This window comes from Oncorhynchus gorbuscha, linkage group LG18, assembly GCF_021184085.1.
Source record: "Oncorhynchus gorbuscha isolate QuinsamMale2020 ecotype Even-year linkage group LG18, OgorEven_v1.0, whole genome shotgun sequence".
In the NCBI taxonomy this organism is placed as follows: domain Eukaryota; kingdom Metazoa; phylum Chordata; class Actinopteri; order Salmoniformes; family Salmonidae; genus Oncorhynchus; species Oncorhynchus gorbuscha.
The window spans coordinates 58,387,478-58,531,656 of record NC_060190.1 but is presented as its reverse complement, the minus strand read 5'-3'; the positions used below and the strand labels follow the sequence as shown (position 1 = coordinate 58,531,656).

General features: G+C 44.8%; 4 protein-coding genes across 7 annotated transcripts; all 4 read right to left on the bottom strand.

Annotated features, from left to right (window-relative positions):
- Positions 1 to 33,599: 33,599 nt before the first annotated feature.
- LOC124004034 (inter-alpha-trypsin inhibitor heavy chain H3-like) lies at positions 33,600 to 43,916 on the bottom strand. Its single transcript, XM_046312773.1, has 22 exons — positions 43,731 to 43,916; positions 43,421 to 43,450; positions 43,098 to 43,121; positions 42,535 to 42,689; positions 42,346 to 42,450; positions 42,043 to 42,205; positions 41,830 to 41,940; positions 41,565 to 41,693; positions 41,351 to 41,467; positions 41,047 to 41,215; positions 40,592 to 40,717; positions 38,943 to 39,124; positions 38,552 to 38,737; positions 38,210 to 38,346; positions 37,764 to 37,924; positions 37,592 to 37,618; positions 37,299 to 37,361; positions 36,802 to 36,915; positions 36,361 to 36,562; positions 35,624 to 35,796; positions 34,091 to 34,202; positions 33,600 to 34,013 (listed from the first exon to the last, which is right to left on the bottom strand). The coding sequence occupies exons 1-22, from the start codon at positions 43,830 to 43,832 to the stop codon at positions 33,875 to 33,877; spliced, it is 2,727 nt and encodes a 908-aa protein (XP_046168729.1). The 5' UTR covers positions 43,833 to 43,916; the 3' UTR covers positions 33,600 to 33,874.
- Positions 43,917 to 54,431: 10,515 nt separating this feature from the next.
- LOC124003538 (store-operated calcium entry regulator STIMATE-like) lies at positions 54,432 to 65,768 on the bottom strand. 2 transcript variants are annotated; one of them, XM_046311868.1, is made up of 9 exons: positions 65,702 to 65,768; positions 64,561 to 64,816; positions 62,557 to 62,605; positions 62,267 to 62,362; positions 61,373 to 61,494; positions 60,598 to 60,710; positions 60,337 to 60,414; positions 58,753 to 58,902; positions 54,432 to 56,462 (listed from the first exon to the last, which is right to left on the bottom strand). In XM_046311868.1, exons 1-9 carry the CDS (start codon positions 65,759 to 65,761, stop codon positions 56,346 to 56,348), a joined length of 1,041 nt encoding a protein of 346 aa, XP_046167824.1. In that variant the 5' UTR covers positions 65,762 to 65,768; the 3' UTR covers positions 54,432 to 56,345. The 2 variants fall into 2 exon arrangements, with proteins under 2 accessions (XP_046167824.1, XP_046167825.1); XM_046311869.1 differs by having other exon boundaries at positions 58,798 to 58,902.
- Positions 65,769 to 66,412: 644 nt separating this feature from the next.
- On the bottom strand, positions 66,413 to 82,827 carry LOC124004246 (scm-like with four MBT domains protein 1). Of its 2 annotated transcripts, none has more exons than XM_046313029.1 (21): positions 82,736 to 82,827; positions 80,005 to 80,062; positions 79,793 to 79,887; positions 79,444 to 79,687; positions 79,166 to 79,254; positions 78,739 to 78,991; positions 78,502 to 78,599; positions 78,295 to 78,396; positions 77,652 to 77,811; positions 77,461 to 77,543; positions 77,215 to 77,341; positions 76,851 to 76,964; positions 76,633 to 76,675; positions 76,438 to 76,505; positions 76,200 to 76,339; positions 72,409 to 72,518; positions 72,058 to 72,233; positions 70,009 to 70,187; positions 69,585 to 69,806; positions 68,947 to 69,075; positions 66,413 to 67,534 (listed from the first exon to the last, which is right to left on the bottom strand). In XM_046313029.1, exons 2-21 carry the CDS (start codon positions 80,027 to 80,029, stop codon positions 67,394 to 67,396), a joined length of 2,598 nt encoding a protein of 865 aa, XP_046168985.1. In that variant the 5' UTR covers positions 80,030 to 80,062; positions 82,736 to 82,827; the 3' UTR covers positions 66,413 to 67,393. The 2 variants fall into 2 exon arrangements, with proteins under 2 accessions (XP_046168985.1, XP_046168986.1); XM_046313030.1 differs by having other exon boundaries at positions 70,009 to 70,139.
- A 1,651-nt stretch (positions 82,828 to 84,478) lies between these two features.
- On the bottom strand, positions 84,479 to 122,256 carry LOC124002983 (protein kinase C delta type-like). 2 transcript variants are annotated; one of them, XM_046310861.1, is made up of 18 exons: positions 122,090 to 122,256; positions 103,088 to 103,290; positions 101,058 to 101,190; positions 100,024 to 100,293; positions 97,893 to 98,061; positions 97,201 to 97,232; positions 96,926 to 97,011; positions 95,752 to 95,881; positions 95,311 to 95,411; positions 95,105 to 95,198; positions 94,811 to 94,935; positions 92,969 to 93,142; positions 92,559 to 92,650; positions 89,088 to 89,150; positions 88,834 to 88,972; positions 88,092 to 88,280; positions 87,536 to 87,664; positions 84,479 to 87,368 (listed from the first exon to the last, which is right to left on the bottom strand). In XM_046310861.1, exons 3-18 carry the CDS (start codon positions 101,164 to 101,166, stop codon positions 87,210 to 87,212), a joined length of 2,061 nt encoding a protein of 686 aa, XP_046166817.1. In that variant the 5' UTR covers positions 101,167 to 101,190; positions 103,088 to 103,290; positions 122,090 to 122,256; the 3' UTR covers positions 84,479 to 87,209. The 2 variants fall into 2 exon arrangements, with proteins under 2 accessions (XP_046166817.1, XP_046166816.1); XM_046310860.1 differs by lacking the exon at positions 103,088 to 103,290 and having other exon boundaries at positions 122,090 to 122,255.
- Positions 122,257 to 144,179: the final 21,923 nt, after the last annotated feature.

Here is a 144,179-nt window from a genome sequence, read left to right as displayed (position 1 = left end):
GGAGAGAACTGAGGGTCTGATGGGATGGGATGGCAGGTGTATAGATGGGATGGCAGGTGTAGGGAGAGACTAGGGTCTGATGGGATGGCAGGTGTATGGCAGGTGTAGAGATAGGGTCTGATGGGATGGCAGGTGTAGGGGCAGGTGTAGGGAGACTACTGAGGGTCTGATGGGATGGCAGGTGTAGGGAGAGACTAGGGTCTGATGGGATGGCAGGTGTAGGGAGAGACTAGGGTCTGATGGGATGGCAGGTGTAGGGAGAGACTAGGGTCTGATGGGATGGCAGGTGTATAGATGGGCAGGTGTAGGGAGAGACTAGGGTCTGATGGGATGGCAGGTGTATAGATGGGCAGGTGTAGGGAGAGACTAGGGTCTGATGGGATGGGAGGTGTATAGATGGGAAGGTGTAGGGAGAGACTAGGGTCTGATGGGATGGCAGGTGTAGGGAGAGACTAGGGTCTGATGGGATGGCAGGTGTATAGATGGGAAGGTGTAGGGAGAGACTAGGGTCTGATGGGGTGGTAGTAGGGAGAGACTAGGGTCTGATGGGATGGCGGATGGAGGGAGAGACTAGGGTCTGATGGGATTGCAGGTGTAGGGAGATACTAGGGTCTGATGGGATGGGAGGTGTAGTGGGAGACTAGGGTCTGATGGGATTGCAGGTGTAGTGAGAGACTAGGGTCTGATGGGATGGGAGTTGTAGTGAGAGACTAGGGTCTGATGGGATGGGTGTAGGGAGAGACTAGGGTCTGATGGGATTGCAGGTGTAGGGAGAGACTAGGGTCTGATGGGATTGCAGGTGTAGGGAGAGACTAGGGTCTGATGGGATTGCAGGTGCAGGGAGAGACTAGGGTCTGATGGGATTGCAGGTGTAGGGAGAGACTAGGGTCTGATGGGATTGCAGGTGTAGGGAGAGACTAGGGTCTGATGGGATTGGAGGTGTAGGGAGAGACTAGGGTCTGATGGGATTGCAGGTGTAGGGAGAGACTAGGGTCTGATGGGATTGCAGGTGTAGGGAGAGACTAGGGTCTGATGGGATTGCAGGTGATAGGGAGAGACTAGGGTCTGATGGGATTGCAGGTGTAGGGAGAGACTAGGGTCTGATGGGATGGCAGGTGTAGGGAGAGACTAGGGTCTGATGGGATGGCAGGTGTAGGGAGAGACTAGGGTCTGATGGGATGGCAGGTGTAGGGTCTGAGGGATGGGAGGGAGATACTAGGGTCTGATGGGATGGGAGGTGTATAGATGGGCAGGTTTAGGGAGAGACTAGGGTCTGATGGGATGGGAGGTGTAGTGAGAGACTAGGGTCTGATGGGATGGGAGGTATATAGATGATGGGAGGTGTAGGGAGATACTAGGGTCTGATGGGATGGGAGGTGTAGTGAGAGACTAGGTCTGATGGGATGGCAGGTGTATAGATGGGCAGGTGTAGGGAGAGACTAGGGTCTGATGGGATGGCAGGTGTAGGGAGAGACTAGGGTCTGATGGGATGGCAGGTGTAGGGAGAGACTAGGGTCTGATGGGATGGCAGGTGTATAGATGGGCAGGTGTAGGGAGAGACTAGGGTCTGATGGGATGGCAGGTGTATAGATGGGCAGGTGTAGGGAGAGACTAGGGTCTGATGGGATGGTGGGTGTATAGATGGGAAGGTGTAGGGAGAGACTAGGGTCTGATGGGATGGCAGGTGTAGGGAGAGACTAGGGTCTGATGGGATGGATGGCAGGTGTAGGGAGAGACTAGGGTCTGATGGGATGGCAGGTGTATAGATGGGTCTGAGGTGTAGGGAGAGACTAGGGTCTGATGGGATGGCAGGTGTAGGGAGAGACTAGGGTCTGATGGGATGGCAGGTGTAGGGAGAGACTAGGGTCTGATGGGATGGCAGGTGTATAGATGGGCAGGTCTGTAGGGAGAGACTAGGGTCTGATGGGATGGCAGGTGTATAGATGGGAAGGTGTAGGGAGAGACTAGGGTCTGATGGGATGGCAGGTGTAGGGAGAGACTAGGGTCTGATGGGATGGCAGGTGTATATGGGATGGGAAGGTGTAGGGAGAGACTAGGGTCTGATGGGGTGGACTAGGGTCTGATGGGAGGTGTAGACTAGGGTCTGATGGGATTGCAGGTGTAGGGAGAGACTAGGGTCTGATGGGATGGGAGGTGTAGTGAGAGACTAGGGTCTGATGGGATGGGAGGTGAGACTAGGGAGAGACTGGCAGGTCTGATGGGATGGCAGGTGATGGGATGGCAGGGAGAGACTAGGGTCTGATGGGATGGCAGGTGTAGGGAGAGACTAGGGTCTGATGGGATGGGAGGTGTAGGAAGAGACTCTGATGGGTCTGATGGGATGGCAGGGTGTAGGGAGAGACTCTGATGGGATCTGATGGGATGGCAGGTGATGGGATTGCAGGTGGGAGGGAGAGACTAGGGTCTGATGGGATGGCAGGTGTAGGGAGAGACTCTGATGGGTCTGATGGGATGGGATGGCAGGTGTAGGGAGAGACTCTGAGGGTCTGATGGGATGGCAGGTGTATAGATGGGATGGCAGGTGTAGGGAGAGACTAGGGTCTGATGGGATGGCAGGTGTATAGATGGGCAGGTGTAGGGAGAGACTAGGGTCTGATGGGATGGGAGGTGTATAGATGGGATGGCAGGTGTAGGGAGAGACTAGGGTCTGATGGGATGGCGGATGGAGGGAGAGACTAGGGTCTGATGGGATTGCAGGTGTAGGGAGAGACTAGGGTCTGATGGGATGGCAGGTGTAGGGAGAGGGACTAGGGTCTGATGGGATGGGAGGTGACTGATGGGATGGCAGGGAGAGACTAGGGTCTGATGGGATTGTAGATGTATGTGAGAGACTAGGGTCTGATGGGATGGGAGGTGTAGTGAGAGACTAGGGTCTGATGGGATGGGAGGTGTAGGGAGAGACTAGGGTCTGATGGGATTGCAGGTCTGATGGGATGGGAGAGACTAGGGTCTGATGGGATTGCAGGTGTAGGGAGAGACTAGGGTCTGATGGGATGGGAGGTGTAGTGAGAGACTAGGGTCTGATGGGATTGCAGGTGTAGTGAGAGACTAGGGTCTGATGGGATGGGAGTTGTAGTGAGAGACTAGGGTCTGATGGGATTGCAGGTGTAGGGAGAGACTAGGGTCTGATGGGATTGCAGGTGCAGGGAGAGACTAGGGTCTGATGGGATGGCAGGTGTAGGGAGATACTAGGGTCTGATGGGATGGGAGGTGTATAGATGGGCAGGTGTAGGGAGAGACTAGGGTCTGATGGGATGGGAGGTGTAGTGAGAGACTAGGGTCTGATGGGATGGGATGGGAGATATAGATGGGCAGGTGTAGGGAGATACTAGGGTCTGATGGGATGGGGTGTAGGTGTAGTGAGAGACTAGAGTCTGATGGGATGGCAGGTGTATAGATGGGCAGGTGTAGGGAGGGTCTGATGACTAGGGTCTGATGGGATGGCAGGTGTAGGGAGAGACTCTGAGGGTCTGCTGGGATGGCAGGTGTAGGGAGAGACTAGGGTCTGATGGGATGGCAGGTGTATAGATGGGCAGGTGTAGGGAGAGACTAGGGTCTGATGGGATGGCAGGTGTAGGGAGAGACTAGGGTCTGATGGGATGGCAGGTGTATAGATGGGCAGGTGTAGGGAGAGACTAGGGTCTGATGGGATGGCAGGTGTAGGGAGAGACTAGGGTCTGATGGGATGGCAGGTGTAGGGAGAGACTAGGGTCTGATGGGATGGCAGGTGTATAGATGGGAAGGTGTAGGGAGAGACTAGGGTCTGATGGGATGGGAGGTGTAGGGAGAGACTAGGGTCTGATGGGATTGCAGGTGTAGGGAGAGACTAGGGTCTGATGGGATTGCAGGTGTAGGGAGAGACTAGGGTCTGATGGGATGGGAGGTGTAGTGAGAGACTAGGGTCTGATGGGATTGCAGGTGTAGGGAGAGACTAGGGTCTGATGGGATTGCAGGTGCAGGGAGAGACTAGGGTCTGATGGGATGGCAGGTGTAGGGAGATACTAGGGTCTGATGGGATGGGAGGTGTATAGATGGGCAGGTGTAGGGAGAGACTAGGGTCTGATGGGATGGGAGGTGTAGTGAGAGACTAGGGTCTGATGGGATGGGAGGTATATAGATGGGCAGGTGTAGGGAGATACTAGGGTCTTATGGGATGGGAGGTGTAGTGAGAGACTAGAGTCTGATGGGATGGCTGGTGTAGGGAGAGACTAGGGTCTGATGGGATGGCAGGTGTAGGGAGAGACTAGGGTCTGATGGGATGGGTCTGAGGTGTATAGATGGGAAGGTGTATGGGATGGGAGAGACTAGGGTCTGATGGGATGGGATGGGAGGTGTAGGGAGAGACTCTGTGTAGGGAGAGACTAGGGTCTGATGGGATTGCAGGTGTAGGGAGAGACTAGGGTCTGATGGGATTGCAGGTGTAGGGAGAGACTAGGGTCTGATGGGATGGGAGGTGTAGTGAGACACTAGGGTCTGATGGGATTGCAGGTGTAGTGAGAGACTAGGGTCTGATGGGATGGGAGGTGTAGGGAGAGACTAGGGTCTGATGGGATTGCAGGTGTAGGGAGAGACTAGGGTCTGATGGGATTGCAGGTGTAGGGAGAGACTAGGGTCTGATGGGATTGCAGGTGCAGGGAGAGACTAGGGTCTGATGGGATGGCAGGTGTAGGGAGATACTAGGGTCTGATGGGATGGGAGGTGTATAGATGGGCAGGTGTAGGGAGAGACTAGGGTCTGATGGGATGGGAGGTGTAGTGAGAGACTAGGGTCTGATGGGATGGGAGGTATATAGATGGGCAGGTGTAGGGAGATACTAGGGTCTGATGGGATGGGAGGTGTAGTGAGAGACTAGAGTCTGATGGGATGGCAGGTGTATAGATGGGCAGGTGTAGGGAGAGACTAGGGTCTGATGGGATGGCAGGTGTAGGGAGAGACTAGGGTCTGATGGGATGGCAGGTGTATAGATGGGCAGGTGTAGGGAGAGACTAGAGTCTGATGGGATGGCAGGTGTATAGATGGGCAGGTGTAGGGAGAGACTAGGGTTTGATGGGATGGCAGGTGTAGGGAGAGACTAGGGTCTGATGGGATGGCAGGTGTAGGGAGAGACTAGGGTCTGATGGGATGGCAGGTGTATAGATGGGCAGGTGTAGGGAGAGACTAGGGTCTGATGGGATGGCAGGTGTCTCTCTACCTCTCTGTCTCTACCACTCTCTCTCTCTCCTCACTCCCTCTGTCTCTCTACCTCTCTGTCACTCCACCTCTCTGTCTCTCCACCTCTGTCTGTCTCTGTCTCTCTACCTCTCTGTCTCTCTACCTCTCTGTCCTCTCTGTCTCTCTACCTCTCTGTCTCTCTCTCCACCTCTCTCTGTCTCTCTACCTCTCTGTCTCTCCACCTCTCTGTCTCTCCACCTCTCTGTCCACCTCTCTGTCTCTCTACCTCTCTGTCTCTCTACCTCTCTGTCTCCCCACCTCTCTGTCTCTCTACCTCTCTGTCTCTCCACCTCTCTGTCTCTCCACCTCTCTGTCTCTTTACCACTCCACCTCTCTCTCTCCACTCTGTCTCTCTACCACTCTCTCTCTGTTACTCCACCTCTCTCTCTCTCCTCTCCTCTCTGTCTCTCTCTGTCTCTCTACCTCTCTGTCACTCCACCTCTCTCTCTCCACCTCTCTCTCTCCACCTCTCTGTCTCTCTACCACACTACCTCTCTACCTCTCTGTCACTCCACCTCTCTGTCTCTCTACCTCTCTACCACCTCTCTGTCTCTCCTCTCTGTCTCTCTCTCTCTACCTCTGTCTGTCACTCCACCTCTCTGTCTCTCTACCTCTCTGTCTCTCCACCTCTCTGTCTCTCTCTCTCTGTCTCCACCTCTCTGTCCACTCCACCTCTCTGTCTCTCCACCTCTCCGTCTCTCCACCTCTCTACCTCTCTGTCTCTCCACCTCTGTCTCTGTCTCTCCTCTCCGTCTCTCCACTCCTACCTCTCTGTCTCTCCACCTCTCTCCACCTCTCTGTCTCTCTACCTCTCTCTCTCCACCTCTCTGTCTCTCCACCTCTCTGTCTCTCCACCTCTCTGTCTCTCCACCTCTCCGTCTCTCCACCTCTCTGTCTCTCCACCTCTCTGTCTCTCCACCTCTCTGTCTCTCCACCTCTCTGTCTCTCCACCTCTCCGTCTCTCCACCTCTCCGTCTCTCCACCTCTCTGTCTCTCCACCTCTCTGTCTCTCCACCTCTCTGTCTCTCCACCTCTGTCTCCTCTCTGTCTCTCCACCTCTCTGTCTCTCCACCTCTCTGTCTCTCCACCTCTCTGTCTCTCCACCTCTCTGTCTCTCCACCTCTCTGTCTCTCCACCTCTCTGTCTCTCCACCTCTCTGTCTCTCCACCTCTCTGTCTCTCTACCTCTCTGTCTCTCTGTCTCTCCACCTCTCTGTCTCTCCACCTCTCTGTCTCTCCACCTCTGTCTCTCTACCTCTCTGTCTCTCTACCTCTCTGTCTCTCTACCTCTCTGTCTCTCCACCTCTCTGTCTCTCCACCTACCTCTCTGTCTCTCCTACCTCTCTGTCTCTCTACCTCTCTGTCTCTCCACCTCTCTGTCTCTCCACCTCTCTGTCTCTCCACCTCCTGTCTCTCTCTGTCTCTCCACCTCTCTGTCTCTCCACCTCTCTGTCTCTCCACCTCTCTGTCTCTCCACCTCTCTCTCTCCACCTCTCTGTCTCTCCACCTCTCTGTCTCTCCACCTCTCTGTCTCTACCTCTGTCTCTCCACCTCTGTCTCTCCACCTCTCTGTCTGTCTCTCCACCTCTCTGTCTCTCCACCTGTCTCTCTGTCTCTCTACCTCTCTGTCTCTCTGTCTCTCTACCTCTCTGTCTCTCCACCTCTCTGTCCTCTCTGTCTCTGTCTCTCCACCTCTCTGTCTCTCCTCCTCCTCTGTCTCTCTACCTCTCTGTCTCTCCACCTCTGTCTGTCTCTCTACCTCTCTGTCCTCTCTCCTCTCTGTCTCTCCTACCTCTGTCTCTCTACCTCTCTGTCTCTCTACCTCTCTGTCTCTCTACCTCTGTCTCTCTCCACCTCTCCGTCTCTACCTCTCTGTCTCTGTCTCTCTACCTCTGTCTCTCTACCTCTCTGTCTCTCTACCTCTCTGTCTCTCTACCTCTATGTCACTCCACCTCTCTGTCTCTCCACCTCTCTGTCTCTCTACCACACTACCTCTCTACCTCTGTCACTCCACCTCTCTGTCTCTCTACCACTCTGTCTCTCTACCTCTCTGTCTCTCTACCTCTGTCTCTCTACCACACTGTCTCTCTACCTCACTACCTCTCTGTCTCTCCACTCTGTCCACTCTACCTCTCTGTCACCTCTCTGTCTCTCTACCACTCTGTCCTTCCTCTACCTCTTTACTCTCTCTGTCACTCCACCTCTACCTCTCTGTCTCTCTACCACACTACCTCTCTACCTCTGTCACTCCACCTCTCTGTCTCTCTACCACTCTGTCTCTCTACCTCTGTCTCTCTACCACACTACCTCTCTACCACTCCACCTCTCTGTCTCTCTACCACTCTGTCTCTCTTCCTCTACCTCTTTAACTCTCTGTCTCTGCCTCTCTACCTCCTCATTTACTGCTCATTCATTTTGTATTTTCCTCCTCAATAAATTCCTCCTTCTAATAAATTCTATTTGATGGGTGAAAGGTAGTTCTTGAGTGGTTTGAACAACACAATCATCAGCACTTAGCTGTTCTAATAATATGCAGGTGTGTAGGCCTTTTTGTGCATTTAAATGACCAATTAGACCAACTTTTGTGAATGGAATTAGAATCTTAAGGATATTTCAATCCATAGAGAGAGAGAGAGAGAGAGAGAGATTTATGAGCATAAACCAACCATATCCCCATGAGTTGTACACTTCTAATTAACGAGTCGTTGGTTTATCAGTCTCTGGCTGGTGATTGCTCTTTTGAACCATTTCTCAGCTTCATTTTTTTGCGCTCTTATCATCTAACCGCCCTCCTCCCATCCCTCCCTCTTTTCCAACCACTCTTTGTTTGAACTTTGCTTGATTTCATCATGTTCTGGATGTAGTGTGACGTTCTCAAGCTGTCACAGTCCTGGTATTCAGTCTGTAAGGCCACTAGCATGTCTGATCTTTCTCCGTGGTCTGGGTCAGTGAAGGGCGTTCATGTAATCTAGGGTCTTGTATCCAGTCTGACGAACCTTATAATATACATAATGATATTTGAACTGTTTATGCTGTATGTACAGTAACAATTATGTTAGCAACAGAAGTACCTATTGTATGGGTCAGTAGAATGATGTGGGCCTAGCAGTACACTGTAACTGGGATCATTAACTGGGTTTATCCTTATACGCTACACTGTACCACAAACCAAATAAAGTCAGTTCTCTCATTGATGCAGGTCAGCATAAGTTGCACACATTCAGGCCTTTTCTCCTGACTCATCCAGAATTAGACCTAATGTCCTCTATCTAGCACCAGAATCCCTTCCCTTTGTTCGCGTGATTGATTTGGATCCCTGAAATGTGCCTGTCACATTGATCGATCTGCCTACCTGACGGGAGGTTTATCCCTGCGCCTGCTGCCATCGTGATGAATGGCGGTTGACGTGCTGACAGAGCTGCAGTTATGGCTTCTTTCAGTTACCCTCCTCACCGCGCTGGCAGAGACTCATAACAAGGTGACATGTTGCTGTAATGGTCATGCTCAGTCACCCCATGTTGGAGGGCTGGGGGTGAGGGAGGGGGGAGAGAGATGGAGTGGGGGGCACTGATTCAATGTTTCCTGTCCTCCATGTGGTCAAGGTGTTATTGCGAGGCTGGGTGTTATCTCTGTCTCTCTGGGCCTAGTGGGGAGCGTTAGCCCCCAGTCTCATGGAGCGGAGAGGCTGGGTGTTATCTCTGTCTCTCTGGGCCTAGTGGGGAGCGTTAGCCCCCAGTCTCATGGAGCGGAGAGGCTGGGTGTTATCTCTGTCTCTCTGGGCCTAGTGGGGAGCGTTAGCCCCCAGTCTCATGGAGCGGAGAGGCTGGGTGTTATCTCTGTCTCTCTGGGCCTAGTGGGGAGCGTTAGCCCCCAGTCTCATGGAGCGGAGAGGCTGGGTGTTATCTCTGTCTCTCTGGGCCTAGTGGGGAGCGTTAGCCCCCAGTCTCATGGGGCGGAGAGGCTGGGTGTTATCTCTGTCTCTCTGGGCCTAGTGGGGAGCGTTAGCCCCCAGTCTCATGGAGCGGAGAGGCTGGCTGTTATCTCTGTCTCTCTGGGCCTAGTGGGGAGCGTTAGCCCCCAGTCTCATGGAGCGGAGAGGCTGGCTGTTATCTCTGTCTCTCTGGGCCTAGTGGGGAGCGTTAGCCCCCAGTCTCATGGAGCGGAGAGGCTGGCTGTTATCTCTGTCTCTCTGGGCCTAGTGGGGGAGCGTTAGCCCCCAGTCTCATGGAGCGGAGAGGCTGGCTGTTATCTCTGTCTCTCTGGGCCTAGTGGGGAGCGTTAGCCCCCAGTCTCATGGAGCGGAGAGGCTGGGTGTTATCTCTGTCTCTCTGGGCCTAGTGGGGAGCGTTAGCCCCCAGTCTCATGGAGCGGAGAGGCTGGCTGTTATCTCTGTCTCTCTGGGCCTAGTGGGGAGCGTTAGCCCCCAGTCTCATGGAGCGGAGAGGCTGGGTGTTATCTCAGATTTCAATCACTTCAAACCATACTTTCTTCATATTCAAATACTGTAAAAGATTGTGAGTCACGGGCCAAAAACGTTTGGGAACCCCTGTTCTAAGGTGTAATTGTCTAGAGTTATTTGATCACATGAAGGATATCGTTACAGTTGCATCAGTCTCCATACCACCCGTCCTTACGCTCCTCAGGCTGATCCCTGCATGCCGCCTCTCCCCTCAGGCTGATCCCTGCATGCCGCCTCTCCCCTCAGGCTGATCCCTGCATGCCGCCTCTCCCCTCAGGCTGATCCCTGCATGCCGCCTCTCCCCTCAGGCTGATCCCTGCATGCCGCCTCTCCCCTCAGGCTGATCCCTGCATGACTCCTCTCCCCTCAGGCTGATCCCTGCATGCCGCCTCTCCCCTCAGGCTGATCCCTGCATGCCGCCTCTCCCCTCAGGCTGATCCCTGCATGCCGCCTCTCCCCTCAGGCTGATCCCTGCATGCCGCCTCTCAGGCTGATCCCTGCATGCCGCCTCTCCCCTCAGGCTGATCCCTGCATGCCGCCTCTCCCCTCAGGCTGATCCCTGCATGCCGCCTCTCCCCTCAGGCTGATCCCTGCATGCCGCCTCTCCCCTCAGGCTGATCCCTGCATGCCGCCTCTCCCCTCAGGCTGATCCCTGCATGCCTCCTCTCCCCTCAGGCTGATCCCTGCATGCCGCCTCTCCCCTCAGGCTGATCCCTGCATGCCGCCTCTCCCCTCAGGCTGATCCCTGCATGCCGCCTCTCCCCCTCAGGCTGATCCCTGCATGCCGCCTCTCCCCTCAGGCTGATCCCTGCATGCCGCCTCTCCCTCAGGCTGATCCCTGCATGCCGCCTCTCCCCTCAGGCTGATCCCTGCATGCCGCCTCCCCCTCAGGCTGATCCCTGCATGCCGCCTCTCCCCTCAGGCTGATCCCTGCATGCCGCCTCTCCCCTCAGGCTGATCCCTGCATGCCGCCTCTCCCCTCAGGCTGATCCCTGCATGCCGCCTCTCCCCCAGGCTGATCCCTGCATGCCGCCTCTCCCCCAGGCTGATCCCTGCATGCCGCCTCTCCCCTCAGGCTGATCCCTGCATGCCGCCTCCTCCCCTCAGGCTGATCCCTGCATGCCGCCTCTCCCCTCAGGCTGATCCCTGCATGCCTCCCTCCCCTCAGGCTGATCCCTGCATGCCGCCTCTCCCCTCAGGCTGATCCCTGCATGCCGCCTCTCAGGCTGATCCCTGCATGCCGCCTCCCCTCAGGCTGATCCCTGCATGCCGCCTCTCCCCTCAGGCTGATCCCTGCATGCCGCCTCTCCCTCAGGCTGATCCCTGCATGCCGCCTCTCCCCTCAGGCTGATCCCTGCATGCCGCCTCCCCCTCAGGCTGATCCCTGCATGTCGCCTCCCCCTCAGGCTGATCCCTGCATGCCGCCTCTCCCCTCAGGCTGATCCCTGCATGCCGCCTCTCCCCTCAGGCTGATCCCTGCATGCCGCCTCTCCCCTCAGGCTGATCCCTGCATGCCGCCTCTCCCCTCAGGCTGATCCCTGCATGCCGCCTCTCCCCTCAGGCTGATCCCTGCATGCCGCCTCTCCCCTCAGGCTGATCCCTGCATGCCGCCTCCCCCTCAGGCTGATCCCTGCATGCCGCCTCTCCCCTCAGGCTGATCCCTGCATGCCGCCTCCCCTCAGGCTGATCCCTGCATGCCGCCTCTCCCCTCAGGCTGATCCCTGCATGCCTCCTCTCCCCTCAGGCTGATCCCTGCATGCCGCCTCTCCCCTCAGGCTGATCCCTGCATGCCGCCTCTCCCCTCAGGCTGATCCCTGCATGCCTCCTCTCCCCTCAGGCTGATCCCTGCATGCCGCCTCTCCCCTCAGGCTGATCCCTGCATGCCGCCTCTCTCTGTCATCTCAGCCTATCAATCAAAAATGTATTCATGCTGGAGTCGAGGCTGATCAAAGACAGAATTCCTAGGAGGAGAACAGATAAGGCCTATCTCATTAATAAGTGCTTTACCATCGGAGAGGCCCAAACAGCTCACCACACCCTGCCAGCCTCCCTTTGATATCTAGCTATCCATCCGTTTCATTCTGTCAAAGAGAGAGAGAGAGAGTAGAGGTCTACAGCGGATTGTCAGACCATACACAAAAACACACATGGAGACTGGCACATACAAACAAATGCAAATTAAAATGGAGGTTATGGTAAAAGGCAGCTTACACCCCTCCTTAAAAGATCTGTCACGCTGTAGACTGTGGGAAAAATGATATTGGAACAGTTTGGATGTTGTGTGTAAACTGCATAGATTTGGAGTCTGCATACATGCAATCTCTCCTACCCGGCTGTAGAATCAACAGGCTTACAGGCTGGGCTGAAGAACAGATGTCACTAAGGCAATTTGTGTTGATATACTGTAGATATATATACTCCACCTCTACGCAGACGACACCATTCTGTATACTTCTGACCCTTCTTTGGACACTGTGTTAACAACCCTCCAGACGAGCTTCAATGCCATACAACTCTCCTTCCGTGGCCTCCAACTGCTCTTAAATACAAGTAAAACCAAATGCATGCTCTCGTTGGCTGGCCCTCGCTTCATACTCATCGCCAAACTCACTGGCTCCAGGTCATCTACAAGACACTGCTAGGTAAAGTCCCCCCTTATCTCAGCTCGCTGGTCACCATAGCAGCACCCACCTGTAGCACACGCTCCAGCAGGTATATCTCTCTAGTCACCCCCAAAACCAATTCTTCCTTTGGCCGCCTCTCCTTCTAGTTCTCTGCTGCCAATGACTGGAACGAACTACAAAAATCTCTGAAACTGGAAACACTTATCGCCCTCACTAGCTTTAAGCACCAGCTGTCAGAGCAGCTCACAGATCATTGCACCTGTACATAGCCCATCTATAATTTAGCCCAAACAACTACCTCTTTCCCTACTGTATTTATTTATTTATTTTGCTCCGTTGCACCCCATTATTTTTATTGCTACTTTGCACATTCTTCCACTGAAAATCTACCACTCCAGTGTTTTACTTGCTATATTGTACTTACTTTGCCACCATGGCCTTTTTTTGCCTTTACCTCCCTTATCTCACCTCATTTGCTCACATCGTATATAGACTTGTTTCTACTGTATTATTGACTGTATGTTTGTTTTACTCCATGTGTAACTCTGTGTTGTTGTATGTGTGGAACCCCTTTGCTTTATCTTGGCCAGGTCGCAATTGTAAATGAGAACTCGTTCTCAACTGGCCTACCTGGTTAAATAAAGGTGAAATAACATAAAAAGATACTACTGTACTGTAGTGCACTCTTGGGAAAAAGGGGTTCTAAGGGTTCTAAAAAGGGTATTTTTGTTTCCACATAGAACCCTTTTGGGATCCATGTAGAACCCTCTGTGGAAAGGGTCTGTAGTGTAAAGTACTTAAGTAAAAATCCTTTAAAGTACTACTTAAGTCATTTTTTAGGGTATCTGTACTTTACTTACTATTTATATTTTTGAGAACTTGTACTTCTCTACATTCCTAAAGAAAATGTACTTTTTACTCCATACATTTTCCCTAACAACCCAAAGTACTTGTTACATTTTGAATGCTTGGCAGGACAGGAAAATTGTAAAATTCACACACTTATCAAGAGAACAAGTGGTCATCTCTACTGCTATGGTCGGGCGGACTCAGTAAACACAAATGCATCTTTTGTGAGAGTTGGAGTGTGCCCCTGGCTATCTGTAAATGAGTGTGTGAGAGTTGGAATGTGCCCCTGGCTATCTGTAAATGAGTGTGTGAGAGTTGGAATGTGCCCCTGGCTATCTGTAAATGAGTGTGTGAGAGTTGGAGTGTGCCCCTGGCTATCTGTAAATGAGTGTGTGAGAGTTGGAGTGTGCCCCTGGCTATCTGTAAATGAGTGTGTGAGAGTTGGAGTGTGCCCCTGGCTATCTGTAAATGAGTGTGTGAGAGTTGGAATGTGCCCCTGGCTATCTGTAAATGAGTGTGTGAGAGTTGGAGTGTGCCCCTGGCTATCTGTAAATGAGTGTGTGAGAGTTGGAGTGTGCCCCTGGCTATCTGTAAATGAGTGTGTGAGAGTTGGAGTGTGCCCCTGGCTATCTGTAAATGAGTGTGTGAGAGTTGGAGTATGCCCCTGGCTATCTGTAAATGAGTGTGTGCGAGTTGGAGTATGCCCCTGGCTATCTGTAAATGAGTGTGTGAGAGTTGGAGTGTGCCCCTGGCTATCTGTAAATGAGTGTGTGAGAGTTGGAGTGTGCCCCTGGCTATCTGTAAATGAGTGTGTGAGAGTTGGAGTGTGCCCCTGGCTATCTGTAAATGAGTGTGTGAGAGTTGGAGTATGCCCCTGGCTATCTGTAAATGAGTGTGTGAGAGTTGGAGTGTGCCCCTGGCTATCTGTAAATGAGTGTGTGAGAGTTGGAGTATGCCCCTGGCTATCTGTAAATGAGTGTGTGCGAGTTGGAGTATGCCCCTGGCTATCTGTAAATGAGTGTGTGAGAGTTGAAGTGTGCCCCTGGCTATCTGTAAATGAGTGTGTGAGAGTGTGTGAGAGTTGGAGTATGCCCCTGGCTATCTGTAAATGAGTGTGTGAGAGTTGGAGTGTGCCCCTGGCTATCTGTAAATGAGTGTGTGAGAGTGTGTGAGAGTTGTACACTATCCGTACATTTTTAAAACAAGAAAATGGTGTTGTCTGAAATGATTTATACTTTCACTTCTACTTTTGATACTTAAGTACATTCTAGCAATTACATTTACGTTTGATACTTAAGTGTATTTAAATCCAAATACTTTTAGACTTTTACTCAAGTAGTATTTTACTGGGTGACTCACTTTTACTTGAGTAACTTGAGTACCTGGAACCAAAAGATTTCTGCCCCTGAGCAAGGCAGTTAACCCGCTGTTCCCCGGGGCGGCAGGGTAGACTAGTGGTTAGAGCGTTGGACTAGTAACCGGAAGGTTGCAGGTTCAAACCCCCGAGCTGACAAGGTACAAATCTGTCGTTCTGCCCCTGAACAGGCATTTAACCCACTGTTCCCAGGCCATCATTGAAAATAAAAATTTGTTCTTAACTGACTTGCCTGGTTAAATAAAGAAAATAAAAATGTCATGGATGTTGTTTAAGGCAGACCCCCTCTCTCTCTCATTCAGAGGGGTTGGGTTATTTCATTTATTTATTGAATTATTATTTAACTAGGCAAGTCAGTTAAGAAAAAAATCTTATTTACAATGACGGCCTACCCCGGACCACGCTGGGCCAATTGTGCGCCGCCCTATGAGACTCCCAATCACGGTCGGTTGTGATACAGCCTGGAATCAAACCAGGGTCTGTAGTGACACGTCTTGCAATGAGATGCAGTGCCTTAGACCGCTGCACTACTCGGGAGCCCCAAAATGTGGAAGACACATTTCAGTTGAATGCATTCTGTTGTACAACTGACCAGGTTTACCCCATTCTGTTGTACAACTGACCAGGTTTACCCCTTTCTGTTGTACAACTGACCAGGTTTCCCCATTTCTGTTGTACAACTGACCAGGTTTACCCCATTCTGTTGTACAACTGACAAGGTTTCCCCCTTTCTGTTGTACAACTGACCAGGTTTCCCCCTTTCTGTTGTACAACTGACCAGGTTTCCCCCATTCTATTGTACAACTGACCAGGTTTCCCCCTTTCTGTTGTACAACTGACCAGGTTTCCCCATTTCTGTTGTACAACTGACCAGGTTTCCCCCTTTCTGTTGTATAACTGACCAGGTTTCCCCCTTTCTGTTGTACAACTGACCAGGTTTCCCCCTTTCTGTTGTATAACTGACCAGGTTTCCCCCTTTCTGTTGTATAACTGACCAGGTTTCCCCCTTTCTGTTGTACAACTGACCAGGTTTCCCCCTTTCTGTTGTATAACTGACCAGGTTTCCCCCATTCTGTTGTACAACTGACCAGGTTTCCCCCTTTCTGTTGTATAACTGACCAGGTTTCCCCCTTTCCCCTTCTATCTGGAACCAAAATGGTAATTCAAAGGGTTCTCCTACGGGGACAGCCAATTAATCCTTATATATATATATATAGCACTTTTTTTCTAAGAGTATACAAGATATTAGAACATGAAGGTGAGATATTGAGAGAAGGATCAATAAGATGAGAGTAAGGGTTAAGAGGGTTTAGCGGGTAGCTAGAACATAGTGATGGACAAAAGACGAGAGAAGAAATGAATTAGGCTGATCGACAGGGAGACAGGAGAAATGAGAAAAAGGGAAATGGGAAGGAGAGAAAGAATGAGGCATTATTTTTTGTACTCTGCTTGGTTTTCTGTAAGAGTAGCTCAGAGAGATAAGGCTAAAAGGTCCTTCAGTCTGTTTCTGAACAATCCCTTCTGTGTTCTCTGTGTTCTCTCTCTCTCTCTCTTGCTCTGTCTCTATCCCTCTCCCCCTCTTTTTCCATGGCCGTGTATAGCCTCTCTCTCTCTCTCTCTCTCTCTCTCTCTCTCTCTCTCTCTCTCTCTCTCTCTCTCTCTCTCTCTCTCTCTCTCTCTCTCTCTCTCTCTCTCTCTCTCTCTCTCTCTCTCTCTCTCTCTCTCTCTCTCTCTCTCTCTCTCTCTCTCTCCCTTCTCTCCCCCCCTCTCCCCTCCCTTCCCTTCCTCCCTCCCTGCCCCCCTCCCTCTCTCTCCCCCTCCCTGCCCCCCTCCCTCTCTCTCCCTCTCTCTCTCTCCCTCCCTGTCCCCCCTTTCCCTGTCCCTGCCCCCCTCTCTCTCTCTCACACACACCAACCTACAGCAAACACACCAATACCCATTGAAATAACATGTAATTTATTGATATTCAGAGGATATATTCTACCCTTCTCTACAGGGCTAAAATAACATATTCACATGGCGGTTCGACCACTTTCCCTAATCGTTAAAAGCAGAGCATTAAGACAAACACAAACTAAGCAGGATTTAGAAGAACAAAACCTAAAAAACACAAGCGAGAGACCTTCATCTCTCTGGCTCCTGTCATGAAAAGACTTCCTTTAAAAGGAGGAAAGGGGGAGCGTCAAAGGCTCAGGTCACAATGTTTACAAAGACCACTTTTAATCCAATCACAGCTTCTCCCTACTTTTATTTCTCTTTTCATGGTCTTAAAATGAAATGTAATAAAAAAACAAGTTAATTCATACTTAAATATTTTGCTCAGTTTTAAAGAAAGGGGATTGGTTGAAAGAAATTAGTAACTTTAGAAAAGAGAATTACTTTCCGTGGGCTTTAAAAATGATTTATTTAATTTAATTAGAATTTTCTTATGCAAATCCATCAAACAACTAAAAATGTATAAAAAACATAAAACATCCAAGCACAATATTGCAATGTGGTTCCAAAAGCAATGACAAAAAGTCGACCTACCCCAAGAAGATGCACTACTGAGCTACACAGCAGGCTACCAGCATAAACAACACCTGCTCTTTCCATGTCATAGACTGACCAGGTGAATCCAGGTGAAAGCTATGATCCCTTATTAATGTAACATGTTAAATCCACTTCAATCAGTGTAGATAAAAAGGAGGAGACAGGTTAAATCATTATTTTTAAGGCTTGAGATAGTTGAGACATGGATTGTGTATTTGTACAACTCAGAGGGTGAATAGGCAAGACAAAATGTTTCAGTTCCTTTAAACAGGGTATGGTAGTAGGTTCCAGGTGCACTGGTTTGTGTCAAGAACTGCAAAGCTGCTGGGTTTTTCACGCTCAACAGTTTCCTGTGTGTATCAAGAATTATCCACAGCCCAAAGGACATCCAGCCAACTTGACACAACTGTGGGAAACATTGGAGTCAACATGGGCCAGCATCCCTGTGGAACGCTTTCAACATATTGTAAAGTACATGCCTTGACGAATTGAGGTGGTGGGAAGTGGTGTAACTCAATATTAGTAAGATGTTCCTAATGTTTGGTATACTCAGTGTATACCTACAGTAATGAGTGACTGGATTTAACACAACTATAACTAAAGCATCTGCTGACACATCGTCATGCACTCAAAACTGAGAAAATGAACACAGATACAGTTCAACTCTCCCGCTCTCTCTCTCCCTCCTCTATCTCTGACCTGTGGTTGTGAGTTGTGCGCCTGAGGGTTTGAATAACTGTCTGGTGCCAGGCTGCTCAGCCCTGTGGGCTTGTGGGAGATGAAGCAGAGGTCAGTGAATGAGGTAGAGGCAGGGGAAGGAGGGAGAGAGGAGACATGGGGTGGTCATGCTGTCTGTGTGGATGGAGGGATTGAATGATGGAGGGATGGCAACTAGACCTCCACCTGACCTTGATCATGAGATCAGCATTTTCTTCACAAAAGAGCAAAAGACCCCAAAACAAAATGAATAGGCTAGATAGCATAGATAGCAAACTAATTGCAAAGAAATACATATAATTGCCTTGATAGCTTCAAATTAAACATAATTTTTTCTCATGTTATTGAGCCTCTGTGCTTTAAAAAAAAATCTAATAAAAGTTATCACAAAAATAAACTGAACTCTCATGTCACAATGTCAGTATGCCCTAGGCCATGTTCACTGTCTAGCTGTGAGACCTTGCCCACCACACACCCGGTGTAACTGTTGAGACCCACAGGCAGATGAAAGGGAAGTCACCCCATTGGGATCAACTCCTTGTGGGTTTGAGAGGGCTGGCGGCTGCCTCCCTGGGTGGCTCACCCTGAACCAACGGTCTGGTTGTGATTTTCTGTTGTGGACTGTAAGCCATGGCAGTCTCCTTTTTTCCCCAGGATGCCTTGGGTAATGTGGCCAGGGTGAGGATGGGGTCAGAGGGGCTCCAGTCGGCAGTGTCCTGAGGGGGAATCTGTTGTGGGATGGAGATGGGGTGGGGGTGGAGGGGATCCCCCAGGACCAGTACCCCTCCCAAATCAAAACAAACAAACTCAGCAACCCTCTGATCTAATCTAGCCAGGCTAAACTCGATTCACAACACTCATCACAAGGCACACTGAAGCATCCCAACCAAACTCAGCAACCCTCTGATCTAATCTAGCCAGGCTAAACTCGATTCACAACACTCATCACAAGGCACACTGAAGCATCCCAACCAAACTCAGCAACCCTCTGATCTAATCTAGCCAGGCTAAACTCGATTCACAACACTCATCACAAGGCACACTGAAGCATCCCAACCAAACTCAGCAACCCTCTGATCTAATCTAGCCAGGCTAAACTCGATTCACAACACTCATCACAAGGCACACTGAAGCATCCCAACCAAACTCAGCAACCCTCTGATCTAATCTAGCCAGGCTAAACTCGATTCACAACACTCATCACAAGGCACACTGAAGCATCCCAACCAAACTCAGCAACCCTCTGATCTAATCTAGCCAGGCTAAACTCGATTCACAACACTCATCACAAGGCACACTGAAGCATCCCAACCAAACTCAGCAAAGGGACTGTCTTTTTGTTGTGAGTTCAAAAAGGGCCCTGACCACTGGGGTATTATTGTCTTCTAAACCTGTAGGTTAATATCTCCCTGCTACATCTCTGCCACCTGGACAGGTAGGGCCATACCATACTCATCATCTAAGACAAGTGGACATCCCTTTGTTAGAGTGGGACAGATGAACTGGGGAGATCACATGTTACTGACAGAATGTTAAACAGTGCACACACCCATATACATGCACAGTACATCTACATAGATGTGCACATTAATACTCAGGTTTACACAAAAAGGGAAGGGGGGTGTCAAACTTACAGTAAGTTTGGTGGGATAATGCTTTAGTTTTGACCCAGCTTTTTAGATAAAAAGCTGGGTCATGTTGTTTTTGCAAAATAGAATCCAGATTATTCTGTGGTGTGATATGAGTCAGGATTAGACAGTAAACACCTATTCTTTCCTTTCACATATATAGGATTGACTGAGTGAAACATCTACATTCACATAGACATGAATTTGAACACTCAAGCTTACCCAAAAAGGGTGTCAAATTTACAGTAAATGTGACACCCCCCTTCCTTTTTTGTGTAAGCTTGAGTGTTCACGTGCACGTCTATGCAGATGTAGATGTACTGTGCATGTATATGGGTGAGTGCACTGTTCAGTATTCTTTACAACTTTGAACCACAACCCCAGGGTGAGTTGTATGAGGATTTTCTTTGAATTTCTGTCTTCAACATACTTTCAAGGTTTTATTTTGACATGGTTCAAACTTTAGACTAAGCCTTTAACAGGGTAACTGTTAACCCAACACAATGCTAAACATCTTCACTTCCTGTAGCTGAGTATTGTCCAATCACAGTGCAGTATGTCAGCTGACCTCAGAGTAGATGAGGTCAAGCTAAGGTTATTCAACCATTCCAATACAAAAACAGATGGAGAGCGCTAAACTACTCAACATCTACTGTCTGTTTTATATCTTTAGGGCCATGTTGTCCATCTCATATGGGGTGGTGAGATAATGTTAACTTTAGTTTTAGATAAAAAGCTGGGTCATGTTGTTTTTGCAAAATAGAATGCAGATTATTCTGTGGTGTGATATGAGTCAGGATTAGACATTAAACTATTCTTTCCTTTCACATATATAGGATTGACTGAGTGAAACAAATAAATATACAATGAGACACACACACACACTAGCCCAGAGTCAGAGGTAGTGACCTATTCTGTACTGATAGGTCCCGTGGGTACAAATAAGCAGCTCATTGGTTCTCTAACACCACACACTCGTCCATCTGTCTGCCTGCCCCCAACATCATGTATGTACCCATGTCGTCCATCTGTCTGCCTGCCCCCAACATCATGTATGTACCCATGTCGTCCATCTGTCTGCCTGCCCCCAACATCATGTATGTACCCATGTCGTCCATCTGTCTGCCTGCCCCCAACATCATGTATGTACCCATGTCGTCCATCTGTCTGCCTGCCTGCCCCCAACATCATGTATGTACCCATGTCGTCCATCTGTCTGCCTGCCCCCAACATCATGTATGTACCCATGTCGTCCATCTGTCTGCCTGCCCCCAACATCATGTATGTACCCATGCCGTCTGTCTGTCTGCCTGCCCCCAACATCATGTATGTACCCATGTCGTCTGTCTGTCTGCCTGCCCCCAACATCATGTATGTACCCATGTCGTCCGTCTGTCTGCCTGCCCCCAACATCATGTATGTACCCATGTCGTCCGTCTGTCTGCCTGCCCCAACATCATGTATGTACCCATGTCGTCTGTCTGTCTGCCTGCCCCCAACATCATGTATGTACCCATGTCGTCTGTCTGTCTGCCTGCCTGCCCCCAACATCATGTATGTACCCATGTCGTCCGTCTGTCTGCCTGCCCCCAACATCATGTATGTACCCATGTCGTCCGTCTGTCTGCCTGCCTGCCCCCAACATCATGTATGTACCCATGTCGTCCGTCTGTCTGCCTGCCCCCAACATCATGTATGTACCCATGTCGTCCGTCTGTCTGCTTGCCCCCAACATCATGTATGTACCCATGTCGTCTGTCTGTCTGCCTGCCTGCCCCCAACATCATGTATGTACCCATGTCGTCCGTCTGTCTGCCTGCCCCCAACATCATGTATGTACCCATGTCGTCCGTCTGTCTGCCTGCCCCCAACATCATGTATGTACCCATGTCGTCCGTCTGTCTGCCTGCCCCCAACATCATGTATGTACCCATGTCGTCCGTCTGTCTGCCTGCCCCCAACATCATGTATGTACCCATGTCGTCCGTCTGTCTGCCTGCCCCCAACATCATGTATGTACCCATGTCGTCCGTCTGTCTGCCTGCCCCCAACATCATGTATGTACCCATGTCGTCCGTCTGTCTGCTTGCCCCCAACATCATGTATGTACCCATGTCGTCCGTCTGTCTGCCCTCACTTTTACACTTACGTTCTATCTATATTTGCTTTGTTGTTTGCTTATTTTCTTCCTTATCACTCCATCTAGAATTCACCTCCATGATTCAGATAAACATGGAGGCCCCACTAAATCTCTCTCTCTTTTTCTCTCCGTCTTCATTATCTCCTATTGTACCCAGATGAGATTTAATTGTGATTTAACAGAGGTGTGACAGTGAGGACACAAGACCTTCGTCATGAGGAAAAAAACAAATAAGATAAGCGATAGATGGAAATATGTACAGCACGTTATCAGCAATGTTAATTGTTTCCGCATGAGGATAATGGAGAGAGGGAGGAACCTGAGAATATCCTCCCTGTTCCCCTGGCTGTTCATGACTCCAGAAGTCAACAGCAGGTTACACTTTTCACCTCCTCAGTCTGAATGGAGACATTTAATACCCCTACACCTCCATGAAACCATTACTGTATCCCCTTAAACCAAACAACACAGATCTACTCTGAACCACAACACTTCACGACACCAAACAACACAGATCTACTCTGAACCACAACACTTCACGACACCAAACAACACAGATCTACTCTAAACCACAACACTTCACGACACCAAACAACACAGATCTACTCTGAACCACAACACTTCACGACACCAACAACACAGATCTACTCTGAACCACAACACTTCACGACACCAACAACACAGATCTACTCTGAACCACAACACTTCACGACACCAACAACACAGATCTACTCTGAACCACAACACTTCACGACACCAACAACACAGATCTACTCTGAACCACAACACTTCACGACACCAACAACACAGATCTACTCTGAACCACAACACTTCACGACACCAACAACACAGATCTACTCTGAACCACAACACTTCACGACACCAAACAACACAGATCTATTCTGAACCACAACACTTCACGACACCAAACAACACAACACAATAGTACAAGGCAATGTCACAAGGCTTCACCCCCACTGTGCCAAGGTATGTGAGGAGACTAGTGAGGAGGCTGTAGTGTAGTCTACTGCAGGGTGATAAGCAGTGGGTACTAGGCCCGCGTGGGGGCGATGTCAGCGCCGGTCAGGTGTGTCCAAACAGCGCAGACAGGCGGGCGGGCGGGCTGGCGTCAGTGGCCACATGCGTGTCTCGGCACACAACACGCCAAGGGCCCGCATACTGCAGTTCCCACACACGTGTACACAAAGAGTGCTTAGTCCCAGCATCACGCACCAGCGGCAACAGCAATGTGAAAAATTCGAACAGGGACAAAGGTACACCACAGGAGAAGGGGTGTGGGTGGTGGGTGAGTCCTGAGAGGTGAGGAAGGGTGAGGAAGTGGGTCAGGCAGGGCCTGGGGTTGAGCGAGGTAGAGGCCAGGGACAAGGGGAATGAGACACGAGTGACATGAACTAGCTATTCTATGAAAGTTAACACAATTTGGATTTCACTGTAATGTGGTTTCATTTACTGTAATATTGAATTCCTACTAGGTAAAACTAAGTAAAAGTCCAAATGTTGATGTTTAAAATTCAAACCACCAGAACAGCAGCCACGGCAAGTTGTCACAACCTCTAGGATATTACCATAAACATGATCCATATACCCAGAAATTTCCTTATGATATATTAATGAGTGCGTTTAAACAAACAGTCGTTTCTATGGAATAAGATCCTTGAATTCCCCTACTATTTTAAAGTAAAGTTTAACCATGGAAACTACATGGTAATTTTTCTCAATCTCATAAATCCACTACTCATCAAACGGACTGCATGAGTATTGTTTTGTCTTGGAGGGTCAAAAATTTGTTTTAATAGGTTTCATGTGTCCAGCGTTGGAGTTTAGTAGTCCAAGGCCCAAGTTGCTGATATCGTTTACACTGAAAGAGATTATAGTAATGGGATAATGACTGAAGACCTGACAGCCACAACTCACAGACACAACAACAGTATTGTCACAGGTCTCTGCTGCCCTCCTGTGGCTAATAATGGCACATACACTCTGCCTCAGGGCTGAGCTATCATGGCTACAAGCCTTTGAAAAGTCTTTAGGGACTTAATTTTCAAGACTATAGGATGGAGTTGCTCCATTGATCTTTGATCAACCTACGACGATCAAAGAGAGAGACACGTTTAGATTTCTTAACTTTTTACCCCTTTTTCTCCCCAATTGGTAGTTATAGTCTTGTCCCATCGCTGTAACTCCCCTACAGACTCGGGAGAGGCGAAGGTCGAGTGCCATGCATCCTCCGAAACATGACCCTGCCAAGCTGCACTGCTTCTTGACACACCGGTCGCTTAATCTGGAAACCAGCCACACCAATGTGTTGGAGGAAACCATCCAGCAGGTGCCCGAAGTCAGCCCGCAGGCGCCCGAAGTCAGCCCGCAGGCGCCCGAAGTCAGCCCGCAGGCGCCCGAAGTCAGCCCGCAGGCGCCCGAAGTCAGCCCGCAGGCGCCCGAAGTCAGCCCGCAGGCGCCCGAAGTCAGCCCGCAGGCGCCCGAAGCCAAGCCGCAGGTGCCCGAAGTCAGCCCGCAGGCGCCCGACGTCAGCCCGCAGGCGCCCGACGTCAGCCCGCAGGCGCCCGAAGTCAGCCCGCAGGCGCCCGAAGTCAGCTCGCAGGTGCCCGAAGTCAGCCCGCAGGTGCCCGAAGTCAGCTCGCAGGTGCCCAAAGTCAGCTCGCAGGCGCCCGAAGCGCCCGAAGTCAGCCCGCAGGCGCCCGGAGTCAGCCCGCAGGTGCCAGAAGTCAGCCCGCAGGTGCCAGAAGTCAGCTCGCAGGCACCCGGAGTCAGCCCTCAGGCACCCGGAGTCAGCTTGCAGGTGCCCGAAATCAGCTCGCAGGTGCCTGGTCCACCACAAGGAGTCAAAAGAGCACAACGGGAGGAAATCCTGGCCGGCCAAACCCTCTCCTTACCCGGACGCCGCTGGACCAATTGTGCGCCGCCTCATGGATCTCCCAGTTACGGTCGGCTGTGACATAGCCTAGGATCAAACCCGGGTCTGTAGTGACGCCTTAGGCCGTTGCGCCACTCAGGAGGCCAGAGAGAGAGAGAGACATTCAGACGAACCACGCTTCGACATGCGTGGAAGTTGAAGTTGCACACACATATACATTCTGGACTCAGCTCTTTGACTACAGTGGGCTGGAGCGGCCTCCCAAACAATCCCCAACACCCCCCACATCTGGTGTAAATTAATGCCTCCCCCCTCCAAGACACACACATAACCCCAAAGACCCACTTAAGACAATCCCTCTCAACTCCTGAACTTCCGACATGACTTGGGTCAGCACTCCTGCCCTGAATTCATTAGGAAACACACCACAGCCATGTTATCAGAGTCGGGGAGACAAAGCACACAGTTACAGTGGAGTGCACACAGGCACACACGCATACACACTTACACACACGCATACACACACATACACACACGCATACACACTTACACACACGCATACACACACATACACACTTACACACACGCATACACACACATACACACACGCATACACACACATACACACACGCATACACACTTACACACATGCATACACACACATACACACACACATACACACTTACACACACGCATACACACTTACACACACGCATACACACTTACACACACGCATACACACACATACACACACGCATACACACTTACACACACACACAAACACACACGCATACACACTTACACACACGCATACACACACATACACACACGCATACACACTTACACACACGCATACACACACGCATACACACTTACACACACGCATACACACTTACACACACATACACACACGCATACACACTTACACACACGCATACACACACATACACACACGCATACACACTTACACACACACACACACACGCATACACACTTACACACACGCATACACACTTACACACACATACACACACGCATACACACTTACACACACGCATACACACACATACACACACGCATACACACTCATACACACGCATACACACACGCATACACACTTACACACACGCATACACACACATACACACACGCATACACACTTACACACACGCATACACACACATACACACACGCATACACACACATACACACACGCATACACACACATACACACACGCATACACACACATACACACACGCATACACACTTACACACACGCATACACACACATACACACACGCATACACACTTACACACACGCATACACACTTACACACACGCATACACACTTACACACACACATACACACTTACACACACGCATACACACACATACACACACGCATACACACTTACACACACACACACACACGCATACACACTTACACACACGCATACACACACATACACACACGCATACACACTTACACACACGCATACACACACATACACACACGCATACACACTTACACACACGCATACACACACGCATACACACACGCATACACACTTACACACACGCATACACACTTACACACACGCATACACACTTACACACACGCATACACACACGCATACACACTTACACACACGCATACACACTTACACACACGCATACACACTTACACACACGCATACACACTTACACACACGCATACACACTTACACACACGCATACACACACATACACACACGCATACACACTTACACACTTACACACACGCATACACACACATGCACACACACAGGCAGACATACGTTATGTTCAGTAACCACAAAGGTGTGGTTACTGAATGATTGTAGAGAACCTGCTGTATTTAAACAAAAACACTCTGTCCGGCTCATTAGCTCAGTCACTCTTCAAATTGCCTTTTAATAAAGACGCCTTATGTGATGCTGTTGGGAAGTGACCTCATATCTGGATGAAGTAACTGGCATGAGCTGCACCTTGTTAAACTGGGCAGAGCAAGGCTGAGGTCACACTAAATTCTTCCGCTGCTCTGTCATTCACTACATACTTTAGTCTGATGAGACTGCCATCATTTAAGTAGTCTAGCAATGACCCCTCGTCATTGCTAGAAGGAATTCAGTTTTTGTCAGAATTGACTTCTCGAAACAGGCTTAGGAGAATGTAGCAAATCAAATCAAATTGGATTTGTCACATGTGCCGAATACAACAGGTGTAGACCAGTGAAATGCACCAGTGAAATGCAGTGAAATGCTTACATACAAGCCTTTAACTAACAATGCAGTTTTAAGAAAAATAAGGGTTAAGTAAAAAATGTAAAATAAAAGTAACACATAATCAAAGAGCAGCAATAAAATAACAATAGTGAGGCTTTATACCGGGGTACAGAGTCAATGTCCGGGGGCACTGGTTAGTCAAGGTAATTGAGGTCATTTGTACATGTAGGTAGAGTTAAAGTGATTTACACAGCAGGTTTAAACTTATGCAGCAGGTCAGGAGAATAAACGTGGCAAATTAGGATAATTAGGTTAGGAAAAGGGTTAGGGTTAGCTAAAATGCACAAAAGCAAAACAAATAAATCTACTTTTGACATAAATTTGACATAAGCTAGATCACATCTAGACATGACCGTGACCACCGTGTCGAGGGGCTGTTGTATAAAAGTACAAAGTTATCAGTGATTGGATCTTCTCTAACCAATCAGAGGTTTTGATTAATTTTCAAACTGTCAACACAATACTAATGTTTTAACTTAGAGGTCAGGAATCAATATTTGGTAGAGCATGCGTCTTGGCATGCTCTCCACCAGTCTTTCACATTGATGTTGGGTGACTTTCAAGCAGCTCGGCTTTGTTTGATGGCTTGTGACCATCCATCTTCCTCTTGATCAGAGGTTTTCACTGGGGTTCAGGTCTGGAGATTGGGCTGGCCATGACAGGGTCTTGATCTGTTGTGTTCCCGCATGTGCTGCAGCTACCCCCCCCCTCCCTTTAGCACCCTTCTCTAAATCCAGCTACACTTGGAGAGGACAGTTACACCTAACTACTTACAAAAATAATGCTTCTGATGAAGAGCTACAAAAGTAAGTAAATAGCTGCATTAGACTGAAATAATTAAATACATTTCCATTTCTCCATGTCCATCAGTTGCTTTTTCAACCTTATCTGCTATTTCACCCAATCCCGTTTAAAAAAGGCTCCCTTCTTAAGTGTTTTACATTCCCTGAGACCATATTTGGCCATGTTTCCTTCATAGAACAGTCACACATGTGATCTCTCATTTCTGCTTCACCAAAATTTTGAGTGAGGCAAAAGAGTAGGCTAGGTGCTTCAATTGCTCATTCAGTGCAGCTGACTGCAGGGGGTGTAGTGCTGCCAGAGCACACCTCAGTGTCGCTCCGCCACTTCTCACAATGGTGCTCATTCAGTGCAGCTGACTGCAGGGGATGTAGTGCTGCCAGAGCACACCTCAGTGTCGCTCCGCCACTTCTCACAATGGTGCTCATTCAGTGCAGCTGACTGCAGGGGGTGTAGTGCTGCCAGAGCACACCTCAGTGTCGCTCCGCCACTTCTCACAATGGTGCTCATTCAGTGCAGCTGACTGCAGGGGGTGTAGTGCTGCCAGAGCACACCTCAGTGTCGCTCCGCCACTTCTCACAATGGTGCTCATTCAGTGCAGCTGACTGCAGGGGGTGTAGTGCTGCCAGAGCACACCTCAGTGTCGCTCCGCCACTTCTCACAATGGTGCTCATTCAGTGCAGCTGACTGCAGGGGGTGTAGTGCTGCCAGAGCACACCTCAGTGTCGCTCCGCCACTTCTCTCAATGGTGCTCATTCAGTGCAGCTGACTGCAGGGGGTGTAGTGCTGCCAGAGCACACCTCAGTGTCGCTCCGCCACTTCTCACAATGGTGCTCATTCAGTGCAGCTGACTGCAGGGGGTGTAGTGCTGCCAGAACACAACTCAGTGTCGCTCCGCCACTTCTCACAATGGTGCTCATTTAGTGACAGATCAAAATTGACTCAACATTAAAAATATTTTCACATGACCCTCCCCTTGTACTGTAAAAGAAATTGAACACCCTCCCCCTTCATAGAATTAACTCAAAATAATTTTACACCCACAAATAACTGTAGTGACTGTGTTTATGAATGAGGATATCAACTTTGCCACTTCAGCATGCTTTTGTGGCACAGTTGATGCCATGCAGGGCTATGGGCCAGAAGGTTGAGGGTTCACCAACTACCTTGAGCTCACTCTCCCTGGCTGTTTCATTCTTCATGAGCTGAGCTAGTTGCAGACAATGATCAGCGAGGGGGAATCAGATTTTTCCATATGCACAAAAAGCTTATAACAATAAAATGTTGTGCTTAAATTTGCCAAGATAATCCATCCACCTGACAGGTGTGGCATATCAAGAAGCTCATGATCATTACATAGGTGCACCTTGTGACTGGGACAATAAAAGCTGTGTCGTGCAGTTTTGTCACACAACACAATGCCACAGAGGTCTCAAGTTGAGGCATGCTGACTGCAGGAATGTCCACCAGAGCTGTTGTCAGATAATTTAATGTTATTTTCTCTACCATAAGCCACCTACAATATACTTTTTCAGAATTCTGCAGTACGTCCAACTGGCCTCACAACCGCATGGCGTTGTGTCGGCGAATGGTTTGCTGATGTCAACGTTGTGAGCGGAGTGACCCATGGTGGAGGTTGTGAGCGGAGTGACCCATGGTGGAGGTTGTGAGCGGAGTGACCCATGGTGGAGGTTGTGAGCGGAGTGACCCATGGTGGAGGTTGTGATTGGAGTGACCCATGGTGGAGGTTGTGAGCGGAGTGACCCATGGTGGAGGTTGTGAGCGGAGTGACCCATGGTGGAGGTCGAACGCACTGAGATACCGTGACGAGATCCTGAGGCCCATGTTTCAGCCTCATAATGCACAGCCCCATGTCGCAAGGATCTGTACACAATTCCTGGAAGCTAAAAATGTACCCGTTCTTCCATGGCCTGCACATTCACCAGACATGTCACCCATTGAGCATGTTTGGGATGCTCTGGATCGGTGTGTACAACAGCGTGTTCCAGTTACCGCCAATATCCAGCAACATCGCACAGCCATTGAAGAGGAGTGGGACAACATTCCACAACCCACAACAAACAGCCTGATTAACTCTATGTGAAGGAGATGTGTCCTGCTGCATGAGGTAAATGGTGGTCACCCCAGATACTGCCTGGTTTTCTGATCCACTACCTACTTTCAAAAAGGTATCTGTGTCCAACAGATCCATAGATTAGGGCCTAATTTATTTATTTCAATTGACTGATTTCCTTATATGAACTGTAATTCTGTAAAATCGTTGAAATGGTTGCATTTATATTTTTGCTCAGTATACATAACATATACTGTATTTTACAACTGTCCTGTTATCTGGTTTTAATCTCCCTTCTAGCCAATCAGAAACGAGTATTCAACAATGCTGTGGTATGAAGTCTGTTAACACCATCTGTTCTAATCTGCTCACAGATCTAAATGTATACTCCCAAGAAACTGATTGAGATCAAATGATTGGCATGTAAACACATTTCACTAGTCAAACGTGAAGAATTATCATTCAGGATTGACAGTGATGATGCCATAGCCTATTTTGAAATGAGGTGTGCCTAACTTGGTGTTTGAGGGTGTAAAAATGTATGTGTGGGCATAGGCAGACGTTTCAATTGGAAGATGCATTTGATGTATATTCATTTAAGTCATTTAGCAGACGCTCTTATCCAGAGCGAATTACAAATTGGTGCATTCACCTTATGACATCCAGTGGGACAGTCACTTAACAATAGTGCATCTAAAACTTAGGGGGGGGTGAGAGGGATTACTTATCCTATCCTAGGTATTCCTTAAAGAGGTGGGGTTTCAGGTGTCTCCGGAAGGTGGTGATTGACTCCGCTGTCCTGGCGTCGTGAGGGAGTTTGTTCCACCATTGGGGGGCCAGAGCAGCGAACAGTTTTGACTGGGCTGAGCGGGAGCTGTACTTCCTCAGTGGTAGGGAGGCGAGCAGGCCAGAGGTGGATGAACGCAGTGCCCTTGTTTGGGTGTAGGGCCTGATCAGAGCCTGGAGGTACTGAGGTGCCGTTCCCCTCACAGCTCCGTAGGCAAGCACCATGGTCTTGTAGCGGATGCGAGCTTCAACTGGAAGCCAGTGGAGAGAACGGAGGAGCGGGGTGACGTGAGAGAACTTGGGAAGGTTGAACACCAGACGGGCTGCGGCGTTCTGGATGAGTTGAAGGGGTTTAATGGCACAGGCAGGGAGCCCAGCCAACAGCGAGTTGCAGTAATCCAGACGGGAGATGACAAGTGCCTGGATTAGGACCTGCGCCGCTTCCTGTGTGAGGCAGGGTCGTACTCTGCGGATGTTGTAGAGCATGAACCTACAGGAACGGGCCACCGCCTTGATGTTGGTTGAGAACGACAGGGTGTTGTCCAGGATCACGCCAAGGTTCTTGGCGCTCTGGGAGGAGGACACAATGGAGTTGTCAACCGTGATGGCGAGATCATGGAACGGGCAGTCCTTCCCCGGGAGGAAGAGCAGCTCCGTCTTGCCGAGGTTCAGCTTGAGGTGGTGACCCGTCATCCACACTGATATGTCTGCCAGACATGCAGAGATGCGATTCGCCACCTGCTCATCAGAAGGGGGAAAGGAGAAGATTAATTGTGTGTCGTCTGCATAGCAATGATAAGAGAGACCATGTGAGGTTATGACAGAGCCAAGTGACTTGGTGTATAGCGAGAATAGGAGAGGGCCAAGAACAGAGCCCTGGGGACACCAGTGGTGAGAGCGCGTGGTGAGGAGACAGATTCTCGCCACGCCACCTGGTAGGAGCGACCTGTCAGGTAGGACGCAATCCAAGCGTGGGCCGCGCCGGAGATGCCCAACTCGGAGAGGGTGGAGAGGAGGATCTGATGGTTCACAGTATCGAAGGCAGCCGATAGATCTAGAAGGATGAGAGCAGAGGAGAGAGAGTTAGCTTTAGCAGTGCGGAGCGCCTCCGTGATACAGAGGAGAGCAGTCTCAGTTGAATGACTAGTCTTGAAACCTGACTGATTTGGATCAAGAAGGTCATTCAGAGAGAGATAGCGGGAGAGCTGGCCAAGGACGGCACGTTCAAGAGTTTTGGAGAGAAAAGAAAGAAGGGATACTGGTCTGTAATTGTTGACATCGGAGGGATCGAGTGTAGGTTTTTTCAGAAGGGGTGCAACTCTCGCTCTCTTGAAGACGGAAGGGATGTAGCCAGCGGTCAGGGATGAGTTGATGAGCGAGGTGAGGTAAGGGAGAAGGTCTCCGGAAATGGTCTGGAGAAGAGAGGAGGGGATAGGGTCAAGCGGGCAGGTTGTTGGGCGGCCGGCCGTCACAAGACGCGAGATTTCATCTGGAGAGAGAGGGGAGAAAGAGGTCAGAGCACAGGGTAGGGCAGTGTGAGCAGAACCAGCGGTGTCGTTTGACTTAGCAAACGAGGATCGGATGTCGTCGACCTTCTTTTCAAAATGGTTGACGAAGTCATCTGCAGAGAGGGAGGAGGGGGGGGGGCGGAGGATTCAGGAGGGAGGAGAAGGTGGCAAAGAGCTTCCTAGGGTTAGAGGCAGATGCTTGGAATTTAGCGTGGTAGAAAGTGGCTTTAGCAGCAGAGACAGAGGAGGAAAATGTAGAGAGGAGGGAGTGAAAGGATGCCAGGTCCGCAGGGAGGCGAGTTTTCCTCCATTTCCGCTCGGCTGCCCGGAGCCCTGTTCTGTGAGCTCGCAATGAGTCATCGAGCCACGGAGCGGGAGGGGAGGACCGAGCCGGCCTGGAGGATAGGGGACATAGAGAGTCAAGGGATGCAGAGAGGGAGGAGAGGAGGGTTGAGGAGGCAGAATCAGGAGATAGGTGGGAGAAGGTTTGAGCGGAGGGAAGAGATGATAGGATGGAAGAGGAGAGAGTAGCGGGGGAGAGAGAGCGAAGGTTGGGGCGGCGCGATACCATCCGAGTAGGGGCAGTGTGGGAGGTGTTGGATGAGAGCGAGAGGGAAAAGGATACAAGGCAGTGGTCGGAGACTTGGAGGGGAGTTGCAATGAGGTTAGTGGAAGAACAGCATCTTGTAAAGATGAGGTCGAGCGTATTGCCTGCCTTGTGAGTAGGGGGGGAAGGTGAGAGGGTGAGGTCAAAAGAGGAGAGGAGTGGAAAGAAGGAGGCAGAGAGGAATGAGTCAAAGGTAGACGTGGGGAGGTTAAAGTCGCCCAGAACTGTGAGAGGTGAGCCGTCCTCAGGAAAGGAGCTTATCAAGGCATCAAGCTCATTGATGAACTCTCCGAGGGAACCTGGAGGGCGATAAATGATAAGGATGTTAAGCTTGAAAGGGCTAGTAACTGTGACAGCATGGAATTCAAAGGAGGCGATAGACAGATGGGTAAGGGGAGAAAGAGAGAATGACCACTTGGGAGAGATGAGGATCCCGGTGCCACCACCCCGCTGACCAGACGCTCTCGGGGTGTGCGAGAACACGTGGGCGGACGAAGAGAGAGCAGTAGGAGTAGCAGTGTTGTCTGTGGTGATCCATGTTTCCGTCAGTGCCAAGAAGTCGAGGGACTGGAGGGAGGCATAGGCTGAGATGAACTCTGCCTTGTTGACCGCAGATTGGCAGTTCCAGAGGCTACCGGAGACCTATTCTACCGGAGACCTATTCTATAATGACATTCAGTAGGATACATCTGTCGGTACAAACTGAGTGGGTAGAGGGTGTGGATTTTTTTTTGATGTAGGCTACACTTTCCTGTAACATCCTCCTGTTTCCCCGCATTTGGGTATTTTAAATGTGGTCACCCTAAACCCATTGGTTTCTGGACCAATCAGACAGCCCTGAATGTGTTCACATTTGGTGAAGGTTTGGGAGGTACTCAGACCCAGACTCTTGTGGAGAAGAAACTAACGTCTGTGGGCGTGGAGTAGCGTTTGGCCGGAGCAAGGAGGCTGGATAGCCAGGCAATATGTCAAGCACCACAGTGTTGATTTTTTATCTCTCTGTATAGGTTTCTCCCTCCCTTCATGGCTCCCTTTCAGGGGCCATTCAACATGGGATTAAAAGCACACATGTTAGGTGGAAGTGGGACCATTTATTTCAACAGGTTTTTTTTGTCAGCACTATCCCATATCAATATGAAAACATTGAATGTATTTGACAGCAGTTTTCTATCTTGCCACTTAACTTTTAATCAAATGTACTTCGGTCTTATCTTACATTATCTATGAATTATTCTCATGTCATGATGGTATGTCTATAACACATACAGTGTGTTGAATCCATGTGAAACGTGAGACTGATACATTGTATGTGCTGTTTGAGGAGGTTGACTGCTAGTGTACCAGACTCAGACAGTCTTGAAGAGTCCAGACATGATGTAATCTGTGTGGTTTCCATCGATGAGGCCGTTGCCGTTGCTATGGATGAACCAACAGGGGATGTTCTCTCCATTCTTCACATCCCAGCTGAAGTCCCTCTGCCAGCCCCTGCAGAAAAAAAGCAGGGAGGAGAGACAATGATGAGATAAGTGTAAGTGTAAGTGTGTGTGAAGACATCACAGTACCTTGTCACTGTAAGCTCCTGCCCCTTCACTAGCATGGTGGCATCTGGTTTCTCTGGCTCCTCCCCTGGGCGCATGTCTCTCACCTCAAACTGCACCCCATGGTAAAACTGACCTGTATGGGCATAATAGAATACATTCTTATTGATCAGATATACAGACATTTTTCCAAATATACTGCAGTAAAACTTCAGCCAGCAACACAGATTTCATCTGGCCCTGCCAATGACAGGTTATCCTTTGGAGCCCCCTGGTGATACCTAGCAGGCCATGGACGCTGGGGGAGAAGAGGTGGCTTCCCTACCTAGCAGGCCATGGACACTGGGGGAGAGGAGGTGGCTTCCCTACCTAGCAGGCCATGGACGCTGGGGGAGAAGAGGTGGCTTCCCTACCTAGCAGGCCATGGACACTGGGGGAGAGGAGGTGGCTTCCCTACCTAGCAGGCCATGGACGCTGGGGGAGAAGAGGTGGCTGTCCTACCTAGCAGGCCATGGACGCTGGGGGAGAAGAGGTGGCTGTCCTACCTAGCAGGCCATGGACGCTGGGGGAGAAGAGGTGGCTTCCCTACCTAGCAGGCCATGGACGCTGGGGGAGAAGAGGTGGCTTCCCTACCTAGCAGGCCATGGACACTGGGGGAGAGGAGGTGGCTTCCCTACCTAGCAGGCCATGGACGCTGGGGGAGAGGAGGTGGCTTCCCTACCTAGCAGGCCATGGACACTGGGGGAGAAGAGGTGGCTTCCCTACCTAGCAGGCCATGGACACTGGGGGAGAAGAGGTGGCTTCCCTACCTAGCAGGCCATGGACGCTGGGGGAGAAGAGGTGGCTGTCCTACCTAGCAGGCCATGGATGCTGGGGGAGAAGAGGTGGCTGTCCTACCTAGCAAGCCATGGACGCTGGGGGAGAAGAGGTGGCTGTCCTACCTAGCAGGCCATGGATGCTGGGGGAGAAGAGGTGGCTGTCCTACCTAGCAGGCCATGGACGCTGGGGGAGAAGAGGTGGCTGTCCTACCTAGCAGGCCATGGACGCTGGGGGAGAGGAGGTGGCTTTCCTACCTAGCAGGCCATGGACACTGGGGGAGAGGAGGTGGCTTCCCTACCTAGCAGGCCATGGACGCTGGGGGAGAAGAGGTGGCTTCCCTACCTAGCAGGCCATGGACGCTGGGGGAGAGGAGGTGGATTCCCTACCTAGCAGGCCATGGATGCTGGGGGAGAAGAGGTGGCTGTCCTACCTAGCAGGCCATGGACGCTGGGGGAGAAGAGGTGGCTGTCCTACCTAGCAGGCCATGGACGCTGGGGGAGAGGAGGTGGCTTTCCTACCTAGCAGGCCATGGACACTGGGGGAGAGGAGGTGGCTTCCCTACCTAGCAGGCCATGGACGCTGGGGGAGAAGAGGTGGCTTCCCTACCTAGCAGGCCATGGACGCTGGGGGAGAGGAGGTGGCTTCCCTACCTAGCAGGCCATGGACGCTGGGGGAGAGGAGGTGGCTTCCCTACCTAGCAGGCCATGGACGCTGGGGGAGAGGAGGTGTCTTTCCTACCTAGCAGGCCATGGACGCTGGGGGAGAGGAGGTGGCTGTCCAGGGTATAGAAGCCCAGATAGTCCTGGTGGTAGGGGTGCTGTTTCCACACCTTGTGTAGGATGACCACAAACCGGACCGAGTCCCTGAGGGTGACAGTCAAGCTGCGGTCTTTGGTCACCTGCAGGTCTAAACTGTAGGAGGGGAGAGAGATAGAGGTAGTTTAATCAGGAGGACAGGGAGATAGGATGAAACATCAGATTTCCTTACAACATTCTGTGGTAGTAGGAGTAGCAAGGGAGGTTGCATTAAATCCAGAAACTCTGGTCTCTCTATATACAGTGTATCAATAGGAGTTATCTGGAAGCCAGAACAGTAAAATAGGTGGGTCATTCCAAAACTTCAGTGCCAAAGAAAACTTCAGATGTCACCTAATTTTTACATCCTGCCATAAAGAGCACATGTTCAACTTCATAAAACAACACTTTTTCCCATGTCAAGAGGGAATCAAAAATTACTATACTACCAAATAAAGTAACAGGGTTGACAAATTCTTAAATCAGCCATAAATCAACTTGTGATGGGGGAATGGAAGCTTGTTGCGTGCAACAGGGAGTTGCAAGCTTCACAATTTATTTTATTGTTATAACATTTGTAGCCTGTCTATCTATGGGTAGAAGGGTTTACGTGTAATACTCGACCCGCTAGGTTTTCCACCACAAAACACCAGAAAATGGCCCAGGTAAGGATGGACTTACTTGGCTCCCTTGAGAGAGGCGGTGTCAGACCAGAAGAGTTTGGCCTGCTTGCCATTCTGGGACACAGTAATGTCATGAGTAGTCACCTCCAGTCTCACCCCCAGCCCCTGGTGAACGATGCCAAAGCGACCAAAGTAGGTGTTCACTTTGCCATCAGGGGCCACCTTCTTGTCCCCAATGGTCTGGCCGTTGACCAAAACACCTGCAAGACAGATTGAGGCAAGCTGTTGGTGTTATGTTTGAATGGTTCATAGTGTAGTTTTAATATTTGTTATCTATTTTATGAAACAAGTGTCATGGTTTGGTTTCATGCCTTGTAACATTCAAAGACACATTTCTGTCAAAGGTCAGTCAATTTCAAATAATGAATCATTTCTACAGCTATAACTATGTACTTGAATAAAGTGTCATTTCTGTAGTCATTAAGTGGTGAATATTTACCTGCCAGCTGATCGCTCACTAGGTTGAAGATGGTACCAGGCCTGTCGTCTATGTTAAAGCACAGTGCATCCTCCTGCTCTGGCAACTCAATCATGAAATGAGGGTCCCCATCCACTGCAGAGTCAACAACAGATTGTTCCAGTTGTAAAATTAGATTTGGTTGAGGCTCAGCCCATTCAAACTTTTGGATCGCTCTCTGTAGTCTTAATGTGGCATGACAGCATGGTGGACATTGCAAATACCAAATATGGTTAATTAAGACACTGTAGTTTTTTTACTTTAATTTGGCAGTTACAATTTTAAACAAGTGGATAAATAGTTATGTTTACTGTTTTGCTTTTTGTTTGGTTAAAAGAAGCACAGAAAAAAATACTAAATGTAAATATGCAAGTACTTCAGCCTGTGAAAGCAACCGATTTTTGAGACAGTCGCACCAGATAGAAGATGCTGAAGTAACCCATGTCTGACAGAACGGCCCTGAATGAAGGGGGACTCACCAAAGTATGTGGGCCTGCTCTGCACCCTGTAGGTGTTGCTCACCGTCTGGGGTACAAAATGACCTGAAAATCACACCAAAGATGTCAGATGGCAAGTAAAAATCACGTACAACGTGGTCAAATATATTTAATAGATTTCGTCTGAACATAACAACGTATTTTACCATCCAATACTGTTAGTTTCTAACCACAAATAATTTGGTGTCAGCTTTTCATGTCATAAATTCAGGTGATCCAGTATAAATCCATTCAGATGAAGAATCCAGTCCTGTCCAGTCATGGCATATTCTTACCCAATCTCTGGGCTTTCTGCCTTTCATCTGTCAAACAACAGGAGGAAAAACTGTCAGACACTCACCTTTGACAATCCATTTATGGATTTCTATAACCACTGAGATAAACATGTCAGATAAGACACGCCAGATTTACTGGTGGTCTCCTCTCCCATCCCACTTGGTGTCATACCCTCGGTCAGCTTGTCCGCGATGAGGGGCTCCTCTTGCTCCTCTTCAGTCTTAGGCTTGGTGACCACCATGGAGGTAAGAGGGGTGACAAAGCCGTACTGCAGGGACATCTCCAGAGCCTGGGCAGTGGCATTCCCCTTCTCCTCTGCAGTTCCAGTCTCTCTGACAGAAAACCATAGGATGAATGGTGTTATTGCATTAGGTTTGGGTTAGAGGATAGGTTTGGTTTGACTTGGGTTAGGTTTGGTTTCACTTACACTGTTGGGCAGAAAATAATGGAATATTTACAAATGTAGTTACTTTAATATAACCATCTCTATTCATTAGATCCAAACTCGAAGATCTCAACCACCAGTGTGTCTTAGGCATTTGGATTATTCGAAGCCACCATTTTGTTGTGGAGTGTTCACCAGACATCAGTAATAGCAGTTAACTGATCACACTGACTTCTTGCTCAACAGTTGTTGGATGGTGAGGTAGGCCCAAAGACGCTCAGTGAAGTCCCCAAATATATACTCCTGCTCAGGGTACAGTATGTCCCACTCTTGGGCACTAGCCTGGCCTTTGACAATAAAGTCCTCAAACTAAAAATAGTGTGAGGGAGTGAGAAAGAGAAAGATGGCATTAGATACATAGAGAAGGAGTGAGAGACAAGCATTAGTTGGGTTAAGCATTGTACTGTACATCATAATGAGTGCAAAGACTGGTGCAAAGACTGATGAAGATCTGTCTTTCTGAGCTCAGTATCAGGGTGGCATGTTGTGTTGTGCCTGTCTGTCTGTTCCTCACCCCCTTTGCAAACACCTCCACGAGGAAGTTATCCAAGCTATTATCATTGAGCCGGCCAGCTACCACGATCTCTGAGCCGTTGAACAGCTGCTTGTAGTGGCTGGTGGTCAGAGAGTTCACCAGGTTGTCAGGGTAATGCAGGTCCACCTCAGAGAGGAGGGGGCTGGCTACTTCCTCATAGAAACCCTAGGACACAAAGACACACATTACCTAATCATTTATCTTAAATAATTTTCTACAGTGCATTATCACTAATGCCAATATGCAGTATCTATGTATGACCTAGATAGTTTTGTCCATCCTGTGACCCTCCCTATCAGTGATATGGTAAAACCAGAAAAACACTGAAAAGTGACTATTGTGAGATTTGGGACACAGCCCTGGTCCAAACCTGAAGCTGGACAGTGGCATCAGAACCCTCGTAGATCCTCCGGGCCAGTCCCTGGTTCTGTCTAGACATCACATCCAGAAAGGAGTAATCCACATCATTCCCAAAGCCCAGACAGAACAGAGACATGTTCCCACCCATCGCATCACGGACATTCTCCTGAATCTGTGGTGTAGATGACACTCCTGTACACAAACACACATGGCTGGACCAGTAAACAAATGGACCATGACCTTACTGGTTTGATCTAATATAAAACAATACATATTACTCCAGTGCTAGCCTCTCTACACTGGCTTCCTGTCAAAGCAAGGGCTGATTTCAAGGTTTTACTGCTAACCTATAAAGCATTACATGGGCTTGCTCCTACCTATCTCTCTGATTTGGTCCTGCCGTACATATCTACACGTGCGCTACGGTCACAAGACGCTAATTGTCCCTAGAATTTCTAAGCAAACAGCTGGAGGCAGGGCTTTCTCCTATAGAGCTCCATTTTTATGGAACGGTCTGCCTACCCATGTCAGAGACGCAAACTCGGTCTCAACCTTTAAGTCTTTACTGAAGACTCATCTCTTCAGCGGGTCATATGATTAAGTGTAGTCTGGCCCAGGAGTGGGAAGGTGAACGGAAAGGCTCTGGAGCAACGAACCGCTCTTGCTGTCTCTGCCTGGCTGGTTCCCCTCTTTCCACTGGGATTCTCTGCCTCTAACCCTATTACAGGGGCTGAGTCACTGGCTTACTGGGGCTCTTTCATGCCGTCCCTGGAAGGGGTGCGTCACCTGAGTGGGTTGATTCACTGTTGTGGTCAAATCTGTCTGGGTTGGCACCCCCCCCCCCCTTGGGTTGTGCCGTGGCGGAGATCTTTGTGGGCTATACTCAGCCTTATCTCAGGATGGTAAGTTGGTGGTTGAAGATATCCCTCTAGTGGTGTGGGGGCTGTGCTTTGGCAAAGTGGGTGGGGTTATATCCTTCCTGTTTGGCCCTGTCCGGGGGTGTCCTCGGATGGGGCCACAGTGTCTCCTGACCCCTCCTGTCGCAGCCTCCAGTATTTATGCTGCAGTAGTTTATGTGTCTGGGGGCTGGGGTCAGTTTGTTATATCTGGAGTACTTCTCCTGTCCTACTCGGTGTCCTATGTGAATCTAAGTGTGCGTTCTCTAATTCTCTCCTTCTCTCTTTCTTTCTCTCTCTCGGAGGACCTGAGCCCTAGGACCATGCCCCAGGACTACCTGACATAATGACTCCTTGCTGTCCCCAGTCCACCTGGCCATGCTGCTGCTCCAGTTTCAACTGTTCTGCCTTATTATTATTCAACCATGCTGGTCATTTATGAACATTTGAACATCTTGGCCATGTTCTGTTATAATCTCCACCAGGCACAGCCAGAAGAGGACTGGCCACCCCACATAGCCAGGTTTCTTCCTAGGTTTTGGCCTTTCTAGGGAGTTTTTCCTAGCCACCGTGCTTCTACACCTGCATTGCTTGCTGTTTGGGGTTTTATGCTGGGTTTCTGTACAGCACTTTGAGATATCAGCTGATGTACGAAGGGCTATATAAATACATTTGATTTGATTTGATCAGAAGGCTTCTTCAATGTTAAAATGGCAGCCCAACCAAATAAAAGAGATCAGAAAGGAAGGAAACCTGTATGGACCTGAGTTTGGCATCCCATCTGTCAGTAAGATAATCATAGACACACTCCTCTCGGTGAACTTCTTGGCTTGTTTGTCTTTCATCATTATGTCCACAGCTTTCATCAGAGCACCATTTATATCAGTGTCTAAAAGGAGAACAGGACAGAAAGTCCATCCAGGTGTTTATAAAATAAACATTAGATATAACAATTTTGTAAGTTCCTTCATAAATGCACCTCACTTAGTTTTAGCATACAGCTTGCCCAAGTGTTGTACTGCCATAGTTTCACTACTATATTCCGGGCGCCAATGACATGGATTTCAGAGGGGTTGGGTTAAATGCGGAAGACACAATTCAGTTGAATGCATTCAGTTGTACAACTGACTGGCTGACAAAATGAATGACGAGACAAACCTCGTGAATCATTTATCCCTGTATGTGTCACCACATTCCCATTAAATACATATGACTCACATCCACTGTGCCGTATTCTTTTGACAAATCCTTTGGCTTCAGACACATTTCCCGTGGTGGCCTTGGTCAAAGATCCCTTCCATGTTGAGATATGGTTGTCGAATGTGACAATTCCAAAGTAGTCGTCCTCATGCAGGTCATTCAGGATAGTCAGCATAGCTTCCCTTGTCTATGAGAGATCACAGGCTCTCAGGTCAATCTGAACATCAACTACTATTATAGCTCTCTCTCTTAACCTCTCGCTCTCATATTTTCTCTCTCCCCAGCTCTTTCTTTCAGACACACTATTTCCCTCCTCTCTTACCTGATGCATTTTGTTTCCAGACATTGACCCACTCCTGTCAATGACGAACACTACATTCTTTGGAACTCTGGGTAAGTCCGGAGGAGCAAAGAAGTGCACAAAGTACCCATTCACTATCTGAAAAAGACATGCTGAACATCATTAAGACATGAACACCATGCATTGATGGAATTGACCCCAATACTGATCCTGTATCATATTCAACACAGCTAACCTGGATGTCACCAAGGGTCTCAGCTCGGTTCACGTCATATTTGATAACGAAATCCCCGTCAATCAGGGTGCCGTCACAACCTGGGCACTTTCTCTGCTGGTCCAATGTTGGGCAGAAAGAGATGTGTGCCTGAGTGAGGGAGGGAAACACAATTTAATACAATTAAACACAAAACAACACATTTCAACACAGCAAAATTGTATTTATCTTTTTGGGACGATATGCTCCGCATGCATTTGTTTCATAGAACAGAACAGCATTATACCTTTTTGTCAGTGACTGTTTTCTCCACCAGAGGGAGAAGCTCGTTGGAGATGAAGGTTCCATAGGCATCCAGGAAGGCAATGCCCTGGGGTTCATAGATATCTGCCACAATCTGTCAGAGACATGGACCGGATTGATGAGACACAGGACTGAGGAGTCAAGATGATGAAAAAAAGTGCTGTTTTGGGGTATAAGGGTGTAAACATCTACAGACCTCAAAGTGCTGGACCAGCTGCTTGGGTTTGACCTGGGTCATGATCTCATACTGGCCCAGTTTACGCTGAAGCAACTCCTCGTATGTCAGAATGAAGGTGACGTTACTATTGGCCGCGATGTTCACAGACACCGAAAACTTCTCCATCTTCCTCCCTGATGCCCTAGAGTCCACAGACAAACACAGGTACAGTAGGAGGCCAATCACATTTGAAACAAAACACAGGCTGTGATAAAAGAGTATGGAAGTGCTTGGTGTAATGGAAACATCACATTTGTTCCCTCATTGCCCTGGTCCACTCACTTGACCAGTCCTGCAGTCTGCCCTGTGGAAACAGCTTGCTGATACTGCTTCTTGGCTTTCTCCTTCTCCTTCACCTCGCCCGTGTACGTCTGACCCTCTATCTCCCTGAGATACACAAACACAGTCATTCAAACAAACACACATATGTATTCACACACACTTCTACATATGCCATGACTGCTGACTGACATGCTGAAGTTGGTGATGAAGGCAGTCTTGGGCAGATCCACCTCAAAGAATACTTCCTGAGAGGAGTTGGCCTTGTTCAGAGCACTGGAGGTTATGACCGTGTGAGCGAAACGAGACGCCACCTTACAGGCCACCTTTACACTGTACACCTCCACCTGAGAGAGGGAGAGATGGAGGAAAAGAGAGGAAGAGAGTGGCAGAGAGAAAGGAAGAGAAAGAGGGATAGAGATACACGGACATGTACGTACATAGGAGAAAACAGAGAGAAACAGCAACAGAAGTGTTTTGAAATGTGTGTTTGTGTAAGTAATGACTATCCAATATGCCTGTAAAAATCTCACATTTTCTCAAAACATATTTTCCGGATACAGCTGAATAGTGTGGAGTAGGCTGCATTGACTACAGGATTACTTCAAGACAAATGATTACAGCTGTACTCTTGTGAAAGAGTACAGCTGGTTCAGTGTAAAAAGTCCATGAAGGAATGGATTCCTAGTGATGGAGATGGTGATAGCTTATCATTATCCTCACAAAGATTATGTAAATATAGTGTATTTCCTTACCTCCATATTATCTGTACTTCTTTTCTGTAAAAATAATGTATAGATTCAGACAGTATTATTCATTTTCTTTTTTACAGAGTACACTATTTAGTACTCGGACATTTTTTACTTTTCAAGTGGCTGAAATCAGTACTGTTATCTATACTCAAAAGGTTAGAGTGTTTTTTTCTGGGGGAAATGTAAATAATGAAATATTCATCAGATATCAGATTCACCACAGGGAGGGTGTTCAAGAGAAAAAGTCGGACAGGTTCTGTGACAGATTCCTGTTTTGATTTGTGTCTGACAACACAGTTTGAGTCAATGCTGAACTACCACAGTACCTTTAGTAGCCTTGTAGCACCATCAGAGCGCTGCGATACAAATCACAGGAGAAGTTTAATATTAGCATCAGAATGTCATAGAAACTAATTTAAAATTCACAGTCAAATTCATTGTAATGCATATACATAGATATTAGCATGACTATAAAATCAAAGCACACACACACACGGAGCGAAAGCAGAGCAGAGACAATTCAAATTAGATACGGTACAGATATATATAGAAAAACGAGAGTAACACTAGATTATAGCAGGAGCGGCCAGATGTGGTCACAGGAGAGTAGATACTATAGAAACCGTGGAGAGTCACCTGTGGTGTGGAGTCTTCTCGTGAGATGACCAGAGCTCCATGCGACAGAGCCGGGACAAAGACAACGCCCCAGAGCAGCAGCACAGTCCACACTCCAGACATGATAAAGATGCAGCTAAACACTGACTTCACTGCTTAGAAAACGACAACCCTTTCCTACCCTACTGCTCCACTAACAGAAGTGACAGACGATGTGTCTGCTTTATACTGGATTAACAACCAGCAGACCCAACCCATTTTTTATTTTTCAAGTGGCACAAATCGATACTGTTGTCTATACTCAAATACAGAGTTGGGTAACAGTGGCTGAACAAATTTCACAAACATTTACTCAATCATGTCCTCAAAGATTAGATAGCAATTCTGGGAAAAAATGTGAATAGTGAAATATTCATCAGATATCAGATTCACCACAGGGAGGGTGTTCAAGAGAAAAAGTCTGACAGATTCTGTGACTGATTCCTGTTTTGATGTGTGTCTGACAACACAGTTTGAGTCAATGCTGAATTACCACAGTACCTTTAGTAGCACCATCAGAGCACTGCGATACAAATGACAGGAGATACATTTAATTTTAGAATCAGAATGTCATCTAAACTAATTTAAAATTCCCAGTCAAATTCATTGTAATGCATATACTGTTGAAGTCAGAAGTTTACATACACCTTAGCCAAATACATTTAAACTCAGTTTTTCACCATTCCTGACATTTAATCTGAGTAAAAATTCCCTGTTTTAGGTCAATTATGATCACCACTTTATTTTAAGAATGTGAAATATCAGAATAATTGTAGAGAGAATGATTTATTTCAGCTTTTATTTCTTTCATCACATTCCCAGTGGTCAGAAGTTTACATACACTCAATTAGTATTTCGTAGCATTGCCTTTACATTGTTTAACTTGGGTCAAACGTTTCAGGTAGCCTTCAACAAGCTTCCCACAACAAGTTAGGTGAATTTTGGCCCATTCCTCCTGACAGAGCCGGTGTAATGGAGTCAGGTTGTAGGCCTACTTGCTCACACGCTTTTTCAATTCTACCCACAAATATTCTATAGGATTGAAGTCAGGGCTTTATGATGGCCACTCCAATACCTGGACTTTGTTTTCCTTAAGCCATTTTGCCACAACTTTGGAAGTATGCTTGGGGTCATTTTCCACTGGGAAGACTCATTTGCAACCAAGCTTTAACTTTAACTGATGTCTTGAGATGTTGCTTCAATATATCCACAATTTTCCTTCCTCATGATGCCATCTATTTTGCGAAGTGCACCCGTCCCTTCTGCAGCAAAGCATCCCCACAAAATTATGCTGCCACCCCCGTGCTTCACAGTTGGGATTGTGTTCTTCGGCTTGCAAGCCTCCCCCTTTTTCCTCCAAACGTAACGATGGTCATTACGGCCAAACAGTTCTATTTTTGTTTCATCAGACCAGAGGATATTTCTCAAAAAAGTACGATCTTTGTCCCCATGTGCAGTTGCAAACTGTAGTCTGGCTTTTTTATGGCTGTTTTGGAGAAGTGGCCTCTTCCTTGCTGAGTGGCTTTTCAGGTTATGTCGATATAGAACTAATTTTACTGTGAATATAGGTACTTGTGTATCTGTTTCCTCCAGCATCTTCACAAGGTCCATGTAGTCCATGCAGTCAATGTAGTGTAAACGTCTGACTCACAGGAATTGTGATACAGTGAATGAGTGAAATAATCTGTCTGTAAACAATTGTTGGAAAAAATGATGTGTCATGCACAAAGTAGATGTCCTAACCGACTTGCCAAAACTATAGTTTGTTAACAAAACATTTGTGGAGTGGTTGAAAAACTAGTTTTAATGACTCCAACCTAAGTGTATGTAAACTTCCAACTTCAACTGTGAGTAAGTATTAGAGTTAGATATATTACCTCAAATAACTGGTGCCCCCGCACCAGTACCCCCCCTGTATATAATCTTGCCATTGTTACTTTACTGCTGCTCTTAAATTACTTGTTACTTTTATTTCTTATTCTTATTTCTTTAAAACTGCATTGCTGGTTAGGGGCTCATAAGTAGCATTAAACTGTAACGTCTACACCTGTTGTATTCAGAGCATGTGACTAATAACATGTGAAAGAGTAGGTGTGTCCAAACTTCTGACTGGTACTAACACACACACACACACACACACATGTATACTAATATACACACATTTATATATATGGATATTAGTACCAGTCAGAAGCGACCTGTACGCTCTCATTGGCTGGCCCTCGCTTCATACTCGTCGCCAAACCCACTGGCTCCATGTCATCTACAAGACCCTGCTAGGTAAAGTCCCCCCTTAGCTCACAGGTCACCATAGCAGCACCCACCTGTAGCACGCGCTCCAGCAGGTATATCTCTCTGGTCACCCCCAAAAACCAATTCTTCCTTTGTTATACCTCTCCTTCCAGTTCTCTGCTGCCAATGACTGTAACGAACTACAAAAATCTCTGAAACATCTATCTCCCTCACTAGCTTTAAACACCAGCTGTCAGAGCAGCTCACAGATTACTGCACCTGTACATAGCCCATCTATAATTTAGCCAAAACAACTACCTCTCCCCCTATTGGATTTATTTTGCTCCTTTTCACCCCATTATTTATATCTCTACTTTGCACATTCTTCCACTGCAAATCTACCATTCCAGTATTTTACTTGTATTTTACTTACTTGCTATTGTATTTACTTCTCCACCATGGCCTTTTTCAAATATTTTTTTTAGCCTTTACCTCCCTTATCTCACCTCATTTGCTCACATTGTATATAGACGTATTTTTCTACTGTATTATTGACTGTATGTTTGTTTTACTCCATGTGTAACTCTGTGTTGTTGTATGTGTGGAACTGCTTTGCTTTATCTTGGCCAGGTCGCAATTGTAAATGAGAACTTGTTCTCAACTTGCCTACCTGGTTAAATTAAGGTGAAATAAAATAAATAAACACAAATTCGTAGGCCGTCAATGAAAATAAGAATGTGTTCTTAGTAAAATAAAATAAAAATGTCAGGGTTTGCCGGTCCTAGACCGTGCAAACGAAACACCGGCTCCTCGAGCATCATCACTTAAATATAGCCCAGTAATAGAATAAGGGGCTTGTGAGAATCTCTAGTAATTTAACCTATTTCTTAAATTATTTCTGCGCATTTGATATTACCTATAGTCGGACAAATAGCGAGCAGGTACATATGAAAAGCTGCTGGTGCATGCACGGGAGCAAGAAATCGGTCCGACGTACAATGCTCAGAATCCTAATGAATCCTAATGTCTCAAATGCAATAATTTTTTAACAGGTACAGTTTCGTTGCAAACAACACACACTGATTTGGCATTGGAGAAATATGGCAAGATGAACACATATCTATCTCTACATTCTTCGCCTGTAATTTCGGTATTTTTATTTTAAAAATATTCCGCTAATACGTAAAATTACGTAGAATTGCATGACATTTTTAAGAAAGGCTACATTTTTGTTGGACCTGCAAATACGATGATAGACTCATGCAATGCTTTTAGTATAAATATGCTCTTTCCACCACAACCTTCTGTCCCGCAGCCATGTGCGCTATCAAAATTCACAAATTCCTTGCCAAATAGTGCTCATAAGACGAAGAACAGTTTCTGCACTGAACAAAAACTATAAACGCATGAAAAATGGTCATGTTTCATGAGCTGAAATGAAAGATCCCAGAAATGTTCCATATGCACCAAAATAAAATCACAAATTTTGTACACAAATGTTTAAATCCCTGTTAGTGAGCATTTGTCCTTTGCAAAGATAATCCATCCACCTGACTGATTAAATAGAAAGATCATTAGACAGGTGCACCTTGCGCTGGGGACAATAAAAGGCCGCTCTAAAATGTGAGGTGTTGTCGTCATACAACAAACACAATGCCATATGTCTCAAGTTGAGGGAGTGTGCAATTGGCATGCTGATTGCAGGAATGTCCACCAAAGCTGTTGCCAGATAATTTAATGTTAATTTCTCTACCATTAGCCACCTCAAATGTCATTGGAGCTGATGCCAACGTTGTGAACAGAGTGCCCCATTGTGGCGGTGGGCTATGGGCAGGCATAAGCAATGGACAGCTAACACAATTGTATCGATAGCAATTTAAATGCACAGATACACTGAAGAGATCCTGAGGCCCATTGTTGTGTCATTCATCCATGCCATCACCTCATGTTTCAGCATGATAATGCACATCCCCATGTCGTAAGGATCTGTACACAATTCCTGGAAGCTGAAAATGTCCCAGTTCTTCATTGGCCTGCATACTCACCAGACATGTCACCCATTGTGCAAAGTATCATATTGCCCCATGTTGTCATCTAGTGTCGAATGTGGGTAATGTAGCTTTTAATTAACTTTCTGTTCAGAGATAAAAAATGTATTATATGCTGCTGCATAAATGATGTAATATGCCAGGGAGATATGTACACTGTAAGAAAGTAACACTAAGTGTATGTTGTGTAGTAAGCTGTTAGTAGCCCATGTGCCTCACTAATACTTTGGTACCTTTTCCCTTCATAACTTAGCATACTGTTCTGACTTGGTGGTGCACATGTAGCCTATAGGCTGTTTTAGAGCAATGTTATCAACAAATATTGTAAGAGCTTTCATTGTCTGCTTATATGCCCCCTCTATCCTACAGTTCTGACTTGGTGTACAGGGAGAATACTGTAAGTGGCCCATGTTTGGAATTCTGTCACGGTGCATTTCAAAAGTACTGAACAAATGGTTATATTGACTACGTCCTAGCTCACTCATTAATATCTTAATCGAAATTACGGATTGCCTCTTATCCGCTCATCATCCCCTTATGCCATAGTTTGTACATCTCAATTGTCAGTGGAAACCACATTTGTTTAAGCAAGTCAGCCGTATCTGCTTTGTTTTTTAAAATTAGTAGTCTGAATGAACTGAATGAACTGTTTCGCTGCCAGACAAGGCTCCGCTGATAGCCAGGTGTAGCGGTGGTAAGGTGTGGGGACTGCTGTTGGAACTTTGCTGTTAGGGCAGATTTATGTAGGCCCTAACAGTTTGTGGACATCATGTGTCACTGTTATAGTGCAATTAATGTGTTAAGTGTTGTGGCTTGTCCCACCAAGAATAACATGCTAAAATTGCCACCGAGTACAGAGGCAGGGTAAATTCAAAACCAAATAGCTTTTATTGCCTATAAGGTTCCAACCTAAATGTTCAGCAAATAAAACTTGAAACCAGACCTAAAGGCCCTCTCAGTCCTCCCCTCCCGTGAGGGGAAACCAGACCTAAAGGCCCTCTCAGTCCTCCCCTCCCGTGAGGGGAAACCAGACCTAAAGGCCCTCTCAGTCCTCCCCTCCCGTGAGGGGAAACCAGACCTAAAGGCCCTCTCAGTCCTCCCCTCCCGTGAGGGGAAACCAGACCTAAAGGCCCTCTCAGTCCTCCCCTCCCGTGAGGGGAAAACAGACCTAAAGGCCCTCTCAGTCCTCCCCTCCCGTGAGGGGAAACCAGACCTAAAGGCCCTCTCAGTCCTCCCCTCCCGTGAGGGGAAACCAGACCTAAAGGCCCTCTCAGTCCTCCCCTCCCGTGAGGGGAAACCAGACCTAAAGGCCCTCTCAGTCCTCCCCTCCCGTGAGGGGAAACCAGACCTAAAGGCCCTCTCAGTCCTCCCCTCCCGTGAGGGGAAACCAGCAGCTGATAAGTGTGGTGCCTGAGTGAGTATCCAGCAAACACCCTTAACAAGCCTATTTAAGTCAGCCGTGCCTGTTCATCTTCAAGCAGTGGGGGCTTTCCCAGCTGACTACATGACTGGTGAGGGTGTGGACATTAAGTGGCCGCCCCTCACGGCGCCACACTCCATTCTCACGAGGGAAGCCGTCAGGTGACCAACGTTGGCCCACCCATCGCAAGGCTTCAAGCTGATGGATGCGTTCCATGCTGACCCCCACGCTTGTAGTGTTGGTCGTGGTAGGAGGACTGACCTGACAGCCCAACACAGGCATAACATTTCATTAGCATTATGCGAACTCACCAGGGTCCGGTTTTAAATCAAAATAAAATAAAATCTTATTTGTCACATGCACCGAATACAACAGGTGAAGACATTAGTGAAATGTTTACATGCCTTTAACCAACAATGAAGTTAAGAAACATTTTTTTTTAAAGTATGAAATAAAAGTAACAAATAATTAAAGAGCAGCAGTAAAATAGCAGTAGTAGTGAGGCTATATACAGGGGGTACTGGTACAGAGTCAATGTGTGGGGGCACCAGTTAGTCAAAGTAATTGAGGTAATATTTATTTAATATTTATGTAGGTAGAGTTATTAAAGTGACTATGCATAGATAAGAGAGTAGCAGCAGCGTAAAGGATGCTCTCGATGGTGCAGCTGTAGAACCTTTTGAGGATCTGAGGACCCATGCCACATCTTTTCAGTCTCCTGAGGGGGATAGGTTTTGTTATGCCCTCTTCATGACTGTCTTGGTGTGTTTGGACCATGTTAGTTTGTTGGTGATGTGGTCACCAAGGAACTTGAAACGCTCAACCTGCTCCACTGCAGCCCTGTTGATGAGAATGGGGGTGTGCTCGGTCCTCCAGTTCCTGTAGTCCACAATCATCTCCTTTGTCTTGATCACATTGAGGGGTTGTTGTCCTGGCACCACACGGTCAGGTGTCGGTGATTAGGCCTACCACTGTTGTGTCGTCTGCAAACTTAATGATGGTGTTGGAGTCGTGCCTGGCCATGCAGTCATGAGTGAACAGGGAGTACAGGAGGGGACTGTGCCCGCACCACAGAGGGGACCAGTGTTGAGGATCAGCGTGACAGATGTGTTGTTACCTACACCACAGAGGGGACCAGTGTGGAGGATCAGCGTGACAGATGTGTTGTTACCTACACCACAGAGGGGACCGGTGTTGAGGATCAGCGTGACAGATGTGTTGTTACCTGCACCACAGAGGGGACCAGTGTTGAGGATCAGCGTGACAGATGTGTTGTTACCTGCACCACAGAGGGGACCAGTGTTGAGGATCAGCGTGACAGATGTGTTGTTACCTACACCACAGACGGGACCAGTGTTGAGGATCAGCGTGACAGATGTGTTGTTACCTGCACCACAGAGGGGACCAGTGTTGAGGATCAGCGTGACAGATGTGTTGTTACCTGCACCACAGAGGGGACCAGTGTTGAGGATCAGCGTGACAGATGTGTTGTTACCTGCACCACAGAGGGGACCAGTGTTGAGGATCAGCGTGACAGATGTGTTGTTACCCACACCACAGAGGGGACCGGTGTTGAGGATCAGCGTGACAGATGTGTTGTTACCTACACCACAGAGGGGACCAGTGTTGAGGATCAGCGTGACAGATGTGTTGTTACCTACACCACAGAGGGGACCAGTGTTGAGGATCAGCGTGACAGATGTGTTGTTACCTACACCAGAGGGGACCAGTGTTGAGGATCACCTACACCACAGAGGGGACCAGTGTTGAGGATCAGCGTGACAGATGTGTTGTTACCTGCACCAGAGGGGACCAGTGTTGAGGATCACCTACACCACAGAGGGGACCAGTGTTGAGGATCAGCGTGACAGATGTGTTGTTACCTACACCAGAGGGGACCAGTGTTGAGGATCACCTACACCACAGAGGGGACCAGTGTTGAGGATCAGCGTGACAGATGTGTTGTTACCCACACCACAGAGGGGACCAGTGTTGAGGATCAGCGTGACAGATGTGTTGTTACCCACACCACAGAGGGGACCAGTGTTGAGGATCAGCGTGACAGATGTGTTGTTACCCACACCACAGAGGGGACCAGTGTTGAGGATCAGCGTGACAGATGTGTTGTTACCTACACCACAGAGGGGACCAGTGTTGAGGATCAGCGTGACAGATGTGTTGTTACCCGCACCACAGAGGGGACCAGTGTTGAGGATCAGCGTGACAGATGTGTTGTTACCCGCACCACAGAGGGGACCAGTGTTGAGGATCAGCGTGACAGATGTGTTGTTACCTTCCCTCACCATATGAACCTATGGCTCTGACGATGAACTTAGCCTTAAGATGCTTTTGAGAAACCGGGCCACAGCAAAAGATGTTCAGACTCTAGTGGTCGCCAACAACCTCCCAACCCATAGAATTAGTGTAAATAAATTAGGGGCTGTCTTGTTTTCTGAAAAGATGTTAGGGAATGTCTAAAATAGCTTGGGCTACATATGCATTATACTTCAGTCCCAATTTCAAAATGTCCTGTTTCCATGCTAAAATAAAAACTAAGAAAATGCCATGTTTTGTATAAGGGTAAATTGAGGCACACACACACATTCACACAACAGATATCAGACCATTCGATAACAGTAAGGTTTGGCTTCTATGGTGCCGTTTGTCCAAGCATCCATCTGTCTTGTCATGGCTCCAGTGCAGTGATGATAGCCACTCCTCCTCCCTGGCTGGCTCTACTTGCCAAAGATGCTGGCTTTTCTTGCCAAAGATGCTGGCTCCTGGGGCTTTAGGCTTCTCCAGTACAGTCTCTCCTAAGACTTCACCCCACTGAACACAGAGGGAGCCACCTTCCCCATACACTCTCAGGATGGACAGAGACAAGGCCATGAGCAAAGAGTGGGGCGTGCCAAGCACTACTACACACAAAGATGATGAGCAATATTCACACTGTAGACAAACTGATGTGTCTATAATCTTTAGAAGAAGTGCTGCAGTTGTGTTGTCTTTTTCCTTCTTCCTAGTTCTCTAATCGAACATTCTTCCTCTACCCTGGGGACAGGGACAGTAACACTAGGCCAGTTTCTGACAACTTAGCCTCCTGCTCTAGACTAACTATACACCCTCTGTCTTAAACACTGACTGCACAAGATTCAGTTTCTGTAGGAGTGGAAACTATTTGTAACTCACTCAGTATGCGCTCTCCCGAGCTGGGCTTGGGCTGAATACACACCTGAGTTCAGCGATAACGTTGTAGAAAGTGAACCGAGCTCACAGTCACTTGACTGTGTGACTTTACCCTACCTGCACTAATGCCAACAACTGACCAATATCAAAAGGGGTATATGCAGTCAACATTTAATATGACAGTGATAATTACTTGCATTTGATACACTCCCACAAGTGGGTAAAAAATGTTAGGCAAGTGATATTAGGCTACTATAGATTCTGAGTCTGAACCCTGCTACTCACCACTCTACCATGACCTCATAGGTCTTTTTCCTTCTCTTGCGCTCGCCCTTCAGCCCCAGTTTACTGCGGGATCCTTTCAGGTCCTCCTCCATCACAGGACACTTCTTCTTTACCTCACCGGCCTATGGAGGGCTGGAGAAAGGATGGAGGTTAAAGAGAGGGAAAAATCTCACATCTTTCTGAATTTCCCTCATCATAACTCTCCCTCTGATTTGTTTCTCAATCTTCCTATTTTAAAGTAAATATAGCAGAATCCTTTACATAGAAAATAATAGATGTAGATTTTGCTGTCACATCAAGAACTGGACAACAAATAGTTGATAAAACAGGTCAGGACAGTCAGATACAAGGAATGTTTGCTTAACGGAGACATTGTGTTTGAGTTCTGGTCAGTGGAGCTGTGTCTGGATTGCTCCTCTCTGTCCAGTCCACTATATTTATACCCTCAGATCCTCAGGGAGATAATCTCTGTTATTGACCCTGGGATTGAGTCAGTGGACCACCACCCTCCTCTCTCTCTGTCCATTGTCAGCGTGTATTATTAGACTGACATGAGGGATTGTGCAGCTGGAACAGGTCTTCCCTCATTTAGGATGTAGTTGCAACGAACTGCTGAGTGAGAGACAATATCCCACAAGCAGTGATTTCAAAGTTTTCTGGAAGCTACACAACTCCCTGGCAGTCTAGTGGTTAGGATTCAGCTCCTTCACCGCAGCAGCCCAGATTTGATTCCTGGTCAGGGAATGTCCTTTTAGGCCTCTGAATGCATGTCAACTGGCAGAACACATCAGCTGATGAACCCCTTCCCCATGTTACTACTAACCCCAAAATAGCTCTACTCCCTACTACCCAATCAAGAGTTCACCTCTCCCATCAAAATATTTTCCTGAACGGATTACATGAAGGTTTAGGGATTTTGCAAACATAACACATGCAGTCATATAACTTGGATATAATGGTTCAGAATAAGACTAGACCCAAGAGGGGCCGGACCATTCATACTGTATCACAGGGAGACTAGTGAATCAGCCTTTCTGTTTGAGAGGCCATCGCTTGCCTGCCAGCATGCCTGTGTGTGTAGTTAATAAGTGAGTAAGGAGTCAAAAGGTGCTTGAGAGCCAGGCTTGTCAATCAATAACAAATTGAAATGGGTCCTCATTTCCCTACATGCCTCAACTGCACCTGATACTGAACCGTTTACTGACAGCCCACTCTGTCACTGTGGAAATAGCACCCTGGTGGCAGTAGAGTATTACAGAGACCTGTGATCTCAAACCCCCCACCCAGGAACCTTCTTAACACTAACATTTTTTACCCTGACAGCTCCCTGGTGGTCTAGCGGTTAAGATTTGGTGCGCTCACCAAGCAGCAGCCTGGGTTTGATTCCATGCCAGGGAATTCACTTATTAAACCCTCCTACAATGCAGTACAACCCTAGTAAATGGACAAAACGGAAAGCTCTGTCTATTCATACACTGTCTTAAAAATAAAAAATAATCTGCTATTTCAGTGTTTTACTAACTTTATTGCAAAAGCAAATATAATGGTAATGTAAGTCCTTCATTTCAGTCATTTTAATGATCTAGTTGTTTTTTTCAAAATACTAAAAGCCCTCTCTGTTGAGCAGAGGGCAACCAGAAGTGTTTAATGATGCTGTACCACCCATTTACCAAACCCTACTGTCATTTATTCCTAAGTATCAGCCAACAACAATCATTGTCAACCCGTTCAACATCTTCAGCACCATGGTCATCATCACATTTACTTTATCCCCACTCCTTACTTTGAACAGGAGGATTAAGACAAACACACTCATACAAACATACCTGCACTGTACTGCAGGCTGACCTAGAGTCACACAAACTCTAGGTCTGTGCTTCTGTCAAACCAACTGAATGCTACTGCAAGTCTAAAGCTCTGGGGCACAAAATTAACACTCACAAACACGGTAAGTTCACATAGGCACATTGTCAAAAACAAAGCATGAACACAAAGAACATCCATAGACCAGTGATAACTGGGAATTGTGCAAGAGCGGAGAGTTTTTTTCCCGCTGGTTGTGAGGACACACCCTCAGGTCCCATATCTACTCCGTCTCGGAATGAAAAACACTTAGTAGGCTGGGGATCATCATGGTTTTGGCCCAAAATAACTTACTGTAAAAAATAAAAAGGACACACCTAAAACAATAAATAAGTAATGGAAGAGATCCCAGTTAACGGTCATACACAGAGACAGGAAGAGAAGGCTCCGAGCCAGGCCTATACACCTAAACGGTCATAGACAGAGACAGGAAGAGAAGGCTCCGAGCCAGGCCTATACACCTAAACGGTCATACACAGAGACAGGAAGAGAAGGCTCCGAGCCAGGCCTATACACATAAACGGTCAATGGGTGGGCTTGAAATGAGGGTTTCAGTCCCTTGGGTCTGGGTTGGGTGATTCATTGTGGAGACACATGCCCAAGCTGCACCGTCTTGACCCGTCCTCCCTCTACAGTCAGGTAGAAGTGGAAACAGTTAGAAACGTGAGTGCTGTGGTTATTATAAAACACTGCATCTTCACAGAGCAATGACTCCATTGGAGCATCAAGCCACACCTACATTCCCTTAGCCATGCATGAATGGAAAAGTCCACACAGACACACACACTCCTCCACCAACTCCTATAACAGGCCATAGCAGTGAGCCATTTCTTATATGGAATCTAGATGAGGAATACAATCACTTTCTGATTCGGAAGAGTATCAAAAGTATTAAAACGTTAAAATGACAGAGGTGGGGGGGGTACCAGGTGCCTGTTCTCTCCGTCTACATCGAACACTGGTCACCGGCTAAACCACAGAAAAAGTAACACCCATTCACAGTTTAACCTGATGCAGTAATATCATTCTGGACTTCTGAAGAGTCAGTATGGAAAAGAATTAGGAATTAGAATAGTCATTTAATAGGATATTTAGGGTGCTAGCAATTACACTGCATCACCAACTCAAACACCCAAACCTTCCTATTACAGACCAGTACTAAAAGTTCCCAAAACACAAAGATTAATTTCCCCAACGAGTGTCACTGAAACACCAGTGACAGATCTATGGTGAAATCTCCTTTAGACATGGTATGTATTTAGCTGCAGTAAAATCCTTTCCATTGGTTTCTATTCTCAGTGCAGAGGCTGCAGGAGTCCCATGTGGATGTGTAGTAAAGGCAGTCCAATAGGCTCCATGGTCTGCAGTCTTCCATGATCCCACCTCCCTATATAGGCCCCCTACGGACTCCACAAAGAGACCAATGCCAGCCTGCTGTTAGAAGAATCAAGTACAGGTTGCCAGCAGGCTCCAGTCAGGGCAGCAGGCCCTGGAGGAGGAGAGAGTGGGGATGTGAGTAGACACAGGAGTGGGTCAGACCAGGTCAGACTGGGTAGGCCCAGATCAAACAGTGATCCCCATACGGTGCTTCTTCTTCTTCTTGACCGTCTTGAGGCCAGTGAGTCGGCGCACATCCTCTTCCTCCGAGTCATCCATCTCATCGTCAGCCGAGAACAGGATCTGAGAGAGAGAAAGGAGTTTGGAAATGAGACCAAAGACAGCCATATGCCTAGATGGATGACACTCAAAGCAACCCTGAGTTACGGGTTCAATTAGTTGAATCCCAGAGCTTAAATGCTCACGGACACCAGCAAATTTCCAGTGTCAGCAGAAATGTATCATTCGTCCTCCATCTGCCTCGGTGGGGTGGAAGGATGGGGATGGGTCTAGTTGCTTAACCACTAGACTACCAGGGAGATGTGGTGGTAGGAACACATATGCCCCAGACTATTTGATAGAGAGGAGGAGTCTTTTAGAGTGGTATTTGGGTGTAGTATTGAAGCTTGCCATCAGGGTTTTACTGAAGCAAAAACTAGCTCCAACTCATCACAATAAAACAAGCCTGTGATAACATAGCTATATGAACCCTTTTATAATGAGAGAGCGATAAGATCACTGCTCTGAATGTTTATGTAGACAGACTTTTTATTTCAGCTTGAGGCAGATGACCTAAGCCATACATGCTCCGTGTTAACCTGTACAGCAGTGTTTCTTTAGTAGTGGGTTTGGGTCCAATGGTTAATTGCAGATAGTTCCTGTGACTGGAGGAACTGCCCGGTCTGGTACACCACACCCAGATGTCTATGAAAAACTACTCCGGTCACAAATTCCATATAACGGTAATTCCATAGGACATGCATTCCTGATATTAGACATGATGGTCTAGTAGTTAGGATTTGGTGCTCTCACCGCTGTGCCTGGGTTTGATTCCCGGTCAGGGAACACACTTTCAATAACTCCTAGAATCCACTGTCACAAAACATGGTGCTTTGGGTGATCCATGAGTAACTGTGGAAACCAATTATCTAGCGATCACAATCAGCTCAACATTTGATTCCAAAGCAACTCACTACTTCCGTTTATGATGAGAAATGTGGTGCTTTGCAATCAGAAAAAACCCCCACTCCTTATAAATGTTTTTACAGTTTCTGATGAAGAAGAAATCCCCCTGCTCAAGGCAGACTTAAATGACCTCATCCATGAATGTTTGTCTCTGGTCTATGGAGCAGATCACAGGGCCAGGTCCATCTGCTTTACAGGCCTGAAAAGTGACTGGCCTTGGGCACAGGGTGGAGTGATTCACAGCCAAGAGACAGGCTTCTGCTGGTGCTGGGCAAGTTTGTCTACACAGCCAGGGGAGGATGTAAGTTAGCCTTGTGGCTACGTCAGCCTGAGGCAATGGGAGGAGAAAGAGGCCACACAGGGCTTGCGAGGAGAGGGCTTTTGGGGAAAGGAGGAGGTGGACGAGGCTCAGAATCCAATCTTAGGACTAAGTGTATATTCCTCAAGATTTTTCAAAGCTTTCCCAAAAAACAGCGTTTCCAGTGATTTAGGTGTGTAATGTACACTGAGTCTATAAAACATTAAGAACACCTGCTATGATCTCTTATTGATCTGCTTAAAATCCACTTCAATCACTGTAGGTGAAGTGGAGGAGACCGGTTAATGAAGGACTTTTAATCTAACTACACTGTCCAATTTACAGTAGCTATTACAGTGAAATAATACCATGCTATTGTTTGAGGAGTGCGCACAGTTATGAACTTCAAAATGTATTAATAAACCAATTAGGCACATTTGGGCAGACTTGATAGAACATTTTTAACAGAAATGCAATGGTTCATTGGATCAGTATAACACTATACAAATACACTGTCATCTAGTGGCTAAAATCAAAATTTTGTCTAAACTGGAATAATACATTGTGGCCTTTCTCTTGCATTTTAAAGATGGAAATAAAAATATATGTTTTTTCTTTGAATCATCTTTTACCAGATCTAGTGTGTTACATTCTCCTACATTAATTTCACATTTCCACAACCTTCAAACTGTTTCCTTTCAAAAGGTATCAAGAATATGCATATCCTTGCTTCAAGTCCTGAGCTACAGGCAGTTAGATTGGGTATGTCATTTTAGTCAAAAATTTGAAAAAAAAAGGGTCTGATCCTTGGCCTGACATGACATGGATTGCGTATGTGTGCCATTCAGAGGGTGAATGGGCAAGACAAAATATTTAAGTGTCTTTGAACCCGGTATAGTAGTAGGTGCCAGGCGCATCGGTGTGTATCAAGAATGGTCCACCACCCAAAGGACATCCAGCAAACTTGACAACTGCAACTCAATTTTTAGAAATATGTTCCTAATGTTTGGTATACTTAGTGAATGTATATGATTGGTTGTGTGGTCAGGCCTCAATCTTTTATTAAGCATTGTGTCCATGACTTAATAAATGGCCGTGTCCATATCTTACCTCAGACTCTGAGTCGTCGTGGGAGAGTGCCCGCCTGTAGCGTACCTTACTGTTGCCCCGCAAGTCCTCCCCCACCTCCCGCTCCTCCAGCTTGGCTTTTGTCCGTCCCTTCTTCATCAGGAAGTTATCTACCACCCAAAACATCAGGGCCTGAGGACAACATACAGTACACAGCTCAGTGAGCAAGTACAACAGACACACATGACCGTTTGATGATCACACACAAGCCTAAATGGCTAAAATCCGTAGACATAAACATCACACTTAGTTGAAGCAATTACATTTCAAAAGGGATGCAAATATAGGTCAATTTTGCTGCCGACTAACTGACCCTCATTAACCTGTCAACAAAAGGTATAAAAAAATGTCCAAACAGTAAAATTACATCACAGACAGAAAATACTATTAGAGATCTGTATAGAATGATGAGATGCTGATATTTCCAACCTAACAATGGGAGTTGGACCAAGGCGGGAAAGCAGGCGACAAGCTTAGGCCCAAAATAAGACCATAGAAACCTATTGGGCTTATTTTGAACAGATTTTGGCGAGCGTGAAATCTCTTGCTTGCCATATCCTCTCTGGTACCTTGCATTCATACAAGGACCAGACATTTTTCATTAAGAGCTGAATGGAAACATGCAACAATAGCAAGCCTATCATATTATAGTTGAAAAGGCTATAGCATATTATTGAACATACAACTCCTGTAATGAAGCATCTAACCAAACGCCCTTTTCAAACATTTGCCAAAATGCAATCTGCGGAAAACACCATTCTAAACCTAATTTGAGCAGTTGTGACAGATTAAAATCTCCGAAATGTAGAAAGAGGGGGAATGTAATAGCAACAAATATGATGGGTTGCTAATATGGATCGTGCCTTTGGCTTCTGAACAACGAAAGAAAGTTGATATGAATTAGAACAGGAGAGAAATGCTGGTTAATGTCATGAGGGGAAAAAATTGCCTCCATGTTTCTACGGATCAACTTTCTTAAGGCTACTTTGAAGCAAGGTAAGACATGCCTCATTATTTGAAGTAAAAGTATCAGGTTTTAAACAATTATACTACCTCAAGCTCACATTGCAAAGTGGTGGGTGACGCACCATCAGTCAACGGTCGGCAGGCTATAGTATAGAGTATACACCTGAACGGCGAACTTTAATTATGAGTTGAGATTGAGAAATAAAAATAGCTCCTTTTAAATCGTGGCCACCAAAATGTTGAACACACGATTGCATTTACAATTGTTAAATTGTTGTGCAATGACTGGGCTTCCAAAAGCAGAATTCACGCCAATAGCCTACAGACTTTTTAAGGAGCTACTCTCACGCTGTCTGACAGGTGGAAGGCTATTCCACTCCTCAAACTAGGCTCTGTATGCTGTGGAGTGTTTGATAAATAATAAACATGACGAAAAAACAAACGTGACAATTTAATTCCCAAATTAAGAAAATTACCTTAAAGACTGATAAGCTTGACCAGTCAAATGTATTTTCAGTAGCTAACCGATTAACGGTTAAGATCACTAAATTTATTTTCAATTGAGCCCTGCCTCACGGAGGCACTGCACACTTAACTTACATTAACGAAGAACGGGACGATGAGCATGACGATGGCCAGCTCCAACTGAGGGTTGTTTATGGGGTTCAGGAGAGCCAGCTGTGAGACACACAAACAGTGAAGAAAGACTGCGAATAAACAGTACACAAAAACACCAGAGTTAAAACGATAGAAACAGTTTACAGTACTGTTAGTACTCATACACTTTCCACAGTCATAATATAACTGAACTGACACAATGGTCACGTGGTCAGGAACCTACTCATTATGCCCCCTACTCACCTTCTTCCACTGGGGGATGAGTAGGACCAGGATGACCAGGACCTTCTCAAACATCATGATAAGGATGTAGAGAGCACACTGGCCTGCCCATGCAGTACACTGCACTGGTTCTCCTGTGTGCGCACACACACACACACACACACACACACACACACACACACACACACACACGTGACCTATGGACTAGACACACAATTCAATAGACAGAAACAAACAAGCAAAACAGACAAATACCAACCCACAGAAATATCCAGACAGACAACTCTATATTCCACTTAAAGGGGCAATCTGCAGTTGCTACATCCATTTTTTGGACTTTAAATGATAAATCCATTTAATCTTGAAAAACAAATTCTAAATGCCTCATGAGCTTGGTTAAACGGTCATCATGCCCCATCAGAACCCAATATATAATCTTGTTTTACTCCAATGTCTGTAAACAATATAAGTGTGAACAAACATACATGCCTCGAAACATGGTTAAAACCATAGTGTTTGATATGGTCAGTCCTTGCATCCAAAGCTCTGTCTATGAATTTGAGAGAGGTTACATTTCTCCAGGTCTACTGCATATTACAACTTCAAATCAAAGCACCAGAGAAAGGTTTCCATAAACTCTGCGTTTGGGTAAACAATTTAATAGTGATTGACTATGTTTGATGTGGATGACATTGCAGTAGTGTCCTAGGCAGCCACTCCCCTCTTCTGGACACCATTTGTACTACAGGGTGAAATGATCTCTCATCCACACTGACACACACACACACTCACTCACCATATTCTCCGAAGCGTAGAGCATCCCACTGCCTCCACTCTACGATAGCACTGATGGCCCTCACCCCGGCATAGATCAGCAGCATTCCAAGAGACGCATCCAGGAGGAAGTTAATGAGGTAACTGAGGAAGAGATGAGACATTGTGTCCACTTCAACCTTGAAGTGCATAATGTTATAGAGACTATACTGACCAGAAATATAAACGCAACATGCAACAATTTCAACCAATATACTGAGTTAAATTTCATAGAAGGAAATCAGTCAATTGAAATAAATTCATTAGGCCCTAATCTATGGATTTCACATGACTGGGCAGGGGCGCAGACATGGGTGGGCCTATTCCCACCCAGCCAATCAGAATTAGTTTTAAAGGGCTTTATTACAGACAGAAATACTCCTCAGCCCCCCCCCCCCAGAAGATCCCACAGGTGAAGAAGCCGGATGTGGAGGTCCTGGGCTGGTGTGGTTACACGTGGTCTGCGATTGTGAGGCCGGTTGGATGTACTGCCAAATTCTCTAAAACAATGTTGGAGGTGGCTTATGGTAAAGAAATTAACATTACATTCTCTAGAACAGCTATACAGCTCTGTTGGACATTCCTGCAGTCAGCATGCCAACTGCATGCTCCCTTAAAATCTGTGGTGTTGTGTGATAAAACTCATACTGTTAAATCAGCTTATTGATATGCCACTACTATGCTCACTAACAGGGATGCAACCAAATTTGAGCACACAATGTGTGTATGGAACATTTATGGGATCTTATTTCAGCTCATGAAACCAACACTTTACATATTGCATTTATATTTACTACATACACAAAAATACAGAGGCACAGAGACAGACAGACAGACACAATGTCTGACAGACACACTCATACAGAGACACACTCACAGTGAGCAAGGGTCCTCCTCTGTGAGGTCAGACAGGTAGACGTTGGCAAAGTGAATGAATAGCATACCGATGGCCTGTTTGGAGGTGTCCAGGAACCTGGTAAGAGTTGCCGGGCACAGGGAGGCCTTTTAAGAACTCTTGAGAATTCAAGTTCTTTCAATAGCTCAACATCACATTAGAAAAATTCATAATTTGTCTTGTTTATCTTAGTTGCGTTTCTTGGTTAATAGCAATATTGAAGAGGATAAGCTTGAATACTGTGGTTGGAAGTGGGATGGCTGCCGTCTTACCAGATCCTCCAGGGCCTTCTCTCATGCTTGGGCTCCCTGAAGCGCTTCACTGTAGACAGGACACAGAGTCACATATAGGACTGCCGTTCTCACACACCCACGACAGCAGTGGGATGAATTAGTATGCCGCTCTGGGGCAAATCCAATCATTCTAATAATGTAAATTAATTAAGGCCAGCTCCAGTCTGAACTGAAATCGGCTTTACACTTTCATCATCAAGTTTAGTATTTTGGGCAACATCTCAGCACAAAGTGTAATGGGCCTATTTCTATGACTATGGCCAGTGTGATGGGAAATGCAGTTCAGTTTCCCCTTTAGCACCATAGCCTAACCCCTAACTAATGGACTTTAGCAAAAAAAATGTTCATTAGGCTATATTTCCCTTAATAAGTCAGCTATTGAGATGCCATGTTTACACAAGGCATCACCATAGAGGAAGAGTGGATGGTAAGAGGAAGTGGCAGACTACTGTACATTACATACTAAAATGTCACTGCTTGTTACTAATGTGCCTATCATGATATTATCCGCCAAATCTCCCTTCCTCTGTGAGAAAAATAAATACTTTGGTTGAATCTTATGAGCTGAAAAAAATGTAGTGCATTTGGCACTGTAATCAAACCCATTGATAGATCAGAGGACCTGTTAACAGTACACAACACCAGGCAGGCATTGTCATATTACATGTCACACTGTCTTGGTCACATTTCAACATTATCACCTGGGGTACCAACCTGGGGATGAGAATGATAATAAGGTAGGTGCTTATAGTTGTCCTATTCCACACATGTACAAGAGTGTGTTAAGAGTGCATTGATTGGAAATGTGATTTTTGCATAACCGAACTCTCCCTGAGGCATCCTCGGAGAGTGGGGTCATGGCCTGGGTCTGCTAACAGCTACCCTTGAACAGTAAGGGTTCAATGCCTTACTCAAGGGCATTGACAGATTTGTCACATTCTTGGCTCTGTGATTCGAACCAGAAATCTTTTGGTTACTGGCCCAATGCTCTAACCGCTAGGCTACCTGACCCCCTGCACTGTAGATTGGTCTGTGTTCAAACACAATGGCCTACATGAAAGACAAACTGCCCGTCTCAGTGACTGCTACTCTGGGGGTTGGGCCCCTGTGTACGAGGTGGAAGCCCTTTCTACTAAAGTCTAGGTCTACACTATAATTAATCCTTGTGTGAGTGATGCAAGAGTGTATATTCTCTGAACACAATGTAATGGCTGACAAACGATGCTTTGGCTGTTCCAGACAATAGTCAGCATGTTTCAATGCCCACCCTCTTCTAACCTCCATCACACATGATTGATTCCTGGGTGAGAGAAAAGTGGTTTAATGATTTATGACTCCACTAATCTACTGGACATATCTTAAACCCAAATTGAGGATTAGGGTATGACAACTCTAGACAACAGTACCCTAATGTGTGTTAAATACTTCACTGTGTGTGTGGATGCATGTGTATATATAGGTCACCTGTCAAAAGCGTGGCTCGTTTTCCTAGTGTTTTGCCCAAACAAATGTTTACACGGGAATTTGCATATGGATATGCTGTGACTTCAGACTTCTTCAGACTGTTGAGTAACTACTGACACACCCTGCATGTTGGCTGTGGGCTGGGCTGTGTGAATGTGATGATTCAGGCACAGTCAATTCCCACTGAGAAAGCTGCCTCAGGCATCATCACTGCTCTGAGAGCTGAAAATGCCTCACCTCTTGCTGTGAGGCTCCTATCTACCAGGGCCACACTGCTGACTCAGTGGTCAAAGAGGCACTCAATGAGGTCAAATTACATGGCCAAAAATGAACACTATGGGGAAGGGACAACACAACAAAACAGACTTCCATTCTAAACAAGTAGCCTAAACAGGTTATCCAGTCTCAACACTGCACAGTGAAATTCAATGTTACAGTAGGCCTAACTGCACAGAACAAACGACCATTAATTAGCACATTTTCCACAGTCAGAGTGGGCATCTGGTTGGCTGTACTCACACATCAGCGTACTGAAGGCCACCATCGCTAGAAGGCCTTGCAGGAAGATGCCAAAAGAGTCCATCAAGTCACCATTCTCGCAGCCACGGGTGTCCGCATTTGGTGTGGGGCGGGCCGACACTGGCGTGTTGGAAAAAGGCATAGCTGACAGAACCACTCCCGAGACAGCCACGTCCCCGGTTTGGGAAAGACGACTCGCCCCACTAACCGCCATAGTAGTAGACCAGTTTAAAGGTGTATTGGCGGATGGCATATACTGTAAATAAGCAATAAAGTCCATTTAAATGTCTTCTCCACACAGAATGGGCTTCTTTGTCATCCAATTGTTAGCTGGCAATCGATTAGTTATGCAAGAGTATTTGGCATTAAAACAAAGGTTATCTTCCTTTTAACTGCAGAGCCATATATTCACGTTTCATATGTGGCCAGCGTTAGCAAACATATCCCAGTTGTTGATAATCCATTGTATCACCAAATAGCCACAAAAGAACGGCATACCATGCATGTCATACTCATTTAACTAACATATTATTGGTTTACTAGCAAATTAAAATCCAAGCTGTGGTTTGCATAAATTAGCTATCGATAGCTAAAGAACATAACTAGCTACACAGCAGGCAATCATGGACAACGCATATAACAATTAAATACATGTGACGACCCAATGTTTACTACCGGAAACATTTGCACCAAAGTTCCAAAAGGAGTCATCCCAAGGCATGTTATAACTTCATGTAATTTCAGCAGAGTTCCTAACCCTTTTAGCGGTGCGCGAGAGGGTTAGCAAATGAAGCTAGTTTCACCTAGTTATGTACCACTTAAACATTTTAAAAAGTGTAAGCAAGCTACTTGAGTAAACACCACTGTTTTACCCTGTGACGAATTAAATTATATAAAAACATCGAGTCAGGGACAAACCACCAGCCTACCAGAACAAGTGATGCTAACGGTACCGGTAGTTTAGCTAGCTAATCTGGTTCAAGTAATTGCAATGGATCCTTTGTGCATGTATGAAAGGCATGATATTGATATTCTCACGTTTTCGGATTTGCTACTCTTTCATTTTAAAAATCTGTTTTGCACAAAACATGGGAACGACCGATAATTTGCTCAATGATCAGAGTACATAGCTACTAGCTACCACTGGAATTTCCAGCTGCATCCTTTCTGAGCCCAGACCAAAGCCCATTGGCATATTCATTACGCCAATTCTGTTGCAAAACGTTTCCCAAACGGAAGAAAATAGAACAAAACGGGGCGGGACTTACCTGAATTTGTCCAATAGAAACTCTCATTTTCGTTGCAAAAATTGTTTGGACTAATGATTACACAGATTGCCCACTCATGTTGACTTTACGTAAAGGTTAATGTGATCGATGTGCACAACCGTATCATGGGAAGTGTAGCTTGGAAAGATTTTGAACCGTGTTAAACCCATAGAGCTCGCCAGCTTCAACTCCGAAAACCCGGAAATGATTTACCTCTTGTTCGTTCAACCATTGCTATAGGGAAAATGAATAGGGAAAGAATAGGGTTTTGGGAAAAACGCCGAAAATTTTGTCTGAGGTTTTAACATAGATTTAGGAAATCTTATATGTTTTGTTCTATATGAGATAATAATCAGTTACCTTCATGAAGTCTTTGTGTTTTTTAATTATTATATACGTGCTTCAAAATACACAGAAAGTGACGTTAGCTGATTATCTCGTAGAACAAAACCTATAAGACATAAGCCTGTGTTTAACAGACACCTTATTTTCGACATTTATCCAAAAACAACATTTTCCCCATAGGTTTTGTCCAATGAACCATGGCGGAGTAAGTGCCTACAGAATGAGGCCAATACTATTGCTCTCTATTGGGATGAGATTCAGGCTTTAATTCCACATTCTCTTAAAATAGCAATCATATTCAACAAACATATTGACAAAATCAAATGAATAAATTCCAGTTTTATCTCCTGTAAGAGTAATAGATCTCAATGGCAGAGACAGGTAAATCAGGGGAAATAAAACACAAACACAGCAAAGACAGCTAGTAGAATGGCTCCTGAAAATAAAGCATACACACACTAGTCCACCAATAGTTGTAGTTAAAAGGTAAAACTATACAAATATATAAAGGGTCACAAAGGGTCCCAATATTTGGTTTATTCTTATTTGAATTTTGCTCCAAAAACACCTACATCTTAATGCTTTACAACAAGCCCTAGTTAATGTCTTCAATATGATTAGATGTTAAAATCCCTCTCTGAGAAGACGAAAAGGGTGTCAAACAGTAGGGATGGCTCTTTCTGTGGGTTTCCAATCTCAAATGTATGTCTACATTTTGAAATAAGACCTTTGCACAGATACTTTCAAAGCAAATGTGTTTAGTAGAAAATCAGGCTATAACCATTAATCACCCTATTGTACTAGAAGACCTTTTAAATATGTACACTATATACAAATTCACCCTGCTATGTACACTTTACATACCGCAATATAGTACATGGTTTATTTGTCTTTGTGCTTAAATCCTTGCATTATCAATGCTTGTCAAGTTGATCAAATGAAACCAGGAGTCATTTAGATATTGTGGGTGAGATAAACCTGAACATGACTATCCATGTTAAGGTGTCTTTACCTAGAATACAACGAGGCAGAACCCTTTCTGACCATTACACAGTAAAAAACAGGCAAAAATGAAAGTCTTGATCCGTCTGATGTCCATGCATGACTGCTGCTGTTGTGCTGGGCCTGGGTGCAGGGTCCAAAGGATGTCCAGCTGGAAATCAGTTATGGACTCATTTAATGTTACTGACTGCATGTAATGTTTTGTTCAGAACCCTCAGCTATGTAGCAAATTTCTGGTAGAATTCAAGTTTGACCCTTTCGATATGGTGACACAGCTTTATGGCTGGTCCCAGTTTCAGGTCCATACACTCCTGCAGTGTGGGCAGGTTGAGCAGAAGCAGAGCCTGTCCATCAATCTCCTGAAAACACAAGCACGGCCATGGGGTTAGACCACAATAGTCATGGATTTAGGCCATACTGTACACCAATGCTTGACTTGGGATGGAAGAAGTGCAGGAGCTGTCTTTTTCCAAGTCGGTCCATTAGACTACGTTCACCGAAATTCACAAATGGCATTATACTATAGAGACCTCTGATTATTCACCATTAATGGTTTATACACATTTTCCTTGACTTTTAACCACATGTGTAGTACTATTATTATAGCCTACATGAAAAAGTGAAGCATTATTGACACTGGAAAGCTGCTGTGTCTGATCCCATGTAGACCTACCACCTCCTGCCGTTGTGCCCTTGATCAAAGCACTTAGACCCCACATACACCTGCACTGTTAGTCACACGTGGTCAACCCTCCATCTGGAGAGCTCCTGGGTGTGCAGGCTTGGCCTTTTCAACATTACAACCAAATACTTTTGTCTTTATAGAATGATTCCCTCATTCAATAAATCAGGGATCAAATGGATAAGGTAGCCTACTTCAAAGCAACCTATCTAACTAGACATGTTAATATATAAGGCTTCATATATTCATGTTTTGGAGGAGATCTATGCACAGCAAGTTATTTGTCAATTAGGCTATTATTAAAATATTTCTTAAGTTGTCGCAATTACATGGCTACTATTTAATCGAGGAGAATCACAGCTTTCCACCAACGCAGATGTATTTATGCTCTACAGTGCCGGTGGAAAGGAAACAACAAAAGGAATGCTTAGTTAAATAGCAAGATAACTGCTACAAGTTATGTTTTGAATTCTAATTAGTCTGCTTGTCATTATTTTATACCGGCTGCTGAAATGTCACGCTCTCTCTCCTCGGGCAACGGCCCACTCGCACTGGCACACACGCAGCACACATGCAGCACACACGCAGCACCACAGACATGCACTGAAGGGTCATTCAGATAATGGCCGATATGTCATTTTTTAATTGATTGATCATATTTTTAAAAAATGGCTTTCATGAATTACATAAACAACAACTACGAAACTAATTTCCATGACTTTTCATAACTTTACAAACCATCATTTTCAATCTGCGTAATCTTGAACAACCTACTGTCACTCACAGATTCACAGACTAGCGACAAATAAACTTGAACAAAGAGTAATCAGGAAATGAATGCTCACTCTCCATGGCTATTCAATGAAGATCACGCTTTCATTCCACTTTAACCAACCTTTAGTGTGTGAATCTGGGCCAGCGATAGGTTACTTTGTTTTTATAATGGTGCCGGTATGCAATTCCCCCAAAATTAGAAGTGCTGGTACGGCATTCCAGACAGATCCGGCCCAAGTCAAGCACTGCTTGTTGTACAGTTGAGATAATGATTCTGTGTGTGTGTGTGTGTGTGTATGTGTGTGTGATTATTACCTGATCCAGGAAGATGCGTGCCAGGGGAGCACAGTCGGTGGTCCTGATGAAACACACCACATCAGTCACACTCCACTCCAGGGGACTGGTGTCCAAACACAGTTTCTGGGGAGCCTCACCTCTCAAGCTCTGCAGAACACAGAGATGCAGTTAATTAATTCATCATACTATATATAGAGACGGGTTGGCTGACAACGTCACATAAAGCAATGCGCACACTTCAATGGGGCAGACGGTTGTGTGATGTGATTCTGGATGGCCATTTAGCTAGCAACAATGACAAGAAGCTGCCATGTGGGGAATCGTAGGTGGCTCCTTTCAGCTAGTTTGATCTTGTTCTTGATATCATGTCTTGTTTTGGGGTGTTTTGACTGATGTCTATGCTAATATGGCTAAAACTTGCTAGCTAGCTAACCAACAACTGTAACAATGTATTTGAGGGACAACAAGTGCTCATTGTGCAAATGTATTTATGTTTTCAATAAACATTGGAAACGAAAGATAGTTAACATGTTATCAACAATCTAAGCCAAACTGTCAGTTTTGCCCCATAGTTGCACACGCATCGGTTTGTTGCTAAACACCGAACCGTCTATTCACAGTGAACAGACAAAAAGTAAAAGCACAGTACAGTTCACCTTTGGTGAAGGTGGGTGGTTCTCATCATCAGAGTAAGATGGGGAGCGAGGTTTCCTGCGTTTTCGGGTTGGTCTGGGCGTTGCAGGAGGAGAGGGGGATGGGGTGGGTGGTTGAGACTTCCCAATGGAATACTCTGAATCGTCCTGATCATCCTGGAGCTCAGAGCCAGTATCGTCACTCAGAGAGTTCTCATCATCCAGATCCTCCTCATCTCCACTGCCCTGTGTTAGAGAAAGGTGTTAGAGAAAGGGATGGTTAAGTTTAAAGATATCTCGATGTGAGTGTGTGTGTGTGTGTGTGTGTGTGTGTGTGTGTGTGTGTGTGTGTGTGTGTGTGTGTGTGTGTGTGTGTGTGTGTGTGTGTGTGTGTGTGTGTGTGTGTGTGTGTGTGTGTGTGTGTGTGTGTGTGGAGTGTGTCTGTTACCTGTGGTGAACCGGCAGGTGTGTTGTCTAGTGAGGCTGAGGAGCGTCTCTTCTTATGGACAAATAGTTGCTTTCTCCTCTTCCTCCTTCTACCTCTTCTCTTCACCCCTCCTTCTAGGTTAGAATGCCCCCCTGGTGGGCGGCCCACTCGTTTACATTTCTTCTTACCATAATAATAAGCTGCAGAGAACACATCAATACTCCAATCTCAGTCCTCCTGAGCATTCTGCATCCAATGCTTTATCATCAACATACACCGTGAATTTGGAAAGTATTCAGACCCCTTGACTTTTTACACATTTTGTTGCGTTACTGCCTTATTCTAAAATATAATAATTTGTTTTTTTCCCCTCACATACATCTACACACAATACCCCATAATGACAAAGCAAAAACAGTTTAGACATTTTTGCAAATGTATAAAAACAAAAAAAACTTAAATATCACATTTACATAAATATTCAGAACCTCTACTCAGTACTTTGTTGAAGCATCTTTGGCATCGAGTACATCCTCGATTCTTATTGGGTATAATGCGACAAGCTTGGCACACCTATATTTGGGGAGTTTTTCTCCATTCTTCTCTGCAGATCCTCTCAAGCTCCGTCAGGTTGGATGGGGAGCGTCGCTGCACAGCTATTTTCAGGTCTCTCCAGAGTTGTTCAAGTCCTGGCTCTGGCTGGGCCACTCAAGGACATTTAGAGACTTGTCCCGAAGCCATTCCGGTGTGGTCTTGGCTGTGTGCTTAGGGTTGTTGTCCTGTTGTTGTCCCTTGTCCGAAAGTGAACCTTCGCCCAAGTCTGAAGTCCTGAATGCTCTGACAGAGTTTTTCATCAAGGATCTCTCTGTACTTTGATCTGTTCATCTTTCCCTCAATCCTGACTAGTCTCCCAGTCCTTGCTGCTGAAAAACATCCCCACAGCATGATGCTGCCACCACCATGCTTCACTGTAGGGATGGTGCCAGGTTTCCTCCAGACGTGACGCTTGGCATTCAGGCCAAAGAGAATCTTGTTTCTCATGGTCTGAATATCCTTTACGTGCCTTTTGGCAAACTCCAAGCGGGCTGTCATGGGTATTTTACTTAGGAGTGTGTTCCGTCTGGCCACTAAAGGCCTAATTGGTGGAGTGCTGCAGAGATGGCTGTCCTTCTGGAAGGTTCTCCCATCTCCACGGAGGAATGCTGGCGCTCTGTCAGAGTGACCATCGGGTTCTTGGTCACCTCCCTGACCAAGACCCTTCTCCCCTGATTGCTCAGTTGGCCAGCTCTAGGAAGAGTCTTGGTGGTTCCAAACTTCTTCCATTTAAGAATGATGGAGGCCACTGTCTTGTTGGGGATGTTCAATGCTGCAGCAGGTTTTTGGTATCCTTCCCCATATCTGTGCCTCGACACAATCCTGTCTCAGAGCTCTATGGACAATTCCTTCGACCTCATGGCTGGTTTTCGCTGACAACATTTACATTTACATTTAAGTCATTTAGCAGACGCTCTTATCCAGAGCGACTTACAAATTGGTGCATTCACCTGGGACTATATATAGACAGGTGTGTGCCTTTCCAAATCATGTCCAATCAATTTAATTTACCACAGGTGGACTCCAATCAAATTGTAGCAACATCTCAAGGATGATCAATGGAAACAGAATGCACCAGAGCTCAATTTAGAGCTTCATAGCAAAGGGTCTGAATATTTATGTAAATAAGATATGTCTGTTTTTTATTTGTAATATGATTATTTTTTTGAGTTAAAAACCTATTTTTGCTTTGTCATTACGGAGTATTGTGTGTAGACTGATACATTTGAATCAATTTTAGAATAAGGCTGTAACGTACATTTTTTGGGAAAAAGTCAAGGGGTCTGAATACTTTCCAAATGCACTGTAAGTGTATAGCGAAATACACATAAAACAGACACTGCGTCCCCTATTTGTTGATTCCCCCCCTTACTTATCATCATTGAGTGTCTCTTTATCTCCATAACACCTGATTTCTGAACACCAGGTTTTACTCATATGTATTTGATTTAGAGCAATTGAGTAGGTCACACATACTGTATTTGGTCTTGGTGAGCACAGAGCAGTTCTCTGAGCAGCGCTCCAGAACCATGCGAGGTCCAAACAGGTTTGGGCAACACTCCAGCTTGATGCAGGTCTTCCTACAGAATTCCGCCACACAATCTGCTGTACGCACTATCTCCACCGTAGCCCGGTAACTCTTTCCCTTGTACCTGCCGGTCAAGAGCAGATGCTCAGGTTAGCAACGCTAGAACAGCTTAGCCAATCCCAATAAACACTTTAATCATCAACTCAACACAAACACGAGCAGAAAAGCTTAGACTGAATCTATGCAGAAAGTGCATTTGGTGATTGTAATGACGTTATGATAGAGTAGGCGTTCCTCACTTGGCTTTGAGTGTCTCTCCATGGCCGTGCCAGCGGTCCTCCTGGTCGAGCTGCAGCTCCCTGAGCACCCGGCTGGGCTTGTAGGCTGAGTTGATCAGCAGAGTCAACACCTGGACAGGACACAGGGAGATGGAGAGAGACATAAAGGGCTTAGCATGGATACTGTTCCCAGTCTAACTGGGAAGTCAGGAGTGATCTCTGGGATAGCAAGATTTTGCCCTATTACCAACTGCCCTAAGTAGATTTGAGTAGTTTAGTTGACTTTTTAGTACAATGTGATACAGTTATTACATCATAGTGACCGTATTACCACCACACAGGGAGTGACGAGTCATGACCACAGTCAAATTACCTGTGACCGTTGGTCGCTTATGTGTAGTCTACCCAACGGCCCTCACTAATGGCCTGGTACTCAGCGCTCTATAGTCCCTCTAATTACGTTCTAAACACTTTATGATTGAATTTGAATAATCTTAATGATGAGGACAAATGGTGATGGGAGTTAGAGGTCCCGTTCCGAAATGGACACGGGAAAGCCCTGGACCCAATATGCATCATTACATTTTTAAAACAAATTCCGAACTGACCTAAAGACAACGATCAGAAAAGCCAATTATTTTGCTACTTTATTAACCGCTAGGGAGAAAGGGAGGGAGAGAGACGCACAGAGCAAGCATCTCTAACTACTATGGAGCAAGGGAGGGGCTGTGCAGTGTGTGAGTAAGCTCGACTGGAGGCTTGGAGCACCGGAGGCACGGAGCACCGGAGCAGGTACAGAGGGAGAAAGAGACAGCAACCACTAGTGCTAGTAGACTAACTTTATGCTAGTTATTTATCACCCATCCGATTGCATAGTAGCCTATCTGCCTTGACTGCATCACACCGAGAGAAGCAAGCTAACTAGGCTAATTGAAGCTAGCCATAACGCTACTGCGCTTCTCACAGTCCTACAGTTAGCCTACAAATAACAACAACTCCATTCAGATTATAAATAGCAGCATTGGCTTTTGTTCGTTGTAGCCTTTCCTTTTAATTTTACTTTTAATTCTGTCATTTTAATTCCATCTTCCACTGATTAGATATCTCCCAACTTGCTTGCTACACAATCAGAGCAGCAATGCAATTCTCTCTCTGCGAAAGCGCAAGGATTAGAGCGCATGTCTTTTTTGCCAACTTTTGCCAAATCATCAATATAGAGTCGCATATTTTTTATTTATTTGACCTTTATTTAACTAGGCAAGTCAGTTAAGAACAAATTCTTATTTTCAATGACGGCAGTGAGTTAAATAAACAATGGGTTAAATAATGATAAATAAGGACAGAACGACAGATTTGTACCTTGTCAGCTCAGGGATTTGAACCTGCAACCTTCCGGTTACTAGTCCAACACTCTAACCACTAGGCTACCCTGCCGCCTCAACACCTTAAGCATCATTTACATTTACATATTACATTTAAGTCATTTAGCAGACGCTCTTATCCAGAGCGACTTACAAATTGGTGCATTCACCTTATGACATCCAGTGGAACAACCACTTTACAATAGTGCATCTAAATATTTTAAGGGGGGAGGGGGTGAGAAGGATTACTTTATCCTATCCTAGGTATTCCTTAAAGAGGTGAGGTTTCAGGTGTCTCCGGAAGGTGGTGATTGACTCCGCTGTCCTGGCGTCATGAGGGAGTTTGTTCCACCATTGGGGAGCCAGAGCAGCGAACAGTTTTGACTGAGCTGAGCGGGAACTGTACTTCCTCAGTGGTAGGGAGGCGAGCAGGCCAGAGGTGGATGAACGCAGTGCCCTTATTTGGGTGTAGGGCCTGATCAGAGCCTGGAGGTACTGAGGTGCCGTTCCCCTCACAGCTCCGTAGGCAAGCACCATGGTCTTGTAGCGGATGCGAGCTTCAACTGGAAGCCAGTGGAGAGAGCGGAGGAGCGGGGTGACGTGAGAGAACTTGGGAAGGTTGAACACTAGTCGGGCTGCGGCGTTCTGGATGAGTTGTAGGGGTTTAATGGCACAGGCAGGGAGCCCAGCCAACAGCGAGTTGCAGTAATCCAGACGGGAGATGACAAGTGCCTGGATTAGGACCTGCGCCGCTTCCTGTGTGAGGCAGGGTCGTACTCTGCGGATGTTGTAGAGCATGAACCTACAGGAACGGGCCACCGCCTTGATGTTAGTTGAGAACGACAGTTTGTTGTCCAGGATCACGCCAAGGTTCTTAGCGCTCTGGGAGGAGGACACAATGGAGTTGTCAACCGTGATGGCGAGATCATGGAACGGGCAGTCCTTCCCCGGGAGGAAGAGCAGCTCCGTCTTGCCGAAGTTCAGCATGAGGTGGTGATCCGTCATCCACACTGATATGTCTGCCAGACATGCAGAGATGCGATTCGCCACCTGGTCATCAGAAGGGGGAAAGGAGAAGATTAATTGTGTGTCGTCTGCATAGCAATGATAGGAGAGACCATGTGAGGTTATGACAGAGCCAAGTGACTTGGTGTATAGCGAGAATAGGAGAGGGCCTAGAACAGAGCCCTGGGGGACACCAGTGGTGAGAGCGCGTGGTGAGGAGACAGATTCTCGCCACGCCACCTGGTAGGAGCGACCTGTCAGGTAGGACGCAATCCAAGCGTGGGCCGCGCCGGAGATGCCCAACTCGGAGAGGGTGGAGAGGAGGATCTGATGGTTCACAGTATCGAAGGCAGCCGATAGGTCTAGAAGGATGAGAGCAGAGGAGAGAGAGTTAGCTTTAGCGGTGCGGAGCGCCTCCGTGATACAGAGAAGAGCAGTCTCAGTTGAATGACTAGTCTTGAAACCTGACTGATTTGGATCAAGAAGGTCATTCTGAGAGAGATAGCGGGAGAGCTGACCAAGGACGGCACGTTCAAGAGTTTTGGAGAGAAAAGAAAGAAGGGATACTGGTCTGTAGTTGTTGACATCGGAGGGATCGAGTGTAGGTTTTTTCAGAAGGGGTGCAACTCTCGCTCTCTTGAAGACGGAAGGGACGTAGCCAGCGGTCAGGGATAAGTTGATGAGCGAGGTGAGGTAAGGGAGAAGGTCTCCGGAAATGGTCTGGAGAAGAGAGGAGGGGATAGGGTCGAGCGGGCAGGTTGTTGGGCGGCCGGCCGTCACAAGACGCGAGATTTCATCTGGAGAGAGAGGGGAGAAAGAGGTCAGAGCACAGGGTAGGGCAGTGTGAGCAGAACCAGCGGTGTTGTTTGACTTAGCAAACGAGGATCGGATGTCGTCGATCTTCTTTTCAAAATGGTTGACGAAGTCATCTGCAGAGAGGGAGGAGGGGGGAGGGGGAGGAGGATTCAGGAGGGAGGAGAATGTGGCAAAGAGCTTCCTAGGGTTAGAGGCAGATGCTTGGAATTTAGAGTGGTAGAAAGTGGCTTTAGCAGCAGAGACAGAGGAGGAAAATGTAGAGAGGAGGGAGTGAAAGGATGCCAGGTCCGCAGGGAGGCGAGTTTTCCTCCATTTCCGCTCGGCCTTCCGGAGCCCTGTATGTTTTTATTTGTATGGTTTGTATACCTATCACAACTAAAATGACCAATTAACTCTAAATAAAGTGTAGCCTATAGGATCTGTTTCAAATGATCACTTTTACGCTCAACACAATAGCCACTCCTTTCGACTTTTTAAAATGTAGGCCTAGATGTTCCAAACGCCCGCATCAGCAGCTTGTAAGTGTGGAATCCCGGAGGTGCTTAAGGTGTTTATGTTAATTAACGGTCACCGCCAAAGCCCTAACATAATGTACTATGTTTGTTCCAATCCCACCCAGGTGCTCCTCACCTCTTTGAGAACCAGGACACAGTTGCCAGGGCCAACACACTGGGGCAGCTCAGCGATGCGGCCCTTGTTCAGGTAGGGGCCGGAGAAGCAGCGGTGGTTGAAGAAAATCTTGGGACAGCAGTACTTTCCGTTCCCCTGTCCTGTACACAAACACATCACACAGAATGTAAGAGGTGTGCCTCACGTCAGAAATCCCAATAATGTATTTCTCTGGTATGTCTACATGAGAAACACTCACCAGTCTCTGATTGGCTGGCCAACTGCAACCTGAGTGTGTCAGGTGTTGTGGATTTGGGTGGTGCTCGGCTATAGGGACAAAGATACAGGTTAGGGGTCAAAGTGCATGGGACTGGAGTGTTAACCAATCAAAAGTGGACAAACAACCAATTACCAGCCAATGATAGATTCCTTCCTTTCCCATAGGCCTACTTACTGTTTCTCAGGCTGCACCACAGCAATCCTCCTCTGCTTTTCAACTGTAAGACAATATATAATCACCAGAAATAAAACTCTACTGAAACTATACAGAGTACTGTCAAATACGGCGACTGCAATGGTTAAAACTTCCATGCATATTGTGGAATGCTAGTGGCTCCCCTTCACATTAGAGAGAGAGAGAGACACAATGTTATCTTATTTTGGGACACCCACCTTTGGGTTTGATGGGGTACAGCAGGGGGTAACCGTTGGTCTCACACCAGCTGACAGGGAAGATATCCAACGAGTCCACATGAGCGATCAGCTCTGGTATAGCCTGTTTCAGCCCTAGACACAAAGAGACTGATTTAGACCCACAGAACTAATTCATTATCTAATATTAATACCATCAGTGTGCACAAGCCCACACTCAAATGGTCCCAGACTAAGATTGAAAAATGCAGGGCCCGGATATGATTATTTGATTTGATTTATTTAACTATTTAACTAGGCAAGTCAGTTAAGAACAAATTCTTATTTACAATGACGGCCTAACCCGGACAACGCTGGGCCAAGATGCGTAGCTACAGGTTCTCACCTTCCAGGCCAAGCCAAATATGTTGCCCTTTGACCTTGGTCACCGTTGCCACGTGAATGTGCTCAGGTGATATTGGGTTGACCGCCTCCAACTTCATGGCCTCTTTAAAGCTGTGATCAGACTGTTCCTGAGAGGTAGACAGGGATACATCAGGAGAGAGAGATTATTCATGTCCCATGTTCACCCATGCTATACACTCATGTTATATAACATGCATTGCTCCATGTAAGACAGAGCTTGACTCACTGTGAGGAAACAGTGTTGTGGTGCTGCCTCTGCCTGACACTGTTTCAGGTAGTCTGCCCAGTCAAAGTCCTGCCCCTGGTACCCTACACAACCGGAGAGAGAGACCACAATACAATTAGATAAATCCTCAAATATAATAACTGAGCACATTTTTAAAAGTAGCTCTGTAAATGTTACTAGCGTTTCATCACCTGGAGGGGGGCTGAGTGGGAGGCCGTTCTTAAGGCTCCACTGGGCAGGAAAGATCCCAGGACTGTCCCTGTGACACAGGAAGGACCCAACGCCTTCTGCCCCTGAATCATCACCACGGAGACTGTCCATCTTTACTAGGAAGCACTCGTCACTGAACACCTGAAGAGGAGAGGTAGGGTATCACATCACACTCCCCTCTGGGCACAGACATCAAATCAACTTTTATTCCACGTTAGTTTAACCTGTGTGTGCCCAGTGGGTCATGTCTGCTCTATGCAGTATTTACCCTACCCTTGTTCCATAAGCATATCTCACCCAAAGGTAACCTCACATACACTACCATACTGTATCTTAATGACTTCAATTTCTACTTGGTGGGTAGGCTCCCAGAGTTTACATGGGTACTATGTCAGGATTTATTTGAGCAAATCTCTACTCTCCTAGCCCTGAGGTGACCACTGATCTGGGTGGACTGAATATGCAACAACAATATAGCTGAAACTGTTGGGTGGGCTGAAGTGCCTTCACTACTGTACTGTCATCATCCAACCCAGTCATAATAATGATCTCTGGTCTGAGAAGAACGTAGTCCGACAATTCTAGGAGCCTGAGGTGAGACTGGGCCAGTAAAGAGGTTGTCACCTTGATAACGGTGGCAGGACTGATGCAGAAAGGGGACGTAGGGTCAACAGCCTCCAGTTTCATCCCCTCAGTAAAGCAGTGGGCAGCAATGGCAGGCCGGTCCTGAAGCAAACACACACACACAGTGATGGCTCATTCGATCAACATTGCACTGGTATTCCACAGACCCTTGTAGTGCTAATACATACTGCTTGGTAGTGCCTTTACCTTATAGAACTCTTCAGAGAGGGCCTCGTCATGAGGCTGATTACTGATCCTCTGTCTGACCTCCTCCCACTCCTCCTCCGTGTGCAGGGGGACCAGGGCTGAAACAAGCAACCACACACACAAATTATCATATTAAACAGTAAAAAAACACAACCTCAGATATATTCATGAATCATATTTAGTTTTTGCATTTTGAAACTGAATTCACCCAAGATCTTTCTGAAAAGAGCCGTTTACCTGAAGGAGGCCTGAGGGTGCAGCCGTGCTCTTTGGCCCAGCCAGGTGGGTGGAGGCGGGGGTGCAGGTAGTAGAGCCAGAGGGTGGAGTGTGTATCAGGGAGTCTCTCTGTGCCTGCTAGGCGTAGTCTCAGCCTGCCACCCATGTTCTCCTCCACCTCAGCGCCCCACGCCACCCCAGGGTCAACACTGTCCTGCAGCTCCACACTGCAGCCTGGAGACATCAGATCCACTGGGTCCTTACCACGCTGGGGCTATAGACACACACACACACGAGCACATACGTGTAAGCGCACAGGCAGACACACAAGTAAGGACATGCTGGATTACACTCTGCAATACCCTTACTGATACAAAGTGAGTTCAAAACCCTTGCTTATCTGGCATACATTCCCAGTTGTTCCAGTTTATAACTGAACCCCTCTCACCCCTTCCAGTAGGTTGGCAGGTGCACTGCACTTCTCAGCTAGGGCTTTCTCCAGGACATCCTCCCAGTCTGGTTGCTTCTCTCTCACACCTGAGGTGGGCGATGGAGAGACATGGTTAAGGAATATAAAAACAAGCTTGGGAAATGTCTTTGAAAAACTCAGGTCTAGATTTCATGGTAATAACCCCGTAATAACCCTGGTACAACTAGTTGGGAGTGGAAGAGATCATTCACAACAGCCATCGCAGTGAGTTCTCTCCCCTGTCCAAGCTCCCTCACCCTCGGGGGGTCTCATGGGTTTGCTCTGCTCCCGGCTCCAGCCCAGGGGGTGGAGGTCAGCCGTCATAATGTCACACCAGAAGTCGGCGCGGCGGTCGTCGTGGTAACCTTCGTATCGCAGGAGGAGCAGCTGGCCACAGGTGGTGATGATGGAGGCCACCCAGTAGGGTTGGTCGGTCTCTGAACGCACACACACCTCCAGCTTCATACCTGGAGTCAGACCTGTCTGCAAGCCCTGGTCCACCTGGGGAGAATGATATATGAAAAGCTCTTATAAGGTGAACTATTGATCAACATTGTATGAGTATTGTGTGGGGTTATGAGGAGTGTAAATAGTCTCAGTACTTACGTGTTTGAAGGCATGGTGGGGCACAGACACTGCCCCGTTCTCCTCCAAATAGTCATCCCAGTTAAAGTCAGACACATCCAGACTAGAGTCTCCGTCTGCAACACACACACACAAATACGCACACGCATACACACACACAGGTTCATTCTGTTATTTGTGTCAAAAAGCCCTCTCCACCAGTAACAACGCTGCAGGTCCATGTTGTTACTCACCGGACTCCAGCAACTCATGACTCATGTTGGCTCCTCCTACCGACCAAGTCTAGAAGCTCTGGGGAAGAAAGGAAAGACAGATTATTATCTAGAAAAGATGGACGTCATTCTTTAAATCTGTCTGACAGCCAAAACCAGGAGAGCAAGAAAGCATAGTAGGCTGTTGGTAAGTGGCATAGGTGGTCTCAGGGATGTCATTTGAATGTGTCCAGTCCTTACATTTTGTTTTTGGGATGGGGAGGGCGGCTTAGCAAATGGAAGTATAAACAAAGTTTAGTTAGTGTGTTTGAGAGAAGAGTGACACAGAGAATATTTAGGTACGTGTTTTGCTAATACAAAATGACCTTGCTAATACAAAATGACCTTGCTAATACAAAATGACCTTGCTAAGTTGCTAAAAGTATGAGAGAGGACTTAATCACTTTAAAAATGCTAAATGAGGCGAAATACATCTCAAACAGATCACAACTTTGAAACAAAGTTGAACAGTTAGGCTATAGCCACTCTGTGACAACAAAGAGGATAAACTAACTTAACACAACAAGAGAAATAGCATTTATATACTGGGCATGAGAGAGCATTAGAGATGACAATAGCTGAGAGGTTTGTGTAAAGGATGCGGAGGATAGCTGCTCTGTCACTGCGGCTCCATTCAGCAAGGCTGTCAGGCCTGTCTTTGTCATGTCTGATGTCTCTATTAAAGAGGAGACAGCCATCAGACAGGGTCTCCCTGACCACGGCCCGGACACCACGGCCCACGTAACCCAGGATCAGCCCTTTACCCACGACCCTGCTGCTGCCCACACACACACACACACACACACACACACAGCTATCCAGCTGAGGGCCTCGTTGTGCTTGAGGTCACACTCACGTCTCAAACACTAGGGAGGATGATGAAAAGAGCAGCAGAGCCATTTAGCTATTGACAAAGAGCCAGCCCTCAGTGTTGGGCTGCCTTATGATAACTGGTTATCTCCAGAAAATATTTTAAATCGTTGTTGATTGAAAGACAAAGACTGCTTGAAAATGTCAGCAAGTTTTTTTCCTCATTATTTCCATATGACAAATACACAAATCTGAATGAAGCTGAGAAGAGGAGGGGGTTGATGAGAAATGATTTCTTGATGCTGAAATTTGAGGGAATTCACAGGTCAATCTGTTAAACAATCGGTTACTTAATCACCAAAGTGAACAGGAAAACGAACAACTTCCCCCATCGTTTCATAGAGGCCTACCCAGTACTCCCACTCACCACCAGCAGACTGACTGCCTGACTCTCAGACTGACTCTTTCTAGTAGAATGTACACTGACTCACCCTGAAAGAGAAACTAGAATGCATACACTAACACACGCTGATCTTTACAACCGCCTCCTAAGAGTTACTGGATCATACGATCAGTGCTTAACATGCCATTGACTGAATGAAGTCCTCTGAGTCACACTGAGTGGTCGCTGGGCAGGAAATGCAAGTTAAAGAAATGCATTGATTGGACACACAAGGGGTTGAGAAATGAACTGTAAACGAAAGTGAAGTCTGTTGATGACATGGGTTTATGTTGAGAATAACCTTCGACTAAATGGGAGTATTTTCATCAAGTACAACACGTTTACAACAATGTGTTGATGTGTTTATGAATCCTCATTGTCAGCAATTAGCTTACACATAAGCTTCTTGTTATTTGAGAGATTGCATTTCAGTGTTGTATGTTGCCATTGTCAAATAGTGGCCTAATGTAAGTGGGGTGTCCGAGTGCCCCTCGTACGTCACAAGACATTCAGCGCAGTATTGTAACTGTCATTTGAACTGGATTTGTCGTGTTAATGCCCATAGAAGAGCTTGGCCGGGAGAAGTGGAAATCACATTTTTGCGCAAAAAACACTTCATATTGATATTTCATCGGCAAGTCAAATAAAACAATGTTGCATTTTAGGCTACATGGCACATCAATTGAAGCAATGTTGCAGTTTATAGCAAAATGTCAATTGAAACAATGTTGCTGCGATTACTCAAGTAGCATAACTGGGAACTTGGAGTTATAGTTGAGAGAAATAGGCAGTTTAGTGCTTAGATTAGCCTACGTGTAAATGTTAATCTTATAGCATCATTTATCTGGTAGTCATACAACAACAATGAAATAACATTAAAATTAAATCTAAAGGATTCCTAGGCCTATTTGATTTAAAGTCAAATACACCAGAGTCGTCTATTATAAATCGTGCAGCCTTTATTATATAAGAGCGATAAATGGATTAAGTTCAGTAACAACATTTTCGGGGAATTCTCGATAGACGCTTTCAATAATTTTCAAGCTATTAACGCAATAGCTTTGCACAGGCACGAGCGCCGATGATCCAACTTTCACACTAGAACGAACGTGCAATAAGAGAAGGACACAGAATGCAAGAAATAACATGTATTTCATAGCCTCTGTGTTTATTCCATATAGGTCAGTTCTGATGCCAAATGCACCAAGTCGAATGCGGCTGATTCGGCACATGCTAAAAACGTCTGTGACCAAGTCAAGTTACTGGAACGTCATGGCTTGAGCAATAGGCTAGCTACACTGTAGCGAGCAATAAGGGCGCTTGCACTCGACCGAGCCCGAGTCATCTTTTTTAGAGACGGGAAAAAAGACGCAGACAGCATCAAAATGCATTATATCATATTAAGCTCGTAATAAACAAAATATAGTATGTGAGTATTTGGTTACATAATCTGATTCTTACCAGTAAATAGTTTTTCAACTCGGTTTAAGATGCCGTCTCTTTCCGCCTAGTCGTTCACGACCTCATTCCAATATGGCACAAACTGCCACTGCGCATGTTCTGCCGCCTATATCCACATTCTAAACCCGGGTAGATAATATTGTCGGCTTTGACAATGAAAAAATGACTAACATCTTCAAACAATACACATTGACATCTCCAAAACCAGTATTAACAGACGCAAAGAAAATTAAATTTTTATTTTTTATTTTTTATTCAGAAATAGCCTATTTCAGAGGAGGCAAAAAATTATATTAATATTCTTTAACGTTGATTGAGACAGAAGCTTTAGCCTACGTTTGGCTAATTTCCCTATGGATTCAACACTTTGTTTAATCGTTGAACTAGAATATGGATCGCATGTATAACCGACTCAATTTGTTGAATGGCATTTTTTTATATAAAAAAACTGTGAAGGTGATATTGACTTTTGCCTGGAGAAATAAACGCATCGAGTTGCTTACATTTGCCTCATTGTTCCGCACAGAAATACATATACAGATGATGAAACTGAAGGATATAATGGAATAACATAGCAGGCTTTTTTTCCACAATCAGAACATCTAAGATTTGACGCGAGGGTGTCGGGGACTGTGCGATAATAAGGTGTTTGTGAAATGTTTGGGTGTGGAGCTTTTAGAGATATGCTTTCATAGCAATATGCTTCCAATTTCACGTCGAACCAAATGTGTTTCTCGTTTTGACTAGGCTATATTAAAAGGAGCCCGGTTTGATAAAGGCATGTTCTCACGACGACGATGTAGACTAGGCTAAAACTGAATTAATCCCCACAAAAGACCAATGCATTTGGTAGATGAATAGAAAACATTTATGAGATTTCCGTTGCACAGTCGTTGCGAAAGGACATGGTATAAATACAATTCAATAAATGTGGCATAAGGAGAATTCATTCAATATTATTGAATGAATGGCACGAATGGCTTGAAAATTAAAACCATTTCTAGCCTAACTTCTTTCCAATTTTACAACGTCGATTTGATCTTTCTTTACAAAGAAATGTGGTCTAACTACAGACATGATAATAACCTATGAAACAAAGGAGGATAGTGTAATTTTGAAACATAACATGGGCCTATGTAACTTTATGTTGTTGAAAAAAACGAGTTCATGATAAAGTCTCAGATTTCACTAGTGTCCGAGATGCATAGGATTGAATAACATGCAGTCCTATGCTTATAAATGCCTTACGGCTCGTCTTAATTCATGCAAACTTCATGAGCAAGTCAGCCTCAGAAGGCTTGTAATGTTGTCCGACGTCGTAATGATGCAACTTTTCAAACGTAGAAGAGTGCAGTGAGGCTATATTGTGATGCCAGAGAGAGAGAGAGAGAGAGAGAGAGCGGACTCGGAGGACACTCCCGGTGCGCACTGAATGAATGTCGTCGGCCTTGGCGGCTCCGACACAATGAAGAGATGAATAGTAATTGTAGCACCTGGCCGCTAGATGGCAGGGTAGCCAAAGTCCTATTGTAGCCAGTTAATAGGCCACCCGCCTGTGAAAGTGCATCTGAGGAGTGAAATTGTTGAAAACAAATGGGTCAAAAAGTGCCTACATGTTTGCAAAATGGGAAAACATCATGCCAGGGAATAAAAACTAAACTAACCACTAACTAAGCCTACAAGGAGAATATAAGGAAAATTAATTATCAGTAGACTATAATATTGATATTTTCTGGACAACAATTTAGAGTTAAATATCTGTTTATTTATAATCAGATGTAAAATATGAAGACAGTAAAAAAAAGTATATCCTTAGTCACCAAATATTGTAACTATTTAGAGCAATATACAGTGCCTTCAGAAAGTATTTATACCCCTTGACTTATTCCACATTGTCTTTCAGCCTGAATTGAAAATAGATTAAATATTTTTTCTCATCTATCTACACACAACACAAAATGACAAAGTGAAAATATGTTTTTTAGAAATGTTTTCAAATGGATTGAAAATTAAGTACAAAAATGTTCATAAGTATTCACACCCCAGAGTCAATACTTTGTAGAATAACCTTTGGCAGCGATTACAGCGGAGCCTTTTTCTGGGTAAGTCTCTATGAACATGCCACACCTGGACTGTACAACATTTGCCCATTATCCCTATTAAAAATTCTTCAAGCTGTTTCAAATTGGTTGTGGATCATTGCTAGACAACCATTTTCAGGTGTTGCCATAGATTCTGCCATAGATTTAAGTTAAAACTGTAACTTGGCCACTCCGGAACATTCACTGTGTTGGTAAGCAACCAATGTCTATGTGGTCTTATGTTTTAGGTTGTCCTGCTGAAAGGTGCATTTATCTTCCAGAGTCTGGTGGAAAGCTGACTGATTCAGGTTTTCCTCTAGGATTTAGCCTGTGCTTAGCGCCATTCCATTTCTAAACTCCCCAGTCCTTAACGATTAGACATATACCCATAAGATGATGCAGCCACCACTATGCTTGAAAATATGGAGAGTGTTACTCAGAAATGTTTTGTATTAGATTTGCCCCAAACAAAAACTTTGTATTCAGGACAAGAAGTTAATTGCTTTGCCATGTTTTTTTATTCTGTACAGGCTTCCATCTTTCCCTTTGTGTATTAGGTAAGTATTGTGGAGTAACTATAATGTTGTTGATCCATCCTCAGTTTTCTCCTATCACATCCATTAAACTCTGTAACTGTTTTAAAGTCGCCATTGGCCCCTGAGTGGTTTCCTTTCTGTCTGGCAACGGAGTTAGGAAAGATGCCTTTATCTTTGTAGTGACTGGGTGTATTGATACGTCTTTCAATTATTATTTTTTTTACCCATTTTTACCCTTTACAAGGTATTGGAAAACCTCCCTGGTCCTTGAGGTTGAATCTGGGTTTGAAATTCACTGCTTCACTGAAGGCCCTTACAGATGTATGTGTGGGGTACAAAGATGGTATTTTTTCTATGACTGTGTTAAAAACACTATTATTGCACACAAAGTGAGTCCATGCAACTTGGGACTTGAAAAGCACATTTTTACTCCTGAAATGATTTCAGCTTGCCATAAGAAAAAGGTTAGGTTGAATACTTATTGACTCAAGACATAAGCTTTTCATTTTGAATTAATCTGTAAAAATGGTTGTTTTTTTAACAATTCCACTTTGACATAATGGGTTATTGTTTTTGTAGGCCAGTGACCAAACATCTAAATTGAATACATTTTAAAATCAGGCTGTAATGCCAATACGTGGAAAAAGTCAAGGGGTGTGAATACTTTCCGAAGGCAATGCACATATCATTTTAATTTAACGTACAGCATATTATTATTATTATTTGCTTTTTAAAAGACCTACATTCAAGTAACACAAGACCCAATTTATCCATCCTTTTTTTCTAAAGGAATCCCCCCCAACACACACCCATAACCTTCAAGACGAATGACTGCAGAGTACCATTACATTGACTCCTTCCAGTATGATGTCCCACTCCATTTCACACTACTGTAACGCAGATCTGAATCAGAGTAGCTGTGGTTTGATCAGAGTAGCTCTGGTTTGTTGTTCTGGAGGGTGGGGAAGCTGCAGTACCATTTTAAAATCCTTAGTTTTATATCATGTGGATGGGCAGACAAAGGTGAGACTATCCATGCCTGTATACATCTGTGCATCCTCTACTGGTCCTGTAACTTTGGTGTTCTATCATTTGTGTTTTTCTTATCACCCTTTCAATTGAATTAATTGTACCTTCCACAGGGTACTGAATTTGCACCTGAAAAAGTAAACGTTCTTTTCATTATAAAACTTTTAAAATATACTCGAGATTCATGCTGTCACCCCGACATATTCATTCATGCATGCCCACACTTTTATATTGCGATCCTTGTGGGGGCCAAAAAACTTGATTGCCATCCAAAATCTTATTTTCCCTAACCCCTAAATTTAACCTTAACCCCAAACTATACCTAACCGTAACCCCTAGCCCCAACCTTAATTATAACCCTAATCCCTAAGTCTAAAATAGCATTTTTCCTTGTGAAGACCAGCAAAATGTCCTCACTTGCCTGAATTTTCCTTGTTTTACTATCCTTGTGAGGACTTCTGGTACCCACAAGGACAGTAAAAACACACACACAAAACAATGATGTGAATGATGGGACGGGAAAGAGTGACATACAGTAGGCAGAGCACACTGGTGTGAGAGAGCCACATTTGACCCCTGACATCCCAGCATGGACAATACTAAACAACTGAACTATGGGGTGTGTGTAAATGAGTGTGTTGATGTATGTTGGGGCATAAAGTACAGTACATGGATTAATTCAAGGTTTGATCCCAAGGAAAAGAAAGACACCATTATTGAAGGAACCACCACAGAGATAAATGCAACACTGGTTTCCCCCTCCTCCCTTTCCTATGCGTTTATAATGGTGCGGTTGAAACAAAGAGATGGGGGAATCTTGTTGTGGCTTCATTTGTCCATAATGTGTTCCATCTTGAGGTTGATGAAAGAGAAGCCTGCAAAGGCTGTCTGGTCCATAGAGTCGATTAGGTTCTTGTCCGTGTGGGAGAGGCGGGGCTTCTCACTCAGGAACTCCCGGTCAAAGTTGTTGCAGTCATTGGGGCCTTTCTGTGATTGGCAGAGAAGGGCTGTTAGTTCAACAAGAGACCAATGACACCATTCACAATACAACACCAAATAAACAATTAATATGGTGTAAAAAAATCTGAAAAGAGCATTTGTGTGGGCGTTTCACTAGCCACAGTTCCATTATAAGCCAGAGATCCAGATCGTACCACTTTAGGTTTGAAGGGGGGGTCCACCTCTCTCTTCTCCAGGGCAGGCCAGTTGAGGGTCTTGAAGAAGGAGTGGCCGCGGATGTTGTCCACCACACCTAGCCTGCGACTGGGGTCTCTTTCAAACAGCTAGGGATGGGGAACAGAGACACGCAACAGCATTGGGACAAGCATCCAGCTTGGATTTAAGGTGTGTGTTTTTGTGCCTGCATGTGTGTAAATGGGCAGGATTGAGAGGGATATAATAGCAAGGTAAAAAAGGGTGTGGAAACATTGCTTCCATACGTAAGGGAACATAACATTTTAATCACAGGCAACATTGTGTAATTCCAATGCCTGTCTATCTCTAAGTCTAGGTGTGGCTCTGTATGAATGTCTGTGTGCAAACGCTAGTGTTGATGAAAGTCAGGTGAAATTGCAAGACTGATTGCATTGTTTACTAGTGGACACCAATCTGCCACCCACTGTCACAGACTTACAGGCACACAACGTTGTGAAAAGGAGGTCAAGGTTGTGTGGGGAATTAGTGAGAGAAGAGAATGAGCAGCAGCTGCACCTTCTCCAATAGGTCCTTAGCCTCCTTGGTGATCCAGCGTGGGTAGTGAGGCACGTCCATCCTGATGGACTCAAACAGCTCATCCTCGTCATCACCCTGGAACGGCGACTGGCCAATCAGCATCTCATACACCAGTACCCCAAACGACCACCAGTCCACGGAGAAGGTGTACTTCTGTCCCAGCAGGATCTGAGGATAGACAGATATAGTTAGATAAGTTTGTTATATCTGGAGTACTTCTCCTGTCCTATTCGGTGTCCTGTGTGAATTTAAGTGTGCTCTCTCTAATTCGCTCTCTCTCTTTCTTTCTCTCTCTCTCTCGGAGGACCTGAGCCCCAGGACCATGCCTCAGGACTACCTGACATGATGACTCCTTGCTGTCCCCAGTCCACCTGGCCGTGCTGCTGCTCCAGTTTCAACTGTTCTGCCTTATTATTATTGGGCCATGCTGGTAATTTATGAACATTTGAACATCTTGGCCATGTTCTGAGGCGGCAGGGGAGCCTAGTGGTTAGAGAGTTGGACTAGTAACCGAAAGGTTGCAAGTTGAAATCCAGAGCTGACAAGGTACAAATCTGTCATTCTGCACCTGAACAGGCAGTTAACCCACTATTCCTAGGCCGTCAATGAAAATAAGAATTTGTTCTTAACTGACTTGCCTAGTTAAATAAAAGGTTAAAAAAACAACAACATAAAAACAGAATCCTACAATACCATATCATGCACAGACACAGTCACACACCTCTGGTGCGATGTAGTCTGGCGTCCCACAGAAAGTAGTGGCCCGATTCTCTCCAAACACGTTCTCCTTGCACATCCCAAAGTCAGCAATCTTAATGTGGCCGTCTCTGTCCAGCATCACATTGTCCAGCTTCAGGTCCCTGTAGCAGGGAAGGGTTGGGAGGGGAGGGTCCATCTACTAAGCGCTAGTACAGGGATTAATAAGGGAAATCAAGTGCAAGGCCAGACGAGACCATTAAAGTTCATTGACCTCACCTGTAAATGATTCCTTTTGAGTGGAGAAACTGCAGTCCAATTATGATCTCGGCTGAGTAGAACCTGGGGGAGAAGAGTGGTAGAGGGCAAATAACTTCTGGGTGCATCATCCCCATGAAATGCCTACAGTCTGCCCTTAACCACTACTTCCGGGTTGGAGCGAGCGGTCGCATCGGCACTTCGCTCCGCAGGTAGTATAACTTTTTCATTACATTTCATTATAGTACAACGGTTTGATTTGTCTAATCTTAGCAATTTCTTCTTAGCTAGCTACATAGCCGTCTTTGTATCAAAGATAATTGCGTAATTATCGTATTTCGTCGTCCTAACGTAGTCTTCACTGCTCTGCCCAGCAGCTAGCCAGCTAGCAAACATCCACCGATTAGCAGCACTGTAGAAACTATTACACTCAACTGAACGACTTGATTAGTGTAGTGTTAGCTAGCTACATAGCTGTCTTTGCTGTCTTCGTATCCAAGATAATTGTGTAGTTTAGAGTGTGTAGTCTTAGAGTGATTATCTTAATTGACCGAGGTTAGCTAGCCAGCTAATTGTCGTCCTTAACGTAGGAGACTCTGCTAGCTAGCCAACGTCTTCCGAATAGAACTCAACAACCCGGTCGCATTCACAGGTAGTATCACATTTTCATTTCATTTCATTACAGTACAACGGTTTGATTTGTTTGATCGTAGCTAGCTACATAGCTAGCTACATAGCCGTCTTTGTATCAAAGATAATTGTGTAGTCTAGAGCGATTTTCTAGGTTAGCTAGCCAGCTATTGTCGTTCTTTTAACGCAACGTAACGTAATCAACACTGCTAGCTAGCCAGCTAGCCCCCGAATAGCAGCACTGTAGAAACTATTACACTCAACGGAACGACTTGATTAGTGTAGTGTCAACAACGCAGCCACTGCCAGCTAGCCTACAAGGTCAACAACGCAGCCACTGCCAGCTAGCCTACTTCAGCAGTACTGTATCATTTTAATCATTTTAGTCAATAAGATTCTTGCTACGTAAGCTTAACTTTCTGAACATTCGAGACGTGTAGTCCACTTGTCATTCCAATCTCCTTTGCATTAGCGTAGCCTCTTCTGTAGCCTGTCAACTATGTGTCTGTCTATCCCTGTTCTCTCCTCTCTGCACAGACCATACAAACGCTCCACACCGCGTGGCCGCGGCCACCCTAATCTGGTGGTCCCAGCGCGCAAGACCCACGTGGAGTTACAGGTCTCCGGTAGCCTCTGGAACTGCCGATCTGCGGCCAACAAGGCAGAGTTCATCTCAGCCTATGCCTCCCTCCAGTCCCTCGACTTCTTGGCACTGACGGAAACATGGATCACCACAGACAACACTGCTACTCCTACTGCTCTCTCTTCGTCCGCCCACGTGTTCTCGCACACCCCGAGAGCTTCTGGTCAGCGGGGTGGTGGCACCGGGATCCTCATCTCTCCCAAGTGGTCATTCTCTCTTTCTCCCCTTACCCATCTGTCTATCGCCTCCTTTGAATTCCATGCTGTCACAGTTACCAGCCCTTTCAAGCTTAACATCCTTATCATTTATCGCCCTCCAGGTTGCCTCGGAGAGTTCATCAATGAGCTTGATGCCTTGATAAGCTCCTTTCCTGAGGACGGCTCACCTCTCACAGTTCTGGGCGACTTTAACCTCCCCACGTCTACCTTTGACTCATTCCTCTCTGCCTCCTTCTTTCCACTCCTCTCCTCTTTTGACCTCACCCTCTCACCTTCCCCCCTACTCACAAGGCAGGCAATACGCTCGACCTCATCTTTACTAGATGCTGTTCTTCCACTAACCTCATTGCAACTCCCCTCCAAGTCTCCGACCACTACCTTGTATCCTTTTCCCTCTCGCTCTCATCCAACACCTCCCACACTGCCCCTACTCGGATGGTATCGCGCCGTCCCAACCTTCGCTCTCTCTCCCCCGCTACTCTCTCCTCTTCCATCCTATCATCTCTTCCCTCTGCTCAAACCTTCTCCAACCTATCTCCTGATTCTGCCTCCTCAACCCTCCTCTCCTCCCTTTCTGCATCCTTTGACTCTCTATGTCCCCTATCCTCCAGGCCGGCTCGGTCCTCCCCTCCCGCTCCGTGGCTCGACGACTCATTGCGAGCTCACAGAACAGGGCTCCGGGCAGCCGAGCGGAAATGGAGGAAAACTCGCCTCCCTGCGGACCTGGCATCCTTTCACTCCCTCCTCTCTACATTTTCCTCCTCCGTCTCTGCTGCTAAAGCCACTTTCTACCACTCTAAATTCCAAGCATCTGCCTCTAACCCTAGGAAGCTCTTTGGCACCTTCTCCTCCCTCCTGAATCCTCCTCCCCCTCCCCCCCTCCTCCCTCTCTGCAGATGACTTCGTCAACCGTTTTGAAAAGAAGGTCGACGACATCCGATCCACGTTTGCTAAGTCAAACGACACCGCTGGTTCTGCTCACACTGCCCTACCCTGTGCTCTGACCTCTTTCTCCCCTCTCTCTCTAGATGAAATCTCGCGTCTTGTGACGGCCGGCCGCCCAACAACCTGCCCTATCCCCTCCTCTCTTCTCCAGACCATTTCCGGAGACCTTCTCCCTTACCTCACCTCGCTCATCAACTCATCCCTGACCGCTGGCTACGTCCCTTCCGTCTTCAAGAGAGCGAGAGTTGCACCCCTTCTGAAAAAACCTACACTCGATCCCTCCGATGTCAACAACTACAGACCAGTATCCCTTCTTTCTTTTCTCTCCAAAACTCTTGAACGTGCCGTCCTTGGCCAGCTCTCCCGCTATCTCTCTCAGAATGACCTTCTTGATCCAAATCAGTCAGGTTTCAAGACTAGTCATTCAACTGAGACTGCTCTTCTCTGTATCACGGAGGCGCTCCGCACTGCTAAAGCTAACTCTCTCTCCTCCGCTCTCTCCACTGGCTTCCAGTTGAAGCTCGCATCCGCTACAAGACCATGGTGCTTGCCTACGGAGCTGTGAGGGGAACAGCACCTCAGTACCTCCAGGCTCTGATCAGGCCCTACACCCAAACAAGGGCACTGCGTTCATCCACCTCTGGCCTGCTCGCCTCCCTACCACTGAGGAAGTACAGTTCCCGCTCAAAACTGTTCGCTGCTCTGGCCCCCCAATGGTGGAACAAACTCCCTCACGACGCCAGGACAGCGGAGTCAATCACCACCTTCCGGAGACACCTGAAACCCCACCTCTTTAAGGAATACCTAGGATAGGATAAGTAATCCTTCTCACCCCCCCCCTTTAAGATTTAGATGCACTATTGTAAAGTGACTGTTCCACTGATGTCATAAGGTGAATGCACCAATTTGTAAGTCACTCTGGATAAGAGCGTCTGCTAAATGACTTAAATGTAATGTAAATGTTAACCGGCTATGAAACTGTCGTGGGTGAGTTCTAAGTAAATAGCTACTGCGCGTCTGGTGGATAGTGAGTTAACACTGTAGTCTGTCACTTACGTGGCTCTGTAGAGGTCAAAGCGACCCTTATCCTGTATGTGGTACATCAGGTCTCCTCCATTCAGGTACTCCATCACGAAAAACAGGTGTTCCTGGTAACACACACACACACACACACACACACACACACACACACACACACACACACACACACACACACACACACACACACACACACACACACACACACACACACACACACACACACACACACACACACACACACACACACACACACACACACACACACACACCTATCAGTTAAACTACAGTCTAAACACCCAAGTCGAGTGACACACATCAGTCTGATGAACAATTGTTCCTGGAGTGCTGTGTGTGTGTCGAGGTAGTGATGGATGACGGTAAATCCTAATGAAAGATAAAGCTTTGGAGAGGGGTAGGGGTCTCACCCTGGTCTGGAAGGTGGAGTAGAGGTGTGTGAGGAAGGGGTTGTCCCAGGCCAGGGCCAGGACTCTCTTCTCCACCATGGTACACTCCACATCATCATCCATCAGAACCACATCTTTCTTCAGGGCCTTCACAGCAAAGTACTGTCCTCGCCCCCTCAGCTCAGCCAGCAGGACCTGGAGCGCCACACAGGAGAGGTGATACAACACAGCCAATACTCATGTTGAACATACTAAACTATCAGACCAGAGCAGGCCATTTTGTTAGGTTACAGCCTTATTCTAAAATTGATTCATTTGTCCCCCCCCCGCCCCTCCATCAATCTACACACATCCCACAATGAATTGAGATGTATTGGCTATTTAATTAAACATTAAAAATGAAATAACACATTTATATAAGTATTCAGACCCTTTACTCAGTACTTTGTTGAAGCACCTTCAGCAGCGATTACAGCCTCGAGTCTTCTTGGGTATGACACTACAAACTTGACATGGGAGTTTCTCCCATTCTTCTCTGCAGATACTTTCAAGCTCTGTCAGGATGGATGGGGAGTGTTGAGGCACAGCTATTTTCATGTTTCTCCAGAGACGTTCGATGGGGTTCAAGTCCAGGCTGTGGCTGGGCCACTCAAGAACATTCAGAGACTTGTTCCAAAGTCACTCCTGCATTAGTCTTGGCTGTGTGCTTAGGGTCGCTGTCCTGTTGGAAGGTGAACCTTCGCCCCCAGTCTGAGGTTCTGTGCGTTCTGGAGCAGATTTTCATCAAAGATCTCTCTGTACTTTGCCCCGTTCATCTTTCCCTCGATCCTGACTAGTCTCCCAGTAACTGCAGCTGAAAATAATTCCCACAAAATGATGCTGCCACACTATGCTTCACCGTAGGGATGGTGCCAGGTTTCCTCCAGGCGTGATGCTTGGCATTCAAGGCAAATAGTTTCATCAGACCAGAGAATCTTGTTTCTCATTGTCAGAGTCTTTAGGTGCCTTTTGGCAAAATCCAAGCGGGCTGTCATGTGCTTTTTACTGAAGAGTGGCTTCCGTCTGGCCACTCTACCATAAAGGCCTGATAGGTGGAGTGCTGCAGAGATCGTTGTCCTTCTGGAAGGTTCTCCCATCTCTACAGAGGAACTCTGAAGCTTTTTCAGAGTGAGCATCGTTTTATTTGGTCTTCTCCCTGACCAAGGCCCTTCTCCCCAGATTGCTCAGTTTGGCCGGGAGGCCAGCTCTAAGAAGAGTCTTGGTGGTTCCAAACTTCTTCCATTTAAGAATGATGGAGGCCACTGTGTTCTTGCGGACCTTCAAATGCTGCAGAAACGTTTTGGTACCCTTCCCCAGATCTGTGCCTCGACACAATCCTGTCTCAAAGCTCTACAGACAATTCCTTCAACCTCATGGCTTGGTTTTTGGTGGACTCCAATCAAGTTGTAGAAACATCAAGGATGATCAATGAAAACAGGATGCACCTGAGCTCAATTTCGAGGCTCATAGCAAAGCATCTGAATACTTATGTAAATAAGGTTATGGGGTATTTTGTATAGATTGATGAGAAAATGTTCTTATGGAAACCATTTTAGAATAAGGTTGTAATGTAACAAAATGTGGAAAATGTCAAAGGGTCTGAATAGTTTCCGGATGCACTGTAGCTACTCCAACAACAGATAATAACACGGGTCACATACTAACTAAACCACTACAGTAAGTTAGCTCTCAGCAGTTGAAGAGTGCCCTGGAACCTTTTAGACAAAGCAGTGCTAGCAAGTGATGTGTTTGAAGGCCATTGAGTCTGTGTGCATGGGTGTCAGTGGCATGAGCATGAGGAATGTAGCAGTGGTTGTACTGTACCTTGCCAAAGCTGCCCTTGCCCAGCACCTTGTGGAACACAAAGCTGTCAATGGTGAGGCGGGTCTTGGGGGTGATGCTGGCTGGGGCAGGGCCCTTACCTCCCTCCCACAGCTTCTCATAGCCTTCTGTTGAACACACACGCACAAAGAGACGGGCATAATGTCAATAGATGCATACACACGTAAGTACCCACAAAAAACGAAAGAGAACTAAAGACCTACATTGTTAAGGACCAAAATATTGTTTACTGCAGAATAACATGTGCTCTCAACTGCAGCAGTGACAGCTGCTTACCACTAGGGTCCGCTCCTGGGCTTTTGTTGAAGTCCTGGTAGATTCCAATGTCCGTTGACTCAGAGTTGTTGGATTCAGACCGTCTTGTGGATTTCTGAAGAGGTATAATGCTATTACAATAGGGTTATGAATGTGCATTCATGGCTCCATAAAATAAATTAGTATGTTTGAATGTGGGCATGACCAGGTGTCTCTGTCTTTCTCACTTGGCTAACTTGGTTGAGGGCCTCAGCCAGGAGTTTCTGGTTGATTCCACAGAGATTTCCCACTTTCTTCTCACATTTGTGATGGGAGTTCATGCCACAGTCTAACAGGAGAGAAGAGAGAAGAGTAAGACAGTAGCTGGGAGAAAATGAAGGGAAAGATTTAAGAGGCAGAGTTAAAATATTGGGTGGATTGAAGATTGTTCTCTATCAAACACCATTGCAAATACATTTGTTTTCCCGTTTGTACTTTAACTCTTTGCTCATTGTAACAACACTGTATATAGACATATGACATTTGAAATGTCTTTATTCTTTTGGAACTTTTGTCAGTGTAATGTAACTGTAAATGTTTTATCCATTTGACAATGTGTGTTTCCAGAAAGCACCTTATATTGAAATGAGAGAGAGACACAGAGACAGAGATGGAGGCCTCACACCTACCTTCACACTTGAGGCCCTGCTTGACCATTCCCCAGAGCATACTGCCACAGTGGTCACAGAAGGTAGGGCTCATGTAGTTGTGGATCTTAAAGCGATGTGGCATGTCGATCTTAAAACGCTCCTTCTGGAACTGTGGATACACAGAGCTCCCATCATCAATGAGCTAGTCCATAGTACCCATGGGCACTGACCCCCCCCCCAAAAAAAGAAAAAAAAGAATGGGTGTCTGTGGGGCCTCACAGCCCTTCTGAACCTCCTCATGGTGCCCCACAGGGAACAAGAGAGAGGGGACAGGGGCACACACCTACACCGATAACTAGTGGACCGACTCCACCCTCTCAGCACTGACTTGCCAACCACTCCACCTGTACTGTTCCCATACAGGCTGCAGACAGGGAACAGGTTCACCTCTAACCCCTGAAGAGAAGGCCTCTCTAACCTAACTGCCACAGGTGCTATAGAGCTGATCCCACTACTGGTAATACTCCAAGTCTTTCTAGTACTCCATGACTAAAACACTAGTCAAAAGTGCTCCACTACTGGTAATACTCCAAGTCTTTCTAGTACTCCATGACTACAACACTAGTCAAAAGTGCTCCACTACTGGTAATAACTGTCCCATGCTGAATCCAATGGCACCATACTGGCTACTATGGTCCCGTGCTAGCTAAATTACAGCTGAATAACATGAGAAAAAAGAAGGCACCCGCACACTGCTCTTGATAGTATCACTGCTATTTAATAAGCTTTAAGTATCGGCCTCAGAGCCTTCGTCAGAGTTCAGATGTGCGAGCGCCATTTGAATTTTGAGCTAAATTACAGCTGGAATGAAGCACCACTGTTCAGTTTTAAACACAAGCAAATTGATTTGCCAGACACAGTTCTCCTGGTCTCTGATAGCTGTTGATTTGACCTCCCTGAAAGTGTCTCGTCTTGCCTATTGTGGGGTGTAGAATAACGTGGCACAGTTCGCACAGCTGCATGACTCCGATGCGATCAGAGAAAACAATATGGAAAAATTAGGACCCTAGTCAAAATATAAAATCAAGGGAATCACTCCATAGAAAACTGACCTTCAAACACCATCTACAGCAGGTTACATGGTGCCAATTGGCCACACAGTATTATATTCAGGTTTTTTATGTGTTTTGGGAGGTGAGGTCATGTTGCTCACCATAGTCTCTCTGCTGTTGGCTGCTGTTCCTGTGCACCTCCCAATGATTTTGTCAATACATTTCTTGTGGATGGCGGCGTTGCATTCTGAGACAGAGATTAAGCCACATTAGGAAAAGCTGCTAGTTAAGATATTCACTTATTGATATGATAAATTTGTGACTATTTTTGGGAGTAAATTATTGCAGAGTGAACGCTTTGGATTTTTCACTCCAAGCACCAAAACAACTTCCATATAGTGAAAGATTTTAACGGCAAGAGGTCAGAGACACTCACGTCTGCACTTGTAGCCTTGCTTGTTGAATCCCCTGTTTGGAAAGAAAAACTGGGTGAAGATTCATACAATAAATGACTCATCTTTGTGCACTTTTCCCAAAAGGCATACAGACAGATAGTTTATATTGAGATATTCTTACTATTGACAGTGACAATAAACAATGGTAGTTTAACAGAATGAGAGGAGAGACATTCATTCATCTTTTGCACAAACTACACCATCCACACACACTAGGGACATTGGTCATTCCTCAACCTGTCACCATAAGGCACCAATAACAACTTTCTTCTCTGGCAGGAAGGGGGCAGCCCTGCACTGGTAATTGTGCTGACATTGTTGGAACATTGCAGCAACACCCTGTGGGTTTTCCCCAGACAGCGTCTCAGACAGCGACTCACACAGCTCACAGAACAGGCGCTGCCAGCCAGTCTTACTGTTATTGTTGGACAGACTGCTCCAGTTATGGGTCAATTAGAGCTGTTAATTGGTCTACTTAGAGACCCCATGGGGGGCTGGTTTTGGGGTAATCAGTCGACTGTCTCTGTACTGTGGTTAACTGCTAAACCAAAGCATAATACCGTTGTGTAGCAAACCGACACACTTGTAAAACAGGTTGAAAGCTCAACGGTCTTTGTCATGGTCAGTATGATGGTCACGGTGGTGTTTGGATGGGGTGGTCTGAGTCTCTCACCAGACAAACTCCCGGCAGACAGAGCAGAAGGTGGGCTGTCCGAAGAAAGTGGCTGTGAACTCATGGTTCTTGATGAAATGGACCTTGGCCTGTTTCATGGCTCCTCTCCTTCGGGTCAGTGTCATCGCCCCATCCTCCTCTTCACGCCCCTTCACGTTCGACTTAAACACTGCTCGGGACACATAACACTATTACAATTAATTATTTGATGTACTCAATCATGTACCATTGTGTCTGCTGTGGGTGATATTATTAGATAGTGTGTTACATTGTGAGCTAAAAATGGTACCTTGGTGAAAATTAAGAGTTTGTAACAATAGAAAATGACTCAAGTGAAACTGAGTCACCCAGTAAAATACTTGAGTAAAAGTCTAAAAGTATTTGGTTTTAAATATACTTAAGTAAATGTAATTGTTAAAATACACTTAAGTATCAAAAGTAAGAATCATTTTACATTTCTTATATTAAGCAAACCACACAATTTGTGTTTTTTAAATGTACAGATAGTCAGGGGCACACTCAAACATAATTTACAAACAAAGCATGTGTATTTAGTTAGTGCCAGATCAGAGGAAATATGACCAGAGATGTTCTCTTGATAAGTGTGTGAATTGGACCATTTTCCTGTCCTGCTAAACATTCAAAATGTAACGAGTACATTTGGGTGTCAGAGAAAATGTATGGAGTAAAAAGTAAATTATTACAGGAATGCAGTGAAGTAAAATACAAATACACAAAAAAACTACTTAAGTAATACTTAAGTACTTTACACTACTGCAAAAAACACAGCAGAGTGAGAGAGAGCGCAATGACTTTAGGTGCACATATGTGACATAAAATATTACATTTTCAGGGGACACGTTTGGCTCGTGAGAGCTACTTTCAGAACTACTGGCTAAAAATGATGCAAAAGTACTGGAGAATCCCTTTAAACATCAAATCATCAAATTGAGGAAGATTAAGGAAAAGTCATCTAAAGAATGAGGTCAGGTCACAATTTTTGGACTTTCAGAGTAAACAGTGAGAATGGCTTTCTGCAAAATGTGGCTGTAGCTGATGCAAACCAGAGACAGAAGAGAAAAGCGAGAAACTCTGCTACCAAATCTTTTGCTGATCGGGGAGGGCCACTCTGATCTACTTGTCCCCGGCCCACAGAGGGGGGGTCCCAGAGCGATACATCCCACTAACTCATTTTTCAGGGTGGGGCGAGGACACTAAGTACAGCAGATTCAGCTGTTCCCTCTTTCAATTGAGCATGCTAGATATTATGGAGAAACCGTCAGATCACGCCGGAAAGATTAGATGGAGTTTAAGGGAGGTGATACATGAAAGGTGTTTGTTTTGAATAATCTTGTTGTATGTATTGTTATTATGTATTGTATGTTCATGGGAGCCCCCTTGCAAATGAGACCCTGGTTTCACTCAAGAGAGGGAAAGTCCACTTACACAGACAGGAACCATGACAATTCTTGTCATTAGTGAATGGCCTGAGTAAACAATCTTATTTATTCACCATATTTGACACAAGCCAAGGGGACTCGGTCAAAGGTCATGGAAAGAAAACAAAGAGAGGCGTGAGAGAGGTAAACAAAGAAAATAAAACTGAAATGAGGACTGTGAGAAGACACAAAAGAGGGTAAGGGAAGAGGACACCGCTGGGAAGATAGAGTAAAAAACAGGAGACTAATGAGAAAATTGGAGACTTACACATTACCTCCTTGCCATCTCATTCCTTTGACTGGTGTGTATGTTTAGAGAGGAGATGCTCCCACCTGCCAACACTGGACACATGCTTTTCAGGAAAGCTGCAGAGAGAGGGGGGTATGATGGATGCTGCTCCAGCCTACCCCCTCTCCTACCCTGGGCCGACCCAGAGCAGGTAAAGCCTGACTGGGACACTAACATACAGATTCCCCCTGGGTCTGGGTCCTATGCCAGCTCCTAGATACACACAATCTTCCTTCCAGGGCCTGTATGGCTGCTAGGCTGAGCGCCATGTAACAAGCTGGCCTGGCAGCCTGGAGGCCACTGTTTACTCTCTGTAGCCAGTGTGTTTGAGTGCTGGAGAGTACAGAGAGCGACAGAGTTACAATAAATGCTAGATTGAGAGCCTGTTTGTTTGGCTTACTACCTGCTGTGTCTGTGTCCTCCACAAAGAACTGGACGACCATCTGAACCTTCCCAGAAGGCTGCAAGTCTACCCAGAATTCAGCACAGCCGTTGCCCTTCTTACAGCGCTCAGCCAGTACGGACACGCCCACCGTGGCCTCGGCCAATGGCTCCTCTGCGGTCTTCATCAGAACCACTTGGAGGACACGGCCCTCGTAGATGTGGGCATCGAAAGTGGACTTCCAGGCAGGGTACATAGTGGGTTTCCTCTGGACTAGGGTCTTCCCCCGCTCTGGAGAGAAAGAGAAAGAGGTTACACCACCACCACCACAGCTTACACATGTGCATGACAAAGTGTGTTTGTATATGTGTGAAAGGGAGGGAGAGAGAAAAGAGTGTGTGTGTGTGTGTGTGTGTGTGTGTGTGTGTGTGTGTGTGTGTGTGTGTGTGTGTGTGTGTGTGTGTGTGTGTGGTGTGTGTGTTTTTGGGGTATCTGTACTAAACTATTTACATTTTTGACAACTTTTACTTCACTACATTCCTAAATAAAATAATGTAATGTACTTTTACTTCCTTACATTTTCCCTGACACCCAAAGGTATTTTTATGCTTAGCAGGACAGGAAAATTGTCCAATTCACACACTTATCAAGAGAACATCACTGGTCATCCCTACTGCCTCTGATCTGGCGGACTCACTAAACACACATGCTTTGTTTGTAAATGATGTCTGAGTGTTGGAGTGTGCCCCTGGCTATCCGTAAATGTAGAAAAACAAGAAAATGGTATCTTTTCGTTTGCTTAATAAGGAATTTGAAATCATTTATACTTTAATTTCTAATACTTAAGTATCTTTTAGCAATAACATTTACTTTTGATACTTGAGTATATTTAAAACCAAATACTTTTAGACTTTTACTCAAGTAGTACTTTAGTTGGTGGCTTTCACATTTACTTGAGTAATTTTCTATTAAGGTATCTTTACTTTTACTCAAGTATGACAATTGGGTACTTTTTCCCCACCACTGAGTAGTACCCAATGGGTAATGCTACTGACCAGTGCTGAGGGACTCCTTCATCTTAATTGCACAGAAGGGAGCGTCAGTCAGGGGTGGCAAGACGCCCACATCAAACGCATTAAAGGCGATGCGTAAGAAGGGAGACATGGTGACCACTCATCCAGCAGCCTCCTGTAAAACATAGACACAGTCAGGATTATAATTATGAAATACAGACATAAATTCACACAGCACACTCTTACACAACACATATCCTGAAAACAAGAAGTAGACACAGCTGTGGGCAGCGATTGCCAAAGAGACAGGAAATACAGAGGAAGTGGAAGCTACCCACTGTCACGCGCCGCGCTAATGCTGAAATAAAGCCCTTCATTAAAACATCACAGAGGGAAGAGAGACTGTTGTGAAAGACTCCGAAGAAAATCCCTCTCCTGTTCCGCAAACTGTGTGAGAGTGAGAGCAATACAAGCCAGCGAGAGAAAAATGAGAAAATCAGACAGAAATCAATGGGATCAGATTCACATGACATATTAATTCCCTGAGAGGGAGTGTTCTAAATCTGGTGCGCTGGCATTTCCTTCCCCTCCACTAATAGTGTCCATCCACCCTGCTCCTTCACATGCGTTTGATTTTCTGGCTGATATAGACAGACACGGATCAGGCCATTGAGATGCAGTCCTAGGGGTCCTGTGTAGCTCAGTTGGTAGAGCATGGCGCTTGTAACGCCAGGGTAGTGGGTTCGATCCCCGGGACCACCCATACGTAGAATGTATGCACACGTGACTGTAAGTCGCTTTGGATAGAAGCGTCTGCTAAATGGCATATATTATTATTATTATATTATTATATATATTATTCCCTGGGTAATGAGGCCAACCAGATCCCTACTCCTGCAAGAGCCTTCCATATCTGAGCCAAAAAGGTTGAGGTGGGTTTTGCTGATAGAGTGATATAGAACCCCTACTGGAAGAGAGACCAGGAGCATCATAGAGGAGAGGAAACAACACCGTGATGAGGTCTGTGAGCTCTCAGAACTGAGTGTTAGCACAGCTGACTGGATATGCAGCAGAGGACCATGGCACGCTTTTTGTGACCTTGACGTTGTTACGAACCACAAAAGGCCTGACAATGTTGCTCATATGCCCCCAAAGCTACACTAACTACTAATTGTGCCCTGCGATAAAATCAGGGAGGGGACTGTGGATCTGTTTCCGACCATTAGTAGGTTAGTCACATGCGATATCTCAGACAGCACTGGCCCAATTTTAGAATTACAATAGTCTGGGGGTGCTTATATATTTGTCCTGTTACACACAAGTGTTTTTTGTTTTGCATATCCCAACTCGCCCTGAGACAACCGCAGGGAGTGGGGTCATGGTCAGGGGTCACCATTGTACAGCGACAGCCGTCCTCTTCAGTTGCTTTTTAAAGAATTTCATGTAGTTTCTGGGATTATGACACCTCTTGTTCTTCCACTAGATTTTGTGGAATCCATGTCTTGCATAATGCAACAGGACCAATGGACAGTATCAGAAAGGCTAATTCAGAACAAACAATTAGAGGAGCAGAGCTACAAATGGTATGAGTTAGCATGCCAAAGAGGGAGGCAGAATTAGCCTGCATCATAATCCCCCAAGCAGCCATGAAATCCCACAGAATTCCTTCAAGAATTTCCACACAGTGGTTTTCTTATGAGCTTTGTGTCATAACTACCCTACGTTCCTCTTTTGAGTCTTTGTGAGCATAATCATGTGGATTAAAAAACAGTATTTTCAGAGAAGTACTACTCCCTTGTAACCCAACTAAGGATACATCTCATGACTCAAGCCACTTGGCTGTCCTGTGGCTGTTCATATCAAAGCTCTATAGTGTTACAACAGTGTAGTACTCTGTGTACATGTCATATTAGCAAAGGATATGATGTTATCCTTTAACTCCTCAGCAAGCAGTGTAGGTATGCACTGCCAATGTACTGCCATAGTGGTACAGAGTGCCCTTGGGTGTAAAAAGTTAAATCAACGGACACTGCTTTGTTTTCATGCTCATTTTCACGATTTCATGTCATTACCTGGGTTAGCTAGGTAGTCTAGAACACCTTGTGGCTTTCAGCTCACGACGACTGGTAGATGTGACTTCGTTAAAATGAACTGGTCCATGTTTGTAGACTGGTTTTCCTCCAATACCATTCTATGTAGGGTTACTGTTTGAGCCGGTTTAATTCTAAATCCACACTGTCTGGCTTGGATCTGGTTTCTCTGTAGTTTGAGCAGCCTGAAGTCAAGAGGGGCAAAACAGTTTTGAGTGAAACTCCCACCAGTCTTCCTTCGCACGCACACAGCTTCAGGAAGTAGACTTTGGAATCAACCTGGCAACCAGTCGAAAATCAACTATAGACTCAGTGCCAGCGGTCAAACAGCTCACAGTAATACATTGCAAAACACTGTAAAATACCAGCATACACATAGCAATTTAATTTGCGCTCTATTGTAGACAGGCAGCCATATAGCTACACATACAGTGCTGTAAAAGAGAGCCGTGTGGAGCATTTGCAAATGCATCTGGGGAGAGAGTGGACAGAGAAAATAGGAGAAGAGAAGGGAAAGAGGGAGATGGAGGAGCAGCATACTATAGGCAGGGTAAAAATGAAACATGACCAACATGCAGACTATGGACCTCGAGTGGGGAGTCAGAGACATGCACTTGGACAGACCACTGATAGAATAGGTTTCTGTGTGTTGAAGTCCTCAGTTGTGCTATTTAGATTAGGCTCTCATGTAAATATTACACTTGTGTGCTGGAATTAAAAGGGCCAGAGAAAGCATAACTATACAACTGGAATGTCACATTTTAGGTTTGTGTTAATAATATAGTAGCTACATGTGGTATGTCTTTATGGATGACACACAGTAACATGCAGACACAAGGAACGCTGAAAGTACACCAATGAGGAAGGAGTAGTTGCTGGAACAAGACAGGAATCAATTAGGGGGACATACATTTCCAGTCAAATGTCACCATATATATCACCAAGGAATATGCTAATTAAACGGTTGTGACCTTCAAGGATGTGATACTTAGTGTAATGAATACTTAGTTGGGACGTTTACTGGAATGTCTAGTTATGGTCTAGTTATATGTAACTATATACAGTAAATCCCTATGTAGGGTATATTAACTCTTCAGAGGACATGGTTGAAGGAGGAACATTTCTTGGAACCAGACTAGTGTGAGATAACGATTAGTCATACAGTACATCTGAGGTCATCTCAATATTCTCCACCAAGTATATAGGACTACTGAAGACAAGTGAAACTTACAGTGAATAGAACTGACTGAAAGAAGTGATTAGTTCCCATGTGACCACTTCTTGGTCTCTTTCACAATCTCATTCTACTACTCCTTCAGTTCGTTCTAAAAACAAATGATATAAACAGCAGCATGAGCAGAGACATAGCCACGATTATGTCTGGCTTTGGCGGTATACCGTTTATGCAGTATACTGGTATATTTTGAAATACTCAAGAATTTGAATTTGTATTAGGATCCCCATTAGCTAATGTCATAACGTTAGCTGATCTTCACGGGGTCCAACCCCAATTACAGTTTTTGACAATTGCTTCCACATGATTTCTGAAACTATGGCTCCTTTTCTCTAGACTCTACCCACAAATCCCCAAAACACACACACCCACCCACCCCTTGCAAAACCAAACACTTAATTCAAAACTATTTTAACGCTTCTCAAAACTCTACATACAAACCTTCAAATGATTAGCTCTTATACACGCCAACTACACACAGATGTGACAAATGTAAAACACTATTGTGTCTTTTGCATGTTCAGTGGAGTCCACGGCAGTTTATCATAGCACTCACATGTACACAAATATATACAGTATTTAAGCATATTCAGTATATATTTACACTATAAACAGAAATGCAAGGGGGGAAAAATGTAATGTATTTCTATCTCAGAATATTGTATTTTCATCCTGATTTCAGGATGAACAGTAACAGACAAACAAATAGGATTGCTACTATAAAGCAAAAAAACAATTAGGGTGCATCCTGTCTCCTATTTGGGTCTGGCCACAGCACCTCATCAACATCCCAAGCGATGTTCTCTCTGGCTGAACAGTGAGGGAGGTAGCGTCTGGAGTGGCGTATCCAGCCCTGGCACGGCCCCTCGTCTATGTCACCACAGGCCTCCTCCTGGTCCTCCTCTAAATCTCTCTCAAAAATTGGCCTCCATTGTTCTCCAAACCAAGAAAGCCAACCTGAAGCCTATTTATAGTGCTCAAGCTCTGATTTCTATGTGAAGACACCTAGCTATAAGTGTTTTCACACGTGAGCACTGGGTGTAGGTAATCGGTAAAGGAGTGTGGCGTTTTGAATGGCAGTGTTTTCAAAACGAAAAACAAGACCTGTTAGACCTGTTAGTTTTGAATGTTTAATGTAGAGAACTGTGTTTAGTGTTCTGCCCAAAGTGTGTTTTACAATTACAAACTGAGTGTAAAGCAGATAATGTGCTTGCAGTTTTGCAAACTTGTTCTGAAGATTAGGTACACGAGTTAATGGTTTTACTGTGTGCCTCAAGTACCACCTTTAGTGTGTAAGCGATTGTAAAGAAAAAATGTTTAAAAACTATAATGAAGACATTACAATTACAAATGAAGACTTTACAAACATTTGACAAGTAGACAATACAGACAATTAAAATACCTGACAGGAAACACATTTAACATTCAGTTGATACTTTCTATTTCCTGTCCAGTCATATGGTCTTTCACATTAGATGTTCTTTGATTTTTTTCTTTAAGGTAGATGTACTTTTTTCCTGAGAAAGTTGGATTGGTAAAGAGTTCGTCAGCTATGTCTCTATATAAAACTTTAGATCTAAGGCGATTTGTCCTTGCCTTGGGTTGTGTTATATGCCCTGAATTTACCTGTCTGGTTTGATGGTTATGCATGTTGCTAGTATGTACCAACTGGCCTGAAAATACAATCATTTTTGGGGGGAGGTGCGCTACACCAGGGGTTCCCAAACTTTTGGGGGCTGGCTCGGGGACCCTTTTGTGATAATTAATTTATAGTTTATAGCAGTTTTACCATCTAAGATGTGCGAAATATGCATTTGGTTTGTTCATTTGCTAGCAACATGAAAGTAGCTAGCTTGCAAGAGCAAGCTTCTTGGTTACAGCAGAGACAAACGATCCCCTCCTGGTTCAGGACCCCTGCTGCCTAAATGTGTTTTGTGCGTGCAGCAAGCTGTGAGTATCCTTTTAAAATAGTAGTATAACTTTATGAGCTGGGTTGTCTGCCCTTGCAATTAGCATTTAGCTTGGGTCTGCTCTGGGACTTCGCTAGTAATTTGTTAGCATTTTACCCCCCCACCATAGCAACAAAAACAGTTTGGAATTAAATGGCACCCCTTTTGTGCACTTCCAGTAATACTGTATACGTCGGTATGGTACAGCAACGACATGAAAATCTGGATACCACCAAACCCCTCTGGCTACATCTTCATAAAGATATCTTTAGATAAGGGATATACATGTGTAGAGAGGTAGGCATACAGCAGAGACATCATTAGAGAGGGAGGGAGTGGCCTTAGCACTAACCACAGGGCCCTGCCCAAACAGGGCAGACAGGTTTAGGCCGAGATCTTCGTTTTGGCTACATTATCACTATTATGAGTTGCCCTGCCCTTCTTTCTATGGGAAAGGGACAATGACAATGACAGTGTGTTTGCATCATGTCATCATGAGGAGGTTCCCTGTAATTCAGCATCGTTACAGACTCTTGGTTGCTACCTACATAGTATTCATTCCAACGGTTAGTAAAGTAACCTTTGCCTGCTCACAATCGGTTAAAATCACATGATGCACACCTGATTATGTCATCAGTGTCTCTGGATGATGTCATCGGAAACATCTTTTGGATTACAAAACATATGTTGATGTTGGGTTGGTGGCTGGATATGATGAATTTGATGTTGAAAAAGAGTGACATTTTAAGAGTGGAGGAGAGTGGAGGAGATTTAGACATTTAGACATTAGATTTTGTCTAAAGATTTAGACAAAAGGAGGTCCATGAGAACTTCAGATGATCTTTAAAGGGTTGATAAGGTGAACAGCCGAGGGCATTTAACAATTGGTTCTGATGGTAGGGACCAGAGGGCAGATAAACAAGAGAAGATTTCCTCACCGATACCACAAAGTGCCTTGGGTGTGATCTCTCTGTTCAACAGGGGAGGCTCCCCAGAGGAAAGGGAGGACCATCCTCCTCAGTGAATTTCATAAAAACGTTACTTGTAAAACACTTAACAAGTTATATTTTAGATAAAACTATACTAAATATAATCATGTCACCAAATAACTTGTTAACACACACTATTTTGCAAATAATTTCCACAGTAGCCTCAACAGCACTGTAGGGTAGCACCACTGTGTAGCCGGAGGCCAGCTAGCGTCAGTCCTCCTCTGGGTACATTGACTTCAATAAAACAAAAAAATCTAGGAGGCTCATGGTTCTCACCCCCTTACACAGACGTACACAGTAATTATGTCAACTTCTGGAGGACGTCCTCCAGCCTATCAGAGCTCTTGTAGCATGAACTGACATGTTGTCCACCCAATCAAAGGATCAGAAAATTAATTTTCATCTGTAACACACAGCTGATGTGTTGTGCATTGAAGTCCACAAGCGAAGGGAAGAGAAGGAATACAATGTGGCTGTTATGAGAATGAACTCTGTTTACGCGTGATCAGGGATGTATTCATTCCATTGATTCTGTTGAAAAATGTTTGTCAAACGGAACAAAACGGGGATAAACATACCTGAATTTGTCCAATAGAAACTCGTTTGCAACTGTTGGACTAATAATTACACCCTATATCAGCTAGATGCAGGCAAGAGTGTGCAAGGCGGTATTGAATGTCACTGTCACCTCAAATTTGTCTCTTCACCTGTGTGCACCTGTTGTAAACTTTGATTCACAGGCTAGGTTGTAGCAACCTCATGATGTGTATAATATTTTTTTTGGTATCATGTAGTAGCCTAAACCTATCGCTGGTACATTGAACTGGGTGAATATTAATGAGAGTCATCCAATATACTGTAATAGAAATAAGGCCGTGGTCATTAAAACAAATTTTTTTTTTAAAAGGTCCTCCCTCTTCTTAAAACGGCACCGACTGCCACTGCTGTTGAACAGCCACTGCTGTTCAACCTGTACACACTCACTGGGTTCACAGTGAGTGTGTACAGTATGTGCACAGGTTCCATCAACGCACATTCAACACGGAAATATTACGTAAACCCGGTTGGTGCACAATATTGAGAATCAATCTTACACAAACCATTTTCCAGGCAGTGGGATTCCTCTAGCACGACAAATGTGTGATTAAAACCCAAGCCAAGCTCAGTTCAGTCCAAACAGCAGTGTCACTGAGTGTAAAAGGCTCTGTGCTTTTGATCAAGTTCGCCTTTCCTAAACCCAGAGGGCCAGAGTGACTGTAACTTGAGATGTGAAAGACAGAAGAGAGCGAGAGAAACATATCCAGCCAGAGAACAAGGAGGGCCTATAAACCAGGGCCAGGCTCAGCCCGAACAAGGAGGGCCTATAAACCAGGGCCAGGCTCAGCCCGAGCAATTAGAGCTAAGCAAACAACCTCCACAGGACAATAATGAACCTGAACAAGCATCGCCTGTGGCAGCCTGGACTAGATTACAGATACAGCTAATAACATGGTGTGTGTGTGTGTGTGTGTGTGTGTGTGTGTGTGTGTGTGTGTGTGTGTGTGTGTGTGTGTGTGTGTGTGTGTGTGTGTGTGTGTGTGTGTGTGTGTGTGTGTGTGTGTGTGTGTGTGTGTGTGTGTGTGTGTGTGTGTGTCAACTCAAAGAAGGTTTCTACTGAAGTAATTGCTCATTGTGAGAACTGCAATGGCAATTTGGAATGCGGGAAAAAATGGCGTCAAAGAGTGTAATTTACTACTGTTTGTCTGTTAATGCGTCATCTCTTTATCTGTTAATATGGTTCAACTGTATGGCAGCTGCTTGTACAAGATAACCATACCGCCTTACACACAAGTAGAGGTGGCATAAATATACCTGTCAATTCTCGGTGAATGAATCTGACCATCCACAAAAGCTTTCCACTAGCTTTGACTACTTCTGACCGTTTTAGCTGAACATTTTTTTTGATTCAACCATACACAAGACCTACAGTTGAAGTCGGAAATGTACATACTGAGTTTAAATGTATTTGGCTAAGGTGTATCACAATTCCTGACATCTAATCCTAGAAAATAAATCCCTGTCTTAGGATCATTTTAAGAATGTGAAATGTCAGAATAATAGTACAGAGAATGATTTATTTCAGCTTTTATTTCTTTCATTATATTCCCAGTTGGTCAGAAGTTTACATACACTCAATTAGTATTTGGTAGCATTGCCTTTACATTGTTTAACTTGGGTCAAATGTTTCAGGCACCCTTCCACAAGCTTCCCACAATAAGTTGGGTGAATTTTGGCCCATTCCTCCTGACAGAGCTGGTGTAACTGAGTCATGTTTGAAGGCCTCCTTGCTTGCACACACTTTTTCAGTTCTGCCCACACATTTTCTATAGGGTTGAGGTCAGGGTTTTGTGATGACCACTCCAATACCTTCACTTTGTTGTCCTGAAGCCATTTTGCCACAACTTTGGAAGTATGCTTGGGGTCATTGTCCATTTGGAAGTATGCTTGGGGTCATTGTCCATTTGGAAGTATGCTTGGGGTCATTGTCCATTTGGAAGTATGCTTGGGGTCATTGTCCATTTGGAAGTATGCTTGGGGTCATTGTCCATTTGGAAGTATGCTTGGGGTCATTGTCCATTTGGAAGTATGCTTGGGGTCATTGTCCATTTGGAAGTATGCTTGGGGTCATTGTCCATTTGGAAGTATGCTTGGGGTAATTGTCCATTTGGAAGTATGCTTGGGGTAATTGTCCATTTGGAAGACCCCATTTGCGAACAAGCTTTAACTTCCTGACTGATGTCTTGAGATGTTGCTTCAATATATCCCCATAATTTTCCTACCTCATGATGCCATCTATTTTGTAAAGTGCACCAGTCCCACCTGCAGCGAAGCACCCATACAACATGATGCTGCCACACCCGTGCTTCGCGGTTGGTATGGTATTCTTCGGCTTGCAAGCCTCCCCCTTTTCCCTCTAAACATAATGTAGGTCATTATGGCCAAACAGTTCCATTTTCGTTTGCTCAGACCAGAGAACATTTCTACAAAAAAGAACAATCTTTGTCCCCATGTGCAGTTGAAAACCGTAGTCTGGCTTTTTTAATGGTGGTTTTTGAGAAGTGGCTTCTTCCTTGCTGAATGGCCTTACAGGTTATGTCGATATAGGACTCGTTTTACTGTGGATATAGATAGTTGTATACACATTTTCACAATGTCCTTTGCTGTTATTCTGGGATTGATTTGCACTTTTCGCACCAAAGTACGTTCATCTCTAGGAGACAGAACGCATGTCCTTCCTGAGCGGTATGACGACTGCGTGGTCCCATGCTGTTTATACTTGCGTACTATTGTTTGTACAGATGAATGTGGTACCTTCAGGCGTTTGGAAATTGCTCCCACGGATGAACCAGACTTGTGGAGGTCTACATGTTTTTCTGAGGTCTTGGCTGATTTATTTTGATTTTCCCATGAGGTCAAGCAAAGAAGTACTTGAAGGTAGGCCTTGAAATACATCCACAGTTACACCTCCAATTGACTCAACTTATGTCAATTAGCCTATCAGAAGCTTCTAAAGCCATGACATAATTTTCTGTAATTTTCCCAACTGTTAAAAAGGCACAGTCAACTTAGTGTATGTGAACTTCTGACCCACTGGCATTGTGATACAGTGATAAGTGTAATAATCTGTCTGTAAACAATTTTTGTAAAAATGACTTGCCAAAAAGTAGATTTGCCAAAACTATAGTTTGTTAACATGAAATTTGTGGAGTGGTTGAAAAACAAGTTTTAATGAATGCAACCTAAGTGTATGTAAACTTACAACTTCAACTGTATGTGGCAGGGTCTACAGACAATCACATACTACAAAAGGAAAACAAGCTATAATCGCAGAATAGGGACGTCTTGCATCCAGATGAAATAAAACACCTTCTTTGCCTGCTTTGAGGACAATACAGTGCCACCGATGCAGCCATCTACCAAGGACTGTGGGCTCTCCTCCTCTGTGGCCAACATGGGTAAGACATTTAACACATTAACCCTCACAATGCTGCTGGCCCAGATGGCATCCCTAGCCATGTCTTCAGAGCATGCGCAGACCAGCTGGCTGGTGGGTTTACGGACATATTCACCCCGCTACCATCCAGAAGGTGAGGTCAGTACAGGTGCATCAGAGCTGGGATGAGAGACTGAAAAACAGCTTCAGACTGTTAAATAGCCATCACTAGCACATTAGAGCCTGCTGCTCACATGGAGACTTTGGCCACTTTAATAATGTTTATGCTGTATTCTATATGATCTATTGCATCTTGGCCTATGCCACTGACATTGCTCATCCATATATGTATATATTTTTATTCCATTCCTTTACTAAGATTTGTGTGTATACGGTAGTTGTTGTGGAATTGTTAGATATTACTTGTTAGATATTGCTGCACTGTCGGAGCTAGAAGCACAAGAACTTCGCTACACTCGTAATAAACATCTGCTGACCATATGTAGGTGAACAATAAAATTTGATATAGAGACATTATTGCATGGAACTCCATTCCATCTCATATTGCTCAATTGAACAGCAAACCTAGTAAAAATCAAAAATAAATAAAAAACAGAGAGCAACACCTCACGGCACAACACCTCTCCCTTATTTGACCTAGATATTTTGTGTGCTTGCATTGTAGGCTACATGTGCGTTTTGTCATTTTTGTTTAATTTATGTAGTTCTGTCCTTGAGCGGTTGTCTATTAATGTTCTGTATTATGTCATTCTGTATCATGTTTCATGTTTTGTGTGGACCCCAGGAATAGTAGCTGCTGTTTTCACAACAGGAAATGGGGATCCTAATAAAATACCAAAAACATTGCCATGAATCAACATTTCTTAGATGTAGCTCTGTTGTAACCGGCCGCGACCGGGAGGTCCATGGGGCGACGCACAATTGGCCAAGCGTCGTCCGGGTTAGGGAGGGCTTGGTCGGTAGGGATGTCCTTGTCTCACCGTGCACCAGCGACTCCTGTGGCGGGCCGGGCGCAGTGTTTCCTCCGACACATTGGTGCGGCTGGCTTCCGGGTTGGATCTGCGCTGTGTTAAGAAGCAGTGCGGCTAGGTTGGGTTGTGTATCGGAGGACGCATGACTTTCAACCTTCGTCTCTGCCTAGCCCGTAGTGGGGAGTTGTAGCGATGAGACAAGATAGTAGCTACTACAACAATTGGACACCACAAAATTGGGGAGAAAAAGGGGTAAAATAAAATAAAATAAATAAAAATAAGGCAAGAAAGTATCAAGTATGATTTGATTTGACTATATTTGTTACTCAAAAGCCAACATGCTACAACACATTGTGAAATGAATAAACATGTTTCTACAAATGTACACAAAAGAGAGCATATCCCTTTATCATCCCCTATAACTTTGGGTATGACGGAGGTTGTTTCCTGAACAATAGCACAGTAGGGACTGGACAGAGCCAATAAAAGCCTTCCTTTTCCTCCCTGTCTGGGAATAATGTCTCAACTAGAGGTCGACCGATGAATCGGAATGGCCGATTAATTAGGGCCGAGTTCAAGTTCATAACAATCGTAAATCGGTATTTTTGGACACCGATTAGGCTGATTCTTTTTTTACACCACGATTTAATCTTTATTTAACTAGGCATGTCAGTTAAGAACACATTCTTATTTTTCTGCAGTCAGAATGCCAATTTCATGCGCCCTCAACTTGAGACATCTGTGGCAATGTGTTGTGTGCCAAAACTGCACATTATAGAGTGGCCTTTTGTCACCAGCACAAGGTGCAGTTGTGTAATGATCATGCTGTTTAATCAGCTACTTGATATGCCACACCAGGTGGATGGATTATCTTGACAAAGGATCAAATGCTCACTAACAGGGATGTAAACAAATTTGCGCACAACATTTTAAATAAATAATATTTTAGTGCATATGGAACAATTCTGGGATCTTTTATTTCAGCTCATGTTGCGTTTATATTTTTGTTCAGTGTATGTTTGTAGTCATAGGTAACCAGAATGTGACTACAACTAAGTCTTTGAACACTGTGTTGTTAAAAACCCTTTAATGTTTTTAACCCTATCCAAAAACTCAACCCTTAACCTTCTAAATTCGACATTTGGAGCAATGGAAGGACACTGAGCAGGAGTCAAACCAGGGTGTCAGAAACTTTGAAATTTGCTGTTTGGAGAAACATCTAATTCTGCAGTGAGACAGAGCTTGTTGCTTGATTACCACAAGCTGCAGACAGCACACTGCAGTGGCCAGACTAGCAGGCAGATAATAGAGGTGTCTGAGAGTGACTGACTCCACTACACAGTACAGGGTGGGTAGGATAGAGAGAGAGCGAGAGAGGCTAAATGATGCAAGACGACAACATTGAGTGCTGCTAAACTGCCGTCATCTTGGGTGTGTGAGACAGAGAAAATGTGTTTAGAGAGTGTCACTAAGTAGCAGAATGTGTGAAAAACCAAACTCATCACCTATATAACTGCTAGGATAAATAATGGAGTATGGGAGAGTGTTGTAGATTCAGCCCAAGTACCCCTGTTTCTCTCCCACCCACTCTCGCTGTGTGTGTGTGTGCGTGTGTGTGATGCGCTGAGAGCCACGCCTGGCAGCAGGTGTGCTCAAAATGAATAAATAATACAAGCCTGCCATGTAGCTTTACACCACAACAGAGCAGACAACAAAGCATTAGTATCTAAACAAGGTCTGTGTGTGTTTCGTAATCGTGTCTGCACAGCAACTTCCCACTATTGCAATACTACATTATGGCTTACAGATTAAGCTTTTTGGTCAGACAAGAGTATATGCTGAGTATATAAGAGTATATTCTGACCCACCAGAGTGGGTGTTTGTTGTGCTTCCCTGTGGATCAGTGCTGCATGGGGAAATCTTCACTGAGCAACTGTCATAACTGTCTCCTCACACCCGGATACAAAGCAGAGCAGACACCAGACCAGCCCTCAGCCAATATTGACACACCTCTCAGCCTCCTTAGGCATCCAATGCATGTGTAGAGTTACCCTTCCAGTCCTATTGTGTCCCATTTTTATTTGTATTTTTCCCACCAGGTAGGCCAGTTGAGAACAAGTTCTCATTTACAACTGTGACCTGGCCAAAATATAGCAAAGCAGTGCGACAAAACACAGAGTTACACATGGAATAAACATACATACAGTTAATAACACAATAGAAAAATCTGTATACAGTGTGTGCAAATGGAGTGAGGTGGTAAGGCAATAAATAGGCCATAGTGGCGAAGTAATTACAATTTAGCAATTAACACTGGAGTGATAGGTGTGCAGATGAGGATGTGCAAGTAGAAATACTGGTGTGCAAAAGAGAAGAAAAAAACTAAAACAAATATTGGATGATGTAGGTAGTTGGTTGGATGGGCTATCCAGCTGCAGCGATCGGTAAGCTGCTCTGATATCTGACGTTTTAAGTCAGTGAGTGAGATACAAGTCTCCAACTTCAGTGATTGTTGCAATTCGTTCTATTCATTGTGGCAGCAGAAAACTGGAAGGAAAGGAGGCCAAAGTAGGTGTTGGCTTTGGGGATAACCAGTGAAATATACCTGCTGGAGTGCGTGCTATGGGTGGATGTTGCTATGGTGACCAGTGAGCTGAGGGAAGGCGGCACTTTACCTAGCGAAGACTTATGGTAAGAGGTGTTGAGAGTAGGTAACAATACGTCTGCCATGCTGATCCTTAACACTGGGTCCCTCAGGGGTGTGTACTTAGTCCCCTCCTGTATTCCCTGTTCACCTACGACTGAGTGTCCAAACACGACTCCAACACCATCATTAAGTTTGCTGACGATCACCGACAACGATGAGACGGTCTATAGGGAGGAACTCAGAACTGGCAGTGTGATGCCAGGAAAACAACCTCTCCCTCAATGTGAGCAAGACAAAAGGAGCTGATCGTGGACTACAGGAAAAGGCGAGCCAAACAGGCCCCCATTAACATCTATGGGGCTGTAGTGGAGCGGGTCGAGAGTTTCAAGTTCCTTGGTGTCCACATCACCAACGAACTATCATGGTCCAAACATACCAAGACAGTCGTGAAGACAGCACGACAAAACCATTTCCCCCTCAGGAGACTGAAAAGATTTGGCATGGGTCCCCAGATCCTCAAAAGGTTCTACAGATGCACCATCAAGAGCATCCTGACCGGTTGCATCACCGCCTGGTATGGCAACCGCTCGGCATCTGACCGTAAGGCGCTACAGAGTGTAGCGCGAACAGCCCAGTACATCACTGGGGCCAAGCTTCCTGCCATCCAGGACCTATATAATAGGCGGTGTCAGAGAAAAGCCAATAAAATTGTCAGAGACTCCAGTTATAGACTGTTTCCTCTGCTACCGCACAGCAAGCGGTGTCCGGACGCCAAGTCTAGGATCAAAAGGCTCCTCAACAGCTTCTACACCCGAGCCATTAGACTGCTGAACAATTCATAAAAATCGCCACTGGACAATTTACATTGAGACCCCCCCGCCCTTGTACACTGCTGCTACTCGCTGTTTGTTTGTTACCTATGCATAGTCAGTTCACCCCCACCTACATGAACATATTACCTCAACTAGCCTGTACCCCTGCACACTGACTCGGCACCCCTGTATAAAGCCTCATTATTGTTATTCTTATTGTGTTACTTTTTATTTTTGCCTACTTTGTAAATATTTTCTTCTTCTTGAACTGCACTGTTGGTTAAGGACTTGTAATTAAGCATTTCACGGTAATGTCTACACTTGTTGTATTCAGCATTTCACGGTAAGGTCTACACTTGTTGTATTCAGCATTTCACGGTAAGGTCTACACTTGTTGTATTCAGCATTTCACGGTAAGGTCTACACTTGTTGTATTCAGCATTTCACGGTAAGGTCTACACTTGTTTTATTCAGCATTTCACGGTAAAGTCTACACTTGTTGTATTCGGCGCATGTGGCAAATAAGGTTAGATTTGATGACAAAGCAAAAACAGGTTCTAAGTCGCTCTGGATAAGAGCGTCTGCTAAATGACTTAAATGTAAATGTAATGTAATGTTTTTAGAAATGTTTGATATTTTTTATAATTACATCACTGAAATATCACATTTACATAAGTTTTCGGACCCTTTACTCAGTACTTTGTTGAAGCATGTTTGGCAGGGTTTACAGCATAGCTTCTTCTTGGGTATGATGCTACAAGCTTGGCACACCTGTATTTGCGGAGTTTCTCCCATTATTCTCTGCAGATCTCTCAAGGTCTGTCATGTTGGATGGGGAGTGTTGCTGCACCGCTATTTTCAGGTCTCTCCAGAGACGTTCGACTGGGTTTAAGTCCGGGCTCCGGCTGGGCCACTCAAGGACATTGAGACTTGTCCCGAAGCCACTCCTGCTTTGTCTTGGCTGTGTGCTTAGGGTCGCTGTCCTGTTGGAAGGTGAACCGTCGCCCCAGTCTGAGGTCCTGTGCGCTCTGGAGCAGGTTTTATTCAAGGGTCTCTCTGTACTTTGCTCCGTTCATCTTTGCCTTGATCCTGACGAGTCTCCCAGTCCCTGAAAAACATCCCCACCGAATAATGGTGTCCCCACCATGCTTCATCGTAGGGAAGGGTACCAGGTTTCCTCCGGACAGGACACTTGGCATTCAGGCCAAAAAGTTTAATCTTGGTTTCATCAGACCAGAGAATCTTGTTTCTCATGGTCTGAGAGTTCTTTAGGTGCCTTTTGGCAAACTCCAAGTGGGCTGTCATGGACCTTTAACGGAAGAGTGGCATCCATCTGGCCACTCTACCATACAGGCACCAGTCTAATGTCCACTGCTATTTTTTTCTAGGCCCAAGCAAGTCTCTTCTTCTTATTGATGTCCTTTAGTTTGTGGTTTCTTTGCAGCAATTCAACCATGAAGGCTTGATTCACAGTCTCCTCTGAACAGTTGATGTTAAGGTGTGTCTGTTACATTTTTCACAGAGTTCATGTATGTGGGCTGCAACTTCTGAGGCTGGTAATGTTAATGAACTTGTATTCTGCAGCAGAGGTAACTCTGGGTCTTCCTTTCCTATGGCGGTCCTCATGAGAGCCGGTTTCATAATAGCGCTTGATAGTTTATTCAAGTGCAGTCGCAAAAACTTTCAAAGTTCTTAAAATGTTCCGTATTGATGGACCTTCATGTCTTAAAGTAATGATGGACTGTCGTTTCCCTTTGCTTATTTGAGCTGTTCTTGCTATAATATGGACTTGGTCTTTTACCAAATAGGGCCATCTTCTGTATACCAACCCTACCTTGTCACAACACAACTGATTGGCTCAAACACATTAAGAAGGAAAGAAATCCCACATGTTAACTTAAGGCACACCTGTGAATTGAAATGCATTCCAGGTGACTTCCTCATAAAAGCTGGTTGAGAGAATGCCAAGAGTGTGCAAAGCTGTCATCAAGGCAATGGGTGGCTAATTTGAAGAATCTAAAATATATCTAGCTTTTTTTAAACACTTTTTGCTTACTACATGATTCCATATGTTTCTACAATGTAGAAAATGGTTCAAAAGAAATACATTTAAAAAATAGGAAATCCCTTGAATGGCACATTGACACACCCAAACACATTCACCATTTTCTGCAGCTACTCTTTCTTTTCTTTTTTTTTTAAAACTCTCCCTATTATCTATCCTGATGCCTTATCAGACACTTTATATTGCCTTCATGCACATACAGTTGGGCAAAAAAGTATTTAGTCAGCCACCAATTGTGCAAGTTCTCCCAGTTAAAAAGACGAGGCCTGTAATTTTCATCATAGGTACACTTCAACTATGAGAGACAAAATGAGAAAATCCAGAAAATCACATTGTAGGATTTTTATGAATTTATTTGCAAATTATGGTGGAAAATAAGTATTTGGTCACCTACAAACAAGCAAGATTTCTGGCTCTCACAGACCTGTAACTTCTTCTTTAAGAGGCTCCTCTGTCCTCCACTCGTTACCTGTATTAATGGCACCTGTTTGAACTTGTTATCAGTATAAAATACACCTGTCCACAACCTCAAACAGTCACACTCCAAACTCCACTATGGCCAAGACCAAAGAGCTGTCAAAGGACACCAGAAACAAAATTGTAAACTGCACCAGGCTGGGAAGACTGAATCTGCAATAGGTAGTAAGCAGCTTGGTTGGAATAAATCAACTGTGGGAGCAATTATTAGGAAATGGAAGACATACAAGACCACTGATAATCTCCCTCGATCTGGGGCTCCACACAAGATCTCACCCCATGGGGTCAAAATGATCACAAAAACAGTGAGCAAAAATCCCAGAACCACACGACCTAGTGAATGACCTGCAGAGAGCTGGGACCAAAGTAACAAAGCCTACCATCAGTAACACACTACGCCGCCAGGGACTCAAATCCTGCAGTGCCAGACGTGTCCCCCTGCTTAAGCCAGTACATGTCCAGGCCCGTCTGAAGTTTGCTAGAGAGCATTTGGATGATCCAGAAGAAGATTGGGAGAATGTCATATGGTCAGATGAAACCAAAATAGAACTTTTTGGTAAAAACCCAACTCGTCGTGTTTTGGAGGACAAAGAATGCTGAGTTGCATCCAAAGAACACCATACCTACTGTGAAGCATGGTGGTGGAAACATCATGCTTTGGGGCTGTTTTTCTGCAAAGGGACCAGGACGACTGATCCGTGTAAAGGAAAGAATGAATGGGGCCATGTATCGTGAGATTTTGAGTGACAACCTCCTTCCACCAGCAAGGGCATTGAAGATGAAATGTGGCTGGGTCTTTCAGCATGACAATGATCCCAAACACACCGCCCGGGCAACGAAGGAGTGGCTTCGTAAGAAGCGTTTCAAGGTCCTGGAGTGGCCTAGCCAGTCTCCAGATCTCAACCCCAAAGAAAATCTTTGGAGGGAGTTGAAAGTCGGTGTTGCCAAGCAACAGCCCCAAAACATCACTGCTCTAGCGGAGATCTGCATGGAGGAATGGGCCAAAATACCAGCAACAGTGTGTGAATACCTTGTGAAGACTTACAGAAAACGTTTGACCTCTGTCATTGCCAACAAAAGGGTATATAACAAAGTATTGAGAAACTTTTGTTATTGAGCAAATACTTATTTTCCACCATAATTTGCAAATAAATTCATGAAATACATTCATTAAAAGTCCTACAATGTGATTTTCTGGATTCTCATTTTGTCTGTCATAGTTGAAGTGTACTTATGATGAAAATTACAGGCCTCTCTCATGATCTTTGTAAGTTGGAGAACTTGCACAATTGGTGGCTGACTAAATACTTTTTTTGCCCCACTATTTCTACCTCAAATACCTCATACCTCTAAACAATGATCTGGTACTGGTACTCGCTGAAGCTCCATTCTTGTGTATTTAATGTAATTATTTGTGTAACTATTTTATTTGTAAACTTTGCATCATTGGAAAGTGTTCATAAGCAAGCATTTCACAGCATTTCACAACCAGTCTACACTAGTTGTATTCAGCGCATATGACAAATAAAATTAGATAAATACATTTGGTAAAATCTATTATCATCTTTCTATACAGCCAAATGCTCTCTAGCAAACTTCAGACGGGCCTGGACATGTACTGGCTTAAGCAGGGGGACACGTCTGGCACTGCAGGATTTGAGTCCCTGGCATGGTCCTTCTGTAGCTCAGTTGGTAGAGCATGGCGCTTGTAACGCCAGGGTAGTGGGTTCGATCCCCGGGACCACCCATACGTAGAATGTATGCACACATGACTGTAAGTCGCTTTCGATAAAAGCGTCTGCTAAATGGCATATATTATATTATTATATTATTATTACTCTCAGTAGGGAGCACAGACAAATGTTGAAAAAAAGACTGGGCCAGTGGTCACAAACTTTTAATTTCTAGGTTGCATAGACCCACTGTATTGTGTGGTGATTGACACCAACGACTGTAAATGACAACTTGTGGTTGCGGGCTTGTTTTGCAGAATTCCTAGATTACAAGGGGCACTAGCAAACACTAGTGACTCATGAGTGTGTGGTAACCACAGTAACATAGAAGAGTAATAACATTGTGGCATAAAGTCTAGAGAAAAATGATAGTGTACATCATGTACTTTGGTGGCAGCTGAAATGGGCCAGATCCTTCCACACAAATAACAATCCGTTCGGAATACCTTGGGACCATATTACAGCTCAAGGCCCATGGGAACTCAATAGACTACAGGTCTTCACGTGTCCAAAAACTTGGACCGGAACGACAATCAGACCAAACGATATTTATAATAATAATAATAATAATAAATGCCATTTAGCAGACGCTTTTATCCAAAGAGACTTATTTACTCATCTTTTTAAAAATGGAGACCCCAACCCAACTGGAGCAGAGAACAACTCAACCTAGACCTGTACCCTAACGGGTCTGGGTCTAGACCAGACCCAACTGGAGCAGAGAACAACTCAACCTAGACCCGTAGCCTAACGGGTCTGGGTCTAGACCAGACCCAACTGGAGCAGAGAACAACTCAACCTAGACCTGTACCCTAACGGGTCTGGGTCTAGACCAGACCCAACTGGAGCAGAGAACAACTCAACCTAGACCCGTACCCTAACGGGTCTGGGTCTGGTCCGGACCCAACTGGAGCAGAGAACAACTCAACCTAGACCTGTAGCCTAACGGGTCTGGGTCTAGACCAGACCCAACTGGAGCAGAGAACAACTCAACCTAGACCTGTAGCCTAACGGGTCTGGGTCTAGACCAGACCCAACTGGAGCAGAGAACAACTCAACCTAGACCTGTAGCCTAACGGGTCTGGGTCTAGACCAGACCCAACTGGAGCAGAGAACTCAACCTAGACCCGTACCCTAACGGGTCTGGGTCTAGACCAGACCCAACTGGAGCAGAGAACAACTCAACCTAGACCTGTACCCTAACGGGTCTGGGTCTAGACCAGGCCCAACTGGACTAGAGTGACAATTCATTTTTTCCCTCTTATCAGCCAAGTTGCTCTACTGGTTAAGGAATATGTTTTATATGTTGGCTAGGCCTTTTATAAGTAAAGAAATTCAGCTTATTAGCGTAAAATAAAATATGCTACAGGACCCGATCCAGACCTGAGGGACATGCTAGTGTTCTTCAGCCCCCAATCCATTCGTGCCAGGGTCAGGTCTCGGGTATATCGGGTCCACCCGGACCCATGAAGACATCTAAACTAGACGAGGATGACCAAAAGTTGATTGATGATTCACTTTTATCAACTTAATTCTCACAAAAACGGAGAGTCCGTAATGCGCATTGAATTAGCCTACTAAACAACCAAAACGACATTTGACAGCCCGTAAAATGAGGCTACCAAAAGAAGGCGAGGAAAGTATATGAATAAGGATTCCCACAGAACATGGCTTACGTAACATGAACAGAGAGGAAATCATTATCTGACAGCACAATGTTTGTTACCCACCAACAGCTTCGTTTTGACCCGGTTCGATGTATCGTTTTTTTGTTGTTGCTTTGAAGCGCACATAGGTTACCGAAAACTTTCCCGCAGTGATTTTGTAGTAAACAAACTTGTCCGATTGCTCATTTTCAGCAATCAGCAGATGTGGTAGGTACTAAGTAGTGCCCCAAAGTATCAACACAAAAAACGTTAAACCACTGTAAGATTTGATTGTAAAAAAATCACAAAAAACAATGCGCTTCAGCACTTTTATCGAAAGTAACTCGTCCCGATCGTGACGTCAGTGTGCAATTCGACCGTGTCCTTTTACTGTCATTTTGTCAAATATTGAAGATTTCCTCCAATTGAGTTTCAATTATTCAAATATTAGGGAGTCGACTTACCTTTATAAAGCGTTTAAAAGGGTCCCGATCAAGTTTGCTTTGACTTATTATGTTCTGCCCTTGTTTGTATGCTACACGGGGAATCTTCAGCGTGTTTAAGGAAGCATTCGCACGCAGCTCTCTCGCAGCCTGTCAGCTATGGAGTTCAGTGGTGGTGACGTCGTCCAGGTGCAATCCCAAGTACAGAGAGAGAGGCAGAGCGTTTGATTTCTGTGAAAGTTGAAAGTCAGAAATAGAGAGTACAGTACACAGAAAGGGATAATCGGCCACCAATAGAACATTACTTCAAATTTGAGTCATAATCTATTTTGAGAGAGAGGTGTAAATGTTTTTGTAGGTTTACCACATTTTTACATTTCACTGCTAGGAGACTTGCCTCAAAGAAGATATTCAGTTTTTGTTGTTGTTGTAACAAACAGTATCAACAATGGTGCCTAAGATGCAGTCCTCTAAAAGCTCTAATATGTAAAGCCCAGTAAAGCTCATGAATAGGCTACAGAATTCAAGGCTGCCTCTATTACTTTCCATGAAAATATGTATTTGGCAGAGGGTCATATAACCTGCAAACTGAACAAGGGCAGTGTACACACAAACAAAAAGCCCCTTACTCCACAGGTTACAGCAGCCAGAAACACCCTTTGGAGGCCTGGCTAAACCATTGTGGCCCCACCTACATGCTCCCAGTCCTGTGGCCCAGCCATTTCTTCCTCCTTATCCACCGCAGAGTAGAGTCATGTGCTGCTGAGTCATCATACCCCACACACCCCGCCCACCCACCTCTCTGGCTATAAGAGACAAAGAGCTGGTAAATTTAGCCAATCTGTCCCAGCTCCTATACGGCTATTTTTAGTCCCATTCAAAGTTTACGGATGACACACACACAATTGTACTTCTAATTGTAAGTGAATGCTGACACAGATTGGGTGTTTTAGACTAGCGGTGGTTTCTCATCAATCACATCCATAAACAGCAGGGTGCTCTCCAGTATAAATATAATATAGTGGTTTCTAATGAGGGGCCAGAGAAGGGTAATGACACAAAAATAATCCCATGGATGCTTTTGTGTCATACCTATGACCGTGGCATTGTTGTGAGAGAAGAAAGGAAAGAGTGTGTTATTAACATGTTTGTGTACTGTATAGCGGTAGCACATAGTTTTATATATATTTGTATTTTATTTCACCTTTATTTAACCAGGTAGGCCAGTTGAGAACAAGTTCTCATTTACAACTGCGACCTAGCCAAGATAATGCAAGGCAGTGTGACAAAAAACAACAACACAGAGTTACACATGGAATAAACAAAAGTACATTCAATTACAATAGAAAAATCTACATACAGTGTGTGCAAATTGAGTTAGGAGGTAAGGCAATAAATAGGCCATAGTCGCGAAGTAATTACAATTTAGCAAATTAACACTGAAGTGATAGATGTGCAGATGATGATGTGCAAGTAGAAATACTGGTGTGCAAAATAACTAAAAAAGTAAATAAAAACAATATGGGATGAGGTAGGTAGTTGGATGGGCTATTTACAGATGGGCTGTGTACAGCTGCAGCGATCGGTGAGCTGCTCAGATAGCTGATGCTTAAAGTTAGTGAAGGAGATATAAGTCTCCAACTTCAGCGATTTTTGCAATTGGTTCCAGCCATTGTAGCAGAGAACTGGAAGGAAAGGCGGCCAAGGTAGGTGTTGGCTTTGGGGATGACCAGTGAGATATACCTTCTGGAGCGTGTGCTACGGGTGGGTGTTGTTATGGTGACCAGTGAGCGGATCTTTACCTAGCAAAGACTTATAGATTACCTGGAACCAGTGGGTCTGGCGACGAATATGTAGCGAGGACCAGCCAACGAGAGCATACAGGTCGCAGTGGTGGGTGGTATATGGGGCTTTGATGACAAAAAGGATGGCACTATGATAGACTGCATCCAGTTTGCTGAGTAGAGTACTGGAGGCTATTTTGTCAATTACATCGCCAAAGTCAAGGATTGGTAGGATAGTCCGTTTTACAAGGCCGTGTTAGGCAGCATGAGTGAAGGAGGCTTTGTTTGCGAAATAGGAAGCCGATTCTAGATTTGATTTTGGATTAGAGATGTTTAATATGAGTCTGGAAGGAGAGTTTACAGTCTATCCAGACACCTAGATATTTGTAGTTGTCCACATATTCTAAGTCAGAACTGTCCAGAGTAGTGATGATAGTTGGGTGGGTGGGTGGGGCAGCGATCGGTTAAAGAGCATGCATTTAGTTTTATTAGCGTTAAGAAGCGTTAAGAGCAGTTGGAGGCCACGGAAGGAGTGTTGTATGGCATTGAAGCTCGTTTGGAGGTTTGTTAACACAGTGTCCAGAGAAGGGTCAGATGTAAACAGAATGGTGTCGGTCTATGTAGAGGTGGGTCAAGGAATCACCCTCAGCAAGAGCGACATCATTGATATATACAGAGAAAAGAGTCGGCCCGAGAATTGAACCCTGTGGTACCCCCATAGAGACTACCAGAGGTCCGGACAACAGGCCCTCCGATTTGACACACTGAACTCTATCAAAGAAGTAGTTGGTGAACCAGGCGAGGCAGTCATTTGAGAAACCAAGTCTGCCGATAAGAATACGGTGATTGACAGAGTCGAAAGCCTTGGCCAGATCGATGAAGGCGGCTGCACAGTATTGTTTTTTATCAATTGTGGTTATGATATCGTTTAGTACCTTGAGCGTGGCTGAGGTGCACCCATGACCAGCTCGGAAACCGGATTGCACAGCGGAAAAGGTATGGTGGGATTCGAAATGGTCAGTGATCTGTTTATTAACTTGACTTTCGAAGACTTTGGAAAGGCAGGGCAGGATGGATATAGGTCTGTAACAGTTTGGGTCTAGAGTGTCACCCCCTTTGAAGAGGGGGATGACCGTGGCAGCTTTCCACTCTTTAGGAATCTCGATACGACGATATGAAAGAGAGGTTGAACAGACTGATAATAGGGATTGCAACAATGGCGGCAGATCATTTTACAAAGAGAGGGTTCAGATTGTCTAGCCCAGCTGATTTGTACGGGTCCAGGTTTTGCAACTCTTTCAGAACATATGATATCTGGATTTGGGTGAAGGAGAAGCTGGGGAGGCTTGGGCAAGTAGCTGCAGGGGGTGCGGAGCTGTTGGCCGGGGTTGGGGTAGCCAGGAGGAAAGTATGGCCAGCCGTAGAGAAATGCTTATTGAAATTCTCAACAAAGTTCCATTCCCTGGAAGGCAATGTAAATGTTATTGTACATGGTTCCAAGGCTGTACTATTTCACACACACAATATGTTTCAGTTAGGTTATTTCCCTAAAGTGTGCATGTGTTTGACATGTACAGTGTAATCAACCTAGTGTAAAAGAGATTACTCTGGCTTTTGTAAATGCTTTGTTTTAGTCCAATTTGTCTCCTGTGCTGTCATTAAATTCAAGTGTTGAAACAGTGATACGACTGAATTTGGTTGTGTTCTGTACCCTTCATTTAGCTTTGATGCTGTGTGGTATATCACTCCTGTATCTCCTGCCTGCCCTGGATATTGTGCAACTGTATATTCATATTGGCACTGGTCGTTAGGGCAGGGTGCACAGACGTTTCCCACGGCGATGCCTGCTGCTGTCGTCCCTGTGGTGCCAGGGCAAACATCAGGGTGAGTAACGAGAGGAAGGGATGAATGAAGGGGAACTCTACAACACATAAAACAGGAAATAAATGATCCTTTCATCATGAAAGCAAGACTTTCTCTATGGTCCTCCCCTGTTTCTATAGCATCCATTCTCACTTCTTCTTTGTGTCCTGTCATTTTCTCTTCCTCTTCACGTCTTGATTCACATGTCCTTGTTTATTTGAGCTTCATGAAAACACAGAACTGCTCTTAAACTGACACAGTGGCTTTCTGTATGAATCGGCTACTGTTTGTGTGTATGTGTGTGTCTGTGCGTGTATTAAATTGGCTTACACACAAGCATGAGATAAACCAGACCACTGTTCTCTGGCCAACACAGTTGTTTTACCCATATATGGAGACAGTGTGTGAGTGTCAAACAGTGAAGCACTTCATAGAATACATTCTCTCAAAGCAGCAAAACTTCACTTTCCTCTTTTAGCCACTGGCTAACAGATGTTTTCATCTAGAACAAATGGCTTGTCCATCTGTTTCATATGCTTTACATGCTAACCTATACAACCTATACAAGGCCCTTGTGTATAACATCAAGGGCCTGATTATCAAATGGACACTGGTACATTCTGTTTTAATGCACAACATACCGTTGAAGTCGTAAGTTTACATACACTTAGGTTGGAGTCATTAAAACTTGTTTTTCAACCACTCCACACATTTCTTGTTAATAAACTATAGTTTTGGCAAGTCGTTTAGGACATCTACTTTGTGCATGACACAAGTCATTTTCCCAACAATTGTTTACGGACAGATGATTTCACTTATTTCACTGTATCACAATTCCAGTGGGTCAGAAGATTACAAACACTAAATTGACTGTGGGAAAATTATGTCATGGCTTTAGAAGCTTCTGATAGGCCAATTGACATAATTTGAGTCAATTGGAGGTGTACCTGTGGATGAATCAATCCCAGAACAACAGCAAAGGACCTTGTGAAGATGCTGGAGGAAACGGGTACAAAAGTATCTATATCCACAGTAAAACAAGTCCTATATCGACATAACCTGAAAGGCCACTCAGCAAGGAAGAAGCCACTGCTCCAAACCGCCACAAAAAAGCAAGACTACGGTTTGGAACTGTACATGGGGACAAAGATCGTACTTTTTGGAGAAATGTCCTCTGGTCTGATGAAACAAAAATAGAACTGTTTGGCCATAATGACCTACATTATTTTTTGAGGAAAAAGAGGGAGGCTTGCAAGCCGAAGAACACCATACCAACCGTGAAGCACGGGGGTGGCCACATCATGTTGTGGGGGTGCTTTGCTGCAGGAGGGACTGGTGCACTTCACAAAATAGATGGCGTCATGAGGAAGGAAATTTATGTGGATATATTGAAGCAACATCTCAAGACATCAGTCAGGAAGTCAAAGCTTGGTTGCAAATGGGGTCTTCCAAATGGACAATGACCCCAAGCATACTTCCAAATATGTGGCAAAATGGCTTAAGAACAACAAAGTCAAGGTATTGGAGTGGCCATCACAAAGCCCTGACCTCAATCACATAGACAATTTGTGGGCAGAACTGAAAAAGCATGTGTGAGCAAGGAGGCCTACAAACCTGACTCAGTTACACCAGCTCTGTCAGGAGGAATGGGCCAAAATTCACCCAGCTTGTGGAAGGCTACCCGAGTCGTTTGACCCAAGTTAAACAATTTAAGGGCAATGCTACCAAATACTAATTTGGTGTATATACACTTCTGAAATCATTCTCTCTACTATCATTCTGAAATGTCATAATTCTTAAGTGGTGATCCTAACTGACTTAAGACAGGGAGTTTTTACTAGATTTAAAAGTCAGGAATTGTGAAAAACTGAGCTTAAATGTACTTGGCTAAGGTGTATGTAAACTTCCCACTTCAACTGTATGTTCTGTCCCAAATCTGAAGGAGTTATGTCCTATTGGTGAACACATTATCCCTTCGTATGTACTGTACTCTCCATTTCTATTGGCAGCCCTTCAGCCCTTTCCTGCAGTCAAATGACCTTGTGGGTTCATGGGTGGAATGTTAATATTTTTCATAATTTCATAATTCATAAACATTATAATTCAGTCTCCTGTGATGTATATAAAGTGTAATATTGGGATGCAAACTCAAAATTGAATACATTTCAACTATATATCTGGCATGCTAAACAATTTCTCTCTCTCTCTTTTTTCTACATCTCTACATCTGCCTACAATCCCTCTGATTGTGCAGCACTCAATCAATGACACATTGTAACTTCTGAATCTGCTTCTGAAACTTTCTGAGGAGGTACAGACAGGAAGTGTCATTGTATATCTTTAGAGCTCCTTTCTCACCTTTAGGACTCTACAGAACACAGAGACTCAAAGACAGAGGAAGAGAGAGAAAGAGAGAGGGAGAGGTCTACCACCTGAGAACGAGGAGGGACATGCTCGAGGAGAAGGAGAGCACAAAGGACATGGAGGGATTCGTGAAAAGTAGAGTAAGCCCACTGGGCACACACTGGTCAAATCAACTTTGTTTCCACTTACTTTTAATTAAATTATGTTGAACCAATGTGGAATAGACGTTGAATTGACGTTTGTGCCCAGTGGGAGGTGTATTTCATGTTTAGGTTCTTTCGAAAAGGGACATTTTTCCTGTTGTCTCTGTTTCTGTTTCCCTGCCTCTCTTTCTTTCCTTCTCAGCACTAACTTAGTATTGGGTCACGGTGACGTCAGGGATTGTGGTAACTAAGAACAACCCCATTTATTTATTTTATTTTATTAACTCCATTTATTTCTTATCTTTCCTTCACTGTTCTCTCTGATCTCAGTAACTCAATCTTTTTTAAAATCTTTAGCCAACATATCCAAAAATACTGTACCTCTACTTCAGTCTTGAACCCTGCTACATCTTAATTTTCCCTCAACCCCTGCTACCTACTTCTTCCAGTTTTGTCCTCGCTCACTCTGTCAAGTATCCCCTCGTTCCTTCTCTCCTCACTGACCTGAATAAGGTTCTGTTAGTTTGTACACTCTGAGACAAACCCAGGCTTTGAGGTGGTTTCAGAAGCCCTGGATAGATCAGCCATTGAAGTGAAAACAAGGTACTTATGTTTAGCTTTGAAAACGAATTAGGCCCAAATGTTTTGTGCTGTTTCTTTAACTTGAATTATTCATACCAACTGTTGTGTTACTTTCCTTGGTGTGCTGGTCGGTTGGGACTCTGGGAAACTCTTTGATATAGCTAATTACCGTACCTCAGTTGTGTCATATTACCATCAGTTCTAGCCGGGAAGCAGGGTGGGCACAAAGACACTAAGGGATACATGCATCTATAGAGATAGAATCTGAAGCTACAGAAGATTTCAGGTAGAGTCCACAAGCGGTATGTATCATAAACCCCTCACAATGGAAATGAGCTCATGTCTACTTTACTATCAGATTTTGAGAGTACAATCATTTGAATAATGAGGGCCATTCGGTGCATACAAATGTCTGCATAGGACTACAGATGGTCTGATGGAGAAGAGTTGAATATCTCTGGAACCACCTGAACATAACAATCATATAAGCTGTGCAGGAGCACACCCAATGACTGTGTTATAGTTTTAAGATACATTCATCATGGGTGATAACAGAAACAACACAATTTAAGTACAGCAAATGTGCAGGCTCATTTACTGAACACCAGCCAAAACTCCACAATCCCAGTTGTGTTCCTTCACTGGGAGCAAACTCATTACACTGTGACGCATTCCAGAACAGGCTGATATTTTTGCTTCACAATGTGATTCTCTCTCTCTGTCTCTCTCCCTCAAATTTGTATTGTCGGCTCGCAACAGCGCCACCTACCGAACTGGAGTGTGAGGCCATTCACATGTGTGTCAGATTGCGTGCGCACGTGTTCAATTAGGGGAAGGCTCCAGGTGCGTTGGGAAAACAGGCTGCTTTCCTATTTCGCCACCAGAGGGAGCCTATGTACAGCCCCATCCTGATGCTTCAGAATACTGGTGATCTTGATGCTCCAGATGTAATAAATCATTATGTTTGGTTAGTGCAAACCTACTCCAAGATGTGTGGAGACAGGGCTTTGTTAATAAAAAACAAGGGAAATGACTTGAATGACTAAGCTACTAAATTCAAGATTTTAATGTACTCTGCTTTTCTTTCATCCAAATACAAGGCTGCTGTGGTGTGGGCGTGTGTGTGTGACTTTCAAACAGCTTCCAGTCACAAATACAAGGCTGCTGTGGTGTGGGCGTGTGTGTGTGACTTTCAAACAGCTTCCAGTCACAAATGCAAGGCTGCTGTGGTGTGGGCGTGTGTGTGTGACTTTCAAACAGCTTCCAGTCACAAATGCAAGGCTGCTGTGGTGTGGGCGTGTGTGTGTGACTTTCAAACAACTTCCAGTCACAAATGCAAGGCTGCTGTGGTGTGGGCGTGTGTGTGTGACTTTCAAACAGCTTCCAGTCACAAATGCAAGGCTGCTGTGGTGTGGGCGTGTGTGTGTGACTTTCAAACAACTTCCAGTCACAAATGCAAGCTGCACCTGTGCAACCCTCAGTTAGTAAACAGTGAGTGACAAACTAACAAAATAAGGGAACATCCTAATAGTCTAAGTGGCTACGCCTTCTTGTCCTTCTCTTCATCTGGATAGAGTGTAGACTTCTAAATGTTCACTGCTAAATGTGTAAATGTAGTCTGCAGCAATGTAAAAGCATAATCTGAGAAGATATTCAATGTAGATAACGGGGAAAGGATGATTAAAATTCAGGTGTTAAACATGCAAGTCATTATACTGCACTTATTTATGTTAACAATATCTTGAATATTACTCTTACTTGTCAGATTTCACGATTGGCAAACACAAAGATGAGTCCAGAGGAGGCATGCAATGACCAGCCCAAGGGAAATCAGCAAAGAAGTAGTGAGTGAATAACCATTCCAGTCTGTAGGTGTAGCCTACTGTGTAGTCCAAGGCATGCTCCCTCTAACCACCTTGTTTCCCTATCTCTGTTTCTCCCTTGCCGGAGGGCCTGAGGTCTAATGACTCCTGTCACAATTCACTTGATGCAAATCACCATGTGAAAAGAGAGAGAAATACGCAATAAACCAATCTATTAATTTATGAAATAAAACTGGGTAATAATAGGCCTGCTACAGGGTTACTGCTAGTCCTGCATAGCTTGCTGTCATGTATACAGTTAATAACAGTAAGTGCAGTCATTTTAACAGTAACATTCTGTCTTAGGGCATACCATTGGAGAGGCGTGCAGGATATTTGCCGGCCCGTACCTCTGCCAGTTTGGCAACGTTTTCCCGCGTCAGGAAGAAGAATGAAGCGTCGGTGCGAGCGCAGACATCCATGTTTGGTTTTGATTCGGAGGGGGGTGGTTGCATCTAACAATTGGATTTTATTATTAATTGGGCACGGCTAAGCCACGCAAACAACATTCCTTATCAAAAGCGCCCACGGATATGCACTCCGACGTGGGAGAAGCATCGCCAAACAACAGGCACAGGTCGGCAAATAAATCGCAAGGTAGCTAAATGTTACACAGCAATACAGAGCAATGAAAGCAAATCCATGTGTCTGTTTTGCACATTCAGCATCTACTGACTGACTTGGCTGTCTCAGTGGCTGCAGAAAATCCAGAGGTATTTGCTGCTGTAAGAAATACAGTATTTAATCAACTTCAGCACTCTGCTTTGGTACATCAAATATTCACATGAAAATGGTTGTCTAACCATAAACAAAAATAAAATAGCCACTATTTTACCTCCTGTATCTTCAGCAACTCAGCCCTCCAGTGTTTGTAGGTATTTGTATAACTGGACCACAGCAGGCTGGCGCTTGCATGGAGCTCCTGTGTGCCCTACTAGACAAGTGCAGAGGTCTATCTCCATGTTCACAGTATCAAATAAAATACCATTTTATCAAATCAGATTTTATTGGCCACATACACATATTTAGCAGATGTTATTGCGGGTGTAGAGAAATGCTTGTGTTTCTAACTCCAACAGTGCAGTAGTATCTAACAATTCACACATCTACAAGTCAAAGAATGGAATTAAGAAATATATAAATATTAGGATGAGCAATGACGGAGTGGCATTGGCTAAAATAGAGTAGAATAGAATACAGTATATACATATGAAATTAGTAAAGCAGTATGTAAACATGATTAAAGTGACCAGTGATGCCATGTCTATGTATATAGAGCAGCAGCCTCTAAGGTGCAGGGTTGAGTCCTTGATGATCTTTTTGGCCTTCCTGTGACATTGGGTGCTGTAGGTGTCCTGGAGGGCAGGCAGTGTGCCCCCGGTGATGCGTTGGGCAGACCGCGCCATCCTCTAGATAGCCCTGCGGTTGCGGGTGGTGCAGTTGCCATACCAGGCGGTCATACAGCCTGACAGGATGCTCTCAATTGTGCATCTGCAAACTTTTGTGAGTGTTTTAGGGGCCTAGCCAAATACCTTCAGCCTCCTGAAGTTGAAGAGGCGCCGTTGCGCCTTCTTCCCCACACAGACCTAACACGGTCTGTGTGGGTGGACCATTTCAGATAGCAGTTGATGTGTATGCTGATGAACTTGGTGGCACTTTGTTATCCTCAAAGCGGACGAAGAAGGTGTTTACGTGGCTTGTTTTCCCTTTGTAATCCGTGATTGTCTGTAAACCTTGGAACATACGTCTGAGTCGTTGAATTGCAACTCCACTTTGTCTCTGTACTGACATTTTGCCTTTTTGATTGCCTTATAAACAGTGTAGTTATTCTTTCCATATTTGACCATATTCCCAGTCACCTTGCTATGGTTAAATTGTGGTGATTTGCACTTTCAGTTTTGCGTGTATTCTGCAGTCTTTCTGCGGTTTCTGGTTTGGGTAGGTTTTAATAGTCACAGTGGGAACAACATCCCCTACACACTTCCCTATGAACGCAACGGGTCAGTGTATATGTCTATGTTACTCTGAGGCTATCCGGAACATATCCCAGTCCGCATCCCAGTCCATTTTGAAGCATGGATTCCGATTGGTCACACCAGCGTTGAATAGACCTTAGCACAGGTACTTCCTGTTTGAGTTTCTGCCTATGGGAAGGGAGGAGCAAAATGGGGTCGTGATCTGATTTAACGAAAGGAGGGCAGGGGAGGGTCTTGTAGGCATCCCGAAAGGGGGGTTATCGGTGATCAAGCATTTTAATAGCGCGAGTACTACAGTCAATGTGTTAGTAGAACTTCAGTATCATTTTCCTCAGATTTGCTTTGTTAAAATCCCCAGCTACAATAAATGCAGCCTCAGGATATGTGGTCAACAGTTTGCACAAAGTCCAAAAGTATTTCCTTGAGGGTCATCGTGGTTTCGGCTTGAGGGGGAATATACATGGCTGTGACTATTACCAAAGAATTCTCTTGGGAAGTCTCATGAAGTTGGCCTGGGGGGAGGTTTATAACAGTCATAAATACCTCTTCCCCCCTTTTTCCTATCTCTACCCTACTGATGTTACATTTTCAAACCCCTTGGTTAATATAGAGATTCTGGGAACATCAGAAGGTGGGGGGAAATTAACTATAATCTGATAATCCGACCTATTGAACATATGTGGTACTTAATGAATATGATGTCAGTTTGGTTGTCATCTGAGACATTCTCATCAATGATAAGATGACAAACTCTACAGAGGAAAGTCCACACACACATCGGAGTTATTGGATTCACATGGAATTGTTGTTCAATTTAAATGTTTGAATATTAAATTATTTGTGATGGGATGAAATGTGATTTTTAGCTTCTAAAATGTGAGAATTGGGTTTTCATAAGGTTAGGGCTCTGCTCAATCAGTGGCCCGCCCCTGTGAAGAGTCAACTTTTCAGACACACCCTTCTCGCTCCACTATATAAAGCCTTGACGACAATATAACCTTCTGTTCCGAGGATGTGAGGACGACGGTCCGATGTCAGAATGGTTCAGATAATAACTACAGAACGATGCCAACATCAGCGTGAGCTTTGGTTGCGAATGGTATGAACTTTGAACTCTTATTCACTACAGAAGTGATACCTCCTAGCCGTTGAGTTAGCAACAGCAGCTGCAAACGTAGGTTAGGAAGGAACAGACAGAGTATCCCGTCTGTCACACAACAACGTTACTACAATGTATCCAATTGACCACCATAGACATTCTTCAAAGGACTCGGTTTGGCAACACGGCCTTCCATCTACCACCAACCTACCGAAGCGCAGCTCAGAGTAAATATTTATTGCATTTTCCTTTTCCAAATGGGCGGTAATTTAGAATGCATAAGACACTGTATTTACGATAGCACAGCTTCTTCCTTTGGTCCTCAGTCTTCCCGCTCTTTCACTCAAACCCAGCCCCTTTCTTTTGTGTAACCAGTTGTCATATCTGTTCCGCCATCTAGGGACATTTTCCTTTATGACGTCATTTGTAATCAAGTTATGATTAATTATGTGTATATGTAATTCTGTGTGATTAGTTAGGTATTTAGTAAATAAATAATTAAACCCAATTTTGTATTGCTGATTCAACTTGTTAGCCAGGGTTCGTGAAGATATCTGAAAGTTGTAAATTCTTGGTTGAGACTGAATTAAGGTGACGATTAATATTGACTGCTATTGATGTAAAATATTACTAGGTCGGTCTTTAAGAGTTTATTCGAAGATAACAGCTCTATAAATATTATTTTGTGGTGCCCCGACTCTCTAGTTAATTGCATTTACATGATTAGCTCAATCAGGTATTATTAATTACGGAGAAATTATTTTATAGAATAGCATGTCATATCACTTAATCCGGCATAGCCAAAGACACGACAGAAGTAAAATGGTTGGAATTTAATTGTGAGTTATTCTAGGTCGGGTGAACAAAAGGACTTGGGTTTCTGTACGTTATCACAATTGCACCAAGAGTAGTTAATTATGAAACATACATCACCACCTTTGAGGGCCTTCAACTGTTGAAGGAAGTCCTGTGGAAGAGGTCAGGCTGGTCCTCGCCTCATTACAGATGACTGCAAGGCAGAGAGGAGAGCATTAGGAAAGGCATTTCTAGGGGCCAAACTGCTCCTCTACACGTCCCACCTAGTCCAGGCAGTGTGGAGGTGACTGTGGAGCAAGGAGAGTGGAGTAGACTGTCTTCGTAGACATAATTTATGCAAGGCAAGAAATGGTTGAGCTCCTGTATCAGCAACCAAAACACAACCCAGTTGTTGCCGGGTTAGTGTAGTATAACAGTATAATGAGTTGTGATCTATTAGCTTTGTTCAGTCATTTTCTAATGATAAAACCAAGACTTGCTGGTCAGTTTTAGTCTTACATAAATTTACCCACTCCTTGTTTGGGATATGTTGTTATTTGGGGAAACACTTTCCCTTATTTTGTCAGCAATATGCAATAGTACAAGACATTGTTCAATTACTTTACCCTAATTACAGGTACAAGAAATTCACAGCCTACTTAGATCAACTGTTCAGACGTCGAGAGTGTTGAGCACTCAGCTATCTGGAGGGAACGACACATCACTTTGTGGAGGCATAAATGCGGGTCCTTGCTGACATTGCGCCTAGAGGCCTACTATAAGGCACCGTGTTGCCCTTGGCCACTGGGAAATGTTCCAGCGCTCATGTTTTCGCTCCCAGGGGAGCAACGTCAACCCATCTGACATCAAACAGGTAAGATGTACTAAATACAGGTTCGCAATATTACAAAAATCCATCATGTGGTCTTTTGTTACTTGTTGTATCTTATAGCTTGCATTATAAGTTGTCTATGCTCTCTCTCCTAATGTCTGCCAGATGGGGGAGAAATAATGAAGGCCACCACACCAGGCCAGCAAGATGTCGCCGACAGACATGGCAGCTCTGCTTATAGCTCCTTAGCAACTTTGCAGTATTTAGTTTTTTTTTGGTGTGTTATTTCTTACATTATTATCCCAGAATGTTTTTTATGTTATTACGTACAGCCGGAAATAGCTTTTGGATATCAGAGCGGCGGTAACTCGCCAGCATTACAACCAGGAATACGACTTTCCTGAATTGGATCCTTCATTCGTACCACCCAGGCAATTGAACTTATCCTATGCTGCTCCAAGACACCTCAGAGAAGAAAGATTCGGAGTGGACTTCTAATCCGACTCAGGAGGTGAAGGGTTACAGAGGGGTATAAGTGGGGTGTGAGCAGCTCGTCCTTGATTGCAAGGACAAGGATGAGAGGCACAGCCAGCCCACGACAAAGAACCAAGTGCCTGACCGACGCACACCCACTGAACTGACCGCTGCCCCACCATGCCCTGTGCTCAGCCCCTCAGATCTTTCTCTCCCTCTAAAGATCTAAGGTCTTTTCCTCTCCAGATCTCAGGTCTGGTCTCAGGCTATTTCGGTCTACTGCTATTTCTAGACAGTAGACAGGGCTCAAGCACCAACAATGTTGTGTGCCTAACCATTTCTTGATCTACAAATACACCTGCATATCAGAGAGAGGGGATACATGTTTGTTTTAACTTAATTTCAAGTGACTCTTTAACAGTCTATGGTTCGGGAACCATCTGCACAGGTATCAGTTTGTTTATTATGACTTTGTCCCACTGACTTTGTTATTATATAGTCCCAGTAACTCTGTCATATCTATTGCAACACTATTGATTCTGATCAAATATACATTCTTTCTTTGTCTTTGTCTTAAATAATTTTATGATGAGTTTATTTACTGTACTTTTTAACTACATACTGTACATCAACATTTACATTTACAATTCCGAATTCTATGCATGTTAGAGGTATAATCCCATAACACTATTGACATAACCAATAAACACAGGTATGACGAATACATGTATTGGCTAAGTGTAGATATACAGGACATACGCATGACAAGCTGCATTTTGAACAGACTACTGTAAAATGTACTCTGACAAGCCTGACAGGATAGTCAGTTAACATATGATCTCAAAGAAGCAGAATTAGAAAAGAGTGATGTCATCAGCATCTAAAAAATAAAAACAAGGCAAATGTTTCTCTTGAAAATTGACTGTTGGTGCTAAAACTGACATAGGTATTTTTAGTTTTACCATGTTCTTTGCATTAGTTTTTTTTCATAGACTAATTTTGTATATGTAATTTATATAGAATTTAGTCGAGAGAGTTTAGATTATGGTATTAACCTAATTGTTAATGAATTGTACAGTACAGTGCAAAAAACAGCATGCCAAAAGGCATCAACATGGCACCTCCACATATTCTTTTGTGATTGCAAAGACACAGTGGAATCACATGGATTTAAGGTGATAAGATGTTATGTGTGTTATATAAATGATCAGGACTCTCTTTGCTAAAGTTTAGAGCATTTATTTTATATCTACCTGGAAGAGATTGGCACTTAAGACATAATTCATTGTAGTGTTGATTGAGGAAGCTCCTCTGAAAAGATAGTTTACCAAGCCACCAATTACTTGACACGGAAAGACGTTAAGCTACACTAAATATACCCTTAAAATATATATATATTACTTAAGTAACATTACTTTTAAAAAGTAGTTCACTACCAAACTACTTTGTGAAGAAGTATTATATGTAAATGACTAGAAATTGCAAGAAGAGATCACGTCGGGGTCATATGTTAACATAAATAAATACCAAAAAATAAATTCCAGGTGAGAATTACGCAGGTCTGATGCAGAAAAGGAAAGGAAATGATTGCCTACTTCACCCATATTTTAATTTATTTTAGCAAATCAAGTAGTGTGTAGTTTCAGTAGTTAGTTACACCACTACAATAAAATAAAAGATTGATACAATCTATAAAATATTGTATCATGAAGGAGAGGCAATGCAGGTTCCAATTTCATCAAGTAGAAAGGGAAGAGGTAGAAAGGATGCTGTTGTCTCTTTCGGATGAAAAGCCACTTGGTACAGAGTTACAGCTAACCAAATATCGACCCCAATCTCTCATATTTTTAATAAGTGCTTTATGTATGGGGTGTGCCCAGAAGTCTGGAAAGAGTCAAAAGTTATTCCACTACCTAAGGATAAAAATAATCTGCATTCACTGGTCCTAATAGTCGTCCTATAAGCTTGCTGCCTGTGTTAAGTAAATTATTGGAAAGAATTGTATCTGTACAAGGATTACTTCTCATATAATGGTCTGATAACGGGTTTCCAGCATGCATGCAAAGAAGAGCATTCTACGAGTACAGCCTTAGCACAAATGACAGATGATTGGTTAAAGATTATGGATGATAGGAAGGAAGTAAGTTGGTGCAGTGTTGCTTGATTTCAGTGCTGCTTTTGATGTAATTGATCATGAACTGTTACTAGGACAACTCAAATATTATGGTCTTAAGGATGCAGCTCTATCCTGGATGGTATCTATCCTGGAGAAATCCAAAAGTGTTCTTTAATGGTAGCTTTTCAAATATTAAAGATATACATTGTGGTGTTCCTCAAGGAAGCTGCGTAGGCCCACTACTCTACTCTATCTTTACTAATGATTTACCTTCAGTAATGAACAAATCAAGAGTGGTCATGTATGCTGATGACTTTACAATGTATAGTGCAGCATCAGAATGTAATGAGCTAACAGATGTACTGAGCAGTGAATTAAGAATGGTGTCTGAGTGGGTTGACATTAACAAATTAGTGTTGAACATTTCTAAAACTAAATGTATTGTGTTTGGTTCAAGATATATGCTTGCTGATGACCCTCAATTGACTTTGTCGATGAATAGAATACATGTAGTGAAAAAACAACAACCACTAAGCGTCATGTTGGACGCAGCTTTATCATGGTCAGAACACATAGATTATATTGTTATTAAGATGGGTAAGGGAATTGCTGTTAGAATAAAATATTCAGAGTATGTAACAGCTAGCACTCTGAATCAGGTGATTCAATCCCTGGTCCTATCACACTTAGAGCACTGTCTGGTTATATGGTCAATCCCTGGTCCTATCACACTTAGGGTACTGTCTGGTTATATGGTCAATGCCTGGTCCTATCAAACTTAGAGCACTGTCTGGTTATATGGTCAATCCCTGGTCCTATCAAACTTAGAGCACTGTCTGGTTATATGGTCAATCCCTGGTCCTATCAGATTTAGAGTACTGTCCAGTTATATGGTCAATCCCTGGTCCTATCACACTTAGAGCACTGTCTGGTTATATGGTCAATCCCTGGTCCTATCACACTTAGGGTACTGTCTGGTTATATGGTCAATCCCTGGTCCTATCACACTTAGGGTACTGTCTGGTTATATGGTCAATGCCTGGTCCTATCAAACTTAGAGCACTGTCTGGTTATATGGTCAATCCCTGGTCCTATCAAACTTAGAGCACTGTCTGGTTATATGGTCAATCCCTGGTCCTATCAGATTTAGAGTACTGTCCAGTTATATGGTCAATCCCTGGTCCTATCACACTTAGAGCACTGTCTGGTTATATGGTCAATCCCTGGTCCTATCACACTTAGGGTACTGTCTGGTTATATGGTCAATCCCTGGTCCTATCACACTTAGAGCACTGTCTGGTTATATGGTCAATCCCTGGTCCTATCAGATTTAGAGTACTGTCCAGTTATATGGTCAATCCCTGGTCCTATCACACTTAGAGTACTGTCCAGTTATATGGTCAATCCCTGGTCTTATCACACTTAGAGTACTGTCTAGTTATATGGTCAATCCCTGGTCTTATCACACTTAGAGTACTGTCCAGCTATATGGTCAATCCCTGGTTTTATCACACTTAGAGTACTGTCCAGTTATATGGTCAATCCCTGGTCTTATCACACTTAGAGTACTGTCCAGCTATATGGTCAATCCCTGGTTTTATCACACTTAGAGTACTGTCCAGTTATATGGTCAATCCCTGGTCCAATCACACTTAGAGTACTGTCCAGCTATATGGTCAATCCCTGGTTTTATCACACTTAGAGTACTGTCCAGCTATATGGTCAATCCCTGGTCCTATCACACTTAGAGTACTGTCCAGCTATATGGTCAATCCCTGGTCCTATCACACTTAGAGTACTGTCCAGTTATATGGTCAATCCCTGGTCTTATCACACTTAGAGTACTGTCCAGCTATATGGTCAATCCCTGGTCCTATCACACTTAGAGTACTGTCCAGTTATATGGTCAATCCCTGGTCCAATCACACTTAGAGTACTGTCCAGGTATATGGTCACTTGCCGCAAAGAAAGATATAAAAAAGCTCCAAATGGCTCAAAACAGGGCTGCCAGATTACCTCTTCATTGCTCTCAACAGGGCTGGAAGATGACTTCTTCATTGCTCTAAACTGGGCTGCCAGATTACCTCTTCATTGCTCTCAACAGGGCTGGAAGATGACTTCTTCATTGCTCTAAACAGGGCTGCCAGATTACCTCTTCATTGCTCTCAACAGGGCTGGAAAATGACCTCTTCATTGCTCTAAACAGGGCTGCCAGATTACCTCTTCATTGCTCTAAACAGGGCTGGAAGATTACCTCTTCATTGCTCTAAACAGGGCTGCCAGATTAGCTCTTCATTGCTCTAAACAGGGCTGGTAGATTACCTCTTCATTGCTCTAAACAGGGCTGCCAGATTAGCTCTTCATTGCTCTAAACAGGGCTGGTAGATTACCTCTTCATTGCTCTAAACAGGACGGGTAGGTTAGCTCTTCATTGCTCTAAACAGGACCGGTAGATTAGCTCTTCATTTCTCTAAACAGGGCTGGTAGATTACCTCTTCATTGCTCTAAACAGGGCTGGTAGATTACCTCTTCATTCCTCTAAACAGGGCTGGTAGATTACCTCTTCATTGCTCTAAACAGGACTGGTAGATTAGCTCTTCATTGCTCTAAACAGGGCTGGTAGATGACCCCTTCATTGCTCTAAACAGGGCTGCCAGATTAGCTCTTCATTGCTCTAAACAGGGCTGGTAGATTACCTCTTCATTGCTCTAAACAGGGCTGCCAGATTAGTTCATTAAAATGCATCAGAATCTCTCATGGCTTCACGTTAGAAACAAATTACTATCTCGTCTTCTGATTTTCTTTAGGAATGTTATATATATTTTTTAAACACAGTATTTTTCTGTCCAATTAGTGCATACTAGCAACACGCATAACCACCAAACCAGACAGGCAAATTCAGTGCAGCTAAAACAACTGAACCCAAGGACAAATCGCCTTAAATCTACAGTTTTATATAGAGACATAGCTGAATAGAACTTTTTACCAATCCATATTTCTCAGGCAAAAAGTAAATCCAACTACAAGAAGAAAAAAACAAACATCTAATGTGATAGACCATATGACTGGACAGGAAATAGAAAATATCTAATGAGATAGACCATATGACTGGACAGGAAATAGAAAACATCTAATGAGATAGACCATATGACTGGACAGGAAATAGAAAATATCTAATGAGATAGACCATATGTCTGGACAGGAAATAGAAAACATCTAATGAGATAGACCATATGACTGGAAAGGAAATAGAAAACATCTAATGAGATAGACCATATGACTGGACAGGAAATAGAAAACATCTAATGAGATAGACCATATGACTGGACAGGAAATAGAAAACATCTAATGAGATAGACCATATGACTGGACAGGAAATAGAAAACATCTAATGTGAGAGACCATATGACTGGACAGGAAATAGAAAACATCTAATGTGAGAGACCATATGACTGGACAGGAAAAATAGAAAACATCTAATGTGAGAGACCATATGACTGGACAGGAAATAGAAAACATCTAATGTGAGAGACCATATGACTGGACAGGAAATAGAAAACATCTAATGTGAGAGACCATATGACTGGACAGGAAATAGAAAACATCTAATGTGAGAGACCATATGACTGGACAGGAAATAGAAAACATCTAATGTGAGAGACCATATGACTGACTGACAGGAAATAGAAAACATCTAATGTGAGAGACCATATGACTGGACAGGAAATAGAAAACATCTAATGAGATAGACCATATGACTGGACAGGAAATAGAAAACATCTAATGAGATAGACCATATGACTGGACAGGAAATAGAAAACATCTAATGTGAGAGACCATATGACTGGACAGGAAATAGAAAACATCTAATGTGAGAGACCATATGACTGGACAGGAAATAGAAAACATCTAATGTGAGAGACCATATGACTGGACAATGTGAAATGGAGAAAACATCTAATGTGAGAGACCATATGACTGGACAGGAAATAGAAAACATCTAATGTGAGAGACCATATGACTGGACAGGAAATAGAAAACATCTAATGTGAGAGACCATATGACTGGACAGGAAATAGAAAACATCTAATGTGAGAGACCATATGACTGGACAGGAAATAGAAAACATCTAATGTGAGAGACCATATGACTGGACAGGAAATAGAAAACATCTAATGTGAGAGACCATATGACTGGACAGGAAATAGAAAACTAATGTGAGAGACCATATGACTGGATCATCTAATGTGAGAGAGCATATGACTGGACAGGAAATAGAAAACATCTAATGTGAGAGACCATATGACTGGACAGGAAATAGAAAACATCTAATGTGAGAGACCATATGACTGGACAGGAAATAGAAAACATCTAATGTGAGAGACCATATGACTGGACAGGAAATAGAAAACATCTAATGTGAGAGACCATATGACTGGACAGGAAATAGAAAACATCTAATGTGAGAGACCATATGACTGGACAGGAAATAGAAAACATCTAATGTGAGAGACCATATGACTGGACAGGAAATAGAAAACATCTAATGTGAGAGAGCATATGACTGGACAGGAAATAGAAAACATCTAATGTGAGAGACCATATGACTGGACAGGAAATAGAAAACATCTAATGTGAGAGACCATATGACTGGACAGGAAATAGAAAACATCTAATGTGAGAGACCATATGACTGGACAGGAAATAGAAAACATCTAATGTGAGAGACCATATGACTGGACAGGAAATAGAAAACATCTAATGTGAGAGACCATATGACTGGACAGGAAATAGAAAACATCTAATGTGAGAGACCATATGACTGGACAGGAAATAGAAAACATCTAATGTGAGAGACCATATGACTGGACAGGAAATAGAAAACATCTAATGTGAGAGACCATATGACTGGACAGGAAATAGAAAACATCTAATGTGAGAGACCATATGACTGGACAGGAAATAGAAAACATCTAATGTGAGAGACCATATGACTGGACAGGAAATAGAAAACAATCTATGATGGACAGGAAATAGAAAACATCTAATGAGAGACCATATGACTGGACAGGAAATAGAAAACATCTAATGTGAGAGACCATATGACTGGACAGGAAATAGAAAACATCTAATGTGAGAGACCATATGACTGGACAGGAAATAGAAAACATCTAATGTGAGAGACCATATGACTGGACAGGAAATAGAAAACATCTAATGTGAGAGACCATATGACTGGACAGGAAATAGAAAACATCTAATGGAGAGACCATATGACTGGACAGGAAATAGAAAACATCTAATGTGAGAGACCATATGACTGGACAGGAAATAGAAAACATCTAATGTGAGAGACCATATGACTGGACAGGAAATAGAAAACATCTAATGTGAGAGACCATATGACTGGACAGGAAATAGAAAACATCTAATGTGAGAGACCATATGACTGGACAGGAAATAGAAAACATCTAATGTGAGAGACCATATGACTGACTGAAAACAGAAACCATATGAAAACATCTAATGTGAGAGACCATATGACTGGACAGGAAATAGAAAACATCTAATGTGAGAGACCATATGACTGGACAGGAAATAGAAAACATCTAATGTGAGAGACCATATGACTGGACAGGAAATAGAAAACATCTAATGTGAGAGACCATATGACTGGACAGGAAATAGAAAACATCTAATGTGAGAGACCATATGACTGGACAGGAAATAGAAAACATCTAATGTGAGAGACCATATGACTGGACAGGAAATAGAAAACATCTAATGTGAGAGACCATATGACTGGACAGGAAATAGAAAACATCTAATGTGAGAGACCATATGACTGGACAGGAAATAGAAAACATCTAATGTGAGAGACCATATGACTGGACAGGAAATAGAAAACATCTAATGTGAGAGACCATATGACTGGACAGGAAATAAAACAAAAGAGACCATATGACTGGACAGGAAATAGAAAACATCTAATGTGAGAGACCATATGACTGGACAGGAAATAGAAAACATCTAATGTGAGAGACCATATGACTGGACAGGAAATAGAAAACATCTAATGTGAGAGACCATATGACTGGACAGGAAATAGAAAACATCTAATGTGAGAGAGCATATGACTGGACAGGAAATAGAAAACATCTAATGTGAGAGACCATATGACTGGACAGGAAATAGAAAACATCTAATGTGAGAGACCATAT

Bases quoted from the DNA above. Each gene is read 5' to 3' on its own strand.
- LOC124004034 (XM_046312773.1), bottom strand. From the start codon at position 43,832: ATGTCTGGAGTGTGGACTGTGCTGCTGCTCTGGGGCGTTGTCTTTGTC. The intron at 42,206-42,345 runs GTGAGTGGACCA...TGTGGACTCTAG, and splicing joins CAGACTGCAGGACTGGTCAA to GGCATCAGGGAGGAAGATGG. The intron at 37,619-37,763 runs GTATGACACCAA...GTTGTTTGACAG, and splicing joins CGCGGACAAGCTGACCGAGG to ATGAAAGGCAGAAAGCCCAG.
- LOC124003538 (XM_046311868.1), bottom strand. From the start codon at position 65,761: ATGAATATGCCAATGGGCTTTGGTCTGGGCTCAGAAAGGATGCAGCTG. The intron at 62,606-64,560 runs GTGAGTACAGCC...TCCTGTCTACAG, and splicing joins GGCCTTCAGTACGCTGATGT to TGAAGCGCTTCAGGGAGCCC. The intron at 60,415-60,597 runs GTGAGTAGGGGG...TGTGTCTCACAG, and splicing joins TCATCCCCCAGTGGAAGAAG to CTGGCTCTCCTGAACCCCAT.
- LOC124004246 (XM_046313029.1), bottom strand. From the start codon at position 80,029: ATGAGTCATGAGTTGCTGGAGTCCG. The intron at 72,519-76,199 runs GTGAGGAGCACC...TGTCCTGTCCAG, and splicing joins GTGTCCTGGTTCTCAAAGAG to GTGTTGACTCTGCTGATCAA. The intron at 67,535-68,946 runs GTAATAATCACA...TTGTGTTTTCAG, and splicing joins CACGCATCTTCCTGGATCAG to GAGATTGATGGACAGGCTCT.
- LOC124002983 (XM_046310861.1), bottom strand. From the start codon at position 101,166: ATGTCTCCCTTCTTACGCATCGCCTTTAATGCGTTTGATGTGGGCGTC. The intron at 100,294-101,057 runs GTCAGTAGCATT...CTTTCTCTCCAG, and splicing joins GAAGGAGTCCCTCAGCACTG to AGCGGGGGAAGACCCTAGTC. The intron at 93,143-94,810 runs GTACAGTACAAC...GTGGCGCTCCAG, and splicing joins GCAAGGGCAGCTTTGGCAAG to GTCCTGCTGGCTGAGCTGAG.